Source organism: Pelodiscus sinensis, chromosome 31, assembly GCF_052426305.1.
Source record: "Pelodiscus sinensis isolate ZL-2025 chromosome 31, ASM5242630v1, whole genome shotgun sequence".
Taxonomy (NCBI): domain Eukaryota; kingdom Metazoa; phylum Chordata; order Testudines; family Trionychidae; genus Pelodiscus; species Pelodiscus sinensis.
This window is the reverse complement of record NC_143082.1, coordinates 11,772,147-11,912,485: the sequence shown is the minus strand read 5'-3', so window position 1 is coordinate 11,912,485 and position 140,339 is coordinate 11,772,147. Positions and strand designations below refer to the sequence as shown.

The window sequence follows — 140,339 nt, the reverse complement described above, 5'->3', positions numbered from 1 at the left end:
CAGCTCCGGTTTTTCCACAAGCGGGTGAGGGAGGAGGCCTTTTCAGCCTTCATTAAATTCTAGGCCCTTTACCTCAGACCCGCTAATGGCCCCAGACAGCTCTGGGACGACAGGCCCGCTGCCGTCACTGCAACGCCCGCGGGGCTTCCGCTGTCCCTCCGAATGGCTGCTACCGAGTCACCCGAGTGGAATTTAAGCCACTTTGTTTTGTGTGAGGCTGAGAACAGGGGTTCAGAGATCTGCATTCAGTCCCCACGCAGCACCCAAAAGGGAGAGCTCCAGTCCCAGCCCCCGGGGGAGCTCAGGAGCGCTCCAACAGTCCCTGCTGCAGGGAAGCGCAGACAGTTCGGCGTGTATGTCGTCAGCATTATCTTTATTTGTACAACTATAAAGAAAGATGGGAGCAATTTCTGACTGGCGTTACCTAGGATTAGCACTGCTAATTTAGAGACTTTTAAATTTAGTTTAGGGACAAGATGGGGTTGGGATGGGGGTGGGGTGTGAATAAAATAGAGAGACACCCGCCCCGAACATTAAAAATAGGGAACATCTAAATTTGTACAAGAACTGCAACATGGCTCCAGCTAGCAAGGGTCTGGGACACTCTGGTGACCAGTTTCATTCTGGGCTGCAGCAAGGCTCGGGTGGCCGCTGGGATCTGGAGCAGCTCCGGGGAAAAGGAGGCGTTCGCCCATCCGACCGGCTCCCCAGCACTCACAGTTCACAGCAGCCGTCTTCACTGCCAGCATGAACAGTGTGGGGGTTCAAGTGGGAGCTGGCTGGGAGGGGGAAGGAAGCTTCACACCTCTGGGTGTCGGGGCCAAGGAGGGCTCCGTGGAAGTTATTTTGCGCTGTGCCCAGGCCTGCAGGAAAAGATGCCTCAGGATACTTGCAGTCGCCCGGGGACGCAGAAGATCTAGCGGCAGCAGAGTGTTCTCAGGAAAACCCAAACCCGCCCCACTGCAGTAACATGAATGGAGGTGCCGTCAGCAGCTTCCACAAAGAGCGGGCAGGGAAGGAAACGCACAGAGGAGGGGAGAGAAAAGGGGCCCCAGAGAGAAGTGTAAACGTCCCTTTGTTAATCTCTAGCGAGGAGTTTCCTACAGTCCCGTTCTCAAGCCGAGGGAAAGGCTCTGGATCGCTGCTCAGGAACTGGCCGCTTCCAGCTGCCTGGCCCTCGGCCTGCGTTGGGGGAGACCCACGGTTTCTGTGTCGGGTGTGGCTGGATGCGCCTGGGCCGAGTGGACGGGCTGGCTCCCTGGCGAGACGGTACCAGTTCCACTGGTTCCTGTGGAATGAGTCTGGCCAGGGTCATTAGCAATCCCTGCAGGTCGGCACTGGGAATTCTGAGACTTGGAACTGGGCTGTGCCCAAGGCCCGTTTCTGGACCGGTTCGTACTGTCGGGTCTTCCGGGATTGGAGGGGCCGGAACGGCGCTGGCCTTGGAGCCGGGAACCCTGGCCTCGTCTCCTGTTACCCTGGAAGGCCTGAAACAGAAAGAAGGGCTGGCAAGTGCCTGGAGAGAGACTAGCAGAGCCAGTGAGCGACATGCAGCAGAGATCTTTGAACCACCAGTGCCAAGGCCCTGGCAGAGCCACCCCCGCCCTACCCAGCGCAACAGGACAGCCACCCTGCAAGCCCCCTGGGCTGGTGGCATTTCCAGGGATTGTCGCAGTAGCCAGGCGGGTGCTGGGGAGGGGCAGGTGATGGCTGACCGCTGCCATTGCTGCTCTCTGAGAAGTGAGCCAAGCCCTGCTCTGGATTCACGTTGTGCCCTCTGGCCTGGTGACCAGGGAACGAGACACAACGCGCTTGGCAGGAGGGTTCCATCTGAGATCGAGGAAATAGCCCGGAGCTGGAGCTGAGGTCCCTGAACACTTCTCTTGCGAAGGCATCACCTACCTCTCGGTGAGGCAGGCATGGACGGCTGCCGGCGCTGGCTCCGGCTGCAGGTGTTTCTGCTGAGGACGGGGGCTTCCTGCTTGCAGGGGGAAGGCTGGGAGCAGAGGCACATGCCAGGGCAGAGGGATCGCTGGGGCTCGGGGGCACGGATGTGAGGGAGCTACACCGGGATCTGGTTGAGTAACTGTTCTTTGGATGGGACACTGAAATGGAAAACAATTCAGGGCAGATTCTGCTTCTAGGCCTCAAGGAACCGCACGCCCCTTCACACGCGCATGTGCCCCCTAGCCACACCCACCGCGGGCCTACAACACGAATGGATGTCCCATGGGGCTTACGCTACCACTTCACCTGCTGACTGACCTACGACCTGTGCGGAGCTCAGCTGGCCAGGGTCAATGCACCAGCCTGAGAACACCCCGAAGGGCCCCAACACAGACACCCCAGTGAACACAGAGGGTCCAAGTCGTGCTCCCACCACTAGACGTGATCCTCCATCCCCAGACTAAGCACATTCCTGATGGAGACCACTTAGCTCCTGCCGGACTTTTATAGCCTGAGTGAATTTACCGCCCTTCGAAGAGCCTCTGTCAGGTCTGACCAGGATCCGTCACGCCCCCCATTGTCAACGCTGCTCACATGCGCAGGGCTACAAGGGGGCCCCGGCAAAGATACTCCCCCACCAAACACAAAACACTAACATTACACAGCTGGCAGCCCACTACCCTCCCCGCCCTGGGCTCACCCCAAAACTCACCGCCCATTGCACCATGCTCCAAAGGTCAACAGAAAGGAAGCTCCTTCCAGAGCAGAGCCCCCCAATAGCACTCTTACCACTGGCCCCTAATTTAAACCCAGGAGCCCTGGCACCGGCACCGGCACCCGACCCTGCCCGCAGCCGACCTGCTCACCTTGCCCAAATGAGCTGATGCTCTTCTTGACTGTGTCCAGATCACAGGTGAATCGTGCCACTCTGCCCAGGTCTTCATCGTATTTGCGTTCGCTGACAAAGTGCTTAATGGGAAGGAACACATGCCCGGTGACAAACTGGCACTGAGACGGGAAACACAGACGAGGGTCTACCTCGCCTGGCAACAGCTGCTCGGGTCAGGCATGGCTCTGACAGCCGGCCAAGAAAGGCGACAGTCACCCCCGTGAGTCGCTCAGGTGCGGTGTGGCTCCCCTCCACCAGTGCAAACACACCAGTGTCGACAGCCTCCACCAGCAGTGGCATTTCAGGGTAACCCTGTGAGAGCAGCTGGATCTGCCTCTCACCCACGACCGGGGTCAGGGCGGCTCGTGAATCTGCTTTGGATGCTACAGTCCGAATGGGAGAGGACAAGCCCAGCTTAGGACCGATTGTTGCTGGGAGAACGCAGCAAGCCTGGGCTCGGACTTGCAGGCTGGATTTTAAAGCAGCCAGTAGATAACATTTTACTGACCTCTGGTGGTCAAAGTGCGTGCGTGTCTGAATGCAAGGGACCCAGTGGTCAGGTGCCTGCTGATGCTTGTGGAAGTGACAACTGCAGACTGCCTAGTTCAGCGCATCCTCTGATGCCCACCCTGCCAGGCCAGCCACGGAGCCAAGGCTCGCGAGGTGCCAGAGGCCTGTTCCAGGCCAGTCCAAAACAGCTTTGTTCCACGTTTAATTAAGCGCTGATAAGGATCAAAAGATCCTTGGTTGGTTCAAGTCAGAATTTTGGCTGTAAAAACGCGGAACAAAGGGTCCCGCAGCTCACCCGCCGCCATGGCCCACGCGCGGCTGGGAGCGAATGGAATCTGAGAGCTACTGTTTTATGCAGAGCAGAAAGCGAAACTTTACAGGCACGGGTGCCGCTCTGAATGGACACCGGGCAATGTCATTTCAGGTATGCACCCGGCTGGCTCCATTCTGAGTCAGTCAGCGAGCTGAAGCCTGCACTCCCTGGGCACAACCGACACTCGGTTACATGACACGCTTCATTCCAAACCCAGGAGTCAGCGCTCAGGTCAGTGCCCTGTTGTAACAGGAAGGAGGAGTAGAAAAGTTTACCTTTATGTCAGCTCTAAGCTCTACCAACTGCTCCTCTGACATGCGCACGGCAACATCAGTCATCTTCTTTAGAGCCCCAGCTTTCTTCTGTCGGCTGACCAGGATTTCCACTGAAATGCAGAGAACGGGAGACCAAAGCTTATGCAGAATTCATGCTGACGGAAGGGGTCAGTCTGTTGAAACTAGGGATGTAAACCACCAAGAGCTTATAGGTTAATGCTACAGACTACATGTATTCTCCCCCTCACTAGTATGTTTTATAGCAGGTTGTAGCCCAGTTCAGTCTTGGTTCACAGGGTGTGGGACCTACCCCTGGTGTGGCTCTGCAGTTACAGGGTATTAGGAGCCAGGTGGGCAGGCAGCCCGGCTCAGTTCCAGCTCACGCCAGATCTGGCAGCTCAGCCCCCCATGACAGGGGCTGCTGCCACCCTGCACTGCAGGGTGACAGACAGCCAGCCTACAAGGGAAGCTGGTTTTAAAACTGGCTGCCCTCACAGACTAGCTCCTGGCTGTCACCCCATGCTGCTGCTTCTGATACAGGGCAGCAGCGTGGAGTGGCAGGGGGCTCCCCGGGAGTGGGGTCAGAGCACACTGGCTACCAGCCCCACCCCAGGGACTATAGAATAGTCAAGTAACGAATAAGAGAATTCATGAGGTTAATCCACTACTCCATTAACTGAGATTTAACATCCCTCGTTGAAACTTAACATGCCTTGAATTCTGCTACAAAGCATCCCGCCGGCACACAGCCTGTTTAACCACACCCCCAAACGGCGAGTTAAGCACCGGAGGCTGCTGTGTCAAGAAAAGGAACATTAAAACACTGCCACAATGTTGTGTCAGCAACACTGCAGAGGTGAAAGCGGCAGGGACCGGCTGCTGGTACTGGCCAGCACACGGACAGCCCCAAAGCAGTGCCTCGGTGGCGCTTTAACTAAGTTACCCCTTCTGCTGCCCCCGTTGGCAGCGCTGCCACACCCTACCAGCAGAGCCGCTGATTGGGAGTGAGGGAGCAAAAAGACACAGCTGCTAAAAGGGCCCACAGCCAGCTGCTGCCACAACAGCAGCAGCCACGAAGGGCTGGCTTGGGACTTTGCCCCAGCCTCATCCCTTCTGCTCAAGGCTCCATCCCTTCCAGGAGCCCAAAGCTGCCGTCCCACCTTGCCGAAGACCCCAGCAGATACGGATAAATTCTGGCACTGACTTTCACCCCTGCTACACTGTCCAGACTGCAACAGTTTCTGACCACAAGAGCACCCCGCTAAGGAAGCCACTGGAAAGGGAGCTTAAGAACAAAGCTGGATTTTGTTTTGTTGAGGGTCAGTAGCACTGGCACGTGCACAAAAACCGAGCCCGTCTCTCTCACCGTTCCATTTCCTTCCTGATTACCCCAAACAGCCTGCACCAGCAGGCAGCTGCCCTCCTGATCTTCAGTACAGAACCAGGAACAGAGAGAGAGGGGACATCAAGAGGAATATGCGCCCTCAGCTTCAGCCTACACTTCGGGGGGAGTTTTTTACTTCCTAGCACAAAACAACCTTCGGTGTGTCACAGAGAAAGCAGCGATCTGGAGACATTAATACCCAAATAGCTTGTCTTTTGGCAAGTGAATTAGTCTAGTTAACAACAATTGTGTGTAACCAGAGAAGGTAAAGTCTTAGTGGCACGGCAAGTTCTAACTAGATTTAAACACAAATCTGGCTCAATTAAGACCCGATACAAAAACAGTGGTTATATAAAGGAAGGTTTAAATATTTAAAGGCACATCATCCGATTAAAAACATTTCCTTAGCTTTGTGACACCCAGCATTATTAAAATGGAAAGGATCTTGTAGCTACTTCACTGTGCATTTATGCTACTCATTTCTCGAACATAAAGCAGCTAGTGAATTTCACTTTATTCTTATACTGCTCTTACACAATGGTCAGACTGCAACCATGACAACGGGATGTTGGTTTAAAAGAAACCTTGCTCTGGAATAAGAACTTTTTACGGCACTGAAGCCTGACTAACTTCACAAAACAAATGCAGCTTGTGGCCAAGTTTGATTGGCGTCCCTTTAACGGCCACATGCCAGTCTAGCCGGCAGGGGGTGTGTGTGTGTGTGATTCGTTTACCGAGGAATGATGGAAGTTGGAAGTTTCACTAGACACTCTGCTCTCATGGGAACTGTGCCTGTGCAGCTCTGCTGGTAAAGCAGAATAGCAGCAGCTTTTAAGAGGAGGCATTTTATAAAAATAAAACGAGTCTTACTTGCTTCTGCTTTCACTTTGTCCATTTCGGCCAGGAGCGCTACCTCTCGGTCCATGAGGCTAAGAAGAGAAGGTGACAGTAAGAAGGTCTGATATCAAGAGCCTGAGTTCACAATCTCGATACAAATAACCCAGAATTCAAAGTTGCCAAAGGATTTTGGGGGGGGAAACAGACAGCAGCAAAAGCTTCCTCCCTTGACGTGGCGAGATGCACTCAACACAGACGCGCTTCAGTCGCTGTTGGTCAGTCAGCAGAGGTCAGGCCAGCAGGTGGCGCCAGAAAGCACCTACGCCGCCGCAGCCCTTCCCAGCCTGGAGCGGCCGCTGGAAGTCCCACACCCACCTTCATGTCCGCCCGTTCCCATTTGGTCTGGACGTGCCAGAGCTGTGTGTGAAATCCAGTCCCAGTGCGGCCCACAGAAATCCGTGCTTGTGGCTGGGGCAGCCTCCCGGCACTGGTGCCATCAGCTTGTGACAGGAAGGGGAGAATGGCAAAGCTGCTGCAGGAAATCGTGTTTTGCAGGCCTGCATCAGAAAACCCCCCAGTCACAGATGAGGAAACCAGAGCTGAGAGATTAAGTGATTCGCACAAGCTGCAGGCTCAGTCTGTGGCAGTACCAGAAGTCTTGATGGCCAAGGCCTCGACCTTACCACTAGGTAACACTCCCTCCAGAACGGTCTCAGCAAGAGCTGAGCTTTGAGCTACAGCTGCAGCAGGACAGACCCGGGGACACGACTTTGAGTCGCTCATTGCCCCCATCTCAGTCTGTTACTTGGCCGTGTCAGTAACAAGCCTCGTTACCACCAGGTTGTGTGTGTTCAGGCTCTGGACAGGATGCACAGGCAAAGTCCACTTGGCTCGTTACACAACATGTTAAAATCCCCTTGGTTCTGACACTCACCGCGTAAGCTGGCTTGAGGGAAGGCCTTTGAGAGGCTGCTGAGAAGGGTCTAAGACTTAAAAAAAAAATCCCATCAAAGCCCCAAAGCCAACAGTTGACGGTAAAGCTCTAGCGTTTCAAACCAATTCCCAGCCTTCCCCATGGCAAAATAGCAGATGTGGAGGGGTGGGGGGGAAGAGAAGGATTTTACCCTCTAATCCCAAAGGCTGAATGCTGATGCTTCTGCTCACATCACAGAGGCTCTTGAATAGCCGAACACACCTTGCCAATGAAGTGACAAGTCCCGGATATAAGAACACACACGTGACACTCAAGACTTCGACACTCTGGCCTCCGGTTGTCCCCACACACAGAAAGCGGCCCCCAAACACTGACGTTCATGGCCCGACCCTTAAAAAGCCCATGGTGACTATAGCAACTGGCCTGCAAGGGAGACCCCAAGAGGGTCACAACAATACCCCTCATATGCCTGTGAGCTGTACTGTGACTTGGATGCCTATCTGCTGTCAGACTAAATCCCCTGAGCCGGGCTGCCAGAGCTTCCAGTGACAGCCAAATTCAGACCAGAGTGAGCACTCTTCAGCTAGCTGCCTTAGCTGCTTGGCTCAGCCACTGAGGAGCAGACGGGGGGGGGGGGGGGGGGGGGGGGGGGGAGAGAGAAGGGGAAAAAGGAGATTGGCGGTAGCTGCTGATCCACTGAAGAGGCCCTTTGGAGAAGACCCTTGAGTAACCTGAGTCACGCAGACAAAGGCAAAGGAGGAAGGCCAGTGCCCATATTCTGGATTCTGATATATGTGGGGAGGGGCCCTCCTGTTCTAGAAAGCGTGCTCAGGTCTCCATCCTAGTCCCGCCGCGATTGCTGCCTCTGCTCTCACTCCTCCCTCCAGCATGTTTCTGCTGCCTCAGTTGCCCATCATGGTGCGGTTTGTACCCAGTGGCCCAAGTCACCAGGCGTGGTAGGCAGAATGCCAATAGCCAGTTCATGACCTTCGGCTCACTTCGCTTTCAATACCCAAGGGAGGGAGGCGGGGGGGTTCTGCCCTCAAGTACCCTACACTGGCATCTCTGTAGTTATACTAATCACCTGTCACCTCCTTATCACTCCTCAGGGAGAGGGACTCGCTCATGCCAAACGGGAAGGGGATTCTTTCCACTGCTCACTTGAAAGCGGGCACAGAGCATAGCACGCCCTGAATGCTCTTCCCGGTCTGAGAATTCGGACTGAACCACACCTTGTCGTCTCTGTTCACTCACCAGCGTGTCACGGTGCCTAACTAGGCGACACTCGACAATGACATGCGAGGTGCTTCGCGCTCAGGAGGGACAAAACCCAACGCACAAACACACAAGGAGGACCACACGTTAGTACTGCACGAACGCAGCTGGAAGCGACAGCAGACCACAACTTGAAGAGGTGCTAACAACGGGATGCAGTTGCTCAAAAGGCGAACACCGGGAGCTGTGATCAGACAAGACACAGGAGGGAACTGCCCCACTCTGCTTATCCCAGGTGTTGATGACCAACTGGAGAGTCCAGAGGAGAGCTCAGTAGCAATACAAAGTTCTGAAAGCCTGACCTAGGAGGCAAGGTTAAAAATCCCGGTACGTGTAAGTCTTGAGTAGAGACAGCCGAGGAGGGTGGGAGCCGAGATGCCTCGAGCTACATTAAGGGCTGTTAGAAAGAAGACAGTGAGCGGTAGCTCTCTGTGTCCACGGAAAGTAGGACAAGGGGTAACAGGCTTACTTTGTAAGGAGAGAGATGTGGAAAGATTTTCCAAATATCCGCTCTAACCATGAAGAGAGTTAGGAGCTAACAGGCATCCCACAGAGCTATGGACTCATTGGTGGTGTTTAAGATCAAGTCAGACCAGGGGTGGGCAATCATTTTTTGCCGGGGGCCACTTCAGAAATTTCTGAAGTGGTCCCGGGCCACACTGGAAGGGGTGGGGCCTCAAGTAGAAGAGGAGAGGGGGCCAGGATACTTCCCTGCGTCTGGGGGAGAATGAAGTGCCTTTGCCCCCTCCCACAAGGTTCCCCATAGGATCCTATGCCCCTGGCGGTGGGAAGAGACTTCACACGCTCCCCCTTCTGCCCCCAGGCCAATCAGGACTCAGGGGCAGGGGAGCACGTGAAGCCTCCTCCCGTCCCGCCAGGAGCACGTGGCGCTTCTAAGCACTGCAAGCTCCTCACAGGGCAGGGACAGGGGCAGGGCGGAGGAAACTTTGCGCAATTCCCCCCACACTCAGGCCCTAAATTGGCCTGGGTGTGGGGGAGCGGCAGGGCCTCTGCAGGCCAGATCCACCCACTTGGCAGGCTGGATCCGGCCCACGGAGGCCCTTTTGGCCACCCCTGAGTTAGACAGAGCGTGGTCAGGGATGGCTCAGGGTTCCTGACTCAGTGCAGGGATACATTAGACCACCTCTTCAGCCCTACATTTATATGACTAAGCTATTCAGAACAGACAGTGCATGTGCCTGCTGCAGTAAGGCCCTGACCCTGGCTAGACACTGCCGTAATACAAATACACAGAACACAAAAGCTCCTAGTGACGACTAGCACCGAAGTCAAATGACCCAAAAGTCACGTAGCTTTGCACAGTTAAAGTTCCCAACCAGACCAGAACAGTTCGGATGGGCTGTGCGGTGCAGAACGTGGTCAGGAAGGGAGGATAACCGGTGACTGCACTCTGCTAACTCTGTCCCACCCCAACAGCACACAGCAATGACCCGGGGCTATCTCCGGGTGGAGAAGCAGCTTTACTGTGCTGAGATTGCGTGACCACCCCAGGGACTTATGCACCCTCCTTCCCCACACACAGACCTCACCCATGCTAACGCAGCAGCGTGCTTCTATCAGCCATCGCTGGCGGCGTGGTTTGATGGGCAAACCCCAAACACTCCTACCAGCCAGTGCAATCTCAGGCTTGTGTTGGTTTGTAATTGTTTACCCAGAGACGCTCAGCTGGAGCCTTTTAGCAATTTTACAGCTGGGCTGACTAAGGGGCAAAGGTCAAGTAGGTTGGAGGGTCATACACTGAACAGTGGTCTGTTGCGGTAAAATCCAGCGGCTTCTTGCTCAAGAAACAAGCTCCTTGTGCCAGGTCCTTTCAGGAACAAACATTCATTTTTTGACGGTTCTAAGTTGGGAGAGGGTAGGTCAGTTCACGGCAGAGACCGGAAGTGCAGGTTTAGAAGAGGGGGAAAAACCACGCCAGCTGACAGCTGCTGAAATTCAGGGGGAAACAAGGAAGGTGAAAGGATGCCAACCACACGGTTGTGATTTCACCCAACGTTAGAAGGGCTGACTCGAGCCGCAGCCCAGCTCAGGCAACCACGCCTGCAAGGCGTTGCTCACGGGCGAAGCGAGACAGCTACTCGGCTTTGCACACGCACTCAAAGGGGTTTGGCCCGATTTATTTCAGGGTTCAATAGAACTGCCTGACTGTACCCGGAGGGCGGGGCAGCTCCTCCGCAAGACAACGAAGGCAGCCTCTCGCATGTGACGTGCAGACGCTGAGGCCGACCTCCTGAATGCACAGACAACGTCCAACATTTGTGGGTCTCAGACTAGAACCGCATGCCCCACACAGCTCAACGCCACCTCGTGCAAAGCAGAGTTTGAGGCATCCTCTGCCACAGCAGACAGTGAAGCATTCTGGTCACCGTGTCTCTTCCCCCGTCGATCCTGCCAACCCGAAGACAGGGAGAGCAGGGGGAGGGATTTCAGAAGCTGAGGAGGCTGGATCCTACAGCACAGCCCCAGGAAGCACCCCAGAATGATTAGCCAACAGCAACGCCCACTTCATGGCTTTCTGATTGACCAGGCTGGAGAAAGCTCTGCTGAACTGTGCAAACTTCAAAGGCTGAAGAGAACTTTGAGTGCGGAAGGTGCCTTTGGCTCTTTCTGTGCAGAGACAGGCCTGGCATTCTGGGGAGAGTTTTGATCCCCCCGGACTGGCGCACAGCTACTGCTCCATGAAGTCAAGTGACAAGCACAGGTCAGTGCCTCGTGTTTGGTGTAAGCAAGTGTCCTTGGGCGATTAGTTTAGCACAGGGCCCATTTGCACGGCCTCTAAAGAGGCCAAACTTTACCTTTCACTCAATGCCCTGCTCCAAAGAACCAGCATTGGCACAAGCATTCTTCAGCCAGCTGGAGAGATGGCTCGGTGAGCACCCAAGTGCCAAGATCTCCTTTTGTGCCAACAGGAGTTAAACATACCAATTGTTCTTTGAAGCATGGAGCATAAAGGGAAGGCATGAACTTACTTCCCAACTGAGTAGCAAGTGCGTCACTTCTGGGAAAGGGCAGGTCATCTTTTCTCTAAAGTTAAACTGACCTGGTTACAGATCCATGGCTTATCAATCCTATATACACGGCCTCCCAGCAGGAAGCCGGTTCGCTAGGCATTTACAGAAGGAGGTTCCCGCTGGCTGCATTCCAGACATGTACTCAGCAGCCTTGCCTCACGGAACTGCGTTTCCTGGTTCGTGCTGGTTCGGTCTCTCAGCAATCAGAGCTTATCGGAGAAATGCTGCTCAACTGGACTTGAATCTTTACCCTTGCTGAAAACGACGTGAGTGTTTTATGGACTATAATCCAAAGGGCAAGGAATTACTGATACAGAACCAGACACTTTAGCAAAGACTTTCAGCTTTCCATTCTAATGAGAAGTTTTACAGAGATTTTTGTCTGGAGAGCCAGAGGATAAAGTTGCTGACAGAAAGACATCATAGCAATAATTAATATTAGCTCAACTCCCGCCACAGACAAAAATCTTCTGAATGAAATAGTATTAATTCCTATTAAAAAACATTAACCTGAGTTAAGATTGTAAATACCTGTTATTTATAGGGAAATGTCTCTGGAGAACTTTACTGGAAAGACCAAATTCCTGTTACACCAAGGCAACCCAAACAATCAGAAACCATGGCAACAAAGGTAAGGTGACGCAAACAACCTTAACTCTGCCCCCCAATTGGGCAATGATGTAGGATGCCTCACAGCTCAGCTTCAAATGCTACAGATGCTGCTGCAGTTTTCGGGATCTACGCACTTGATGATACAGGCCCCCATTCCCTGCAATCATTTACACACATGCTTAATTTTACTACAGGGAACAGTTCTAGTGAAATCAATGGAACATCTCACAGAAGCAAAGTTAAGCATTTGCATATTTACAGGACTGAGGACATGCTGACCACACACTGCTACAGCATTTTAACTGAGTTACAAATGCCTTCACATCACTACAACAAAACCCTCACTCTTTATTGAAGGCCACCTCAGTCACCAGACAGGTTTTAACAGCTCTGCACATTTGCCACAGAAATCTATTCTCATCCCTTAACATGATAGTTATGTATTTCTTCACCAAAACCAATCATACTGGGACCATCAGGTAGGACAATTCTTTAAAAATGCATGATGGACTCAGCACAGTCCATGTAATAGGTGTTGTCAGGTTAAGGGCAGTATTTCAAGTCCTTCATTAACAGATCTATTATACTTACACCACGTGCAAGTCTGCCCTGGAAGGGGGCAACGTTAACGTTGTGTGGGATGACCTCTCAGGTGTGTGACTTACCTACTCCTAGATTCCTTCCCCACCACGTTACCCTTAGTACGGGATTACCAGCAACAAGTCCCAACATTTGTATTTTTAAAGAAACTAAAAGCATTTTCTCACCGTGTTTCGCCACAGCAATCGGCAGGGTTAAGATCATAAATACCTTAAACATTTTGCCTGTGAATTTCCTCAGATTAGCAGTGTCTAAAAGGGTGCGTATGTTGACCTGGACATCTGGGCAGCACTGGCTGAGAGGTGAGATTGTCAGGTCCAGCACCAGAGTGTACTGGGTGAACAAACAGAAACGGAACCTCTGCATACGGCTGTGGTGATTCTAAGACTCCCATGGGAAGGCAGGGGTACTAAGGCACATGAGCCTTAGGCCAGAGCTGGGAGATAAGCAGGCCAGATGCGGCTCGCTACAGTTAGCCCCTGGTGGGCCACCATGTGCTTTATTTACCTGTGCACCCATATGAGTGCTGGCAGCTCCCACTGCCATTCCCAGCCAATAGGAACTATGGGAAGTACTGTGTCATTTCCCACCCCCCCACACTGGCCAGGAACCAATGGAAGCTGCGAGCAGGCGTACCTGCAGACATGGAGGTAAATAAAATATCAGGTGGCCTGCCAGCGACTAACCCTAGCAAACTGCATGCTTAGTGCTCACCCCTGCTCTAGGCTGATACAGATGTTACAGATGCCAGCCCCTAGAATTCTTGTTTATTCCTTACAGACTTTGATAGGCAGGGTTCTGGGCAAAGGCAACTGACAAATGAGCAATCCATGAGCGAAAACATTCGATTTCCTAGTTACTCAGTTTGTTGATCCCACTGTTTCATGGCTGGATCTCTTCTTATTCTACTTACCAGCCCTGCAGTTCAGCAAAGGCCTGCTTCATTTTCTTAATGGAGGCATCCATCTCCTCTTTAACCACAACTCGATACCGTGCCAGTGAGACGGTGCAACGTTGGAGGTCCTTCACTGATTTCTCAATATTGGAACCTATGGACATAAAATAAAGTAAAATAAAAAACTCCAACCCGGCCAAGTATGTTGGCTTATAAAATCTTCCAGATTGCGATAAATCATAAAGGAGTCTCAGTTCCTTTCAAAACCACAGACTGCTTGGCTTTAAACTCCCCCTCTGCCTTTTCCTGTTGCAAAACCATCGGATTCTGTCTGGATAGCCGTGGAAGTTTTTTTGGGCTTAGAAAATCTCCTCCTTACAGCAAAGGACACAGACATGTCTCTGGATTTTCATATGCAGGAGAAAGCTAATGCATCTCCTGTATGTTGCTCCTATGCGACAGATTGGGAACTGCTGAAGGGAAGCCCACCTCAAAGAACCAACAACAAGCAGAAGCACTGGAAAAATTGCCCAGTTATACTGAGGAGAGAAATCATTCAGATGCTAAATCAAAGCCATGCAGAGCACTTCTTCCTCTGAAAGCAGAGAGAGACGAAAGCCTCGGCTATTTGTTACAAAGGTTAGTCTTCACACTTCAGATCTCCAGCGGAGCAGATCACCATGCCTGTGTGCCTCTGCAGCTCCCTGACTGCCATCCTGCCCGACAAGCTAAATTAGCAACAGCTCATTATGGGGCTCGTTACAGCAAAAAGGAGAACTACCAGCACTAGGGGCCGAGTGTTCACATTTCACTAAAGCAGAGGATAACGATGGTGTTTAAAATTGGGGTCTCAGAGGTCCTTCCTGCTGACGAGATGAGAGAACAGAGGTAGAGAAAGCAGAAAGAAATAAAAGAAGAGGCTGTCATGTCTTGTAACCGGGTCTCCTGAAATCTTTGGCTCCTAAACCAACTCACTGAGGAGGGGAAGAGCATGCAGGCTCCATGACGGAGCACACAGAGAGTCAGGATAAGCACATGAAGCCTGACTTTCTGCTCAGCTACTACCCCCATGGTACAGATGGGCTTGGTGCTTCCAGCATGACAGCTGAACTGCTGCCAAGAGGAGGACAGAGCACTACAAGTCATGGGCTGGAGCATACAAAGGCTGCTAGTTTGCATCACAAAGGCTAGTGTGCCTTCCCAGCCACCAGTAATCCACTAAATCTGAGCTGTCCACCCAGAGCAGAGGCCAGAGAGCCCTGCAAGGTAACCCGCTCTGGAACTCAAGCACATGAGGCTCCTTGAGGCCTTACCTAACTTCTTGCTGGAAGAAGAAACCGGAACATCTTCCAGCATGGCTGAAGAGAAGGAAGCCGACATCTGGTTGCTTGCTGTGGACCTAGACTTGCTGGCATTCCTCTGCCCTGGCTGCGGCCTGACAGATGGAGGATTATGGGAAGAGTGCATTACGGGTGACTTTGGCTCAAAGTCCACTATTCCATTGTCTAGCTCAGACACTGCTGTAGAAAAGCAAGTGAGTTCAGGGAAACAAACAAATAAACAAACAAAGCTGAAACAGGGAGCACAGAAAGTATTCCAGGCTCAACAGCCCCCTTCCCACCCAAACTTAAACCAAGAGGGCGAGCCCTGCTTTCTGTGACAACCGCCACAGAGTAGAAAGCAAACAGAGCAGCTGCACCACCAAAGAGTTTGTGCTACTTACAAACACCCCCAAAACCCTCCGTATTCAGAACTGGCACAAAGAAAGGCAGCAGTAAGAGAAGGGAGAAAGCAGCTCTTTGAAAGCTTACAGAGCTATTCAAGGTCTGCAGTACTTCAGAAGGACTAACCTGTTCCATCAGGCATGTCAGGTGTGGCCGAGTCACAATCCTCTAACTCTCTGGCATCTATTGAAAGCGTATCCAAGCCTTCACTGAGCGAGTCCACAGACTCTGTGTCATTGGCTGAGCCGTTGACGTGGTAACCATTAATCCCGCCCTTCTCCGAGGACGCTGCAGACTGTTCCCCTTCGGTGGATGCCAGTTTCCCAGGATCTGGGAGGCCAGCGCCTGCTTCAGCTGGAGGTTTGGGTTTGGTTTTCTTCTTTTTGTTCTAAGGATTAAATACACATCCCACAAAAACCAGGCTAAGCTTAATTGCTGAAGGGACAATTCATCTTGTGCTTGCTGCCCAGGAGTCGCTGAATAAAATGCTTTTTCAGCCAGACCCGACTGTTGGTCCTATCACTGCAGGGTGGATTGATTCAACAATAAAGAGAGACCCTGGTATTAATGAGGTGTGCGCACTATTCTCTCTAGTGGTGTGTGGGTGAAGCCAGGAACCAGTTACTAGATGAATGCTGCCTTTCACGTCAGTTACACAGAAGCAACATTTCAGACTACCTCCTCAAGGTTAGTCCTGCTGGGGACAGTGATCCACGAGGTAATACCAGATCCCCTGCCTCAGCCCATGCCCAACCCCCGTTAAGATGTGACTGAACTCAGTGCTAGAGGCTGCTCTACCCAAATCTCCCCTGCCACTCTCCCCCCACGCCTTTTACACTTTCTGCCTGTCAGAGCTTTAGTCTTTGCTGCTTAGTGTCTGCTAGCTATTTATAAATTGCAGTTTGGTAGGATCATCGCTTCACTTCATATAACTGCAGTGTACTTCGATACAATGGCCTTGATCGCTAAACAAGAAGTGAAAACACCCTACGTTAACTGCTTGGGTAGGGCTCTGAACAGATGAGCAGGCAAAACCGCCAAGGAGCAAAATGTGCGTTGCAACAAAAAGAGGCATCAAGGCAGAGGCCTCGGGAAATAAAGGCTGCTCCGCTCCAAGAGGTCGTGATGGGACACGCAAAATGGGCTGAACTCATACAGAGTCACAGAAGAGAGCCTTGCCACATGGCGGCGGAAGCCCAGCATGTCTCTGTGGTTTCACCACACCATAGAACAGGGAGGAGAATTTGCGGCCAAGGTTGTACGTTTTCATGGTGATTCTGCAAGGCAACGTCATCCATACAACACCATATAACTGACCCAATTGCTTTGTGGTGTTTTGGGAGGGGGAGTTTCAAACCACCTTTTGAAGTCATCAGATAGAGCATCCCACCTCAACTGTGACTTTAGACTAGGGATGTAAAACCCTGTTTCATCAGTTAACCAGCTAAACGTTATGTTCAACTATTTAAACAAGGTGAGTGGGGGGCTGTTCCAGACTGGCTGGGCTGCTGGTTAACCATAACCGGTAAGCAACACCCAGAAAGGGCAATGCTTACCAGTTAACCATTCACATCCCTAACAGGCTAGATGGAGCAGTGACTACCTAATTCTGTGCACAGCAATATATATTTGCCCCCTGGTTTCTTTCCTTCTTCCTCACGATTTAGCATGGAATTATAGAAAGTGCTGGGTCTCTAACGTGCTCTGGAACCGTTAAAGAAGCAAATGCCAGGGTAATACGGACCACAGCAAAGTAAGTGAAAACACATTTTTAAGGTTACCTTTTTCTTGCCAGTTATTGTCCATTCTTTCAATACTTCGCTGGCATTGCCTGAAATGAAACTTAAGATAAGCACAGGAAAACGCTTCCCACTCACCTACCCTCACCCCACACAAGAACCAAGGCATGTTCATAACTAGAGCCAGCTGGACTATTTCCTCCAGCTAATGACGTAAAGAAGTTGAGTTTCAATTCTCGCAGGTGCTGATGTAAAAGGATCGGTTTCAGTTTTGCTTTGGGAACATCCCACTCATCAGAATAACTCCTTCATACAATGCAGCTTCCAGGTAACAACCCTCTATTGACACTGTGATGCTAAAGACTCTGGCCATTTTGGAACTTTATACCCCCTACTTCAAGGCATTAGAAATAGCTGCACAACCCATCTGTTCTCTTAGGCATGTTGAGAGCGAGAGGGTGAGTACAGGAAACAGGCAAGAGGTGCACAAAGAGAGTTTTGCTGATGAACACCTCCTGTCCTACCAGGCAGGAATTCTATCAGCTACAATGTGCCACCTGATCCAGGGGCTGCGATTCATGTTTCAAAAGGGAGGTGAGAACTACCCCAAGGTTGCTGCAGACAATTCTTTTCTTGTGCACAGGAGCAAGAAACACAAGAGTTAAATATTGAACGCAGGAGAGACCAAGTATCTTTTGATACAAAGTCATGGTCTTTTCTCCTTAAAGCCTAATGGGGCAGATGCTGAATTAAATGATGGGAAGGCCGAGAGGACTGTCCTTGAATTGGCTTTCAGGAAAGCCAATGTGGGAAAAGTCCGCACTTGGATAGTTTACAGAGATCTGACAGTGTCTCCCATCACAAAGGCTACAGACTATAAAAAAGCCTATGGTCATTTCCCAAAAGCTATGCAGTGACTGCTGAAGAGACACACTATTTCTAAACAAACCCCACGAAGAAAATGTCAGCTAAAGCCCAGTTTCCAAGATCATGGAACTAAAGATTGCTACCTTCCATAAAGGCCTGCACTGTTCTGTCCACACAGTTATCAAAGTGCTGTAGCACCAGAATGATTTCATTGTTGCTCTTGTTGGGGACCACCGCACGTACTGCGCTGATCTGGAAGAGAAGAACAAGGAGTCAGATGTTGGTACTTGCTTACCTTCTGCATGCCAACACAAAGCTTGCATCAAAGGGTACTGTACTGTACAGAACATGCAATTGCTTGGCTCTGGTATCACAAGGCCAGGACAATGCATCTTGGAGAAAAACAAAACTTTAGTAAGCTCATGTGTTCCCTGTGTCCTCTCACCAGCAGTTCCACTGCCAAAGAAAAGCCACAGAACACTTACCTTCTCCTTCATGTTTTCAAAGGTTCCTCCTTGGGCCATCACAGTGTTGGACTGCACATCAAAAATAAACCCTGATGGATCTGTAAAGACAGTGCAAGGTTGTGAGACAGAGCAACCTAAGGCAACCAGTTAGCTCAGAGGTTTGCCTTGCAGAGGCAAGAGGCAGTTTTCTGAAACTTCCACTGACGGTGCAGCAGCAAATAAAGAACAGCAGGCACTACTAAAGAGAGGGATAGATAATGAGACAGACACTATCATAAGACCACCATAGAAATCCATGGTACACCCACACCTGGAATGTTGCATCCACTTCTGAACGCCCCCTCTGAGAAGGGATCTAGTGGAGCTGGAAAGGGTTCAGAGGAGGGCAACAGAGATGATCAAGGTTACAGAATGGCCTCTGTATGAGAAGAGACTAAAGATCAAGGCTGGTAAGGGAAGAAGAGAGAACTAAGGTGGGAGACCACGGAGAGCTGCAGAATCAGGAATGGCATGGAACACGTGAACAGGGAAGGGTTATTTATCCCTTTCCACAACACAAAAACCAGGGCTCACCCTTTGAAATTAACAGACTGCAGGTTTCATGCAATTTTTTTCTTCATACATTGCACAATTAACCAGTGAAACATGGCACCAGGGAACGTTGTTAAGGTTAAAAATAGAACAGTTCCAAAGAAAAATGGGTAAGTTCACAGAGGACAGGTCCATCAATGGCTATTAGCCAAGGTGACCAAGGATGCAACCTTATGCTCAAGGCATACAGAGGCCTGGAAGGGGAAGAGATGTGGGATCACCCCAACTGCCCTGTTCTGTATACTCTGCTAAAGCTCTGGCACCGGTCACCATCAGAGACAAGATACTGGGCTAGGTGGACCATTAGACTGGCCCAGAATGGACTGGCCCAGTATGATCGCTCTTACTGCATTACCTGCAAAAATATAATATTAATTGGCTAATTCTAACCATGCAATCAATGGAGGCAGCAGCACAGATTCACATACGTTATAGCCTCATCTAAGACCATGAGGCAACAGCAGATCAATCTAGCACACTTGACCCTACACCAATGTAAAGATGTTAAAATGCCGTTAATTGACTAGTCGACTAGCCAATGGAATTTCCATTGAGTAGTCGATAGGCACGTCCACATTCCTCCTTTGAAATGTACAAGAGCCCCAGCAGGAACTCCACGTACAGCCTGGGCCAGCGAGAAATCCTGCTGATTCCTGGCTGCACTTGGCATGCCTGCTTTGAAATGCACAGGTGTTCCAAGCGGGGGCTCTTGTGCATTTCAAAGCCAGGGAGCCGAGGTTCAGCGTGGGACTCCCCAGCTGAACCCGGGTTCTGGGGAAGTGTTGCGCAGAGCCCGGGATCAGCTGGGGAGTTCTCAGCTGACCCCAGGCTCCATGGCAGCTGCCCCTTTGAAATGTGCAGAGGCGGCATTTTAAAGGGACAGCCGCCTCACAGCTGATCAGTTGTGAGATGGCTGCTCCTTTGAATCGCTGCCTCTGTACATTTCAAGGGGGCAGTGGAGCCTGGGGTCAGCTGGGGAGTCCCCAGCTCACCCCTGGCTCCACGGCTGCCCATTTGAAATGCTAAGGCAGCATTATAAAGGGGCAGCTGCCACACAGCTGATCCGCGGGATCAGCTGTGCAGTGGCTCTCCCTTTGAAACACTGCTGTGGCGTTTCAAAGTGGGAGCCATGGAGCTGCCACTTTGAAGTACCCCTCCCCTCCCTTTGCTGCCTCTATCTCATGGAGGCTCCAAGGGGAGGAGGTATCGACTAGTCAAAAGACTATCCGATAAGCATTTGCTTATCGGATATTCGACTAGTTTTTAACATCCCTACACCAAAGTCAATACAACAAATGTAAGGGCCTCCAAAGGACCCTGTCTGGAATGAAAAGCCATGATCGGGTCAACCAAAGTGAGAAGGTCAGTGAGAAGATAGACTTGGCTGATTAAAGGTGTCCTCAACAAATCCTCACATGCCAATATCAATCTCACGTCAGCATGTGAACAGGAGGCAGTGCTGAAGGGACCACCATCCTGCCGCCAATAAGAACAGCTCTAACATCTGGGACACTCAGCTAAATTCTGAACTGCCCGTGGACTGGCTATTGCGAACAGTACATTTTCTTCATGAAAGACGACATGCTTGCAACATTAGAGAAGTCGACACCTGCTTGTCTTTGGTAACGTTTTCATAAAAATAATTTTGCTAAATAAACCCTTTGCAGTGTCCAACACGCCACGTCTAAGGTTGCTCCCTGCCTTGCCCCAGGGTGCAAAAAAAAAAAAAAAAAAAAAATTTTTTTTTTTAAAGTTTCACTTCACTGAAAAAATGAAAATGATTCAACATGTTAAAAAAAAAAGCAAACTATTTCAGACAGCTACATCTTTAATTACATACACAGTGAATTACAGTTTGTATTACAGCCTTTAACAAGTCATTAAATTTCTGATTCGTTCCTCAGCTCCGGGCCAACAGAAATAAAGAAAAGAGCACTGCCAATCACACAGCAAGCCAGCAACATTCACCACCACCAGAGCAGGTCTGACACAAACTAAAAACAACAAGCAGCCCTGTGGCACTTTAGGCTACATCTACACTGCAGCGCTATTTCGGGATACCGGAGTATCCCAAAATAACTATCCCACATCTTCACAGCAAGCCCATTATTTTGAAATGTAACAGGCTCACTATTCCGATATCCCTATAAACCTCATTCCACGAGGAGTAAAGGACATTTCAGAATAGCGGGTTGTTTTGAAATAGCTTATTTCGTACTTTATTTCGAAATAAGATTGAAATAAGAGATGTAATTTACGTAGCTCAAATTGTGTCTCTTCTTTCGAGCTACAGTGTGTAGTAGCCTTAGAGACTAACAAATGGATTAGATCATGAGCTTTCTTGGGTAAAACCCACTTCATCAGATGAGCTGGAGTGGAAATTGCAGAATCCAAGGTATAAGAGCAAAAGAAGTTACCTGTCAATTATAGGACCAGAATTAATGAAGCTAATTAAGTCAGACTGGATGTGTGTCATTCATAGCATGGGATTTGGAAATGCAAATATCAAAGGCTGGGAAGTTGCCTTGTAGTGCGCTAACCAGTTTAACTTTATTCAAGCTTAATTGGATAGTATTGAACTTGTGAATGAACTCCAGTTCAAATGTCTCCCTCTGAGACCTTTATATCATTTTATAAGGTGATAAAGTTATTTCGCATAGGCCTGCCCATTGTTTTTCAAGTTACAGACTGACACGGCTCTCCCTCTGACACAATATAATTAAGTTAATCCAAGCAGCTCAATGCATCTTTTGTATTTCTGTGCCTATTTTAGGAGAGCATGCTTTTATTGGCCTCAAAGAAGGAACTGCCAGCAACCGCACTCCCATAGCCTTTGTTCTGTATTTAGCAATTTCACCTACCTGGGAAGACAAACTGCAGAAGCTTTGATAAACAGGTCTGAAGAGCATCCAGTCACTTCTGCTTAGTGCTACTGTATCATCCAATTAAACACTTATTTTCTGCCTCCCATCGATCAAATATCCTGGACACATTTCCACTTCTCCACCCTGTGCTGCAAACAAGCTCCCCATCAGGATCCGTACGTCCTCTATCCGGGCTCCAATACTTTAAAGTGCAGACCTAAAAACAAGTCTGCAGCTGTTGACTCCAGCCTGACAAAGATGGCTACAAAGGATCTGATTTTATTGCAGACAAGCCATTAAAGCATGGTCTGATCTCCACTAGGTTTAGGTCCCATTAGCCAGTAAGGGTCACGCCAATCTACAGAAGGGTTCCATTTACCAAGACACAGCCTTATCAATGTCTGGCATGTGAGCCCCTGGGTGGGGGGCGGAATGGTCTAAATAGCAAGACTTCTGGGGACAGGTAGTTTTGTCAATTTGTTCCACTTTCATGTGGCATATTTCTTGTATGTATTTTAGTGCACGTAGCATCAGTGCGCATAAAAACAGCTGCTGGGGGTGACATTCACTGTGCTCTCACACTTTATTTCAGCTCAAGCGTCAGCTGCATTGGGCTCTGGAGTCTCCGTGAAGTCTGACTTCCCAGTGAGGCTGTGCATTCCTGCTCTCGCCAGCACTGCCTTTGTAGCTGCAAAGACTTGGGGTTTTTTAAAAGCGTAAAGTAAGCTTTGAAAGAGGAGGTTTGCTCTTGTAGGGTTCATCCCCTACAAGGACTGAACCAGAGCGCACTGTCCTGACAGACTGCTGGTTTCCTCTGTGAAGCCTCAGATGGGCCTCAACAGTACTGGCTGGGTCTTATTGGAGTGAGGCACCGTCTGCTGAAGAGCTACACCCAAGCCAGTCATTGGCCTCTAGGTTTTAGTTCAACTGAGTTCCAAGTTGCTGACTTAAGCTCTCCTTCCCCTTCTCTAAATAAAACCCACTAGATTTGGAGACATCACATTGGCTTCACTAGCTCTCAGACACTGATGTAGCATTTAAACAGAGATGCCTCCCAAGTACTGATGGAAAGGGCAGCTGCTCAGTTAAGGACATGGTTGAATGGTTCTATCTTGCCTCACTCTGTTTCTCTTCCCATTCCAGCCTCATGAGCCAATTTCCCCAGATTTCCAGGCCTTGGAGACCAGAACCACTAACTTCCTGCTGTTTAACCCTTAACAGTCATATAGTTTAGACCAGTGGTCCCCGCCATGATGCCTGCGGGGGCATTTGTGTGTGTCTACCAAGTGCGTGGTGCCGGCTCTGGGCACACTGCGCATATGCGGCGCCAGCCCGGGGCGAGCAGCGAATTGGCCGCCCTGGCCCCAGGCATGTGGCAAATTGGCTGCCCCGCCCCCAGGCGTGCAGCTATGGGGGTTGCCAGCTCTGAGCGCGCAGCTATGGAGGGCGCCGGCCCCAGATGAGCGGCTCTGGAGGGCGCAGGCCCCAGGCTTGCGGCAACTGGGCGGCCTCGCCTGTGGCCATGCAGCGCATGGGGTTGCTGGCCCCAGGCACATGGCTCATGGGGGTGTGGTGTATGCGCAGCCCTACCCCTGGGCACGTGAATGTCCCCGCCCTCTGGTGCCCGGCAGTTCCAAATGGTTGGGGACCACTGGTTTAGACCAATGAAAAAAAGCTGGCTGATAAAACCAGTGTTACTTATTCCCACAAAAACTCTTATTTGCAAAGAAGTCTTCCTATTTCCCCCACCCCCTAAGAAATGCTACACAGTGCTGAAATAATGGATTACAAAATTCTGCTGGAATTGATGCCATCATGGCCTTATCTCAAACCTGCTTACTTTCTTGCTTTAATGAACACAAGTTATTTTCTTGAATTTTATGTCCTGGCTAGATGGCTTTCTAGCACTCCCTGGTCTGTCTTAGGCAAGGAGGGTCTTTGCTACAGTGAACTTAAACTGTCAGAGGAAATGAGCAAGGAACTGGAGAGCAGCTATTTCTAGTATTTGTAATCCTGTTTTCACATGGTCTATTACAAACATGGGATCTTAAACTTTTTTTCCTTTCGGTGTTCTGCTGTTCCATTTATAGGATACAATGACTTTCAGAGAACCAAATTCATTATAAAAGTGCTGTTAGGACTATGTGAAATTTGGGATCTGAGCATTTCTTGTAGTGAAGCCAGACTATTTGATTTCCCAAAAGACATCAAGCCAGATCCTGCTGTCAGGCAACACCTATGTTAGAATACCAAAGTCAGGTTGCACAAGTGTAAATAAGGGTTCCCTTATGCAAAACGTGCTTTAACCATGTGAGTCAGCTAATGTAAGGCTCACGCAGGTGGAGTTAAAAAAATACAGTGAGTACTATTCACCTGGATTCACATAGCTAGAATCCAGTTTCTCCTCAATGGATTAAGGCGGCTGTCCTTGTGTTTGAATACTTCTTGCATAGGACGCTGGAGACTGCCTTTGCTTGAGCCATACAGTCTATATTTGTTATTGCTGAATAGCACTCCCAAGTCTTATAGAGCAGGTCTGGCTTGTGAAATCAACCCCCTCCCCCTTTTCTGCCTACCAGACCGAAAGGAAGGAGCACAGGATCTCTGACCTGTAGCAGGGTGGTGGCGTAGGGGCTTCTGCCCAGTGGAGAGGGGAGTCATGGGGTTCCCGGCCAGCTAAGCACATCTGCCAGGGTTTGGGGATTCAACAGGATCAGGGATGAAGCCCCAACCCCTGGCAGGCTCACCACAGCTCTTGAACTTCTGAAGATAGTCTTACGCAGCTCAGAGGCTCAGTAGTTTTGGCATCTGTTATATAGGGTGGTTCCCGTGGAGCTGGCTTGAATGGTTGATACACATCAGAGAAGGGACAGCAGTTAAATTACTCCTCTCTATACCCTTCGTAAAATCCTGACTCCATTAAAAACGTTATCGCCACCTCAATGGATATCTTCCCCTCATGAGAGGACACACTTTTCCAAAGCTTGAGTTCCAAGTACAAAGAGAACACGAGTCATCTAGTGCAGAATAAGGTAGGCCAGATCTCTGCAGTGCTGAAACATACGCCACTCTGCAGCTAGCCCACTGATTTGGGGTGACAAATTCCAGAGGTGACGCTAACCATCTACACTGCTTCTTTGTTCGTAACCATGTCTCCTCTAGAGGGCAAATTAGTATAGAAGAGGTCATCACAAATCTAGTTCCATGCTTTTATTATACTGCTATTTATCATATAAATTAGCACTGGCTTCTTCAAACAGACACACTGAACTGATCAGAAAAAATCCACTCCATATGGCTTGTACAGTTTGCTCTGCTCTTACTACAACTCCAGTAGTTAGCCCCTTCAATGCATGGTACACACCTCAGAGCCGACAGGAAAATAAAAAGCCAGCTACATTTAACAAAAAGGCTAGCGTATAAGCTGCTGTACTAGTAGATCTGTATCTTTCCATTCTGAACTCAAACACAGTTGTTTCCTCTCCAATGCTTCTTTCTGTACACATACCAGGAGCTCAGGAAGGTGCAGTAATCCTCATTTATTTCAAATCCCATTCCTGAGAGTATGATCAGCCACTGCATAAGAGACAGGACCATGTTCGATGGCATTCTGTAAGGATGGCTCACGCTACTCAACACTTCCTCTAATGCTCTCAATTATCTATTCATGATCACTGCTTAAGTGCACCTGAAATGTTAGATTACATACTATGATATTTATGCAACTGACAGACTTTTGCAAACCAAACAGGGCTCTCCACTGGAAAAACAGAAGACATTATCTACAGCAGTAGTGTCTATGTTAGGAATGTAAAATTTCAATTATTTGGCTAATTGAATAGTCGATGCAATTTGCATCGACTATTCAATTAGTCAATAATGGTGCCTCTGCCTTTGTAGTGTAGAGGGTTTTTCTTGCGCAAGGAGGGGCAGTGTAGACGCTCCTTCTTGTGCAAGAGCCTCTTCTGAAAAATATGGTGGCTCATTAGGTATGCAAATGAGGCTCGGCGATATTCCACGCTTAGCCTCATTTGCATATTACTCGCGGAAGAAGCCGCGAGTGTAGACATAGCCTAAGTATTTTAGTGCTAGGCATTCAGAGTGTTATAACCAACTACAAATACCGCTGGCTCATAGGGTCAGAAAAGTCAGAGATGGAGATGCGTACAATCGCCAATTCCTTATTGACAAACAAACCTAGATACTTCAGTTTTAAATGCCTCACTCAGCAGATCTGCTACAAAGGCATATTGGAGCCAACTTCTTATTCCCATTAGCCCTGGAGAGACAATTCAGCTCTGGAAGATGGGAGCTGGGTTCTAGTCTGTCCTGTAAAACATCACTAGATATCAAATTCACAAGTGTAAGGTCTTCAGTAACAAATCAGAACACAGGTGGATTTTTAGATTCCACAGAGTTTGTGGCAGCAGCAGCTAGAAAAATTATCTTTTAACTTATAGGCCAAGATCATTAGTCCTGGATTCATTGAAGGAGAAAGAAAACGAAACCTAACTAATTCACTTTAAAGGGTGCCCATAGTGAGGGAAAAAAAAGCTAGTTTCTAGAATCATTTTAGCAAGTAGAATGATCCAGCATCAACTCAACCAGACGGAAAGAAAAATTCCCTTGATTTCTAGAATCCTTGCAAGAGGCTGTGAACAAGTTCAGATATTTCTTTAGCTTGTCACACAATTCTAGCCTTTTCATCCTCACGAAAAAAATTGGGACAAAAATTAACCAGACCATCTGTTTTAAGGAAAGTGGGTAAGACAGAAGTTACAAGACCATGATGTAGGCAATGAAAAGATTTTCCTCCCAGAAAAGTATTTCAGAAATTCTGGGAACTGAAGTACCTTCACCTCTGTGAAGTGGCTAAGTAATAGCTAAGAACATTTTACTGGGAACCCTTGATAGCTAACAGATGCCACATTAGATTACATCAAACATGTTCTGAAAATGGAGACCTGTCTTATCTACAAGATAGATGATGAATGTACTTAAGCCAAAAATCTTTTTTCACATGGCTTGTCTGGTTACCATCTTGCCCTGTGGTAGAAAGCCACAATGCTACTTCCCAGAGCCTGGTGTGGCACACTAAGTTAACATTGGCCTCAACGTTACAGACTCTACCTCTATCCCATTCTTACAACAGCTCAAAGGCTCAGTTAAGTAGTGTCATTTATTCAGTTAGGCAGACAAGAGGACAAGGCTTTCTTCAGTTTCTGGTGAAGCCACTTCCCACCCAATTGTGGTGAACATGGTTTTAATAAGTGGCAGATTACTGGGACAGGAAGAACAAAGACCCTAGTAACTGGCTAATTATGGGGAATTATATAGCATATATGCTCTAAATCTCACCCAACTTCAGCTACACTATGAAACATCTATAGTCACCGTGGCTCATCAGGTAACTGCTCACGCACTATGGGACAATACATCAGATCTTAGCAAATTTGAAATAAAAAGCTATTTAAGAAATAGAATTTTACTGAAAGCTATGATCAGCTTGAATATACGCCAATTACAAGTTCTCTTCAGATTGTCCTACATCACAGAGATAATTTTTGGGGGAAAAAGATCAATGGTGGATTCTGCAGAGAAGGCCAAGCCTGACTGATCATTGAGCACTATTTTCCGAGAACAAGTTGAATTTATCACCATAGGATTAGGCTGGTAAGAAAATACTACTACTTTACTATTGATCTTCTACCACTTCCTGTGATCCCTGAAAGACATGGAAGAACTATGAAGAAATAAGATCTCAAATTTGTGGCAAAAAAAGCTACATAAAACAACTCTCTAAAGTTTTAGAGAATAGTCCTAAATACCAAAACTGTTGGCTTTACCGGCACAAGGACTGGAGGCATCATGCTTTAGGAATGCACAATGTGACAAATCTATTTTTAAAAGATATGAAATTTGTTGTATTTCATATTTATAATTGTTTGTGAATTTTAGTATCTTGCTGTGCTTCCCTCCTTGGTAGAAGTATTGTTTCCATTTTACAGAATGGGGACTGGAGTCACAGATGTGAGATGCCTTCCCCAAAGTTACACAGCAAGTCAAAGGCACAGTTGGGACTAGAATCTACATAACTGTCTGTTGTTGCTATAATCACAAGCAAGGTCCTTGCTCCCAGCCCCCCACCGCCATCACCAATAATACAGCATCAGAATAAACATTCATACTTTACCAAGACTGTGTATGTATTAGGTTTATAAAACATAGCTTAACCAAGGCATTTCAGGCTCTTGCATGATTTTTGCTCTTAAATGGCAATTTGTGCATTTCATCGTGGTCTCTGGGGAAGAACATCTTTTTCACACACCCCCACACACTCCCTATTCACACAAATAAAAACACTAAAATGGGATTTGGTTAAAAATCTGTATCAAATTACTCCTGCTGCCTCAAATCGCTTGAGTGTCGTCTGCTTATATAAAGAAATCAAGGCTTGAAGCCTCAACCTGTTTCTATGGAAGTTACTTTTAACAGCACAAGGGCCCAGTTGTTATGTCACTGTATTGTCAACCGACGGGGTGGGGTGGGGGGCGCGCAGACAGGGGGGAGGGGCGGTGCAGAGGGTAAGTGGCAGCTGCACACAAGGAGTCTGTCTAGACAGAAATATCATTTCTATTCCTTGAGTACTTTCTTTAAACATTTGTAATACATCTCCAAGTCGGATACAGCCTCTATACAGTCAGAAATAAGAGTAATTGGCTATGATGGTTCTCAGCTTATCAAATTTTAATTAAAAACCTCTCACTGACAGTCTTGTACTCTCTACCACAGTGAAACCCATGTGTTGGGATTAAAAGATTCCTTCACATGGGAGCAGATTAAATTTGACCTTTAGGTGCCTCGAGTTTTGACACCTGTGAGATAGCCACAGAATCGATCAGCAGGCTGCACTCCCAGTGAACGGACACATGGCCATGGAAGAGAACAGCACTAGAAATATATTTTTAAAAAGTGTCATGTCCCCTTTCCAATAATCCAGCTACAAAGGGCAGGGTACAGCATTTCTGTACACCAATTAGTGTTGCAAGAGCATGTACAATGTTCAGCCACAGTGGATAGCTGAGGTACTTCGACTCTCAAGCCAGTCACTTCAACCTGACAAGGCAAAACACCCAGAAGAGGAAGGAAAAGCTGATGGTATGAAGACAGTGCTCTTAAGAGCACAGCACTTTCCAGGAGACAGGTGGGGACCATTTTGAAACATCTCTAATTACTCATCCAGTTATTACCTCCTGATTCAGTTTAGCAGTCCCTGGCTCACTACAACTTACCCATTACAAAAATAGCTTCCCCAATTATCACCTCTAATATCATTAACTCACAGACATTTACCTTTCCCCCCTCCCACCCCTCTTCTGTTCTGAAATTTGATTTGTACTTTTCACGTGTGTTCATTTTTTTTTAATTGTATCCTTTGGTATATATGGTTGTGACAATTTTCTTCCACTATTTGATCTGAGGAAGTGGGTCTGGCCCATGAAAGCTCATCACCTAATAAACCATCTTGTTAGTCTTTAAAGTGCTACATAGTCCTGTTTTTTGTTTCAGCTACACCAGACTAACACAACTATATTTCTATCACTATTCTACAACTCACAGGTGACAGTAAGTCACAGCTGGCAATTTTAACCCAAATCCTGCACATCAGTTTGAATTAGAAAGTAACACAGCAAGAAAAATAGAAAAACCTGGCAGAAGCCTAAGAAAATCAATCAATCAATCTAAACTGCAGAATTTTTACTTTATTCCACGTACTTCCCATCTGCATCTGGAAAATGACAGCAAATTAAATTACAACAGCACATTTCCAGCTATTTAAAGACAATGCTATTTATACCATAACATTCAGTGTACTGGAGTATCAACATATCCAGCAACTTCTTACTACAAGTCCCCTCCAGGCAGCATCTCCTTGAGTCAAATTCACTGATTACTTACAAGCCAAGTTTTTACTCCGATCAATGCTGGAAGAAAACGTTGAAAACTTTTGCCCCTTGCGAAAGTTCTGAGTTGAAGAGCTACTGACTATGTTACAGGCAGAAAGCACTCTGCTGAAGTATTCTGATCAGAAGTTCAAATTACAAAATGAGCAGTTTAAAAAGTGATCTTGATTTATAAATTGTAAAGCATTGCTGATGAAGGTCACCAAGAAAAAATTAATAGGAGACCCCCATAATAGGGTGTCAATTTCCTGCATAAACTGTACTTAAACGCTTTCCAGAGTACAGCAGTTTAATGACACGTCTGCCTTTGGCGCTCATACCAAGCAGCAGCCTGCATTTCTCTTTACTCCCAACCCAACAGGAAACAGCAGGGTAATGTGCATTAGCAGGAGCAGGCTGGAAAATGAAGGTGAAGGAAAGAGTTTGACTATACAGAGAAGGAGGCTATTATTTCAGGCTGCAATGAATCAGCAGAACCAAACTACGCAAAATATTTACTCAGACAGCACCACTGAGAGCATCTTTCCTTTGAATCTCTATGCAGTTCCACAGGGAATAAGTTAGTCACAAGTTTAAATGAAACATACCATAAAACCCAGACACAGTCCTACCTCTGGAGTCAAGTAGTCACATTTCAAATGGGGATTATATGACTGGATTAGAGTGCTGTGGTTTCTTCGCAGTACATATCTTTAAATAAAAAATAATTAATGCAGCAATATGCAAAAGGTATAAAGCGAATATATGCCAATACTTTGCATGCAGACTTTCAAAAGACTTCAAAAATATCCTTCTCGACAGTTCAGAGAAAAATTCTAGTCTCTGGTGCTTCAATGAAGAGAAACAGATGGACCCATGATTTGGTTTCAAAACTGCTGCCTTATTAAAAATAGTTACAGCTCCTCTGACAAATCTTTCAATAGTTCTCACTCAGGCTGTTACAAAGCACAGGTGGCTTTTTTCAGTGAAAAGAAACATAAAAATATCCAAGAATAAAAATAGTCTTTAACTACACTTTTTTTTTTTTTAAATAAAGCAGTTAAAATATCTGTTGACTAAGTTAAGGCTATAAAACAAACCAATTAAAAATATGACTGAGAAGTCAATCCTGGTGCAAACCTCTACTGACCCCGTGTCCTTGTTTGCTGTCCACATTTATGTTCATGGATCCTTTACTCCTCTGTAGCACTTAGTAAACCTCAAATACTCCTCTGTAGGCTCCCATATGGCCTCCTGCTGCAAACCCAGCTGGGGCACCTCAAACAGGCAACTGAAACATGCTTCCCCCATTCAGCAAGGGACCTGCAGGCTCCCACAATTAAAGTTTCTCACAGATAACTACTTTCCTTACCCTTAATGCTCCCTTATAGGTTTCCCCAAGCAAGCTCCCCCCATCTAGCTAGGTTAATTCCCCACTGCTATCTCCAGATGCATTTTTTTCTCCAAGTTTGTTCATCAATTTAATTGTACCATGTTGTTGCTGGCAGTGAAATTTAGCAGTCAAATCATTCATGACTCAGTATTTCAGCCCCTGAATGTCTATCATTTTGCAACAGCATTTTAAAAATTATCCAGGATTAACTTATGCAGTATTACAAACCTCTCTCAAAATCCTTGCATAGCTAAATCCTGACGTACAGATCAGATCCTTCTGACAGAAGACCATTTCAATGTAGAACAGGAGTGGGCAATAATTTTTTTATCGGGGGGGAGGGAAGAGGGGGAAAGGGAAACGTGAAGAATTTGGTAAGTGGTCATGGGCCACACTTTTCTCTGGAAGGGACGTGGAGTTTGGGATGGAGCTTGGCTGCAGAAGGGAGCTCAGGAAGTGGACTGGGGTGCAGGAGCAGGTGTGCAGTCTGGGAGAAAATTTGGGTGACGGAGGGGGTTGTGACCTGGGGTAGGGGATTGAGGTGTAGGGTCTATGGGGGATTGGATGCACAAGAAGATTTTGACTTGGGACAGGGATACAGAGGGGGTTCAGAAGGTTTGAAGTGTGACCTGGGGCAGGGAGTTGGGGTGCGGGGAGAGTGTGGGGTGCCAGGGGCAGGCTTTGGCTGGGAGGCACTTACCCATGTCAGCTCCTGAGGCAGGCTCCCTGCCTGCTGCACCCCACACATCTCTCAAAAGCAGCTGGCTGCTAGGACCAGCCTGTGTGTCTCTGCCACCAATAGAAGCTGTGACGATTGGCTGGGGGCGGGAGCAGCATGTGAGACATGGCAGGCACAGAGCCAGTCCCGCTGGGATATGGAACATTGGTGGCTCAGAGGATCATGGTGGGCCAGATCTGAAGCTTTGGCATGCCGCATTCAGGCCACGGGCCACATTTTGCCCACCCCAATGTAAAAACTCCCAGGAAAATCCTCTGAGAACAAGAATTCCTTTCTTCAGTTAGAAAGCTTCCACTGTGAAATCCATTCACATTAAAATGTTCATTGATTAAATGACTATGGCAGCAGATGAATTGGTTCAAAATAAATACTCAGAAAATTAACAGACAGGATGTTTCAAAGATAAGAGGTAAATTTGTCAAGAGCCTTCAGGAGCCTATATTTAATTTTTAAGTGACTAGGGCACTTGAGCCTAAATCGCACAGAGTCAGTGGCGATTCTTCAGTGTCTAAATCACTTTTAAAGATGGGCAGCAGGCATTTTGGAAAGTCTTTACCCAAAGTTTGTAACTGTTTACGTAACAATATTTGGAAGTGCTACTGTTCGAGCCATTTGAGTTATAACCATTCTCTTTCTGAAACAGCAGTTTGCAAAAGGTTTGAGAAAGAGTCGCTGTCCACGCAAAATTCCTTGACCAATTTCCTTAACTGTTCAGAAAACCGACTAAGATTCAAATCACAAGGACTGCTGTTAAAAAAAGGCTGAAGAGTATCCACAAGGCTTACATACAAAAACTTGTCACACACTTAATTGTAAAACGACTCTCAGTGCATCCACCAACAGTCTCAACAATTAACTGTTACTGCAGGTCCTGTACATTAAAAGATGGCCTCAGCAGTGTACTTGTTACAATACAGAGGTAGAACACCAAGGAAAGCAAAGACGAGAGAGAAAAGAAATAAAAGGAGGAAGTTTATTTCCACCAGGAATCGTTAATATCTGGAATAAAGCTACTTAAAAGCAGTTACAATAGAGGAGTCTAAAAAAAGAGGTGCTAATTTAAAAGAAAAGGATCTAGCAACATAGAATAGTTTAGAACAACAGGTACATGTATAGACTGAAAACTTTTCCGCTCTGGAAGTGCCCACGGCAACGTCAGGTGCTAGAAGTACCCTATCCTTTGGAACACAGGATGTGAGACTATCAAGTGTGGACAGCTGGGTGTGAAGCTGAACCAAATGGCTATTTGCATATTTCTGTGGTTTGTGAACGAAACACGCTTGCGTACATTTTGCGGCTATTACAGAGTGCAACAGCCACATCAAACATAGGCTACAAAACCCTATTTTTGCATCACCTGGAGGGGCAGATATGACTGGCAGGTCAAAAAGGGCATATACATAATACTGTAAAGCTATTTCTCTCGGTTCACAGCTACTCTAGACATTGCAAAGTGCAAGACGGTGTGTCATGGGATTGTTGTGTCCAACACACCAGGGCAGTGAGGGGCAACCTAGGCTAGTGACCAAGTCAAAAGAAGAACAGCAGCAGTTTATTTTTTCATTCACTGTTGAAATGGTGTAAAAATCCATTACAAGGTAAAAAACAAAAACAACCATCCAGACCACCAGCACCTCACCAACTCATTTCAATATCTTTGTAAAGGGTTGACTTTCCCGCGAGTGGTTACTATTTTTTAGTGACCTCTGATCTCTGTGATACAAACAAATCCTGTCACAGAATGGCAATGGGCTAATCATTTTAAATGAGCTGTTACTCACTATTCCGTTGTGGTACCTCTTTCCAGACATTACAGCAGCGGCTACTAACGGGATCCTAATTAAGGCGGTATTAGCATTTAATACACCCTGGAAAAATCGTGTAATTTAGAATTAACATTTAGGCCGAGTACAGAAGTTGTCAAACTTTTTTCATAGGGTGGTCCGCATCTGTGATTGCACTCTAGCAGCTGGCAACAAGAGGAGTCCAGTCAGGATGGGAAAATGCAGTAGGATTAAGCTTGGTATGTAAGCCAGAATCTGAGAGCAAATCATGAACTTTGGAGCCACAGCCAGGTAGAAAGTCTTTCAGGAATAGTGGACAAGTATCAGCTGTAAAAATGCCCAAATGTTTATTATACTTTTGGATCCCATGTCAAACACATATTTAAATGGTTTCTGGTTTGAATCTAGTTCAGGGAAGGGGTGACCAAAAGGTGGTCTCATGCACCATCTGGCATCTGTTCAATGCCTATAAAACAATTAGGTGGTTTCAAACTGCCCACAGCTACAAACCACAATGACTGAATCCACGTGGAATTCTAATTAGTAGGTTCAGGAAAAAAAAAATCACCTATACATTCTTAGGACATCTAGCCTAGTCCCTGGATTTTGGTATGGAGACCAACCTACTTTACCACTGCTAGAAGTGATCCCTAGGGCAAAGGGGAAAGGGTTTTACAATGGCAGTACGAGAAAACTTGAACGGTCATTGCTACTCCTTTGGAGAGAATAAACTGTGGTCTTGTGTCACCAACCCAGAACCTTTAACATGGACAAAAACTTGAGACTAGAATTTGGTCTAACCATTTATGAAAGAAGCTGGAAAAGAGAAATATTGGAAGGGTCATTCAACTTAAAAATAAATAAATCAAACCTCTGTCAAAACATCTTTACTTGTATACAGAAGATCCTGTTCCTGCAATGTTATGCATGCAGACGGACCCTACGAGATTAGCCTGTGTGCATCTCACTGCAGGATCAGAGCCTAAGATAGTTATGACTGAAATATTAGAGAGAAAGTTACGTTTCTCTAGGATTTCAGCTTGTTTACTTTGCACATTTGACAGCATGCTGTAGCTAGTCATTCCCACCATTTCTCTGCTGTCTTTCACAGAGCAAGAAAAGAGAAACATTTCAAAAAGAGGGCAGCAATTTTAAAGACAAAAACTGGCAGGACAACTTGAAGGAAGGTGGTTTACCTGAGATGAATTTTAATATTTAAGTACTAGATTCCAACTTGACAGCACCCCTTTTACTTTGAGATGTTTTTATGCATATGGAGTCAGTTTTCACAAGTATTTTAACTGCACACAGAGCACAAGACAAAGGCACCACACACCTTTTGAAAGGAAGCAACCTTGGTAATCACTTTCAGAGTGAAAGAATAATCATACAAAATGCTAAAGAATCAGAGAACACTCATAACTTCATCAAGTCCAATGTGTACTTCTGACAGCTATTCAATCACACACATGCAACAGCAAAACAGTGTTTTGCATTAATGCTCTTGGGTGTCCGCACAAGAGATTATTTTGGCTCTAGAAGATCATAACTATCAAGCCAACTCTCTGATCTTATTTCCAAAAACCAAGCAACAATCACACTGCCCTGGAATTGCCTGGAATCATATGCTATCTGGATTAACAACTGAAGTTTTAATGGAAGCAAGACAAAAGCATAAAATATATGGAGTCCATGAAAGTAGTGAACAAGCTGACAAGTTAGGTTATCAGATTTGCAAGGAGACAGGGAGGACATGTATCCTCCAAAGCTGTCAAAGTTTTTCGAAAGTGAATGCTTCAGGACCAATAACCACATGAACCGAAGCACAATCCAGCCTGCCCCATGCATGCCTCATTGACATACATTCTTACCTTTCTGATTTTGTTTCTTAGACATCCCTGCGTATTTGTTGTTATGGTCAGTTATACGAGGAAAAGGTAGTCCTCTCCCTTGAAAAATATGGCTGACAGCTGCAATTCACGAGTCGTCTCGTTTCAAACAGGAAATGGCAAATATTTGGTTGGGATGGCAAACAGGAGCTAGGATCCTCAGAAATTCTGCTGACTGAACAGCAAGGCACTAACTGCTTCCTCTCAACACCAACTTATCAGGACGCCTGAAGGCAGCAGCTCACATTGTCCTTTTCACAGATTCTGAAAGTAAAAACCAAGAAAGGAAATAAGTTAGAAAATTGCTGTATTAGCCATGTCTGCCCAAGAACTCACAGGTTCCTGGGCTCTTCTGGGCAATGCATTTTAAAAACAAAATTTACTTTATTGCTTAAAGGGCATTAAAAAGCTCTCAGAAAAAAAAGTGTAAACATAAAGCAGCAAGACGCCTAAAGATTGCATGTCAGCATCTTGCAGTTCTGGAATTCACTCAGTGTAGCCTTTACAAGACCATTTTACTGATGCACAAAAGCACCGCAGCCAATTTATGACCCGTTATAAAAACAGCTGTCTAAACAGACACTAACATGAGAATTAAATTTCTGTATGCAGGGATCATTATGCAAGGGACTAAGAGGCCAAATGTATTTATCAGACAGTAAAATGTAGCAGAAGTTTCATTCTTAATACTATAGCATGTTCAGTTTGAGCATAGAAAATTACCTTGCTTTGTTTTGTCTCTTACCACACCCATACCTTTCTGCTAGTTTATTCCAGCAAAGACTATGACAGAAACTGACTAAATGAGGAACAGTTCTCTCTTTGCATTGCATTTTCTTAAGGTGAGGAACTGAAGAAGTCATGTATGTAATTGTTCTCTGTTCCATTAATTAGTGCAGGAGCGTTGATAGCAGTCACCACCGTCAAACATGACAGGTGAAACAAAACAACAAGGTACAAAACAAACAAAAAAGACTAATAAGGAATTCTTTGCCATTGTAAATTGGCACAGCTGCACTGAACAATCTGGCCTACTAAAATCTTAGAGCCACATTGAGAAGGAAATGTAAAAACCTCAAAAAGTGGCGATTTAAATTGTGTTTCTAAAAAACGAAAACCAAAGGCATGAGAAGTGTCTGAAAAAACCATCTACATTCCTAGAATCAGTACATTCTTGAGCATGAAGTTACAGTTCCTAGTACATTGTTTAAAAAGAAAAAAAACTGTATCCACTTTACTTGAGGCATAATTAAGAGGCAACAATAAACCCCTGCTTAGGCCCATATTCTAAAGGCATTCCCAGGATATGGTTTACACATCTAGGGAATGCAGCAACACTAACAGGATACAAGAAACTAATAACATTGGCCAACTGCACATTAGCAGATGCATTTGATTTACAAATGGCGTATTTGCTGTACATTAAAACTTTCCAAGCTAAACTACATAAGTGGCCAAAATATGTTTCTTTTCTAGTCCCAGAACCCAAATATAATTTTACAACCATGAGAACAAAAGCTCTGAGAGACAAGAATACAGAAAAGCTCAGTGTGTTTTGAAAGCTGCATGCCTAAGAGAGCCTTTTTACCTATCGGAAAACTCTTGGAGGAAAGGTAGGAACATAAACTCCTGTCTTGCTGCCTTCGGCTCTTGGAATTAAATAACACAACCGGTTAGGTTTTAGTGCCTTGAGGCGCATGCCACCCATTAAACTTGTGGTGTGTCAAATGAAATTCAGAAAATAAAATGAGAGGCCGCAGAAGCCAGGAAATTTAGTGAAGGACTAAGTCTCCAATATCTAGCTAGAACTAGAAAATCAGCTCAACTTTTTCCTATTGCCAGGACCTTCAGAAAAATCACAGCTTGCAGAAACACCCTCAATGCTCAAAACAGATGTGTTCTGGATGATAGGCATATGAATAAGTTTCATTTCCCCACCCTTCTGCCTGCTTCCTGCCAGTACCCTGTAAATGATACAGGAATCCTGCTGTTAGAAATGCTAGAACCTAATTCCTGTGGACTTCAAGATAATGCTTGTTCAGGAGAAGGAATGCGGCATGTGCACACACCTGTGATCACAGAAATGGGAGTGAGAAGTCTACTTTTCTTACAATCTTTCAGAAGCGTAAGTATAATGTAAGGTCTGATGCAACATTTACTTTTTGGAAAACAAAACAACTTCTGTGATTCAGAGCACTGTGTGAAAGTATATAGGCAATTTTAAATACAGACAACATTTTATCTGCAACACTGGACCAAGGGCAAATTAGGGGTTTGTGGGGCCCTCAGCAAGCGTGTGTGGGGGTGCCCTCTGCTTCCCCCCAGTGCTCCTGGCAGGGAGCTGTGTCAGGAGGCAGAGGCCTGCCCTAGCCCACACGGCTAGCACTGCCAGAGAGCAGGGTCGGGGTGCAGGGGTTTCTCCCGCCCCCTGGAAAAGACCAGAGCAGGCAGGCAAAGTGGAGCAAATCCCAGCACTTCTACCCAACATCTTGGCAGAAGCACCAGATGAGAGGAGCAGGACAATCCCTGCACCCTGACTTGGCTCCCCAGCTGGTGCGGGTCAGGGTGATGGGGTTCCCATTTTTCTGGGGGTCCAGGGCACGGGCCCAACAGCTCATCCGCCACTGCATCTGACTGTCCCTTTAACTGAATTCCTTTGTTTTATGGGATTGCCTTAACCTCAATAAAAGCAGTACTTTTGACTACGGATTTTCTGTGAATGCAAATTCTTGGATAGTAAATAAGCTAGAGAGATGCCTCATCCAGACAAAACATAGCAGCAATACGTTTAACTAGTCTGATGTATTGCTCTTCATTAATACCTTTTATCTGAGAATCTCAAAGCCCTTTTGCAAAAGTTAAACCTCTTCAACCCTAAGGTAAGTTATACAATATCTTCATTTCAAAGAGTACATTAAAATAACTGCAGCAATTTAGTATTGGTAAAAACAAAGGCATTTACCAGCAATTCTAAGTTATTGTCAGGCTTGGTAAAGAACAGAAATGATCCTTTGATCCATTACTTAAGTAATATAGGCCCTGACAAATCTGATGAGAATATAAAGGCCTGCCGTGTAATGCTTAAGGATGGAATCAATAGGATATTATCATCTGAAATGGCCAGGGTGGAAACATAGCTTGGAAAGACAGACACAACTTCATCTTATGTTAACACCCAGTTCCACGAAGCTGTGCAATGTTCACAACCAGATGCTTTGTAAATAACTGACCAGCAGAGAAACTGCAACATGGTTGTTAGATGAAAGGCTTAGATAAATAACTTATTTTAGAGGAAGCATCTCTTTAAAATAACGGAAGGGTATTGTAAGTTTTTAAAAAATTGCAAAAGATAGTGTATTTGGTCAGAAAAGATATCACTAATGTCTCGCATATTGTATGGTATACATCAATAAAATGGATACAAAAACAAATATTAACCTTTTAAAAACAGTAAAGAAACAACTTGAAAACAAATATTTGATTTGTTGGATTTTAAACAACTCCACAATTACATTTAAACCCACAGATTATGTGGAATCTATAAAGAAAAAACAATAATTTGTGCTTCTTTTTCTGGCAGTGCAGCAATTAAGCTACTCCCAGAGCTGTGCAGTCACTTAGTAGATTACATAAAATAAGATGTAAAAAGGAAAAAATTAGTGTTTCTAAAGCAGATTGAAATTTAGAACTTAAAAACAAAGTTCACAATGTTTTCCAAATGGAGTAACAAAATGAGCAAGAAAATATTTTCAATCATTGTGCTTTTATTGTAGGAAGTACTAGGTATGTGAACGACTAGTCAACTAATCGACTATCCGATAAGCAAATATATATCGGATAGTCAACACGCTAGTCGACTAGTCGCTTTCCCCCCCGCTTGCTGCCTCTATCAGAAAAGAGGCGTGGAGTCCAGGGTCTGCCGCTTTGAAATGCCGCATGGAGCCTGACATGGGGCCTCTGCAGAGTTTCAAAGCCGCAGCACTGCATGGAGCCCGGGGTCAGCGGGGGACTGCTTGAGTCCCCCACTGACCCCTACTCCCTGCAGTGCTTTCACCTTTGAAATGTAGCAACAGCCTGGGGGCTGTTGCTACACTTAAAGGCTGAGGAGACCTTATCAACTAATTGAATAGCCGATGCAAATTGCACCGATTATTCGATTAATCTAAATTTAACATTCCTAGGAAGTACCAACTTAAAAATATATATTTATCCATAGTCTGTTTTAAGAATATTAAGATAATAGCCTAGAATTGACAATTAGTCAATATTTAAGCTCACTAGCTATCTAATGTTTGCCAGGAGAATAAGTTATCTACCCAGTGAAAGCTTTGCCTGGGTTATCTATTAAATAAGCTACAAAAATTGCTTCTGCTGCTGCTATCCCGAAGCCTAAAGAACAAATCTGCTGCTTAAAAAGGATTTTTACCATTTTCATGCTGATATTTCAAACTAGTGTTTTTTGTCTCTTGAACTTAACATAGTTCGTGTTGTACGGCAGCATCTGGCTAATTGGCTTTTGAGTAAAGTAGTCCCTTACCAAGCTATTTTAATCTTGTTGATCAAGCACACAGAAAGTCTTTGCGATTCTGCACACAATACCATTTCACTAGGATAAATCTTTCCATTTGCAATTTATAATCATTCTAAAAAAGAAACTATTGCCAAGATACCAGGGTGACTACAATCAGCAGAGGCATCAAACCATGTTTATCCAAAATATTATGCACCCTGCCTTTGTAAGGCATAGGCCTAAATACTGAATTAAAGACCAGGTAAATACCATCTACCAGAAGTGCCACCAAATTAACCTAACAATCCAACAAAATATTGTATTGTGTCTTACCACACGAATACTTAGAGCAGTCACAGGTTTCATATACCTGGCTAGGCATAGGAATACCAAGAATAATTAAGAACACAAAAAAAATTAACTTTTTTTTTTTTAATTATTGTTGTGTCTGGCAAACCCCCCTGCTTCACAGCGGAAAGCATTCACTTTGTCAGCCTGCACTGGATCTCTGGAAGGACACTTGCTCTTTAAGCAAAATCCAATTAAGCCATAGAATTCCAACTGTCAGCATCATTAAAGCTTGACACAACCCTCCATCACTCCTCTTTGAAGACTTTTAGCTTTTCTCCTCCAGAGCAGATTTAAACCTGGTTCACAGGCTAGTGAGCCTAAATTGAATATTTGCATAACAGCAGGTTGGCTTTGGTACCTTCTGTCAGAAGAGGGAACTGAGGATGCCCAGGGATGCTGGAACAATGGAGGTGCTGAGAGCCACTGAACTAAGCTGTAAACCCTACAGGTGATGGAAACTACTTCAAGCCAAGAGTGAGTCCAGAGCCCATGAATATGCCATACAGTGGTAAAAGCTATTAGAAAAGTATGACAGGAACGGATTTTGAATCTATACAATCCGTTTCAAACGCTTATCTGAGGACAAATGCACATTTAATATACAGTGCTAATAACTTGACATGAGAAGGGAAGGGGTAGACGGGAATGTTTACACACTGTGTACAACTTGGTTTTCTGAGCAGAGGTCTGAAAGTGTCTCCAATACCATTGGCCCTAAGGGAATCTCTGATAGCATAAAGCAGCTTTCTTCCCCCTACTCCAGACTAATATTTTGCTATTTCTAGGACTCATAGACTTTAAGGTCAGAAGGGGCCATTATGATCATCTAGTCTGACCCCCTGCACCGTACAGGCCACAGAATCTCACCCACCCCCTCCTAGAATAATCCTCTCACCTATATCTCAGATATTGAAGCCTTCAAATAGTTTGAAGACCCCAAAATGACAGCAAACTCATTTTGTAAAAAAGAATCTTTTTAATCCTTACAAAACATTAATTTTCTAACCCATTCGAACTTTTATTCAGGATTTCCCCATATTGAAGACTTGCTCTGATTAATTAAATGAATGGAATATTTAAACACAGAGATGTCTATCTATAGTCTCCTTAAATCCACACCTGTACTGTTCTTGCAATGAAAGCATTATGCTTAGCTTGTCCTCTGCATAGATATTCTAGAACACACATACCTTTCACAATCTAGTTTTAGAATATGCAAACATGGCTTAGAACTCACTGCACCTCATCGATTATTTGTTGCACAAAACACGCGTGCGCACATGAAGATGCAGTGTACACAGAGGTAAAAAGCAAGAGACAATCATTTTGCTTTTCCATACATTTCAGGAGACCACATTACTCATGACTACTAGTAAATAGCGTTATATGGTGTTTTATCAATAGGAAAGTGAACGAACTCCATCTTGTGTAGGATTGTTCTTAGAAGACTTTCATTGTTTTAAAAAAATTGTTGCAATCTAGTGACTAAGAACTCACAAATCCTAATTCCAGCATTGTCACTGATGTGTTATGTAACTTCACTTCACTTCACTTCCACGTGCCTACTGTAATGTGGGGATAATTCACGTCTGTTGCAAAGTGTTTATACAGGTGCAAAGTGCTGAGTACGCTGGTCTTCAACTGTTTCATTACAAGGGAGGCATGTGTACCACAGACAGCATTATTAGGCCCTGTACTGAAAGAGAACCTCTCATGCTCTAACAGCCATTTTGCATGGGCCTGCAACCATCTGAAATTGTCCAGAAAAATAAAAGGGCCAAATCAGAGTGCGACAAAAACTTTGCATATTCATGTGAAAAAAGGAGACAACAGATAAGGAGGAGCTGAGTAAAAGGAGCAGAGACTAGCAGAAGTATCCAGGGCCCTATTGGAATAGAAAACAGAGAGGGAAAGAAGAAGGATATTCTTGTCCCAATGATATTTTAGTGTCTCTTACAACCAGCTGTGAAACTTTAAGGCATACTTTGGACTGCAGCTAGGTGCACTCTGTCAGGTGTTTTGGGCCATGTTTAAGTCCACTGCCACCACTATTGGTTCATCAAATTCTTACTTCCCTATTGCAAAAATTCCTAAACTCTGCATTCTATGAAGTCTTCCATTAGAGATCTCAAAGCACTTTGCAAGCATTAAATAAACTTCAGGAGGGTGCCCCAAAAAGTAATAATGGACATGAATTGTTTGTTCTTTAGAGGTAGCTTGTTCATATTATTTACTGCAACAGTTTTCACACTTTTTTCCCTCATGACCCAGTGGAAGAAAATTGTTGATGCCCACGACCTAACAATTTGACTAGAGCAGAGGTCTCCAAACTTTTTAAGACAACCTTCACTTTTTGAATTTAAGTGCAATCCAGGATCTTCCTCAAACCCAAACACCCTCGACCCACCTCCTTCCTGTCCCTTCTCTGAGGTCCTGCCCCTCTTCACTTCATCCTCCAGTCTCACTCACTTTCACCAGGCAGACGCAGCGGGCTGGGGTACAGGCTCTGGCCTAATCCTTGTAAGGGATTTGGAGTGTGAGAGGGGCTCTGAGCTGAACCTGGGGAAGGGGTTGTGGTGTAGGAGCGGGTTCAGGGCACAGGCTCTGTAAGGGAGTTTGGTTCCAGGGGGCTCAGGGCTAGTGCAGGAGCTTGGGGTGCAGGAGGGGCTTCATGACTGGGGCAGGGGTTTGGAGCTGGCTCCAGTTGGGTCCTGCTTACCACAGGTGGCTCGTGGGTGGTGGTGTAGTGGAACTAAGGCAGACTCACCCCTGTCCCAGATCTGCACCACTCCCAAAAGCAGCCAGCAAACTCCATCCTAAGCCCTGTTGTGCCCCCCCTCTGCTCTGTGGAGAAAGGATACAGAGTGGAAGGGTGCACCTTGACATCAGTGCCCTCTTCTCCCTCCCCTCCCCTGCACAGCAAGCAGGGGGCTCCCCAGGGGAGGGGCAGCTCCAAAGTAAAGGGCAGGAGATGAGCAGCAGTGGGGGAAGGGGCAGCTGAAGCACTGGCATTTGATAACCTCCTAGCCAAACCAGTCAGAATCACCTGTCAGAGGCTCCAAGATCTACCAGTAGATCCCGAGCTACTGGTTGGTGATCACTGGACTAGAGTGTGGGCTCCAGAGTGAGGCTGAGGGTGAGCGCTCTGAAGTGTAGGAAGAGGCACCAGCTTTGGGGGTGTCAGAGTTGGGGCAGGAGGGGCTTACCTTGAGCAGTTTCCAGTTTGTGGTGCAACCGGGATGCTAAGGCAGCTTCCTGCCTCTCCTGGCACCACAGACCATGCTGCACCCCAGAAGCAGCCAGCAGCAGGTTTCTATCCAATGGGAGTGCAGAGCAAATGCATGGGGCAAGGGCAGTGCGCGGAGCCTTGTACGGTCTCCTCCCCATCCCCCACCTAGGAGCTAGGCCTGCTGCTGGCCATTTCTGGGGCGCAGCGCAGTCTGCGGTCAGTGCCAGGACAGGCAGGTAGCCAGGCTTAGCACCCCTCACCGGTCACCTGATTGCCCTGCAGCAATGAGACTCAGTGCCTGACATTCCACGACACAGTACTGGGTTGCGACCCATAGTTTGAAAACCACTGATTTACTACATATTTGAGAAACTGTGTCAGTGTGTCTGTCTGTTCATTAAAAAACTCCTTCTAAGCAGTAAGAGCTAGGACCACCAAATTCAGTATATAGCTTCCTCTTATCGTAATTTAAACCAAGGTAAGGGTTTGGTTGTGCCAGGAAAACAGGATGTGCCTGGAATGGGACTGCCTCTCATAAAGCTAGATGAGACAGAATCGCTAAGCAGGTGAAAGAGCTGGTTGAGATCACCCACCCATCCTGCATCCAGCACAGCCCTAGGACTAAGCCTTCCACCCTCTAGGTGCCCTTTAGGAAAGGCAGAGGGGGCTGAAGCTTGCATACTCATCCCCAGCCCCATTTAATTTTCCAAAAAACCAAAAATGAATTAAGGACCCAAGCAATGCTGGGTAAATCTCCCAGTGTATATACAGGAAACCTCCAAGTTGCAACCGCTTGAGTAGGAACCCCCTGCACTTACAACTATTTTTTAAAGTGTGGAAGGGGCCAAAAACCCGCATTTATGACAGTGCACGGTGCCTATCATCAATGAGGCTTCGAAATACGACATCCGACTTGTGACGCTTCCCCGGGAACCAATCATGTCGCAAGTCGGGGGTTGCCTGCCCACATACATGTGAGTTTCTCTCTCTCACTTGTTACACCACAATGACTATTTTCAAATAACTTTATGGGTTTGAAAGACACAAAAATAAGATTTTTGTTCAAGTGACCAACGGGTTTGGTTTTTTTAAAAATGAGTTGTCTTTTTTAGCTATTCTTTTTAAATAATCTGTAAAAGTTATTTGAACTTTTTAAAAGAAATAATCAGAAGAAAAAAAAACTCATGGAAGAAATTAAAGAAAACTTACTAGAAGTCTCAGAAGATGTGTGCTGTGAGATCTCCTGCCTTAATAGAAGGGGCAAAGGTGTTCAGTCTTTGAGAAGATCTCTCTTCTAAATAGCAGTTAAAACAAACCAAAGATGAATTTTAAGATCGAAAGTTCCTTTCTCTCAGAGGCAGCAAGGTGGAGGGAGAATGTGAGTAATCGACTACTTGCTTACAACCCTGGAGCCCAGGCTCATCAGTTAACTGTGTACAGTTACACTTTCACATCTCTAATTAGCATAACACATCAAAATAAGATGTGAATGTTTTTGAATTGCATTATTGAGAGATAGATCATGAATACTGAATAGTCAGGAATACAAGAGTAATAGGCTTAGAATGGATTAATATATAGGCTTTTATGCTGGAAAACCTAGGCTGAAATAGATCACAAGAATGAACCTTAAATTGAGGTTTGCCTAATCAAAAAAGCTACTGCACAATTTGGAAGGACTGCTAAGGAAAGAACAAGATTTGAACTAAACAGGGTGCTGGAAGTGAGGATTCACCTACATTGACAAGAGGGAAAGTAGCACAATCCCTCATTTCCATGAATACTAAAACAAAACTGGAGAAAAGTGAGTCCTATGCTCCCCTCCAAAAAGCTGACTAGAAGTAGTGAAATGTCAGAATTGGGCTTTGACTCAAGAACAATTTTAGTGAAAAGTACATATTTCATCGAAAAAATATTTTATTGGGAAAGTAAGTTTTCTGACTTTTCATCAGAAAACTGAAAAAAAATTCAGCTGAAAATGTACACAAAAACCAAGCATTTTGATTTTGTTGAAGTTTTCAACCAAAACCAAAACAACTTTTAGCTCTGGCTGTAAAATATTAGACTGACCTGTAAAGCATTCGCTTCCCCATGGCTGCCCAGCAGATTCTTAATTAAATGTTGTGTGTTAAATGTTTGGCAAGTCAGGGAAACCATGCCAAAACCCTGCTGTTTCCAAGTAGTGTCCTCCCCATTTTTCTCTTCATAGTGCTGCCTCCTTTCTAGCCATCATTTTGTTACTTGTACAAGTGGAACGCCTGCAGAACCCAGTGGGAGTGGGTGTCCTATCACATCAGGCACCACCTCTACTCCTTAACAATTTACAGACCAGGATGTAAGAAGTGGGTGTAACATACAGACAGGGAGTAGGCAAGGACACTTGGCTGTATATACGCACAATTTGCAGGATAAGCCATACATATTAAAGACCTTGCCCCTTGTCACAGTTGACACCAGTGTCCTCTTCTATATTTCCCCACCCTGCCACGGTACGTCTTCCTGTTAATTCCCATCCACCCAGTTTCCATTACTCATTGATCAGTTGTCCACCATTTCTCCCACCTCTTCCCACTGCCTAACCAGCCTTCCACATTCCCCCCATCTCTTTCCCCAATCTCAGGCTGCTATCAGCCCTGCACCACCCCCATCACCCGCTTATCATCCCCTCCATCTACTTTCACTATTTAATTACTCAGCCCCACACCCTTCCTCCCTCAGCCCTCGGCCCCATCACAATTCCACTGCTCTCACCAACCCCTATGCCTAGCCCCGGCTTTGCCCCTGATTGTACCCCACCCCACCCCCGTTAGCCCTCACCGACTCCTGTACCTGCCACACTGCTCTTCCCTCCCACTGCCAGCCCCCAGCCCCTCCCCCTCTCCCAGCCCCTCCCCACCCCCCCTCTCCCACTGCCCCCTCTCCCACTGCCAGCCCCTCCCCCTCTCCCACTGCCCCCTCTCCCACTGCCAGCCCCTCCCCCTCTCCCCTTGCCCCCTCTCCCATTGCCAGCCCCTCCCCCTCCGTCCCCCTTCATACTTACCCCTCCCCCGCCCATCTTCCACTTATTGCCCCTCCCCCACTGATGCCCCATCAAATATTCACACGCCCCCCGGCACGGACCCCTCCCCCCCTCATGCAGCCCCTTCGCTTCCCCTCCCCCCGGGCTCACCGCGGGCGGGGGGCTCGTTCGCCGGGCCGGGCCGGGCCGCTCCCTTCAGCCCCCGCCGGCCCCTTTGCCCGAGGCTGGGCCGGGCCCTGGCCGGACGCCGCAGCCGCCCTCACCGTCTCCTCAGGCCGCCGCTGCCAGGCACCGGGGAAAAGGGGGGCGGGGGCCCGCACCGACCCCGGCAAGAGCCATGGAGCCCGCCCAACCAACCAACGAACGGGAAAGAGCTCAGGAGCCGCCTCCTCCCGCCAGCCAATGGCGAGCGCTAGAGACGGAAACCCCGAGCGCGGACAGTGAAGCCAGCCAATGACTGCACGGGATGGCGCGCCCCGCCAGCCAATAAGGAGCGGCGAGAGGTCGAACCAAGTCGCACCGGCCAATAGGACAAGAAGAGTCTCCTTCGAGGAGTCGCCTGCGCGCCGCAGCCAATGGGCGAGTAGAGCGCGCGAGCCAATGCGGGTAGCGAGGACGCTCCGAAAAAGGGGCGTGGCTAGGAGCGGTTGAGGGCCAATCCCACAGTGTCCAGGGGAGACTGGCTCCGCCCCCTTCTCGCGCCGGCAATCGCCGAGTCCGAAGAACGGATAGCCGAGCCTAGTCGGAAATCATCGAAGCCGCCATCGCTGGTCTGGCGGAAAGAGCCGAGCTCCTTCCGGAAAGGGCCGAAGCTGGGAGCTGGCCTCAGCACCGGTGTGCCAAGGCTGGAGCATGGGCGTGGAGGAGCCGGAGCGGGGCAGCTCCAGGGGACTTCTGGGGTCACTGGCCTGGGGGGCCTCTGGGTTCCCTGGTTTGGAGGGGTTCTGGGAGTCACTTGTGCAGGGTCACTGGCCTGGGGGCCTCTGGGGGTCCCTGATTCCCCACCTCCAGGATCCCACCCACTCAAGAGCCCCTCGCACTAGGATCCCTGGTCACATTCAGGGTCGCTGTCCCATGCACGGTGCCTATTCCCATGCGGGGCCCTTGGCTCGGGGATTGCTGGCCACTCCTCTCTGCATCCCACGCAGAAATCCTGGTTCCCATCCAGGTTCTTTCCAGCGAGCTTTGGCTCTCAAGTCTCTGTTCTGCCAACACGAAGATCCCACATCCCAAATAGCCTCCCCAGTGCCACATTCTGCCCAGATTCCCCCCCACAGGGCCCCACCTTGTTCTCCTGGCAGCTATCAGAGCGGGACAACAGCAGGCCCTTCCCGGCTGAATTGGAACCGGTGATCCAGCAACCAAAGGCTTCGTCCCCCCACCAGCACTTCCCAGTGGCTGGCTCAGCCTGTCCTAGAAGCATTTCAACAAAGGCCACCCTAAGCCCCTCTCTCCTCCCTTCTGCTCCAGATCTGCTGCCCTTTTATTTCTTGGAGCCGAGTTAGCCCAGCTTAGGGTTTTATTTCTGGCTCTCGTCTTTCAGCTGCAGCCTGAGGCCGACACCTACTGGGCACCCCTGGCATTGCAATGATGTCAAATATCAAGGTACAGTTCTCACATTCAGCCCAAAGTGCAACACTGACAGTTTATTGGTAGGACAGGCGGCCTGTAGGCCCCAGAGCTGAGCTCAGTGCTGTACAAACAGGGTAAAGGACAGTCCCTGCTCTTCTTAGTGGCTGCAGCAGCCTCATCAGCAAAATGCAGAACCTGCAGGCTACCACCAAGTCTGGTGCAAGGGCAGTCATCAGTGATATAGGACATTGGTGGTGTTAGGCCCCAGCCACATGTGGGGCAAGCTGGCTACACACAGACCCTGGCCCTTGGAACAGTTCAGAAGGGCCCAGAGTGGGTGGCAAATCAAGCTTGTGCACATGGGATCAGGTCAGTTACAAACCACTGCAACTCAGCCGTGAAGAGCATTCCATCTAAACAGCCAAGACTGGCACAGGGTGGGGGGATAGAAACAGGGACCAAGTGACATGCCAGGAAGATCACCAGCAGAGCAAGGACTAGAACCCATGTTCCTGACCCCAGACCAGTGCTGCAGCCACTACCATATGCAGCATACCTCCCTCCCCTCCTTAGAAAGCAGGAGGTGGGAGAGTGCACCATGAAAGCCTCTCTCTTGCTGCCCCATGCAACGTGCCAGGCTTGGGGCCTGTCTGTTCCTGCCGCACCATCCGGATGGAAAGGGAAGCCATCACACCACAGAAATACATCACATCTGAAAAATATTGCCCCCCACTCCAAGGTTACTGCTACTCAGCCAGGCCGGTTTCCTTTGCACCTGGCTCACTGGTTTGCATTTCACTCTGCTTGTGAGAGCAAACCTGGCCTGGTCAATTTCACTTCCTGGTTCTCATGCCCTTCTGTGAACCATGCAGCAGGGCAGGGGAAATCAGGAAAATTCTCGAAAGACTCTATTGCAAAAACAGTGGGAGGGTGTGGCAGCAGGTGGTCTCCCGCACAAAGGCTGCTGCCCATCACGTGGGTTTGGCTTTCTTCGGCTGCATGAGGCTCTCATAGGCTGCCTGCACCTCGATGAACCGTCTCTCGGCCTCCTCCACCTGGTGGCGGTTGTGATCCGGGTGCCAAAGCTTCACCAGCTCCCGGTACTTCTTGTGAATTTCCTCCACCGGGGCACCATCCGGGAGACCCAAAACCTGAGAGGTTGTAAGGAGAAATGACCCCACTGGACTGGGAGCAGGATGCATCAGGTCTCTGAGCTCTGGGGTCTTCCCTCTAGGGGGCTGGGAGGGGAGCTAGAGACACTGGAGACCCAGGGACCACATCCTGCCTGAAGACTGTGCCTTGGCAAAGGATGGCAGTGCTGGTTCAGTGTCCCAGTCAAGGCACAGAGCTGAATAGTGCAGGAGTCCCCCTGTAGGAGGTGATCATGTGAGCCTGCAGCCTCTTGAGCTCAGCATGGCCCCCAAAGTTTGGGAATCTAAGCGCTTCTGCTCACCTGCATTTGCTTCCCCTGGAAGGTGTGAGCTGAAAGATCCCTACCCCAAGCAGCTCCATGCCACCCAGAGTGGAAGCTGCTGCCTTTTCAGTCCCAATCAGGTCCCAAATTGAAAGCAGAACAGAGGGGGATGGATCCCCAAAGCTCTGGTGCCGCTATTCCTGCTGCTCTAACCCTCCTCTCCAGGTAGGAATAGAACCCAGGAGTCCCGGCCCGCCAGACCTTGCACTAATCACTAGCCCCCATTCCCTCTCACCCACCTCCTTTGTCCACATTTACACTAGTGTGCACCCTCATGCAGTGACCTGACGTCCCCCTCCTGGACACCCATTCCCTCCCTGCCTGCCTACCTTGTATGCTAGCTGCTGCCGCTCAGTCTGGAAGCTCTTCACAAACTCATAGACTTTCTCCCACTCCTGGAAGGAGCCGGCCCAGATGCCTGTGCCATCCGTCAGCAGCCTCCACGCACGGTAGGGCAGAAGGAGGAGCTGCTCCAGAAAGCTGCCCAGGGAGGGGAAGAAACTGAGCCAATCCAAGAGGGCACCGATGGCGTCGGCCACGTAGTGGACAGTGGCAGCCGTGTTGCAGAAGGCACAGTAGGCCAGAGGGGTGGTGAAGGCCAGGTAGGCCAGGCCCAGGCGGTACAGCCGGGCGCTCAGCGTCTCTCCAGTGTCCCGGCGGGGCTTGTAGCACCGGTACTGCTGGGCAGTGATGCTGGCAGTCAGGCTGATAGGCAGGATGGCCAGGGCGCGGCCGTAGAAGACAGGGGAGGTGAGGAAGGCTGCCGTCAGTGTGTTCTTGAGATCTGAGGTCTGCTCTCCCACGCTGGACACCACATGCACCCCCAGGCCCACGGCCAGCGGCAGGGCCAGCAGGGCGAAGCCGGGCAGGGAGGACAGGCCGATCAGTGCCACCAGACCAAAGTAGATCCCCACCAGGACCTGGCCGAAGAAGCGCACAGGGCTGAGGGCCGGAGGCTCCGGGCTGCGAGGGTGCGACTCCTGGGTGGCGTTGGCTCGGGCCACCCAGCCGGGGAGCTTCCAGAACTCCCAGAGCCAGCCCATCCCGAGGCCCCCCAGCGTGAGCATCCACAGCAGAGCGTGGCTGTCCCGGCCCAGGTAGACGTGGTGCAGCCCGACAGGGCCCCCCAGAGCCCAGAGGGCATAGGCCACCAGGAGCCTTTTGGCCATCCTGGCGGGGGTGGGGTGGACGTTGGCTCACACAGGCTCCAATACCGGACTAGAGGGGCGGGGCATCATCCTGCTGGGATGCCCCCTGCTGGCTGCTGGGAGAACTTTAGCTGTCCGTTCACTCTGAAGAGGAGAGAAGGATAAATAGATCATTGCATGGCATGGGCTGGGGGCCAAAAATCCCTCCTCTGGTGTGGCATAACCACACCCCATGCCGGTGCTGAGAGGGGAGACAGGCCCAGAGCACGGCCCCATGGATCCGTGCTGTCGGCTGTCTCCCAAGCCAGGCAAGTGGCCCTGATTGCCCTCTTCCTTCTCCCCATGCCGGCTGCCCCCCCGCCACAAGAACTAGAGATGCCCCCCAACCAGGTATGCCCATGGCCCCAGTATTCGCAATCCCCAGACTAGGTCTCTCTCCACCCCATGTGCCCCTGGGAGACTGGGGACAGTGCGGGGGTGGAGATGCCTAGGGTGAGCTGGAACGGAGCACCCGGTGCCTGCAAAGGCCAGAACAGGGACAGAGCAGAATCCACCCCACCCCCATCAACCCCCAGCCTCATCCCAGAGCCACCCTGCGGCACAAACCTCTCTGCACATGCCTGGCGGGGCCCCGGACGCAGGCTGCGGGAAGGGGATGGGGGCTGAGCCAGCAGGACTTTGCTCCCCCTGCTGTGTTCGACTTTGCCCATGTCCCATGGGCCCAGGCGCTGACTCAGGGGGCTGGATTCTGGCTGCACCAACATCCACTGGTTAAAGGGCACCGGCTTTCCCAGCAGCCTCTGCAGCCCTGGGGCGCAGCTCCGTTGGGGAACGGAAGAGGGTCTCCTTGAAGCCAGCTGGAAATGTCTGGTGGAAGGAAGGAGACTCCTGCCCCTGCTCCTCTCCCTAGGTGCCAGCTCTCACTGCAGTCCTGCCCCAGACCCTGAGCCACGGGGCCCGCCTGATCCCCAGCCCCCATGCTCTGGTGGGGTGGGATGTAGCAGCTGTTTCAGAGCCCCGGGTGGGTGGGAGTCAGGCTGCCTGTCGTTTCCTCCCTCCGCCCACATTTTCCATGCTGGGGTCCTGAGCCTGGGCCGGGTCTTGCAGGGCCTTGTACTCCGGGCTCTGCACCAACCCCAAGGGGCAGTCGAGGCGCCATTGGGTTCCCCCATGCTGCAAAGCCCGGGTTGTTCTCCCCCGGCTCCTGGACCGTCTGCCCCGCCGGTCCGTGGGATCCCCAGGCCCTGCTGTCGCCGGGAAGCAGCAGAGGGAGCTCTCTGCCTTCTAGCGGGAAGCCAGGTCGGAGCCCGACTGCTCTCCAGCTGCTCCCCTTCTAGCCAGGGCCGGGCACTTCCCAGGTTTCTGCACAAAGCCTGCAGGAGAGCGCAACGGGGAACTGGGCGGGGGGGGGGGGGGGGCAGGGTAAACTCAGGCCAGCACCCCCAGCTCGGAGCCTGCGGATGGGGCAGGTCTGTTACTGGCCTCTACACAGCCCCCGGCTGTCCTCTAGCTACAGAGCCTGGCCCTCCCCAGCAGCCGATCCCACTGGGGGGGCCACAGTGCCCTGCCCTTGTGGGACTGCCCCCACCACTGAAATGCAGCCACCTCCGGGTGCCACAAGGCAGCTGTGTGGTGACCGCCGGGGTGTCCAGAGGCCCCAAATTGAGGCCTCCATCCTGCTGCACAGACAGGGAGGGGAAGTGTTTCCCCCGAGTCAAGGTCGGGGCAGAGCCAGGTGTCTTGAGTTCTAACCACTAGGCCTGGCTGCCTGTGCAGCGGCAAGAGGGTCACCAGTGGGAAGGGTAGGCGTGATGTGAGACAGGGTGCTGGGCCCAGCGCAACAAGCGATGGTCCAAAGAGACACCTGCACGGGGGCCGGAGCTGGCTGAGTGTGTTTATGGGCTGGACAGACAGATGGACACTGCAGGGCTGAAGCATAGGACAGGGCATTTTCCCAAGCCTGGGGCCTGGCCTGCTGGCTTTGCTTCCCCCTCCAGCCTCCCTGGGTCGCAGCCAGGCCAAGCAGCACCAGGCGAAGGTTGTGGAAAGGGGGACAGATATGATGGGAGAGGGGGTAAGGATCCTCCCCTTCTGGCCGGATTCTGGGAAGGGCCAAGAGCCCTTCTAGCAAATGGGGGAGGGAGACCATCTCGGATGCCTAGCAACTCGGGCACGTGGGCCCAAAGGCCTCACAGCCGGGACCCACGCACTGTGTCCTACATTGACGAGATGGGGGGGTTTCTACTGGAGGGGAACAGACAACTTCTCACGTGGCTGAGCTGAGCTGAGATCCAGGCCCTGGGGGCGGGGCCTGCCAATCAATCATCAGCCCCCCCCCCCAGCATCCCTAGTTTATTAATCCCCCCAATTTTCCTCCACAGTGTGGCCAGCGGACGTAATAGGCTGGGCCTGGCAGGCGCCTTGCAGCCCGTCACCCCCACTCGCCTCGGGAGCCGGGTGCTCTCCCCCCCAGACTCTAGTTTGCACAAGGCCGGGCACCCTCGCCTTTATTTACATGGATTAGCAGGGAGCTGGTCGCCAATTTGCTCTAATTCATTATTAATCAGCCCAATCTGCAATCTGTTGACTTAGCGGCCTGCCTCTCGCCCCCATGCAAATGGCATCATAGCGGGCTGGGCTTTAATATTCATTCTTTGCTTTTGTTCTGCCCCTCCCCCAGGCTGCGAAAGGGGGTGGGCGGCGGGGGGTTAAGAGCCTTGTGGGGGACTGAGATGCTGAGGGCCAGCCGGCCGGCTCAGGGAATGGGACACGGGGCCTTCTGCGCGCTTGGCCCAGCTCTGAGGGGCGGGGGGCTAGTTGTTACCACAGGAAAGTCTCTGGGGTGCTAGTCCCAGCTCTGACCCCCAACTGGCTGTGTGTCCTGAGGGGGGGAGGGCGCATGGTCCTGCCTCAGTTTCTTCAGCTGTGTTTCTGACCCCTTCCCCCACTCTTCCCCTTGCCTCGCAGACGCTCCCCCTCAATCCAGGTCCCACTCCCTGCCATGGAACTAGCAGTTTGTCAAGGAAGGGGGGGGATTGAACCACTGGGGCAAGCAGGGTACTAAAGAGCCTTAGGGGGTGGGGTGGGATGGAGCAGTGGGTCCAGGTGGGGTGGATGGAGCAGGGGTGCTGGGAGAGCATGGGCGGGGAGGGGAGCTGGAGGAGGGACGTAGTGACTGAAAAGCTCAAGGAGCTGGGGGGAGGATGAACAGGGCAGATGAATACTCAAGGGGAGCCAGAGCCCCACGGTGCCCAGGGCGCCAGAGAACTGGGATTGGCAGGGAGTCAGCCACCTGCCCATGTGCTGCCATTAGGGGCACAGCCTCTCCCCTCCCCTCCCTTCCCATAGACCGGGTTGCAGCCCCCCATGTAGCAGCAGGCAGCTGTGGGTGCCGGAGAGCCAAGGCCCAGCTAAGAGTCAGGGCTCCATGGTTCCCAGTTCAGGCAGGTCAGAGTAGTGGTTAGAGTAGGAACTAGGTGAGTCCTGAGCTCCCAGCAATGGCGAATTTCCCCCAATCCTGGGATGCTGGGCCCAGATCTGAGTTAGGGGTCACCCATTGGAGTGGAGGGAGACTATGGGGTGTAAGTATGGGAATTACAGGATGGAGGAGCTATAAGGCAGGGAATGCACAGAGGTGACTGCTGAGGGGAAGGGGATGCTCAGGGATGACCAGTGGGGGCCACGGGGTAGGAGATGTGCAGGGTGACCAGTGGGGGCCATGGAGCAGGGGATGCACAGGGGTGACCGGTGGAGGCCATGGGGCAGGGGCTGTGCAGGGTGACTGGTGGGGGCCATGGGGCCGGGGATGCGCAGGGGTGACCGGTGGGGGCCATGGGGCAGGGGCTGCGCAGGGTGACCGGTGGGGGCCATGGGGCAGGGGCTGCACAGGGTGACTGGTGGGGGCCATGGAGCAGGGGATGCACAGGGGTGACCGGTGGGGGCCATGGGGCCGGAGCTGCGCAGGGGGCCAGTTTCGGGGCTACGGGTGACCAGTCAGAGGCGTGTCTGTGTCTTGCTGCCGCTCTGTCCATCGGGGCAGGAATCTGGCTGCCTGACAGGACTCTGCATGCTCCCCCCGCCCGGCCTGTCTTATTCCATGACAGCAGCGTCTGCGCGGCAAGTCCCACTGGGCAGCGCGGCCGAGAATCTTCCAGCGCTGCGGCCCAACGCTTGGCTAGCTCCGAGCGCAGCCACCCCGGGGGGTCCTGGGGGCAGCCAAGGATGGAGCCAAGCGGAGCGCAGCCCAGCTGGGCCACAGGATGTCAAGCGAGGAGCCGCAGCCTGGGAACAGAAGGGCGGGGGGGCTGGGCACTTAGGGCTGTATTCTGCCCCTCACTCCCGGCCTGCAGCCCCCAGCTACGTCAGCGCCCGGTCTAGCCCCCTGGATGGTTCCCGTTACACACACACACACACACACCCCCACCCTGCATCTGCGCACTTGAGCACATCGATCGCCGCGGGGCGGGGGGGTGTCTCCTGTGTCCCTATTGATTCTTTTAAGTATCTGGATTTAAAAATGTCAAATTTGCCGTTTCCATGCGGGGCCAGATCTAGCGTCTGGGAATGAAACACAAAGGGATCGATGGAGCTGTGTCCAGAATGAGAAAGGCCTGCTTGGCCTGCACGAGCCCCCCCGCCCCGCCAGCCCACAGCCGCCTACCAGCCCCCTCCCCACCCTACCATCTCCCCACCCACTGCCCCTTCCAGCACCCTACTAGCGCCCCGTGTCAGCCCCCAGCACCTTACCAGCTCCCCCTGCCACTACCAGACCCCCCCAGCCAGGGATAGAACATAGGAGCCCCCCCCCCATTTGGGAAGAGAGCTGGCACATCCTTGCCAATCCTGCCAGTGCAGCCGGCCGGCCCAGCACACAGCAAGTTAACCCCCCCCCCCCCAAACCCTTCCAGGGCAGCTCCAGCCCTTTCTACCAGGCACGGTTTGTGAGTTGTCAGGGAAACGTGGATTTGGCATTTCTCCGCTGCCTGCAGACAGGTGTCTGACAGTGCGGGGTGATGGGTGCAGCCTGGGACCCCCCCCGAGCACAGCTCCCCACTCAAACCGCAGTGTGACGGGGGCTGGGCTCCTGCCTCCCCAATCATACCAATGGGTTAGAGCCGAGAATGTGATTTGAGGTGCAGGGGCTGCCCCAGGGGAGAGCCAGGGGTGTGATTTGGGGTGCAGTGGCTGCCCCATAGGGAGAGCCAGGGGTGTGATTTGGGGTGCAGTGGCTGCCCCAGGGGGAGAGCCAGGGGTGTGATTTGAGGTGCAGTGGCTGCCCCAGGGGGAGAGCCAGCGGTGTGATTTGGGGTGCAGTGGCTGCCCCAGGGGGAGAGCCAGGGGTGTGATTTGGGTGCAGTGGCTGCCCCAGGGGGAGAGCCAGGGGTGTGATTTGGGGTGCAGTGGCTGCCTCAGGGAGAGAGCCTGGGGTGTGATTTGGGGTGCAGTGGCTGCCCCAGGGAGAGAGCCAGGGGTGTGATTTGGGGTGCAGTGGCTGCCCCAGGGGGAGAGCCAGGGGTGTGATTTGGGTGCAGTGGCTGCCCCAGGGAGAGAGCCAGGGGTGTACAGTAAAGTTTGGGGGCAGGAATTCATCACTCTCTAAGCCTGGGGGTTCCCTTGACGCTGTTTCTGAGCTGGGGGCTGAAGTTGGGGTACAGGGAGGGGGAGCAGCTGGTGGGCAGCTCCCCACAGGTCACATCACAGCCAGTGCCCCTCATTGGTGTTGGCATCCCCGAGGGAAAACGTCCAGGCTAAATGGCTCAGGTGAGCAGGGAGATCACAGTGCATCCCAGCGGGTTGGGGAGGGGAAGCCTGGGACATGGGATGGGGACTCACAGGGGGCAATTCACTCACTCCCATGTCCCCTGTTCACTCTGACCCACAGCCCGTCTCATACACGCTCCCACTTTAAGGGCCCATTGGGATCAGCTAGTCCAACCCCCGGCACGATTCGCAGGCCACAGCCCTCCCTCCCCGCACCCTGGCTGAGTCACAGGTGCCCTCACACCAGGAGCAAAGCCACCAAGTCCCAGAGGATCCACCACGGACACGGGGCAGACCTGTCAGTAGCCCGTGTCAGGCAACACCCCCGCTCCTAGGATCTCAGAGCACTTTGCGAACATTCATTAGTGAACATCCCACAGCCAGGGGGCAGGTCAGCACCAGCCCCTCTGCACACACAGGGAAACTGAGGCATGGAGCGACCAAGGGACTTGCTCAAGGTCTTAGGGAGTCAGTGCCGGGATAGAACTTGGGAGTCCCAGCTCCACTCCCCGACTCTAACCCCTGGGCCCCACTTCCCTCCCAGAGCCAGGATAGAACCCAGGAGCCCTGGCTCCCACCAACCCCTGCTCTAACCATTAGCCTTGCATTGACTCCAGGAAAGATGACCCGGATTATGGCCCTGCATGATCTGCAGGGGACAGCCATGCCTCCCACCCACGTGCCCATCCCTCACGCCAGCAGCCGGGTTCTCCCCATCCCGGAGCTCCTACTGCCCTGCTGAGGGCAGCTCGGGAAGACCGCGGTGGCCGGGCGCGTGGCTCCTGACACCGATCAGACGCCTGCTATAAGCCATAATTGGAGCCATTGATCAGTGCCGGCCACCAGCGTTTAAGGCATCGATTTTTGGAACCTTCCTGCTAATTGAAGCATTTGTCACCCCCTTGTTCCACAGGGCCCGCTCCCAACAGACCCGCAGGCTGGGCACACCGCGGGGGAGCAGCTGTGACAGAGGCCTGGGCTTTGGCACAAGCAGGTGCAGCAGCCTGGGGCAAGGGGGCTCCACCCTGACCCACCTGTGGCTCTGGAGGGCAAAGGGGGCTAGTGGGTTAGAGCTGGGGGGGTCAGGGAGCCAGGACTCCTGGGTTCCATTAGTGGCTTTGAGCTGCACAGGCAGGATGAAAATCATTGTCATCGGAGAGATGACCCAAAACACACCTGCACCCCCATCCTGGCCTCATACGTCCCACGATCTTGTGTCAATACTGGTGGCGGTGGGGCCGGTCCGGTCCCAGCACTGGAGGCTCATTGATTTCTGCTGAGGTCCCTGGGCCATGCAACGGGCACGTCAGTGGGGCCTGCCCCAGTGTTTCCTGTAAGCTGTGAGCTTATGTGGCCGCTCAGGAGAAATTCCAGTGCTGCCCAGCTGATTAGCAGAGTGCCCCCAGCTAGGTATTTGGGTCTACTGGTGGTGCACAACCGCACATGGATGGAAAAAATTATTCCGCACATGGATAGAAAAGATTAGAAGGAACGTTGGCTGAACCCCAGGAGCTCCCAGGACAGATGCAGGGAGATCAGAGCCAGCCCCAGTTGCCTGGAGGACATAACCCTATGGCTGGAAGTAACACATCTGCCTCTGCATACATCCATCCTCTTACAGGCTGCTCACCCTGATAGGTGTGCATACACACTCGGCCATGCACCGGTACACACATGCACTTTCCTCTGCACACGTGCGCCCTCACACACACTACCTAGAAAGGATCGGGCAGGTGGCTAGATGTACACACTCTTACACGCACACAGGGACACACGCACACACAATGCCATGTGCACCCTCTCTGCACACGGGCATGCTCACACATCCAGAGACCCGCATGTGCCTGCATTCACACGCATGGAGACCCCCCCCCCACACACACACCAGCATGCAGGGAGACGCGCGCTAGCCCCACGCAGCTTGTGGTTCCAGGAATTACAGACGAGCTGGTTAAAGGAATCCGGCGCCTAATTCTGAATGTCACGTTGGCTTGTCAGTTGGCTGGTAATTAATGCGAACTCTGGGTCTGCAGCCCCTCTGGAATCGTATATCAATGCCAAATCCGGCGCTGCAAAGCAACCCTTTTACCCAAGTGCTGTTATTAGGGGAATTTTATATGTATTAGCTGTTGATGCACATTAATACATTAAAAATGTCAGCCGCGGAGGCCAGCTAATTGTCTGATTTAAATGTCTATTTGTCAGCGTGCGGCTCAGGTGGGCATGAGGCGAATCTGCAATGAGGCACGGAGCCTGTCACGGAGAAGGGAGTGGGGCTCACTGGCACGGTGGGGTGATCGATGGCACAGACACGTTCGCTTTTCTTCTGAGCTGTCTCAGTGAGGCGGGGAAGACGGCACCAGGAGACAGCTACTCCAGCGCCGGAGTCTCCAGGCAGGGGGCGCTATAGGGTGCGGGGGCGGGAGCAGCTTGCAGATTCCAAGCCACTCCCAGCAGGGAGCTCTGTAAGGTGGGAGAGGAGCAGCCTGCATTCCCAGCAGGGGGCGCTGTAAAGCAGAGGGGGGAGAAGCCTGCACTCCCAGCAGGGGGCGCTGTAAGGAATGGGCAGGAGAGGCCTGCACTCCCTGCAGGGGGCGCTGCAACGCAGGGTCAGGAGCAGCCTGCTCTCCCAGCAGGGGGCGCTGTAAGGCGTGGGCAGGAGAAGCCTGCACTCCCTGCAGGGGGCGCTGCAAGGCAGGGGCAGGAACAGCCTGCATTCTCAGCAGGGGGCGCTGTAAGGCAGAGGGGGGAGAAGCCTGCACTCCCAGCAGGAGGTGCTGTAAGGCATGGGCAGGAGAGGCCTGCACTCCCTGCAGGGGGTGCTGTAACGCAGGGGCAGAAGCAGCTTGCACTCCCAGCAGGGGGCGCTGTAAAGTGGGGGCAGGAGCACTTCTATCAGTCAGGAAGGAACCACTTGGTGCAGCTGGTCAGGACAGGAGAACCCTGGAGTCTGCAGAACGACATTGCAGTGCAATGCAGGGAAAGGCTGTGACCCCAGCCATCCATGCCCCGTCGGGACCTCAATCCATCTGCCCTGATCTTTAGCTGCCCGCCTAATTGCCAGCGGGCCAGGATGGATTTCTCCGGCCGACATCCTCTGAATCCTTAATAAATGCCGCTTGTCCAGAGAATTAATTCAGGCTGCCCTGCAGATATCCATCTCGCCAGGCGTTGGCATGCCGGTGATCTACAGCCGCGTTGCCATTTGTTAGGACAGGGGCCAGGGGGCTTGGGAAATGACTCATTTGAAAGGGGGAGGCGCACAGTGGCCAGTAAATCCCCGCTGGAAATACCAGGGAACAGGATCAGGCAATCCCACGGCGCCCCATGCAGCCAATGAAAGGGCCCATCTCCTGGAACCCCCCATCGCTGTTGTAAATATCAGACATGGGGAGACCCAGCAAGGGGTGGGGGCAATGCAGAGTGACGGCATGTGACCAGCCACAGAGGGAACTTTGGGACATGTCCCCCCACTGGCAAGGGAGCTGCAGCATCTCCTTGGGAAGGGATGGGAGCCCCACGACTCACACTGGTCATTGGCTGCTTGGAGCTCTGTGGCAGATTCAGGCTAGAGTCCAGGCCTTTCAAGCGCAGGCTTCTGCTCTGCCACTCCAGCTGAATGAGAATCCCCAGTGGCCTCTAGCAGTACAGGGACAATGGCACACCTGTGAGCAACTTGTGTCCATCCACTAGAGGGCAGTGTTGCACACACTCTAGCACCGGCAGCAGCTTGAGCTGGGGGCGGGAAGCCAACCTGTCCTGGCTTGGAGCGATGCTGGGGGAGGATCTCCGCTGAGGGGTTATTACCAGCATTGTCCAGTCACCCCAGGTGGGATCAGGCCAGAACCCCTCTCACATGCCCGTCGTGCCCTGGCCAGAGCCTCACCCGGCCACAGTCACTCTATTTAGGTCTTCCTCGGGAGCAGGCAGTGCAGGGGCTGCTGGAGGCCACGCTGGGACCGAGCATCCCGCGGACTCATCCTGCAGCTGGGACAGGGGCTCATCACCTACTGAACAGGATGCTGGCGCAGGCCCATGAGATGCCCGAAGCTGGGCTGTGCAGCAGCCAGGACATCAACCACTCTCCTGTCCCCGAAACTGCTCCAGAATCTCCCACGGCTCCGGGGAGTTCCCAGAGCTGCCTGCATCGGCGGACAGGCCCCCAGCACTGGATCCCCATGCGTAGCTTTATGGCCCATTGGGAGGCAGCGAGCACCACGGGCCCTTATTAGCACCCGCGGAATCGGCACAGAACAGCCACGGAGCACAGAGGGCTTCGGGCCCGAGTGCCCAGGGGAGAGGGCCGGAGCAATTCTGCAGGGAAGCGCTCCCAGAACAAGGCAGGTTCAGGAATGCTGCCGCTAACGCTGTTCCCAAAGCTGGGACAGGAACCAATGGGATTGTGCGCACACACGCGTGTGCAAATGCAAGCAGGCGGGTGTGCAATCACCAGGCTTTTCAATGCCAAGCCGCCTCTCCCGGGATCCAGGCACCATAGGCTAATTCCACCCTAGCCACTGCTGTGCACGTGTGCCGTGGGGATGGGCTAGCCCCAACGCTGGAGGCAGAGAACATGCTGAGCTCAACTCCGGCCCCAGACCTGCACTGATCAATCCCTAGCCCAGGTGGGACCCTGCTGCCCCTGACGGCCCTCTCACTAGCACAGCTGGGAGAGGGGCAGGGCGGAGTGCTTTGCATCTGCAGGACAACAGCTGCTTCCATGGCACTCTGGGTTGGGGCTGGAGAGGGGCTGCCTCTCGGCTGGGTTATATCTGGACTGAGACCCCAGAGTTCATCTCATGGAAGGGCGGCTGTTCTGGGGCCCCTCTCAGGGCTGCCTCTGCCTCTTTGCTCCAATGGAGACCAGGCCCAGAGGCTGAGGAGTTTGCTTTATAAACCCAAGACAGCGAGGGCTCCCCCGTGAATCAATAACTACGTCTCGCTCGGCATTCCTACCGCCGCGGCCGCCCGTCCCGCTCACCAGCCCCCGGCCTGAGTCTCCACAGCCTGGCCCCTGGCACCAGGGCAAGGCATTTGCCATTCCGATGCGGTAACGCTTTACTCAGGTCCGTGCCTGCCTTGGCGGGGAAACTGAGGCACGGAGCAGGTGAGAGGGACACGCAGAAGCCAAAGGGCAGGGCAGGGAATGGAAACTTTCGCCCGCCCCCAGCTGGCCCTCTGGGAGGACACGGCTGTGGAGTCCGGCTGGGGGCCTGGGGAGAATGAAGATGGAGCTCATTGTGGGGCTAGAACAGTTTGTACAGTGGGGGCGCTGGCAGCCCTGTCTGCCATGGAAACCTCTTCCATGAAGGGGGTGCGGCAGCTCAGGGGAAACCCCACACAGCGCTCGCAGCAGTGCCAGGCCTTGGGACCCCCTGCCGGCGATGCTCTCACCCAGCCCCTTCCATAACCCACCGGGTCTAATTGCACCGGCTCTGGTGCCCACATCTGTCTCTGAATCCAATATCCGTCCCCGCGCCGAGCCGGCGGCAGGCAGCTGTCTGTCACCAGCCAGGCCCTTCAATATTTCATTAAGCAGAGGAGAGAGGTGACTCTGCACTGGAGGGGGGGGGGGAATCTCCTCCCCCTCCCATTGGTGCTTTGGCGCTGACGGGCGGCTCGCTCACCCCGGCTGTCGCTTTTGCTCTCATATTGCCTGGCTGGCAGGCGACAGGTGCTGGAGGCCGACGTGACAGCCTGTCTGCAGCCCAGAGTTCTCTGGGAGAGCCGTGCACCCCTGGGACAGGAGGGTCAGGGTCGGTGCCATGCCCAGCAAGGGGGGAAGGCCAAGCACTTCCCATAGAAGTCTCTTCCCAGTGCTGAGATGCAGCCACCTCTAGGGTGGGCCATGGCAACTGCTTATACATCAATGCTGCGGAGCAGATTGGAGCAGGTGTCTGCCTTAGAGCTGGACTGGGTTACTGGGGTCAATGCTGTCTGCCAGGGAGAGCGTCCCCTACTGAGTCCTCACATCCTGTCCTGCAGCACAGTGCCCCATAGCAGTGACTTCTGGGGAGAGCGCCCCCTACTGAGCCCCCGCCTTGCAGCACAGCACCCGCTAATGCCCAACACTGCCAGGGAGAGCGCCCCCTGCTGAGCCCCCACCTTGCAGCACAGCGCCCCCTAGTGCCCAACACTGCCAGGGAGAGCGCCCCCTGCTGAGCCCACGCCTTGCAGCACAGCGCCCCCTAGTGCCCAACACTGCCAGGGAGAGCGCCCCCTGCTGAGCCCCTGCCCTGCAGCACAGCGCCCCCTAGTGCCCAACACTGCCAGGGAGCGCGTCCCCTGCTGAGCCTCTTGCTGCACAGCGCCCCCTAGTGCCCAACACTGCCAGGGAGAGTGCCCCCTGCTGAGCCCCTGCCCTGAAGCACAGCATCCCCTATTGCCCAGCACTGCAGGGTGAGGGCTTAAACGTGCATGGGGGAACTATGCCTTTCCCCAGGGAGCAGCGCCAGGCTTGGTGTCTTGCTCTCCCACCTCTCCCATCCCCTCTGGGTAGCTGCCCCAGCGGAGTGGCAGGTGAAAATTCTGGCCACCTTGTATCGGCTGCAGCCGCCCCTGTCAGGAAATGCCGGGAGCAGCTTGAGATACTGAGGGCAAAGCTGCCTTTGTGGCCCCAGGGAATCTCTGCTGGGCAGCTAGGAGCCCGCAGGGGAACCCGCCGCACATGCGAGGAATTGCCAGGCAGCAGCCTTGAACCCCAACCAAGAGTGGGGTCAGAGGGCACCCTGTGCGCGCCCATGTCTGCCCAGCAGGGGGCACTGTTGGGTGCAGGAGAGCCCCTGGATTATTGGCGGGGGGAGGAGGGCCCTAGCAGGGGCGCTGTCTGTGAAGGGAGGGGTGCCAGCCTAGGGGAGCCCCCAGCTGCTCCGTACCAGGGTGCTGCTCACTATCGACCCAGCCATCAGGCAACCGGCTCAGCCGGCCCTTTGCCCCCCGAGTCAGCTGCCTGCCCTGACACTCTTTAAATTGCTTTCTGCCAGCCCAATTTAGCCGGCGTGAGGAGACTATAAAGAGGGGCCGGCCTGACAGCTCAGGGACCTGCCTGCTCCTTGGGAGCCCTTAATAAAGAGAAACCTCCCCGAATGGGGGATGGGGGAAGCAAACACTGAGCACGCCGGCAGAGCGCCGGGAGGGGCGGGGGAGCCCCTGGTGCTGCGCGGACGCTGCTAATTACCCCGCGCGCCTCCAGGGAGCCCCAGCTCCTGATCACCAATTAGGGGTTGCGCTTTAATTGATACTGAGCAGCTTGGGAGAGGCTGGAGCACGGGACAGGGGGTGGGCAAGGTGGATGGGCATGCCCAGGGGGTGCTGGGGAAAACACGGGGAGGAGGGATGGGGAGCAGGGTGGGCTGCCAGGGACCTGGCTGGTGAGCATCCAGCCCTCCTGGGGCAGGGTGTGGGTAGGACGGGATGCAGAGCCCAGTCCAGCCGGGCAGATGCACCCCCATCTACTCCCACCTGCACGAGGGGGGAAGGGGCACACCCACGGTGCACGCGGCTCGCACATGGCTCGCACGCAACTCACACGTGCTCCCCCTTTCAGCCTCCTGGTTGTTTTATGAGCCCGTAAAACTTGTTGAGCATCATCACAAACCCTCTCCCCCCGCTACCGTCCCCCCCTCCGTAGCAGCCCACGAAGCCGCCAGCACCCCTCTTGGCTAGCCCCCGGGCGAGCAGCTCGCTGGCATGCCAGCGGCGTTGTTGTCAGCAGCCCTCGGGGGCCCGGTTTGTGATGTACGAGTCCACCCAGGCGTGACACTAACAGCTCCCAGCGACGGGCGCTATTATGCTAACAAATCTATTACTCCCCGCTCGTTCCGGGCCACGCGCCGTAATCCCGACAATCGAGTCAATTTTCATTTCAGCACAGCCCAGGCTGCTCCCCCTTTTGGGGTCTGCCTTGTTGGCTCACCTCTGACCGGGCAGACAGCTCACCAAGGGTCTCCAGAGGGGCCTGGCCCCCTCTCCACTCCCCCTGAGCCAGGCCCCGCTTCCCCCCCCCCCCCCCCCCGCTCTCCCTTTATTGTCGCCGCTCAAGGACAATTTTCATCCAATTTAGGCCCCGGCCCGGCAGTATTCGCTTTATTGCAAACATGCCCTGGATTAAACGGCGTGGCGGCCTGGGCATGGCGGTCCATCTGTATTCATTTGCACAGTTCTCCTGCCAAGCCCACTCCAGCTGCTGCTGACAGGCCAATTTGTCTCCAGGTCCCGGCACAGCAGAGTAATTGGGAGGGAATGGGCCAGGCTGGGCCCTTAGAGTGAAAGGCTCCACTTCCTCCCACCCGCCTGGCTCTGGGGTAGGGAATGGGGGACAGGCCTGCCCCTTTGGGAGGTGCTGGCTGTGGTCCAGCCATAAGGCGAGGCACTGGCTGGCTCAGGGGTCAGGGAATGGGGGACAGGCCTCAGCGCCAGCCAGTCGTCATAGCAGGGACAGCACCAGCGTGCGTGAGCTGAGTTGGTGGGTTCTCAGCCCAGCGACTGGGCCTGGCATAAGCAGGCTCAGTGGACAGACCAGGATGGGGACCCAGGACAGGGCCCCTACCGGACGTTCTGTAGCCATGTAGCTAAACTATAGCTTTATGCAAAGCAATGCGCCTGAGGGTATGTCTACACTGCAGAGTTTTTTCGGAAAAGCAGCCGTTTTTCCGACAAAACTTGAGGAACGGCCACACTGCAATTGCGTTCTTCCGCAAGAAAATCGAAAGAACAGAGGGGGTTTTTCCAGCACTGGTAATCCTCGAGGAAGAAGCCTTTTTGCGAATGAGCTCTTTCGGAAAAAGGCATGTGTAGACGGGGAAGAGGGAGTTCTTTCAGAAAAGAGGAAAGAGGAAAAAGCACAGGTGCCCTGGTGGTCATTCCGTCCACAGCAGTCACAGCTGACATGCGAGAGAGCAGCCATTCCATCTTTCGAAAAAGCAGATCGCTTTTCCGATGCACTTTGGTGGTGTGGACGCTTTTTTCAGAAGATTTTTTTTTTTGGAAGATCGCTTCCGAAAGAAGCCTGTAGTCTAGACGTAGCCTCAGTGTGCTCCGCCAGTCACCCTTTCTGAAAGCAGAAAGGATCTTTACCTTGCCATTGGCAAAGGTGCACCAGCCAGAGTTTTGTGTCGACAGCTGATTCCAAGGCAGGTGTGACGTAGTGGGGGTAACTTGCTAGGGCTGTGGGCGACCTCTGCTGTCTGTAGCACGACCCAGCAGGACAGGGGATGAGTCATTATGCAAAGGGGGCTCCAAACCTGTCTGACCAGCTACCCCCCAAGGAGAGAATCAAAGGAAGGTGGAATGCCGCCCTGGCTGGGGGGACAGGGCTGGAAGGGCGTTAGTTAGCTTTCTGTCTGGGAGCATGGAGGAGCAGCCTAGGGAAGGAGCTGGGGAGCGGGCTGGGATTGTAGGGCCCAGCCACCCCCCATCTCAAAGGAGGGCACTGAGGCCTCTTAGCCGCAGTCCTGTAACCAGATGACAGATGCTGTGCTGTATCCTGGAGAAGCAATAAACTCCCTCTATTCTACTGGCTGGTGGAGTCTGTTCGTGCCATTTCGGGGGTGCAGGAGACGGGAAAACCCCAACGCGCCGTCACAGCAGGGATAGAGTCTTATCATTTTGTTTTACGTTTTAAAATTAGTTTTATGAAATAAGTAAAAAGGGTTCAACGACTGGGTTGTTTTTCATTGTAATTTGATGTCCTTGTTCAAATGTGCATATTGCTTCTCTGTAATTAAGGTTACGTCTACACTGCAGCGTTATTCCGGAATACCAAAGAGCGTGCCTACACTACAAGCTTTTATTTCGAAATAATGTTGAGCTGGAGGACTCCTGTAACCCCCATTTCATGAGGAGTAAGGGAAGTCGGAGGAAGAGCGTTCTCCCTTTGACTTCCTGCTGCGCAGGTAGCGCCAAAGGCCGAGTTAAGCTATTTAGCTTCAGCAACGCAATCGATGTAGCTGAAGTGGTGCAGCTTAATTTGGCTTTAGCCGTGCTCTGTAGACGTACCCAAAGGCTGCTTCTCTGTTACAAAGAAATCCGCCTTGTTATGTGTGAGAGAGTGAGGAATGTGTGAGAGAAAAGCGTGAAGGCCACCGGACCAGATGTTCTAGGAAGAAGGCGAGAACAAACGTAAAGACGCCAAAGTTTGCTGTCTATCCCCATCGAGATGGAAGCCAATCGACAGCTCTGAAAGAGGGTGAGCATTTATCAATTGGGATAAAAAATCTGTGATCGAAACCAGCTTAGCGTGGCAGAACGAGGAAGATACGGAGCAAGGGAAACAACTGGAGATAGCAAAGTTTAGTTAGAAAAACAGCCTGGCAATGCAAAACCCACTGATCTCGATGGGAAAGAACTAGGATAAAAGGAGAAGTGATTTGCCTTAAGAGCAGAGACGTCCTGTCAAGACTGGAGCATCGGTCCAGACCGACAGATATGCCTGTGATCGACCCATGGGCCATGCACTGGTAAATATAACATTGATTGTGTGTATGACTGTCTATGTAAGCACATGCTAACTGCTTTGCCATTGTATTCTCAATAAACGCCTTTTCCCCCCATAAAGATCCCGTGTGCTTCTTATGAGCATAATACGCCTGGGTCAGGCAGAGGCAGAGTGGCTGGGGCAGGTTGTGCCGGGAGCCCGCATCCTGCCAGGCAGGGGTCCCCCACTGCACCCAAACTGGGGTGCAGGGTCCCCGCACTGTGGGAGAAGAGGGCCAGCGGTAGCCTTGGCTTATCAAGCCAGTGGCCAGCAGTGGAAAGTCCCACCCACAGGAACAGCTGGGGACCGGGGGCAGCAGTGCTGAATCTCAGCTCTCCCCACTGGAGCTCAGCAGCCAGAGGCCAGGCCAGACACATGTGACATGTGAACATACATGCAAAGGCGTGTCCTGGCACACGCAGACATCATACAGCTCTTTCCAAACTACCCGGCCACTTCCCCAGAACCCCCACCCGGTGCCAACTGCCCTGCCCCTGCCCCAGTGAATGCCTGCCCCATCTCATACTCTCCCAAGGCAGCCAGCCACTGTCATGTCGTGGCCTGGAGGTGCTGTGTGTTCAGTGGGGCTCATTCCCCATGGATGGGGCAGTGGGATGGGGCTGCCCAGGGACTTCTGTCCAAGCTGCCAACCTTCATCCTGCATCCTGCCCCGGTGCCAGCCCTGACCCACAGGCCCAGCCCTCCCCGGAGCAGCTCTCTGGGGACCCCCCCACCTTAGACCCAGGCTGCTCCGGTCCACATCATCCGCCCACTGCTCTGCACCTGCTGTGGGCTGAGCTACCCACCGCAGTGTCCCCAAAAGGCAGCCAGTCCCCATAGGCAGGAAGGATCAGACGCACAAGGAAAATGTGAGTGCTCCACCCAGCACGCGAGGGACATGCATGTATGCTCAACCTGACATGCCAGGAACTGCCCTTGCCCCCTCCCCACCTCCCTTCCCAGAAGATGGAGGTGGCTGGCTGGCAGCAGGGACTGCGCGGCCCAGCCCCCCCCAGCACACAGGAAGGGGGCGGGATGAGATAATGCTCAGGGCCAACACTCCCGGAGGAGGCAGGGCTGCAGCTCGCCCGTCCAGGGAAAGAATTGGCCTCTACGGGGCTGGAAGCGACTGGTACAGTGGCAGGGAGGTGGGCAGCGGATCTGGTACTGGGAACACAGGAGCGACTCTGCGTCCTCCCCCCGCCCACCAGCTGACCCTGGGCTCAGGCTCCTGCCAGGGCCACTGGCCTCCCCAGCTGCGAGTCCATGGAGCATTTCCATTCCGGGGGAGGGAAGGCCAGAGGCCACGGTGATGGGCACATTAGGGCAGGCGAGAGGGGACAATGCCCGGCTGTCCCGGGGAGCCCCTCGCTGTGTCTGTGCAGGACCTGGCATGCCGGAGCCCTTTAGATCCTGCAGGAATCCACATGGACGGATGCACCCAGGGGCAGGGCACACCTGGAGCCCAGAGCCAGCTGTGCAGGAGGAGCTGAGGGGAGCCCCGACCCAGCTCCCATGGAGGGTGCAGGAGGTGGGGAGGGACACCCTGCAGCTGGGACTAGGCCTGCCTGTAGGGCCGGGGCAAGGCAGGTCTTCTGGCCCCAGCTCCTCTGGATCTGACTCAGAGCAGATCCCAGCCCCTCCCTCCGGGGAAACAGCCGGGGCGGCATCTCCCCATGAAGTGAATGAAACCCAGGAGTCCTGGCTCCCAGCTGACCTGCTCTAAGCCACCCCTCCCCTTCCCCAGCCCGGGGGAGAACCCAGGAGTCCTGGCTCCCAGCTGACCTGCTCTAAGCCACCCCTCCCCTTCCCCAGCCCGGGGGAGAACCCAGGAGTCCTGGCTCCCAGCTGACCTGCTCTAAGCCACCCCTCCCCTTCCCCAGCCCGGGGGAGAACCCAGGAGTCCTGGCCCCCAGTCCCTGGTCACATTCGGTGGGTCTCATGCACCATGTAACCCACACTTCAGAAGCAACAATCCAGGCTCAGCCTGGCTCCTATTCCCACATGCACTGGCCAGTCCCACAGAGCCCCCCCCCCGCCGCCCTGGGCCCCTCACTGCCTCTCAGTGCCCCTTTGGCAGGGAGGAGGCAGCAAGCGCCTCATTTGTCGGGGGGTGGGGGACGCAGAGTCCATCTCCTGTGCAAGGGTGAGCTGCCCCGGGGTCCCGAACCTGCCGCCCTGCGGGATCAAAGCATTTCATGCCTGAGGCTTGGGGGCCCAGCCCAGGCCCAGCCCAGAGAGGAGACAAGCAGCCGCCCACTTCTTACTTGGCTGGAAAGAATAAAACCATTGTCGGGAGGACCCGAAAATACATCATCGTTATTCCCCCCCCCCCCCCCCAAGTGGGGGGGACCCAGCGCCCCAGGCTGGCGAGCGAACGCGGGGCATGAGGCCGGGCAACAGCCCGGAGCACTAGTCACAGCATCATACACATTCCAGTCAAGGTCTCCGTCAGCGCTGGTCTCGCCTTCCCGGAGGGGGGTGCGGGGCCGGGCAGGCAGTAGCTGGTGAATGTGTAATTGGCGGGCGGCTGCCTCTGGGGGGCCTGTGATGGATAGCTCAGAAGCACCAGTGCAAAGGTTGCTCTGTGAGCGATTCCCTTTCCCAAATCCAGACACACACACACACACCCTGCATTCCCCCCTTGCCACACACACACACACACACCCTGCATTCCCCCCTTGCCACACACACACACACACACACACACACACACACCCTGCATTCCCCCCTTGCCACACACACACACACACACACACACACACCCACACACACACCCTGCACACACACACACACACACCCTGCATTCCCCCCTTGCCACACACACACACCCACACCCCCCCACACACACACCCTGCATTCCCCCCCTTGCCACACACACACACACACCCTGCATTCCCCCCCTTGCCACACACACACACACACCCCCACACACACACACACCCTGCATTCCCCCCCTTGCCACACACACACACACACCCCCCCCACACACACACACCCTGCATTCCCCCCCTTGCCACACACACACACACACACACACACACACACACACACACACCCTGCATTCCCCCCCTTGCCACACACACACACACACACCCTGCATTCCCCCCCTTGCCACACACACACACACCCACACACACACACACACACCCTGCATTCCCCCCCTTGCCACACACACACACACACACACACACACACACACACACACACACCCTGCATTCCCCCCCTTGCCACACACACACACACACACCCTGCATTCCCCCCCTTGCCACACACACACACACACACACACACACACCCTGCATTCCCCCCCTTGCCACACACACACACACACACACACCCTGCATTCCCCCCCTTGCCACACACACACACACCCTGCATTCCCCCCCCCCCACACACACACACACACCCTGCATTCCCCCCCTTGCCACACACACACACACACACCCTGCATTCCCCCCTTGCCACACACACACACACCCTGCATTCCCCCCCTTGCCACACACACACACACCCTGCATTCCCCCCTTGCCACACACACACACACCCTGCATTCCCCCCCTTGCCACACACACACACACCCTGCATTCCCCCCCTTGCCACACACACACACACACACCCTGCATTCCCCCCCTTGCCACACACACACACACACCCTGCATTCCCCCCTTGCCACACACACACACACACACACACACACACCCTGCATTCCCCCCCTTGCCACACACACACACACCCTGCATTCCCCCCCTTGCCACACACACACACACACACACACACACACCCTGCATTCCCCCCTTGCCACACACACACACACACCCTGCATTCCCCCCCTTGCCACACACACACACACACACCCTGCATTCCCCCCTTGCCACACACACACACACACCCTGCATTCCCCCCCTTGCCACACACACACACACCCTGCATTCCCCCCCTTGCCACACACACACACACACACACCCTGCATTCCCCCCCTTGCCCCACACACCCACACACACACACCCTGCATTCCCCCCCTTGCCACACACACACACACACACACCCTGCATTCCCCCCCTTGCCACACACACACACACACCCTGCATTCCCCCCCTTGCCACACACACACACACCCTGCATTCCCCCCTTGCCACACACACACACACACACACCCTGCATTCCCCCCCTTGCCACACACACACACACACACACCCTGCATTCCCCCCTTGCCCCCCCCCACACACACACACACACACACACACACACACACACACACACACACACACACACACACACAGCCTGCATTCCCCCCCTTGCCATGGGACGCGCCTGGCTCCCTTTGCTGGGCAGGGAGCCAGGCTGGCCAAGGGGCCGGGGAGATGGTAAAGTTTCATGCATTTATTCAGGTCTGCTGCCCAGCCCCCCATGTGGGGAACAAGAATCCAGCCAACTCCTCACGTTTGCTCCCCACTCCTCCAAGCCATGCTTGGGGGGGCACCCAAGTTTTCCTTCGGGGGGGGGGGGCAGAAGAGCCTGGCTCACCATCTGGCTGCCACAGAACCAGAGAGATCCAAGCTGCACAGCCCCGCTCTGCCGGGGGAGGGGAGATGGTGGGGGGACGGGTCGTGGGACTGTGGAGATCGGGGTTCAGCTCCCTGCCACTGACACGCTGCGGGCCCCACAGCCTCCCCTCGCCTCTCAGGCTATGACGCCCCCCCCAGTTTAAAAACTGGGACAAGGAGGAGCCTTCCTTGGTGTGTCAGCCGGAGCTCACTGGGCCCCCGGGGGTCTGCGCGGCACTTGGCACAGCAGGGCACCAGTCTCAGCTGGGGGGAGGTCTGTGCAGCACCCAACACCAGGGGGAGCCCTTGATCCAGTCATGACCCGAATACGACTAACTCAGAACCCCAAGGCCCTCCCCAAGGCCCTGCCCACTCGCTGTTAAGCCCATTGGCACCAGGACTTTATGCCGCTGGCAACAAGTATGACAGTGACCCGATGTGGAAAAGCAGCCGGTGCCTGAGCACGGCACACGGAGACCCCAGCGCTGGGCTATCCAGGTCCCACAGCCTGATCTCTGCTCTCCCCAGACTCCCCACTGTTCCCCTGCATATAGGATGCACTAGTGTTCCCTGTAAGCTGAGCGGTTGGGCGGCCGTCCACGAAAGATTCAAATATCACCCAGCTGATTAGCAAAGCACTCACAGCGCCCACTGCCGGCAGCATGTGTTTCAATGTGTGGTGCACATCCACGCATGCCTTGGTGCATGTAACAAAATTTATTCTGCACATGGATAGAAAATTAGAGGGAACATCAGGGCACTTGCCCAGCCGACGTGCAGGCTGCAATCCTGTACTGGGCCCAGCACCCCAAGTCTGCCGTTTTCCCCGGACCAACTCCCACCCTGCTGTTCTCAGCCCATCTGTCTGGCCTGGGCCCCTTTGTGCTCCTGGCTCACCACACACAGATCTCCAGGGACACGGGAAGTGAATTTCTGCTGCAACAGCTCCAGCACACTGTGCAGGCAGAGAGGGACACAGGCCCTGCCCCGAAAGAGCTCACAGGCTAACCCAGCAACAGGCACATCCCCGTTTCACAGAGAGGGAAACTGAGGCACAGAGCAACTTCAGAACGTGATTTTCAATCGCATATCCATCAGCCACCAGACCTTGCGACCAGCCCAGGGATGACCACTGGCCTCCATGACCCACCCAGGAACAGCCAGCTGCTCCCCCACCCCCAGCCTGGCCTGGCCTTTCCCCCCATGGCTGACGAGTGGATTGTAGTCTGGTGAGGGCGGGGGCGGGGATCTCTTTCTTTTCCCAGGCATGCGATGTTTTTGCATGTGGTCAGTGAGGGTATGTCTACACTACCACCCTAGTTTGAACTAGGGTGGTAGTGTAGATATACCCTAAGGGAGTTGCCCGGTGGCCCCATGTTGGGATGTGTGAGCCCCTCCGGTTCTGGGAAGGCGGCCCTGGGGGGATGGAGCCAGCCCGAGAGAAGCGAATGCAGGCCAAGATTCGCACCCACCCCACGTGCGTTTCTCCCCATGACACACGAGCTGAGATCCCTGTCCTGGCTTGACAGCACTTGGGAACCAGCAGCCAGGTTCCTAGGAAAGCCAGGCCAGGAGCTAGGCCCTGCAAGTGACGCCAGGTGCCCAGTTCTGCACGGCCCAGGGTGTCAGACCCAAGCCAGAAGCTTCCATTCATGGCTAGGACAGGCCACGAGCTCCCAGCCGTTTTGGCCACCTGTAGCCATCCCATCCTGCTGCGACATAAACCCCGGAGCTGGAAGGGCCCTCCCCCGACCCAGCCCCAGGCACCAAGCAGGGGTCATGCACGGGGGTGGCTGAAACCGGAGCTTCTGCAGGGCCTCCGATCTGCGCAGGAGTAACACCAAGCAGCCCCTGCCTCGGAGAAAGCCCCCCGGAGCTAGGAGCCACACAGCCAGGCTACAGGGAGCTGCAAGTGCTGGGGACGGTCAGTACCAGAGAGCCCGTGAAGCGGCCGCACTAGTGCACCTCTGGGTGTTGGTGTCTTAGCTCACCGGCTGCTGGAGCCCCAGGACGAGTCTGCAATGAGGGAGGTTCCCAAACGCCACCTCGCGGCTGCAGGGGAGGCTGGAAGATGCAGCCCCAGGTGGAGAAAAGGGGCCGCCTGCGGGTCGCGGTGAAGCCAGTCTCCTGCTACTGGATTGTGAGTTTCTGAGCAGCATGGCCGTGTCGTGCCAGGAGCCTTCGCGGCTGGTAACGGCAGACATGGGCGGCGGGTAGTATAGTCAAGGGAATTCACTGCCTTCCCAAATCAGCCTGGGAGGGCAGCCCCGCCCTCCAGGTGGCCAGGAAAGATCAGGCAGGGTAGGCGGGGCTTGGCTCCAGGGGAGGAGTCTCCTCCAGGGGAGGAGCCTCAGGCAGAAGGGGGGGGGCTGGGGCTTGCCTTCCCCAGCGGGGCCTTTACCCGCTGCCCATGGCAGCAGATTAACTGAGCGCCAGCGAGGACCCCAACACAGCCCCTCCCCCCTGCCCATCCCAGGGCGAAGGTGCAGCCTGAGAAAAGAGCGATTTTAACCCCTCCCCAAGAACGGTCCCCACATCACAGCCTTCCTGCCTGCACCCCTGGGAAGAAAAAGAAAGGAGCCACCTGCCAGCGCCAAGTGCCAGTCCCCGCCCTAGACTGCTCAGATGCCAGGGGAGGGGCACAGGAGCAGAACCAGGACTGGGGAGCGAGGGAAGGAAACCGTTCACCCCAAATGCCCGCAGAGGCCACCTGGGGCATCCAGCCAACCCGACATCTGCAGTGACACCTTGGATCCAGGGTCCATGGGAGCAAAGACCCAGGCAGGGGGTCAGACACACCCAGAAAAGGGTGGAGATCCACTCAATGAGGATCTCTTTGCCTTCTGGTCCTGGGACAGTCCCCACTTAGACCTTGGAGCCCCCAGCCCAGGAGTTAAAGCCTCCTCCCCACAATGCGCTGCAGCTGATGGCAAGTATCCCATTCCCTGCAGGTCCCCTTTCATAGCGGAATCCAGAGCACAGCTGGCTGGGTGTGCCAAGGCAATGGATTCTGGGAGGTGTAGTTTTCCAGGGCAGCGGCGGGGCGCAGGGCATATATGGTGGGCGGGGTTAGGTCTTTGTATCCGCCTCTTTGTCATCCACTTTGTTGGGCGGGGGTTACAATAGGGGCTTCAGTCTCCTTTTGGGATTTTGAACCCTGGATGCACTGAGGTTGCTTCCTCCCCGGCCCTTTGGGCAGTGGTTTCCAGGAGGACACAGTGGGTACAAAACGCTGCCATGCCAGTGGGCTCTTTGCCCTGGGACAGGGGAAGGGAGAGCAGCCAGCAGCTGCGATCTCACCATGGGGCCCTCTGTGCAGCTCCCCAAGGTGAAATAAAACCTTGCTCAAAAGCATCAGCTGGGCTCAGATCCCAGCCTCCCTGCTGTCAATCCAGAGTCACTCCGGGGCAGCCTAGATGGAGTCTAGATTGACTCTGGAGGAAACGAGAGCAGAATCTGTCCCTGGCCCCACTGCAGCCACTAGCTGACTCTGCATTTCCCCACAGGGACAGACAGCAGAATCCAGCCCCAGCGCTCAGCACCCACCTCTCCCCCCTGCCGGACGCCCCTTTTTCCCACCCCCTGGGCCCAGCCTCTCTGACTTGTTTGTTCACATGATTTTTCTTTGCGGCTCTGACCTCGCTCTTTTCTTCTGCTTGGCTTTTACCATCAGCATTTGCTGTTCCCTTCTTCCCCTTCCGCTCTCCATCCTTCCCTTCCCCAGTCCCGCCTCCAGGTTGGAGCGAGGAGGGCGGTGAAGCCAAGACTCCTGGGTTCCATCCCCAGCTCTGGGAGAGGAGCGGTGCACAGTGGTTAGAGCTAGGAAGCAAGAGGTTCTATCCCAGGTTAGAGAGGGATATAATGGGGGGTGGGAAGGGAATCAGGACTCCTGGGTTCTTTCCCTCCCTCTATCTCGCTGTGTAACTAGGCAAGTCAAATCCCCTCTGAGCCTCAGTTTCTCCATCCCTGGGGTGATCACCTGAGCATGACCAGTGCCACTGGCTGGCAGTCTCTGCCCGGTGCCATTCGGGGGGCAGATGAGACGACCAGCTGGCTTTTTCTATGACCCTGTGCTTCTTTGCTCTCCCAGGCCAGGGGAGCAAGATCTTCCCGGATGCGGCACAAAGTCTGAAGCTGATGCGGCCAGGGCCCAGGGAAGCCAGCCGGCAGCCTGCCCCTTGTGCCTCCCTAGTGAGGCAGCCGAGCAAACCCCTCCACTGTGCTCCCTTTGGGCCCGAGGACAGCGCCCCCCAGCAGTTGGGCAGAGATTACGCCTTACTTCAGGGCACCAGGATCCTGCCACCGCCCGGCCAGGCTGTGTAGCTCCTGTTAATTAGCACACGGCTCCTCCGGGCTTCCCCTTGTCCCGCTCGCTAATTAATTCGCTGTTGCTGCTCATTAGGATCAGCCGGTGAAATGGGCTGGGGCGACAGGACCTCTGGGCTAGGAAGGCAGCAGCTCCAGTGACCCAGGGAGCAAGCGCCCACCCTCCCCTGACCAGGGGCTGCTGTAGCTCAGCCAAAGCAGATGTGGGGGGGATGGACAGAAGGACCCATCTGTGCAAGGTGGCGAGGAAGAGCAGCCAGTTGACTGGAGCACCCCTCCTCCCCCCGGAATCTGTTCCTCTCCCTGCCTGGGGGGAGGGGGGGCGCTGTGCCCGCGGCTGTAATTTGTTGCACAAACATTGTTTGAATTTTTTTTTCAGAATTGCATTGATCCCGCTGCATAAAGCGCCCATAAATCCATCTAATATCCCGGCTGATTGATTATTGCCCTTTGGAAGGGGGCTGGCCCGGCCTGCAAATTAAAAACTAGACGGCGAAACGACCCAGCGCAGTCGCAAGTACTGGTGCGGCACCCGCACCGGGGTGCGGGAGGGGTGGGTGCACCTAAGCCAGAGGCCAGTCGCAGCAAGAGAGACTGACGGAGACACCTGCAGGTTCACGCCAACCCAGATGCCCAAAATCACACAGCCACATAAATACACAAAGCCATGGGGGGGGCATGCTCAGAGACACACTGACAATCACATCAACCTGCCGCGCACACGCACCAAGGCAAGACCCAAGACCGTCTCACATTTCAAACCCCATTAAAAGTGACTGGCTGTTGCCAGCAGGTCAGTGCAAGGAGCGGACAAAGAGAATCCCCATAGAACGTCAGCCCCATTCCCAGCCGGCCGGCTGATCTGAAAGAGAGCCGGTGTCAGGAAAATCCAGAGGTCACTGCTCTGGAGAACCAGCCATCCGTCTGCACAACTTTCCTTTTTTTCCTAATTGCTCAGAAAATGCAGATTGGACTCTCTCTGGACGGCGAGTCTCCGGAACGAGCCCAGCTCCCCGGAGCGCGGAGGGCAGAACTGCGTTTTGCATAAAAGGAGCAAATTCAGGAACGGTTCGAAAAAAGCCACTGTAAATCAGATCCCAAAGCACACACCGTCCCCTGCTCTTCTGCGGAGACGAATGTGAGGGACAGCGGCTCCGGGCCCATAGACAGGTCACTATTGAGACGTATTGGCACAGCCAGATCCTGGCTCGGAGCTTGGCCTAAAAATTAACGGCAATTCCCAGGTCAGGAGTGTGAGAAGAGAAAGGGACCTAGTCTGGGAAAGGTTTTGTGTACATAAACAACTGCAAACCCTAACACACACACACACGCATGCATGCACACACTAACAGACAGTAGAGAGAGACACTAACACACGCAGACTCACAAACGCACACACACACGCATGCACGCACACACTAACAGACAGTAGAGAGAGACACTAACACACGCAGACTCACAAACGCACACACACACGGGGCAATGCTACCACACACACACCCACGCACGCACGCACACACTAACAGACAGTAGAGAGAGACACTAATACACGCAGACTCACAAACGCACACACACACGGGGCAATGCTACCACACACACACCCACACACGCAATTTTTAATCCTCAGTAACTTGATTTTTGTTCCCAGGATTGTGCAGCCAGCTCAGAGCGGACGGCTCAAGACATTACACTTGCTTATCGTCACCTGAGGCCCCTCAACATGCATTTTAATGGGAGGGGGGGTGATTTTTTTGTCCAGGGAACGCAGTGGAGCAGAATATGTATCCAGCTCCAAAAAGCAGTCTGTGACATTTCTGGTGCTGCTTGCTCACAATACCTGTCGCTGGGGGTGTAAAAACCCACTGAAAGGGCTTGTTCTGCATTCAGCTAGTGGAGGGGCTATACCCCAAGAACCAAATGTGGCAGAGTTGTCGCTCGCTCGCTCTCTTTCACACACACGCACCGACACACATGCAGCACTCGCCCTGTTCATATACAGGATTTTCACACCCTCTTAAACATACAGTGGTCTGGCTCTTCAGTTACCCTGCTGCGTTACACACCCTCTCCACCTCTCACTCCCCAAATAGCTTTGCACCCCCCAGACAATTGCTACACAAAGGTCTAGTCAATGGATGTCGCAGTGGTGGTGCTCCCACGCATCTCCAGTGTGTAGCTAATTCACACCTGAGTGTGAGCCGCAAAGAGGAATGTGTATAATAAATAGGTTTATACTCTCTTGCACGTATGCACAAGAAAACACGTGTGAGCACACACGCATGCACATGCACAAGCATTCGCGCACGCGTGCCGGCACGTGCACAAGCACACACGAGCATGCACGCACAAGCACACAGACGGTCTGGCCAAGATTTCCAGCAGGAACTAGCGATTTCCAGGGGCTTGGAGTATGGGGAGTGTGTCTCCTGCTCTGGAGAATGGTCCCTTGCAGGAGGGACAAGCAGGGTGTGTGAATATGAAGTCACCCAGTCGTGCTGGCCACTCGGAGAGCCAGCACTAGGTCGGGCAGCCAGAGAACAGCTCCGGCCGGGATGCGAGTGTGGATCACTCCGAGGCCACGACGCTCTGGCTTGGGGAAGGGGCAGTTTTGGGTGCACCAGCTGCAGCTTCGCGATGACGGCTGAGCTGAGTTCTGCACATCACGTGGGGCTCCGGCCTCAGTGCCCCTCACTCTGCACAAATGCACCGTGGAGGCTCTGCTCGGGAGACAGGCGCTGGGCCTCAATGGCCTGTGAAGCACATACACCTGTCCCTCGTGTAAATGCGCGTGCGGCATAAACGCTCACACGTCTGGCTCATATGCTGGTGCGTGTTCGTTTACACGCAGAGCCCTGCCTGTCACGCCGGCTACAGTGTCTGGCAAGGTTGAGCGGCAGGATCTCTGGATGGGGGGGGGAGGTAATTGATTAATTAATGACTGTGATGGTTTGCAGCCCCTGTAGCTGATCTGTCAGCTGTTAATCAGTCTCTGCAGACAGAGGCCGGGGAGGCACCAAGGTAAAGTGCTTTAATTGCGCAAGGGAATGATACAAACCCAGCATATAAAACACAGCCTTCAACACGACTCCAGCTGGGGCGGGGGGCCGGAGCAGCCGGATTAGCGGCCCAGAACGAGGGCGGGGGCGAGGGGGAGGTACGGAGCAGTCACAGGAGCCAAATAACACCGGTGCCCAAGGGGCCCAGCAGCATGAGTGCGGAGGGGTCACCCATCCGCCGGCTCCGCGCCTTATCGGAAGAGACGTGATGTTTCCATGCATGAGCCGCGTCTCCCCCCCAGCAGCACTGGGGGACAATGCCCTCGGACCCCCGGCCTCTCATTCCTGTGAATGCCCAGGGAGCCAGCCGGCTATGGATGGGATCCGACACGCTACGGCTCCAGGCACCCGGGGCTTGTGCCGAGCCTCGGCTCCGTGCCTCCTTCGCCAAGCACCCGAGGTGGCTCTGGTTGTCTTCGCGCACCCGTCGGCCTCTCCCGCTCCTCAGACCTGCCTTCTTGCTCCCTCCCTGCTGAGCACCGGGAGTGGGGGGTGTCGGGGAGGCGGGGAAGGGGGGAGGACCTGAGGTTGGGATCCCTTCCCGCTGGTGTCTTGCTGCACCGAGATGATGCCCATATGATCTGGCACGAGGAGAAGCCTGGAGCTGCTACGGTCACCAGCTGGGTTCTCAAGAAGACAAGCAGGGAAGACAAAATATATAGAGAGATAGATCTCCGCACACACTCACACTCCTCCCAGCTAGCTCCGACCCCCCCTCCCCGCTCCGGCTGCTGCTGCTGCTGCTGCCGCCACGGCCAGTCAAGTGCGAGCAATCCAAAGTGTCTCCTGGAAAGGAGCGTGTGTCTCCGGCAAGTGGAGCGCGTGGTGGGGAGAGGTGGCGAGGGAGGCAGAGAACACGGGTCCCTCGCTGCCGGGCAACTTGGCAGCAACTTTCCCATCTCTCGGTGCCGAGTCCACAAGCGCGGAGGCCGTGGGCAGAGCAGGGCGAGCCAGAGGGCACCGCTGGGCAAGCTTCGCGGGCACCGCGCCGGGGCCGTCTCTCCTCTGCTGACTCTTTGGGGGGCCCCGGATCCTCCTCCCCGCCTTCCCCCCCCCAGCCCGGCTCTGAGAAGCTTCCACCATTACTTCCAAAAGCGACGACGACTTCCTCGCCCTGGCCGCGTCCAGGCTGAGCCGCAAGAAGAGGGTGATCGGCGCGGCCATCGGCGTGGCCATGGTGCTGGTGCTGCTGGTGGCCATCCCGCTGCTGGTGCACAGCTCCAAGGCCACTGCGCAGTACGAAATGCTGGGCAGCTGCCGCATGGTCTGCGACCCCTACACGCCCCAGACCCACAGGGCGGCCTCAGCTGAAGCCAGCCAGGAGCTGGCCGTCATCTCCCCACCCCCGTACCTGCCGGGGGGCAAAGGGGACCAAGGGAGGAAGGGCAAGTCTGGGATCCGGGGCCCCCCGGGCCCGCCAGGACCGCCAGGGCCACGCGGGCCGGCAGGGGAACCAGGCAGACCGGGGCCACCGGGGCCGCCGGGCCCCGGGCCAGGGGGTTACATCCCGTCGTTCTACAGCCCCAAGATCGCTTTCTATGCCGGGCTGCGAAAGCCCCACGAGGGCTACGAGGTCCTGCGCTTCGACGACGTGGTGACCAACGTGGGGAACTACTACGAGCCGTCCAGCGGGAAGTTCACCTGCCCCTTGCCCGGCATCTACTTCTTCACCTACCACGTGCTCATGCGCGGCGGCGACGGCACCAGCATGTGGGCTGACCTCATGAAGAACGGGCAGGTAGGAGACAGTCCCCACCCCGCCCTGACGCCTGCTGGCTCCACCCACCCTACTAGCTCCGCCCACCCCACCTGCAGCCTACCCCATCCCTCTGGCTCCGCTCACCCCACCTGCAGCCTACCCCATCCCTCTGGCTCCGCCCAGCCCACCTGCAGCCTACCCCATCCCTCTGGCTCCGCCCAGCCCACCTGCAGCCTACCCCCTCTCCCCTGGCTCCGCCCAGCCCACCTGCAGCCAACCCCCTCCCTCTGGCTCTGCCCAGCCCACCTGCATCCTACCCCATCCCTCTGGCTCCGCCCAGCCCACCTGCAGCCTACCCCATCCCTCTGGCTGCGCCCAGCCCACCTGCAGCCAACCCCTTCCCTCTGGCTCCGCCCAGCCCACCTGCAGCCTCCCCTCTCCCCACTAGCTCCGCCCATCCCACCTGCAGCCTCCCTCCCTCCCCACTAGCTCCGCCCATCCCACCTGCAGGATACCCCCTCCCCACTGGTTCCATCCACTCCACCCAGCCCAGCTGCAACCCCCAACATTGTCTCCTTCCACCTTATCTGAAACTCCCTTTGACTCTTCTCACCTCCCCCATAGGTCCCAGCTTCTCCCAACCCCCACCCAAAAAAGATGATGGCTTTACCTGCACGCTACCTCCAAGCACATGCCCCCCTGGTTTCACCCTGCCAGTGTGCACACCTGCACTCCCCCCCTGCACCCAGCCTTCCCAGAGCTCCGCTGGGGATGGAGTCAGCGCTTTGGGGAGGGGAAGGCCAGCAGTGGGTCCCGGAGGGAATGGCCGCCCAGCCCCTCCAGACCAGTGCAAACAGGGCACTTTCTAAATTCCAGCCATTACCCCTGTGTCCTAATAGAAATCACACCTGTGCACACACCGGGCACGACCCCTTCTGTTCCTAACGGCCTTGCCCTGTTAACACGGGTAATAGCAACATGCATTTTCTGCAATGCCCAGGGATTATTTTGAGACAGGCACTAACTGTGTGGAGGGTTTTAAATGATAAAAATGTATTTCACATCGCTGGGGGGGGGGGGCAGCGGCGGGATGGGCAGACGGATATTCCTTTTGAAAGACAAAAACAGAGTTGCTAAAGCCTGACATGCAAACTAGATTAATGTTCCTGGGATCCTTCTGGGTCCAGAAAGTCCCTTTAGGTTTGTGACCCTGTGTCGGGGGTAGGATTAGCCACCAGCTGCTCATCCAGGCACCTGGGCCTGGGATCTGACCTGTTTGTTTTAATTATTCCTAACGGTAACATTTTGAAAACAAGACAATCCGGGCAAAGCAATTCATCTCCACTCAGCCCGTCAGAACAGAGGGGCAGGGTTCCCCGTTCCTTTGAAAAATGAAAGCAAACATCTCAGCATCTGCCCCAGAGGTGTTTATTTTTAAGTTAGCCTGGAGTTATTTTATTTGTAAAATATTGTGTTATTAGAATCAGGGCAGTGAGGAGTGGAGGAAACCGTCTTGTAATAATTATTAGAAGAAAAATAGATTTCCCCCCACTGCCCCAAAACAGCACAAAATAATAGACACACACCAATCAAAGCAACTCCACAAATAAACACACACACCCGGTCAGAACGCAAAGCGACGGGTTTGTAAAGTTTAATCAAATGGGAGGGGTGCGGTAGGGAGAAGTGGTTCAATTTTTATTTTATTTTTTCAAATTTAAAGGAATTGGAATAGTGGAAATGGGTTTTCAAAATATGCTCTTTGTTGAGCAAAAACCCCCCAAAAACTAAGACATAAAGCTGAATCTGCCTTGATGTTTTAAGAGGAGAGATGTTATACGAGTGCAAGTGGTGATTCCATGTGTGTGTGTATGTGCAAAGTATATTTTAATATATAGGACATATGAACGTTTGTGTGTGTAATATTTGTTAAAACATACCAACGATGCACAGGGAAATGTATACATCCAGCGGTGATATTTATGAAATATTCATTTTGTGTGTGTATGTGCAATATGGAATGTACATCAAATATTTGTATAGAGCAGTATATAGTCAAATATATTCTATGAAAATTATTCTGTACACAGAATAATTAGAAACACATCCCCACTGTGTGTTGCTGCTGCATTACACTGTCTATAACCTAAATACTTTACAGGATGCTTATATCATATTTATAATAGTTGAATGGGGTGTCTAAACATAATTCTAACAAACATTTTATGCACCTGTATTGCACAGATTGTATGATGCATAATACTTTGTTGAGCTGTGTATAAAATCTACGTGCATAAAATGTTTAATAGTTTATATGCATCTCTATAGCACTAAATACTTTACACGCATAGACCTACTGTAGTGATATGTTTTCCGAGTATGTTTATAGATACGTATGGATGACAATAGATACCTGCTCACCATGTTGACAGATTTATACTCACAAAATTTCCTCCAAAATTTCCTGTCTCCCCAACAGGAGGGATAAAAACCTGAGAATTTTCATCCCTGGAGAATCATTTGTCTTTTTCCCCCTTTCTCTCCTATTCAGCCTTCAATAAACTCAGATCAAATTTTCTCCTCCCTTCCACATGTTTTATTTAGCACCTTCTCCAAAAGAAGCAGGTGGGGTCAGGTGCTTAAAAATCTACTACCTTGAACCTGGCCCAAAATCAAACAAAAATGCCCCGAGAAATCCTGTTTATTTCCCATTTTGTTGGGTTGCTTTTCCAACGCCCAGCGAGCCCCGCAAAGGCCGGGCTTAAAATATTTAGTATCGGGTGATGCTTTTCTTTTGTTTTCACTAAAGAGAATAACTAGACAGTGGAGCGAAAACGTAAGCGTTTCAAATCTCAACCTGGATACCCTCCATTTATTAAAGATAAATCAACCATTGATCTCAAACTTTAAATGCATCCGCCTCACCCTCCCACCGGCTGCCTCAACTAATGAAAGCAGCACCTCGGAGAAGCCCTCTGTTGTGTCTCTCGAGCGAATCAATAGACATATTTACATTTGATCGCCAAGCGTCTCCACAAATGCTGTAGCCGTGGGATTAGCAGGCACTAACGCCAACCCCCCCACCCCCGGGTTATATAGCAGTAACTTCTTTCCATATCTATGCCGGTGCCGAGCGTAGCCCGTGCGCCTTCTTTGCTGTGTGCAAATCTTTACACCCAGGGCGAAATGTGGCCATAGACTCATAGACTCATAGACTTTAAGGTCAGAAGGGACCATTATGATCATCTAGTCTGACCCCCTGCACAGTGCAGGCCACAGAATCTCGCCCACCCCTCTTAGAATAATCCTCTCACCTATGTCTCAGATATTGAAGCCTTCCAATACTTTGAAGGCCCCAACATGCAGAGAGTCCTTCAGCTGTGATCTGTGCCCAATGCTACAGAGGAAGGCGAAAAACCTCCAGGGCCTCTGCCAATCTACCCTGGAGGAAAATTCCTTCCTGACCCCAAATATGGCGATCAGCTAAACCCTGAGCATGTGGGCAAGACTCACCAGCCAGACACCCAGAAAGTTCCCTATAGCCAGAATTGGTACATTTCACATCCTCCGTGCAAAGTAGACATGGGTGCAAGGGGCCGGGCAACGGGGAGCGTGGCCTAGTGCTGGGGCAGTCGGGGGCCGTACAATTCTTCTCCCGTGTCTATTTCAGCAGGCCTCTCCGCCCCGTGTCACAGCAGCCAGCTCTGCCCTGGGGTGGTGGGAACGACTTTCCTTCCAGCTGCCACCTAAAATGAGTCTGATGTGAGACGTTCCCATTTGACTCACCCTGTCCCCTGCAATCAGCCCAAGAACCTGGCTGCGAAAAGCTCCTTTGAGGCTCCCTGCCAGAGAATCAGGACCCTTAGTGCGTATCCAGAGGGCACCTTGATTAGGTAAAAGGCTCCCGATAATCAATTCCGAAAATCACTTCCAGAATCGCAGCTGGTGTAAAGTGACACAGCTCCTTGAACTTCAGCGCCGGGCCGGACTGTAACATAGTGAAAAGCCCCCTCTTAGGACCCCCCCCCCCCATAGAGTAGGACCTCCTAGCCTTGTCCGTTCTGTTCCTCGAGTAGAATGAAAGCGGGGGGCTGGAAATAGCTCGGATTGAAAACTGGCCCCAAAGTTTGGGTTGATTTTGTTTAGCGAGATTAACGGTGACATTTGGGGGGGCACATGACACTCCTGGCTCCTCGCCTCTTTCCCGCCGCTTGCCAACAGGAAGAATCGCCTGTTTATTAAATAATAAATGTCGGGAGGGTTAGAAACGGACAGCGCAGCCAGCGAGATCGGTTCGTTCGATGAGTCCCCGGGGACCTGTTTGCAGTCAATTTGTCAGTGAGGTTTTTTTTTTTAATTTTATTTTTAATACCAAAACACCCTCCTGTCAAACAAGATCAGACAGACTACATCCCCTCCCTCACACACAGCCCACCCGTCCATCTCTCCTAGGTCTAACAAAGCCCTTTTTTTACTTTTTATTTATGTTGCTTATTTTACCAGGGAATTAGAACCTTGGTGGTATTTATGTCCTATCGGCAAGACAGGGCGGGCGGGCAGCTGTTATAAATCCACCCTCCGGCGGCCGGATTTGGGTGCTGATGGGCACTTAGAGAGACTCACAATAAAATATTTGTATCCATTGTCCTTCACAATTTCCCCCGTCCAGCACTGCATCCCACAGGATTAGGACAGGGAGACCACAACTCTTCCCAGCTAGGATTCCTTCCCCCCACCAGCAAGACACAAACTCCCTTTCCCCTATAAAGCCAGGAGAAGATCTGCCCCCCCCCCCCTCCCCATCCGCATCCTGTCCTCCTGGAACCCACAATTTTCAGTACACCGACTGCACGGCTCATGAACATGCAGGACAGGTCAGTGCACCCCAGGAGTGGGAGACTGGTGGATTTCAGAGGCAATCATGCCATGCCAGAAAGTGTTTCAAGTTCACACAGAACACACACACACACTTTTAAGTGCAAGGGGCTAGGAATCACACACACACACACACTCAAGTGCAAGACGTTAGGAATCACACACACACCCACAAGTGCAAGGAGCTAGGAATCACACACACTTTTAAGTGCCAGGGACTAGGAATCACACGCCCACACCCACACACACTCAAGTGCAAGGAGCTAGGAATCACACAACGAACACACACACACAAGTACAAGGAGCTAGGAATCAAACACACACTCACACGCTAGGAATCACACACACACACACACAAGTGCAAGGAGCTAGGAATCACACAACGAACACACACACACACACTCAAGTGCAAGGCGCTAGGAATCACACACACACACACTCTCAAGTGCAAGGAGCTAGGAATCACACAACGAACACACACACACAAGTACAAGGAGCTAGGAATCACACAACGAACACACACACACACACACTCAAGTGCAAGGCGCTAGGAATCACACACACACACACTCTCAAGTGCAAGGAGCTAGGAATCACACAACGAACACACACACACACACACTCAAGTGCAAGGAGCTAGGAATCACACACACACTCACACACACACACACAAGTGCAAGGAGCTAGGAATCACACACACACTCACACACACACACACACATACACACACACTCAAGTGCAAGGAGCTAGGAATCACACACACACACACACACACACACACACACACATTCTTAAGTGCAAGGGGCTAGGAAACAAGCCGATTGGAGACGCCACCTTGTCACGGCAGGGTTAGGTTTGGGCAGAGGATCCGGGCTTGGGGGGATCCTGGTGTGATTCCCAGGTGTTGGGACAAACTCTCCCTCCCAGGGTCCTCCTGCCTAGAACTTGGAACCCGGGCCCCGTTTCGGCACCTCCGCCGCCAGCTCCCAAGTGACAGCCGCTTGGCCCCGCGCGCTCCCGAGCCTGGTGCTGCCGAGCGCTGACAGTCGGAGGAGTGAGATTTCAAAGTAATTACTAGCCAGCTCCAAGATGCCGTGTTGGGAGGGGGCAGGACTCGGAGCCGGCCGCCCCCTGGGCACCCGCTCCCACCTGGTCCCTGTCTGACAGGCATGGGGACGAGTTTGCTGGGCCTCAGCTGACCTAGGAAGGGAGGCAGCTGTCCGGGCTGGTGCTAATTGGCAGCTGCAGCGAGAGGCCAAGGATTAAATGGGCCGTGGAGATTGCACCCTGATCCTGCCCCTCGCGCGGGTCTCTTGAGGTCAGAGGGGCAGGCTGCCGGCACAGCTGTCCCCAGGGTGAGTAAATAGGCCCCCATCCCTCTCGGCCGCTGTCAATCAAGTGGGATCCACCAGCATGAAAACCACTCAACAAAATAGACGGCTGGCAGCAAAGCCTGCATCCTGGGGGAGGGTCTGCAGAGGAACATGGCAGCGTGGCCTCGGGACGGAGGCGTCTCGTGCCCCCAGCCCACTGTATCCCCCCGGGCGGGAGGGCACAGGCCACGCTCAGAGCAGCCCTGACCCGCGACACGGCCCCTTCCTGGGCTCCCTAGCGTCGGCCTTCATTTTACAAAGGAGGAACACAACACGAGGCGGCTGGTCGAAGGTCGCGCATGGAGCCTCTGGCAAGGTCTTTGCTCCCCTCAGCTCTAACCACTAGACTCCACTCCCCGCCGGAGCGAAGAGAAGGACTCAGGAGTCCTGGCTCCTAACCCCTGCCTCGGCACCGGATTTATGCTGATCTCTGGCAATGCAGGATGAAGAGGAGACCACCAAGGCAGGCTCCCTCCATCTCACCTGGTACCGGCCAGGGTCAGAGCCAGGACGCTGAGTTACGAACCTGGGGCCTGCACCCAGCTGACAAGTCGGCTTAGATCAGAGCCCTGAAGTAAAGGAAAAAGCTTTCTCCTTTCGCAGAGGACATGGAGCTATGATCTATTCCCCCCCTTCCCCCAGCCCAATTCTGCCTCTAATTGAAATCTGCCCCAGGAGCGCTTGGAAGCCGCATTCCTCACTCTGGCTAGGTGAGAAAACGCTGGAGGAATTAGTCAGTTCATCAACAGGCAGCAATCCCTCCCGACTTCTCTCCAGAGGGATTCTGCAAGCGCCGCATCGCGCTCAGACTCGCTGGTGTGCACCCCCTCCAAGTCGGCCGCCCTGCCAGCTTGGGCTGCGAGCCTGTCAGCTCAGCCTACCTCAGCCAGCTCGCTAGCCGGGTGGCCGGGGGGAAAGCTGGGTGAGGCAGCAGGAGGCGCTCATCACCCGCCTAGACAGCAGCGTCTCTCACCAGCCCTTCCTGCCTCCCCAGAACAAGGTGACAAGCCCTGGTCCACACCCGGCCGTCATAAACAGCTGCCGGGCTCCTGTAACATGGGGGTGGGGGAGCACTGCTGAGAGTATCGAGTCAGGGCACATTGCTCAGAGCAGGGCGACTGACAGCCCATGACTGCGGGCCCTCCAAACCAGTCACAACGCGCACCGCTGGTCACCACGCTGGCTAACAAGCCACCGGCCGTACCACCCCCTGCAGACGAGAGGCTGTGAAAGCCAGTCTCACCAAATCAAAAAAGGGTCTTCTCATCCCACAGGACCAGCCACATTCCCAAGTCAATTTATAACTTGGAGCTTACCCCAAAAGCACGCTGTGCCAACCCCTCAGAGCAGGGCTCCTCAACTTTGGAAGGCCCGGGGACCACAGTGATACTCATGCCGAAGGCCGCAACTTAAATGTGGCTGCATATACATGCAAATATATATGCAAAGATATGCAAATCGCTTCATTCACACCAATGAGCATGAATACAAAGATGAAGGCGAGACTACACAACACACAGGCCCCATTTAAGTCAGTTCTGCTGATATTAATAAAATGCAATATTTACCTGATTTCTATCCATATGACAGCACTTTTAAGAAGCAATGACAGTCCAGGAATTTAACTACTAAAATGAATATCAACAGAAGACCATTATATTGATTGCTTTTTTGTTTGGGCTCCTACTTGTGGGGTGCAAACAAACCGGCCTGGGGCTGCATGTTTAGTAGCCCAGCTTTAGAGTCCAACATTCACAGGTTTATCCATAGAAAGAAAGAAAGAAAGAAAGAAAGAAAGAAAGAAAGAAAGAAAGAAAGAAAGAAAGAAAGAAAGAAAGAAAGAAAGAAAGAAAGAAAGAAAGAAAGAAAGAAAGAAAGAAAGGGTTAAAATTGGTAAAGGAATCACATACATGCACCAGCTGCAAAGTTTGCCGGCTTAAGTCAAGTCTGTAGCCCAGATGGGTCATTTGTTCAATCCTTTGTTCAGAGCTTCAGTTCCTAGCAAAGCTTCTCCAGAGGTGAATCCTAAGATGGAGTCTGGAGTCACAGGAGCAGGTCTGTCCATGCCGGACTCAGTTCTTTGCATGCTGTGGCTCCCATGCTGGTCTGAACATACACAGAAAAGCTCATCAGCTGTGGATTGGCACCTCCCAGGGCCTGTTGACAGCTAAGTGCCCCTGTTCCCTTGACTAACAGCCTCTTCGCAACAGGCCGCCAGTGAGTGTCTCCCAAAAGCAAACATCTGAACCACAAGCACGAAGCCGAGACTCATCACATCACCTGTGGAACAGTATAACCTGCACCAGCGACTCCTCAGCTTTCCATAGACACCTCACTTGGCCCACTTTGTGCACGATTTGTTGCAAACACAGAACAGTGGTTGCAACAGTGCGTGGTGGGCTCATATCCCAGTCTGACAAGATCACACACACCCCAGGTGTGGCTGGGTTTCTTCCTGGCGCATGCTGCTTGTCACCGTTAAAGAGTTGCTCTACCCCACCCCAGAGGCAGCTGCAGGTCAGTGCCGGCTGAACGTTGTCGTCTCTGTGTAGGTCTGCTAAGTGCTCAGGGGTTCGAGGGGCTGGACGGGAATGCACAACTGGCACTCACGCCCAGGACACAGATAACTCGGGGAGCTTGTGAAGAGCCAAACAAGTGGCTCTATTTGTGAATGGGATGTTGGATTTCAGCCAATCACTGATGCCCTCTGGTTTCAGGTGCCTGTGTCTTGGGGTGCAGATTTGCAAGGGGCTCTGCCCCGGACTGAATGCGACCTCTCTAATCCAGCTTCTGTCTGGGCTGTATTGGATCCCCCTGCATCATTGCGGCCTCTGGGCATCTCCAAAATAGTAGCATGAGGCATTAGCCTGTGCCCACTTGTAATGACTGAGGAAGGTTAGGAAGGCAGACGGCAATTAACTAAGCTGGAATGAACCCAGCACTCTAGGGTTACATCCCCAGGTCTGCCAGCCAGCGCCTGGCCCAGGGGCATGACGGTAGCTCCTGCAGTGTAGCACCCCCTAGTGGTACGCTGGGGCAGTGGGTTTAGCATGACCCACATGGCAGAACACCTCTCACGGAATCAAGGCATGCGCCTCCCGGGTCTCCTGTCCAAGTACTGGCCCTGGGACGTGTGGGAACTGATGGGTTCGCAGCATGGGGGGCTGAGAGGGGTGAAGCCAATCGATTAGAACCGGGGAGCTGGAGCCAGGATGTCTGGCTTCTGCTCCTGGCTCTGCAAGTCACTGCCTGTCTCTGTGCCTTGGTTTCTCCATCTGTGCAATGGGGATAATTATATGGCCCAGCTTTGGCTGCAGAGCAAATTCATTAAAGTTGCTTTTTGCGGGGGGACTTTAGCCACATAACCCCCAGCAGCTCTGAATGATAAATAGCCCCCAATACCCAGCTCCCCCCCCAAGACAAGTTCCCCCCCATTCCAGTCTGCTCCTCGCTTGGCTTCTACCAGCTGAATCCCAGCATGAGGAAGAGGGAAAGGATAGACAGAGGCACCTGATTTGTGTGTGTGAGGGGGAGAGAGCTGGGGTATGAGTCCGTGCGTGTGGGATTCCGTGTGTGTGAATTTGTGTGTGTGTCCCGGGATGTGAGGGGGCCATCCAGGCTGTTGCTTGTGTATTTATACTAAGCTTGCCCAGCCCTTTTCTAGTTCTTTCCAGCAGGCCTCAACAATGCTCTACAAGGGTCAGTGTCATGGTTCCCCGTTGTACAAGTGGGGAAACTGAGGCATGGGTATGCCATGCGACAGTTAGCCAGCAGGCCAATGGCAGAACCAGGAACAGAAATTATATTTCCTGAGTCCCAGCCCAACGCTCTGGCCACTAGGTCACACTCTGGACCCCTGATGGGGTGGGCAGAACATGGTGACGCTGGCATCAAACGGGTGTTCGGGAGGGGGCAGATTTAAGTGAAAAGGAGTTTTCCAGGTTTTACCAAAACGAGTAGCATCTGCTCATCGCTGCCTCGAGCAGCCCTTGGAATCTTGGAACAGATCGTGTGGCATTTGCAAGTGATCCAGTCAGACACACACACCTTTGAGAACTGCTGTTGCATCACGCAGAGGACTCGCACTGGGCAAAATTTTTTGGCAACGTGTTTGTTGACTGAAAAGCGCAATGTCGTGACAAACTCAGCCAATAATTTTGCTCCAGGGTGGGGATTTCTAAACCGTCCAACAGTTTTTTCGTGTTGCCATTTTCAAAACAAAACATTTTGACGTTTTTTTGTTTCCAAAGCACAGTGTTATTTTGAAATGTCCCTGGAGTTAAGTAAAAATCAAAAGGTTTTAAAAAAAATCCACCTAAAAACTAAACAAAATATTCACCCTGGACTACATTTCTTTTTTGGATTTTTTTTTTTTTTTTGAGCCACTGAACAAAAAAACCCCAAAACAATGATTTCTTCACTTCCTCACGGACCCGCAGTGACTTTGTGTGGGTCTGGCGAAATGTTACCATCCGTGGATTATAGGGGGTGTCTGTAATGGTGCTACTAGCATCTTCCTGCCACCTGTAATGATGTTACTCTCTGGGTGCAAAAATGTGCGTTGTTTAGTGAGCCAGCGTCTGTGTGTGTCTGTGTGACTGTCTAGCTGTGGGAGCAGGCGAGTGTGTTCTGATATTCACTGTGTGTGTGTGGTTATGCTGGTCCCGCACCCGGTGGGCAGATGTGCGTGTGTTGTGTTACTGAGTGTGTGTTTGTATGTGAAGAGGGGGTGCAGGAGCCCATGGTATTTTTCTCAGGGTGGGGGCAGGATCGGTGTATTTGCACAAGGTAAGGCGTTGCCTGTTGGGCTGTCATGCAAGGCTGTGGGCTAGGGACCCACTGGGGTTGTGGAGAAATTCCAGCTGAACCCCAAGAATCAAACCCTTTCTTCCTTTTGCAGAGGGGGATTCCGGGGTGGCAGCAGCAGGCAATTCATCTCGGCCTTGCAGGAAACATGCCGGGAGGACGCTGCGATGGGCTCTGACTATTTTATTTTCAATTCTTTGGGGGGGGGGCGGAGGTGCCAGGTTCGGGATCTGCAGGGAGTTTGAGCAAATGGGGTCTGATGGGGCAATCTAGAGACTTGTCATTGAGCCAGGACAGATGGGGTGAACTTTCCACAGGCCTTTCCCTGCACCCCAGTGCTACCCCAGGGGTGCCCTGATGCAGGGAGTGTGGGGCTCAGACTGTGGGGCAGCAGCTCTGCCACCAATTTGCTGTGTGCCCATGAGCGGGTCACGGGCCTGCTTCGTGCCTCAGTTTCCCCCCTGTTGTGAAATGGGGGCCCTGCTGCTTGCCCGTTAGGAGCGCACTTGTGAGGCACAATTCCTGGATGTTGAGCAAGGCCTGGGCTTGCAGACCTTCCCAAGTCTGGTTCAGTTCACAAAGGACTCCCCCTCTCCACCACCCCAGCACAGCCTAGAGGCCAGGCGGATGGGGGAGGCTCAGTTTGGAGCCAGCTGAACGGGTGGTGGGAGTGGAGGCCTCCGGGCAGAGACGGATTCAGAGAAGGGGCCCTAAATCTGCTCCGCGAAGCCCTGTCCCTCCCAGGCGGTGGCTGCCCTCTGTCCCCAGCAGTTTGATCCTGTTCAGCGCGGTGACAGGCAGCCGGCGAGCAGCCGCATCAAGGCTTCAGCCCGTCGTCAGAGGTTTTCCACCAGGGCTCGGGGAGGCCGCTGAACCGAGAAGCTGGGTGCCGGGCGATGCACAGCCCCTGGCCGGGGGAGGCAGCGCCAGGCGCTGGAGCACTGACCCCCCCACTGTGCAGTGACGGCTGGCCCAGGCCCCAGCAGGAAGAAACGGGAAGGGAAACATCGCAGCCAGCATCAGGAGCCAGGGAGGAAAAAGCCGGAGAGGGGGACTGGCAGCTGCAGTGGTTAAAACCAGGCTCACACCCATAGATGATTGGCAGGAGCGCTCCGGAGGGGGCCCTGCCCCCTATGCTCTCGCCTACATTTTAATTGCTACATGGGGTGCCCCCACATGCCCCCCCCGTGCCTCCTCCTCCCACAGGCACCAGCTGCCTGTGGTCACACCTGCCTGCCCACTGCCACCCATTCGGCAGCACCCCCAAACCCAACCACGCTCACATGGCGGGGGCCAGGTCAGCACCCCCAAACCCAACCACGCTCACATGGCGGGGGCCAGGTCAGCACCCCCAAACCCAACCACGCTCACGTGGCAGGGGCCAGGTCAGCACCCCCAAACCCAACCACGCTCACGTGGCGGGGGCCAGGTCAGCATCCCCAAACCCAACCACGCTCACGTGGCGGGGGCCAGGTCAGCATCCCCAAACCCAACCACGCTCACGTGGCGGAGGCCAGGTCAGCATCCCCAAACCCAACCACGCTCACGTGGCGGGGGCCAGGTCAGCACCCCCAAAGCCAACCACGCTCACGTGGCGGAGGCCAGGTCAGCACCCCCAAAGCCAACCACGCTCACGTGGCGGGGGCCAGGTCAGCACCCCCAAACCCAACCATGCTCACGTGGCGGGGACCAGGTCAGCACCCCCAAACCCAACCACGCTCACGTGGCGGGGGCCAGGTCAGCACCCCCAAACCCAACCACGCTCACGTGGCGGGGGCCAGGTCAGCATCCCCAAACCCAACCACGCTCACATGGCGGGGGCCAGGTCAGCACCCCCAAACCCAACCACGCTCACGTGGCGGGGGCCAGGTCAGCATCCCCAAACCCAACCACGCTCACGTGGCGGGGGCCAGGTCAGCATCCCCAAACCCAACCACGCTCACATGGCAGGGGCCAGGTCAGCACCCCCAAACCCAACCAGGCTCACGTGGCGGAGGCCAGGTCAGCATCCCCAAACCCAACCACGCTCACGTGGCGGGGGCCAGGTCAGCACCCCCAAACCCAACCACGCTCACGTGGCGGAGGCCAGGTTGCACCCCGGCCAATTCCCCTGGATGCCAGGCAACCGAGTGAGTCCCTGCGCCACACCCCAGCAGCCTCCTCCACTGTCCGTCAATGTCACAGCTGCACCCAGACAGGAAGCATTTGCGGGTCACCCGCACCCCAGGAAAAGGTGACGACACAGAGAACAAACAAACAGCAACCCCCTTCCGCCCCGGGGTCGGATCCTGCAAGCCCCTGAGCACCGAGCGAGTGGGAGTTAGGTGCCTAAATCCCTTTGTGGCTCAGAGCCAAGCAGGTGTAGGATCCTCTACGAACAGCCCCATTTCTCCTTCCCCCTCCCTCGCCTGGCTAGTTTTAGTTTTAAATTCCACAAGCCGCATCATCTGCACTAGGATGAAGCGTGTGTAAAATCTATTACTGGGAGTGATTAATAATGAAAATATGACAATGATCAAATACAATTATCAACAGACCTTAATTATATTTCCTATTAATATCCTAATGGGAAAAAGTGACCACTGACCCGAAGAAACGCCTTGAAAAACAACCCCTCCCCTGTCACCCTGGCTGGGCTCGAGGTTCTCCTCCCGGCGGTTTTGGGCCATGTGCCGTGGGTTGCGTTGGGCCCCAGGATGTCAGAGAGCGCAGGTGGGTGAGGTCACGTCATCATGCCTCGTGGTGGGACAGGCAGCGGCAAGGCGCCATTTCTGAAAGGACCTGTTTAAAATTCATTGTCACACACGCTCATGTGCCAGGCCCGGAGTCCCCCTCCCCGGGCTGGGCACCGAAAGACACGCTGCAGCCGGGGGGGGGATGCCGCTCTGCCATGTTCTCCAAACATAACAAAGAGGTTGAATCTCAGCTTGGAGACCAAAGCCTGATGCGTGCTTAAGCAGGGCGCTGCCAGGCCAGGATTTTGCAAAGGCTGATGTCAGCTTAAATTGGGGAGGATCCGGCCTCAAATGAGTAATGTACATGCAAGGTGCATTTGTTATTGCTGTGAGCCCCAGCTGTGCTCGCCACCTCCCTCCCCACGTCCCTGGAGGGACAGGCACTGGCCACGGAGCTCAGTGTGAAAACTGAGAAATCGGGCACGCAGGGCTGGAGAGATTAACGGGACTTGCCCGGGTCTCTCTGGCAGATCTCCTGGGTCCCAGTGCAGAGTCTTAGGCAAAAGCTGCCGTATCTTCCCACATGGCCCTGCTCTACGGCCGTCGAGCCCCTGGGAAGTAAGGCCCTCGCAATATCAATACTTAATGCTCCTATCAAACATCAGGCAGGCTCCAAGTCATGCCAGGAGCAGTCCTAGGCCTCCCCGCTCATTGCACTGCAGAGATTCCCTCTGACAATTAATTCCCTCTGCACCATTAGCACCTACTCCGGCACGTTGGATACTCCAAAATTAGCCGCGTAGAACCATAGAACACTAGAACTGGAAGGGACCTTGCGAGGTCATCGAGGCCAGTCTCCTGCCTTCATGGCAGGACCAACCACCGTCTAGATCATCCCTGACAGGTGACTGGCTAACCTGCTCTTAACTATCTCCAGTGATGGAGATTCCACAACCTCCCCAGGTAATTTATTCCAGTGTTTAACCACCTAGACAGGAAGTTTTTCCTAATGTCCAACCTAAACCTCCCCATGCTACAATTTAAGCCCACTGTGACCCTAGATCCCTTTCTGCAGTGCTCCTTCCTAGACAGTCACTTCCTATTCTGTATGTGTGTGACTGATTGTTCTTTCCTCAGTGGAGCACTTTGCATTTGTCCTTATTGAATTTCATCTTATTTACCTGAGAGCATTGCTTCAGTTTGTCCAGATCATTTTGGATTCTAACCCTGTCCTCCAAAGCACGTGCAACCTCTCCCAGCTTTGGATCATCTGCAAACTTAATAAGCGTACTCTCTATGCCATCATCTAAATCATTGATGAAGATTTTGAACTGAACTGGTCCCAAAACTGATCCCTGTGGAACTCCACTTGTTATGCCTTTCCAGCATGATTGTGAACCACTGATAGCTACTCTCTGGGAACAGTTGGCCAATCAGTTATGCACCCACCTTATATTAGCCCCATCTAGGTTGTATTTCCCTAGTTTATTTATAAGAAGGTCATGGGCCAATACTATATCAAATGCTTTTCTGAAGTCTAGGTATACCACATCTACTGCTTCCCCCTTATCCACAAGTCTTGTTTTCCTATCAAAGAAAGCTCTCAGGTTGGTTTGACATGATTTGTTCTTTACAAATCCATGCTGACTGTTACATATCACCTTATTATCGTCTATATGTTTGCAGATGGATTCCTTAATTATTTGTTCCATTATCTTTCCTGGCACAGAAGTTTAGGTGACTGGCCTGCAATTTCCTAGGTTGTCCTTATTTTCCTTTTTATAGATGGGCAATACATGTGTGTAACACCAACAGGCGGAATGGAACCTGGGACCTCTGGAGCTTAGTGCATGATCTAAAAAGCCAGCTGGTACTCAGCTAAGGCTGGAGAACAGACTCATTATTCCCTCTGTAAGTGGTTTTGGTGCCACCAGATGGGACAGTGCAACACCCCCAGCAGGTGTGTGGGTTTCATGTGCCCTTTTCCAGTCTTTTACATTCATAAAGAGCATTCTGACGGTGCTGTTCAGGACCAAACACGGCTGACTAATGGCCTGCAGCAGGGGGGTTGGTTTTCCAGTTGTGGTGTTATTGGATTCTCATATGAACATGCAACATATTGTTGCAACCCCTGTTCTAAGTCTGCACCAAATCTTGTACAAAGTGGGCCAAGTCAGGTGTCTATAGAAAGCTGATGATTCGTTGATTCTGTTTATACTATTCATATGCACATAACATTTTTGTACATGAAGTTATGAGTATTGGCACTTGTATTTAATATATTTGCTTCTGGGAGATGATCAACAGGCTTCAGTCCACCTAGCTTGAGAGGGTTGCTAGTCAAGTGGATCGGAGTATTTTGACAATGGACCTTAAGTGGTGCCAATCCACATCTGAAGAACTTTGCTGTGAACATTCAGACCAGCATGTAAGCCACGGCTGCTTGCCTAAAAAGGATTGAATCAGGCATGAACAGGTGACCTGCTCGTGTGACAAATTCCATGGGGGGGTACTTTTGCACAAGGAGAACCATGAGATTTCCTCTGCATGAGCTAGGCTATAAAGAGGGCACTACGGGTTCCTCCAGTTTTGTCTTCATTCCTGTCTTCATTGCAGCTCATCATTTCAGGAACATCTTTGCTATGAATTGAGCCCAGCAGGACTGATAACCCATCCTAACAAAGGATGTGTTCCAGAGATTTATAAGACAGCAGATTAATCCATTTCTGCCACAAGCCTGCACCAAGAATTTTGTAATTGGTTTATGTGATTTGAGTCCTTTAACAATTTTACTCCCAACCTTTTCCTTTTCCTTTCTTTCTTTCTTTCTTTCTTTCTTTCTTTCTTTCTTTCTTTCTTTCTTTCTTTCTTTCTTTCTTTCTTTCTTTCTTTCTTTCTTTCTTTCTTTCTTTCTTTCTTTCTTTCTTTCTTTCACCTTTAGATTTTAGATTCTAAAGGGTTGCCACAACGTGCTCTTTTGGATATGATCTAAAGTATAAATTGACCTGGGAAAGTGGTTGGTCCTTTAGGATCAGAAGAATCTGTTCGCATTTGGTGAGATTGGTTTTCATAACCTCTCCTCGGTGTAAGGAGTGGTACAGGTTGTGGCATAGAAGAGCTAAGGGGATTGTTTGGGTGACTTCTTGCTGGCCAGCGTGGCAAACGACAGGGCTCTCTGTGACTGGTTGGGTGCTGTATATTGGAGGACTCCCAGTCTTGGGCTGTAAGTCAATTTGCTCTGATTTGACCCTCTCTGTGGTGACCCCAGAACCCAACTATATTACACCCGTGTCTTGCAAGGCAAGCAGATGGGGCTAGGAATAAGGGTTTGTATTAAGGCAGGAGCCGGAGGAAGCTGGGTGAAGCCATGTGGCTCAATGGAGGTGTTGCCGGAGGCAGTGCTGAGCCCCCTAGGAGCACAGAGTGGGTCTCACACCATTTGGTGTGTTCTTGAAAGCAGCTCCAGCCCCAGGAGACCAGAGATCTGGCTCTGAGCCTCCATTTGAGCACCAAATGGATGTGACCAAGGGGCGGGGGGGGGGGGTGTCCTGAGCTGCTCATTCTGTTGCACGCTCACAAATAACTCAGGTGTGCGTTTGTGTGGTTCTGTTATTTATATTTAACATACTATGTAATTAGTGAATTAACAACCAACAATATCATGAGGATATGATAGTTATAGGAAATATTACATAATTCATAACATAGTGCTGTTAATTATTATTATATAGTGTGGTATATTTTAATACTATACTGCATAAATGTAATGACTGTGCCCTGCTAATTACGAATTAATAATATAATTGTATTCATTCTCTGCTTAGCTTATTAATGATTCCTCTCTAGATAGTAACAATATAGAGGTGATTCACCCTCAGGGCCCCAGCCAGGCCCCGAGACTGGCCCCACACCACGGGAGGTGTTTAGTCAGTCCATTGAGTTGTGGCGACGCTCCCGATCTCCCAAATATATTGAGCGCAGTGAGTTCAGCCCCCACCCAGCTTCTCGCCAAACCCCTCCCCAATCCATTCAGAGCCCCCCAACTGTCCCTCCCACAGCCCAGCGATGACTCATGCCCCCACATAAATTCTACCCCCCTCCCCCCCGTCACAACCTCTGCTCCTTCTGCAGCGACTGGGTCTTTACCCCCCCTGCCAGGCCTGGGGCGTTGGGAGGGAGTGCCCGGGATTCCCCCCCACCTGGTATTTCAGGGAGAAAAAGAGTCATGGGGGGGTCACAGAATGGGAGGGGGAAGCCGAGCAGCCCTGAGTGGCTGGGATCTTTCTGCTCCCTCCCCCAACCCAGAAGCCCCTCCTGGCTCCTGAGGGAACAGGGGAGCTCAGCCAGCCTCCCCGGCAGCTGCTCTGATTGGCTGCTCATCCCCAGGGTGCGGGACAACGGAGAAGGCAGCCAATCAAATGGGGGGTCCTGACCCTCAAGGCTGAGGCTCCCAGGGGGCTGGAGTTCCCCAGTGCCAGGGCAGCTGCAGCCAGGACACATGCACGAGCCTGGGAGCAGAGTGGCAGGATCGGGGGGGGGGGGGGGCTGTAGCTGCCAGTGGAAAGTTCACTTGTCTTGACCCAGGGATGGGAGTGAGTCACCCCCCCAACCTATTGCCTGGGGTGGGGGCAATTCACATACCCCCATAACCACTGCCTGGGGCAATGCACCCCTCCCAGAGCCACGGCCCAGGGGCTATTCACACCCTCTACCCCAGACAGGGTGTGATTCAAATACCCCAGACCTGCTGCCTCCCTGGATTCTCCTCTGTGGGGAAGTTTGAACTCGGGGTGGGACCCACACTAATTGGGCCCTGGCGCTCAGCCTCTGGCCTGTGCTAGGCCAGGCTCAGACAAGACCACCCCAGCTCCCAGCCCTCCCCTTCCAGGCGCCAGCTCTGCAGCAGAGAGATGCTTGAGGCCAGGAGTGCAGCTGTCAGGCCCCCAAGTTGCTCAGGGCCAGAGACCAGTGGAGAGGCTGGGTCCCTGCTGTGGGGCTCTGGCCATCTCTGCCCTCCCACACCCGTCAGTGGCTGCCGTGCGGTGAGGGGTGGCTCACTGGAGCCCTCCCGCGTGGGAGCAGGTGCAGGATCGGGGCTCACCCCACCCATCTGTTCCAGGGGCCAGAGCAGGGTGCCTCTTTCCTAGCCCTGTCTGGCTGGAGACCCAAATTCCCAGGCCTTTTAACACCTGCTGGTGCAACTTGCCTCCCGCTCGAGGGGCAGCCAATTAATGAGGGAGCCAGGGCACGGGGCTGGCCAGGTCCTGCCATCCCCCGCCAGCTGGTCGATGCAGCAAAGTCCAGGGAGGCTGCAGGCTTCTGTGACGATGGAGCTGCGTGGGGAGGGGGGATATTCAGGGAGAGGGGTTGGCGCATTTGTGGATTAGCACCTGGCAGGAGGCGGGGGGTTAGTACACACGGACGGTAGCCAGAACCCCTTCACCTCCCTTCATTGTTGGCTTGTGGCTCCATTTCTCTGCTGGGACCTTTGGGACCTGCGCCATCCCACCGCCCAGCCCCATGCAGGTGCTGCAGAGCTGAGCGAGGGCAGGGTGGGGTGCAGACCGGAAACGGCGGCACATTAGCAAGGTATGGAGGGTGGGGCTGCTTCGTATGGGTTGTGTACCTTTCAGATGTAGCGCTGACTACCCCAGGCTCCACTAGGGGGCACTGTGCGATAGGCAGCAGGGCATGGGCTCCACAGGGGGCATTCTCCCCTGGCACACAGGCCTGACCTGTATGTGCTCCTAGGGGGCTCTGTGCTGCAGGGGGCCAGCAGGGGGCGCTCTCCCCTGGCAGTCTGTGCTAGGCACTAGGGGGCGCTGTGCTGCAGGGGGCCAGCAGGAGGCGCTCTCCCCTGGCAGTCTGTGCGAGGCACTAGGGGGCGCTGTGCTGCAGGAGGCCAGCAGAAGGCACTCTCCCCTGGCAGTCTGTGCGAGGCACTAGAGGGCGCTGTGCTGCAGGGGGCCAGCAGGGGGCGCTCTCCCCTGGCAGTCTGTGCGAGGCACTAGAGGGCGCTGTGCTGCAGGGGGCCAGCAGGAGGCGCTCTCCCCTGGCAGTCTGTGCTAGGCACTAGGGGGCGCTGTGCTGCAGGGGGCCAGCAGGGGGTGCTCTCCCCTGGCAGTCTGTGCGAGGCACTAGAGGGCGCTGTGCTGCAGGGGGCCAGCAGGAGGCGCTCTCCCCTGGCAGTCTGTGCTAGGCACTAGGGGGCGCTGTGCTGCAGAGGCTAAGGGGGCAGTGTTCCCTCTAAGATTTCCCACACATGAGGGGAGTGAATTTTGTCTTATGTGCCAGTATTGAGTCCCTGGGCGCTTGCTCGGATGTGCCATCCTGGCACCCAAGTTATTCATAAATATCTTATCGATCTCCCCCTTTTCCTTCTGCTGCCATGTCTCCCGCCCTCCCCTTGCCCCATCTGCTCCCCTGGTGCCTGCTGCCCCCCACCCCTCACCCTCCTCTGCTGTCCTAGCTTCTGCCCTTCTCACTCCCCTCAGCTCTCCTGGGACCTGCCCCCTCCACTGCACCTGCCCTTCTCTTCCCCCTGTGCCCCACTCTGATCATCTGTAGCTACCCCTCCCCATCCCCCCTCCTAACACCTCCCTCTACCCACCTGCTCTGCCTCTCTCTGGTGCTCGTCCCTCCCCCTCCACATGTCTGCCCTTCTGCTTCACTCCCACAATCCCCTGGCACCTGCACCTTCCTGGTGCCTCCCCCTTCCCTGACTGCCCCTGCCCTGCTTGTTCTCTTTCACCCTGGTGCCCACCCCTCCCCACCCTCTGCCCCAGTTCTCCTCATGCCACTCTATGCTCTCACCCATCACTTGCTCCATCCCCTGCCTTCCTCATACTCACCCCTCCTGTCACCCCCTCTTCTCCCAGCACCCACTGCTCCCCTCTCCTCTTCCTCCCTCTTGCCCCCATTGTCCCTCCCCTTTCCTCTCCCAGCATCACCCTGTCCCACCCACAATGACACCTCCCCTCCCCTGTTCTGCCCTTTTCCTCATTGTCTCCTCTTGGCCCCCTGGCATTTGTCTCTACTCCACCCTGCCCCTTGGGGCCTTCCCCTTTCTTCTCCTGCCCTGCCCGCCCCAGCACGAGCCCCTTACTCCCCTCATACTCCTTCCCCTTAGTTCTCTGCCTGCCCCTTTCTGTCTTTGATGTGGAAAGCAGTTTGTGGGGATGGAGCTGGGGCTGCAGTGCTATTTTTAGTACCTCAGTCTGGCCCCAGAAGCCCTGGCCCCAGCTGCTCCCAGGGCAGGACCGTGTGCTGGGGCTGAAGCAGAGGCTGTGTGCGGTGCTATTTTTAGTACCACGGTCCCAGTCCCTGCGGGCGACCCTGGCTCCAGCTGGAGTCAAGCGGCAGCCTCACGAGGCCTGTTCCAATTGGAGCAGCCTCACCTCATGCACCTTGGCTCCAGGAAGAGCAAAAGGGCAGCCACCTGCCACCAGGAACCCGCCAGCCACCGGCCACCGCCACCACTCACCTTCCATTTCAGCAAGGCGGGGAGCAGTGAGCGCTGTGACGTGGCTCTTAAAATGACGTGTAAGGACCTAACGTTTTTAGTGCGCAGCCCCACAGGTGCGCAGCTTAGAGGGGACACTGGGGGGTGGGTCAGCAAGGGGCACTTTCCCCTGGCAGTCTATGCTGGGCACGGTGCTGCAGAGTGTGGGAGGCTCAGCAGGGGGCACTGTCTCTGGCAGTCTGTGCTGGGCACTAGGGGGCGCTGTGCTGCAGGGGGTGGGGGACACAGCAGGGGGCACTGTCCCTGGCAGTCTGTGTTGGGCACTAGGGGGCACTGTGCTGCAGGGGGTGGGGGACACAGTAGGGTGCACTGTCCCTGGCAGTCTGTGCTGGGCACTAAGGGGCGCTGTGCTGCAGGGGGTGGGGGACACAGCAGGGGGCACTGTCCCTGGCAGTCTATGCTGGGCACTAGGGGGCGCTGTGCTGCAGGGGGTGGGGGACTCAGCAGGGGGTGCTGTCCCTGGCAGTCTGTGCTGGGCACTAGGGGGCGCTGTGCTGCAGGGGGTAGGGGACTCAGCAGGGGGCGCTGTCCCTGGCAATCTTGCATGACCTCCATACACTGCAGGCTCCGCCCACTCCACCTAATGCCGCGTTTCCCCCCAGGTGCGGGCTAGCGCCATCGCCCAGGATGCCGACCAGAACTACGACTACGCCAGTAACAGCGTCATCCTGCACCTGGACGTGGGGGACGAGGTCTTCGTCAAGCTGGACGGGGGGAAGGTGCATGGGGGCAACACCAACAAGTACAGCACCTTCTCCGGCTTCATCATCTACCCGGACTGAGCCCCGGGGCCCTCGGACTGACCCCGGCTGCATCCCTCAGCCCTCGCCCCGGGGCCCTCGGACTGACCCCGGCTGCATCCCTCAGCCCTCGCCCCGGGGCCCTCGGACTGACCCCGGCTGCATCCCTCAGCCCTCGCCCCGGGGCCCCTGGACTGACCCCGGCTGCATCCCTCAGCCCTCGCCCCGGGGCCCTCGGACTGACCCCGGCTGCATCCCTCAGCCCTCGCCCCGGGGCCCTCGGACTGACCCCGGCTGCATCCCTCAGCCCTCGCCCCGGGGCCCTCGGACTGACCCCGGCTGCATCCCTCAGCCCTCGCCCCGGGGCCCTCGGACTGACCCCGGCTGCATCCCTCAGCCCTCGCCCCGGGGCCCTCGGACTGACCCCGGCTGCATCCCTCAGCCCTCGCCCCGGGGCCCTCGGACTGACCCCGGCTGCATCCCTCAGCCCTCGCCCCGGGGCCCTCGGACTGACCCCGGCTGCATCCCTCAGCCCTCGCCCCGGGGCCCTCGGACTGACCCCGGCTGCATCCCTCAGCCCTCGCCCCGGGGCCCTCGGACTGACCCCGGCTGCATCCCTCAGCCCTCGCCCCGGGGCCCTCGGACTGACCCCGGCTGCATCCCTCAGCCCTCGCCCCGGGGCCCTCGGACTGACCCCGGCTGCATCCCTCAGCCCTCGCCCCGGGGCCCCTGGACTGACCCCTTCTGCACCCCTCAGCTGTCACCTCAGGGTCCTGCTGCAGGGGAATGAACTAGGATGGACCCCCTAGCTCCAAGAGGAATGGGGGTGACTGTATCTAGGGGTGCAGAGGGAACTAGGGGCTTTAGGGCATCTGCTCTGGGACCCCCCCAGACATTCCCAGTCCCCTGATGACATGGGGGGGATCCTGGGACGGAAAGGGTCGGGTGTGGAGGGGGGCGCTGGGCTGTGAGGCTGCAGTTCGGAAGGGGCCCTGCTCCCCCCAACCTCGGGGTGGGATCCACAATGGGATCGGGGGGCTGACACTAGCAGCCTGGGCAGAAAATCTCCCCCTGCACCCTCCAGAGCCTCCCAAACTCCAATGATTTGACCCATGCAGTGACCCTGCCCAAGGCTGGGGGCAGGGCAGGGACGGGGGGAAAACAGCCCCCCAATTCCTCCTCAATGGCTCCTGTGCTTTGCTCTGACTCCCTCCCCTGGCACCCCAAGGGCAGGAGAGAGCTGCCTGCCCCCTGGCATTGGGGTATGAATTGGGCATCCCAACACCCCCTCCTCACAGCTCACTCCCTTGTATCCAGCCCCCTTCCCCACCCTCCAAAGCGGGGAGAAACCACCTGCCCCTCCTCTCTTCTGCCCCATACTCAGCCCCCATCTACACCCCACAAGTCTCTTGCATGAAGGGTTGTGGGGCAGTCCTAAATATTGCTTTATATAGACTCAGGGGGGTGCCTGAGGGATGGTCCCATGTCCCATCATTCGGCTGACGGGCACCTGTCTGTATATAATCTCACCACTGCCCCCTGCTGGAGGCCATTGGAGTTACTTGAGCGCGCAACATAGACCCTGTAGGACCAGGAGACGATGGAGAGTCTCCCTCCCAGCCAGCCTTTGGGAGTGAGAGGATCTGAGTCGTACTGGGGAGCCCAGCAAGCCCTGGGATGGTCATAATAGAGAGATGGGTCTGGCTGCGCCAGGGTCTCCCTCATCACAGCTGCCTGCTGTAGTGGGCTCCCTCCACCCCCAGTGGCTACCCATGGCAAGGGGGTGGGCAGTGACGTGAGCCACAAGAAAAATGTCCAGCCTCTTCCCAGCGACCAGCGAAAGGAAGTTGGGTCTGAGCCGGGCCATGGGGACCCCCGAATCCTACACTGCTGATCCCCTCCCCCATACAAAACAGACCCTGCTACACCAGAGCCCCACACCGCCGTCCCCCAGCACCTCTCACTGCCCCACAGCCCTGCACCGCCATCCCTCAGCACCTCTCACTGCACCACAGCCCCGCACCACCGTCCCCCAGCACCTCTCACTGCATCACAGCCCCACACCGCCGTCCCCCAGCACCTCTCACTGCACCACAGCCCCACACCGCCATCCCCCAGCACCTCCCGCTGCACCACAGCCCCGCACCGCCATCCCTCAGCACCTCTCACTGCACCACAGCCCCACACCGCCGTCCCCCAGCACCTCTCACTGCACCACAGCCCCGCACCACCGTCCCCCAGCACCTCTCACTGCACCACAGCCCCGCACCGCCATCCCTCAGCACCTCTCACTGCACCACAGCCCCACACCGCCGTCCCCCAGCACCTCTCACTGCACCACAGCCCCACACCGCCGTCCCCCAGCACCTCTCACTGCACCACAGCCCCACACCGCCATCCCTCAGCACCTCTCACTGCACCACAGCCCCACACCGCCGTCCCCCAGCACCTCTCACTGCACCACAGCCCCACACCGCCGTCCCCCAGCACCTCCCACTGCACCACAGCCCCACACCGCCGTCCCCCAGCACCTCTCACTGCACCACAGCCCCACACCGCCATCCCCCAGCACCTCCCACTGCACCACAGCCCCACACCGCCGTCCCCCAGCACCTCTCACTGCACCACAGCCCCACACCGCCGTCCCCCAGCACCTCTCACTGCACCACAGCCCCACACCGCCGTCCCCCAGCACCTCTCACTGCACCACTGCCCCACACCGCAGTCCCCCAGCACCTCTCACTGCACCACAGCCCCACACCGCCGTCCCCCAGCACCTCTCACTGCACCACAGCCCCACAGCCCTGCACCGCCATCCCTCAGCACCTCTCACTGCACCACAGCCCCACACCGCCATCCCCCAGCACCTCTCACTGCACCACAGCCCCACACCGCCGTCCCCCAGCACCTCTCACTGCACCACAGCCCCACACCGCCATCCCTCAGCACCTCTCACTGCACCACAGCCCCACACCGCCATCCCCCAGCACCTCTCACTGCACCACAGCCCCACACCGCCGTCCCCCAGCACCTCTCACTGCACCACAGCCCCACACCGCCGTCCCCCAGCACCTCTCACTGCACCACAGCCCCACACCGCCATCCCTCAGCACCTCTCACTGCACCACAGCCCCACACCGCCATCCCTCAGCACCTCCCGCTGCACCACAGCCCCGCACCGCCATCCCCCAGCACCTCTCACTGCACCACAGCCCCACACCGCCGTCCCCCTGCACCTCTCACTGCACCACAGCCCCACACCGCCATCCCTCAGCACCTCTCACTGCACCACAGCCCCACACCGCCGTCCCCCAGCACCTCTCACTGCACCACAGCCCCACACCGCCGTCCCCCAGCACCTCCCACTGCACCACAGCCCCACACCGCCGTCCCCCAGCACCTCTCACTGCACCACAGCCCCACACCGCCGTCCCCCAGCACCTCCCACTGCACCACAGCCCCACACCGCCGTCCCCCAGCACCTCTCACTGCACCACAGCCCCACACCGCCGTCCCCCAGCACCTCTCACTGCACCACAGCCCCACACCGCCGTCCCCCAGCACCTCTCACTGCACCACTGCCCCACACCGCAGTCCCCCAGCACCTCTCACTGCACCACAGCCCCACACCGCCGTCCCCCAGCACCTCTCACTGCACCACAGCCCCACAGCCCTGCACCGCCATCCCTCAGCACCTCTCACTGCACCACAGCCCCACACCGCCGTCCCCCAGCACCTCTCACTGCACCACAGCCCCACACCGCTGTCCCCCAGCACCTCTCACTGCACCACAGCCCCACACCGCCATCCCTCAGCACCTCTCACTGCACCACAGCCCCACACTGCCATCCCCCAGCACCTCTCACTGCACCACAGCCCCACACCGCCGTCCCCCAGCACCTCTCACTGCACCACAGCCCCACACCGCCGTCCCCCAGCACCTCCCACTGCACCACAGCCCCACAGCCCCACACCGCCGTCCCCCAGCACCTCTCACTGCACCACAGCCGCACAGCCCCACACCGCCGTCCCCCAGCACCTCTCACTGCACCACAGCACCACAGCCCTGCACCGCCATCCCCCAGCACCTCTCACTGCACCACAGCCCCACACCGCCGTCCCCCCGCACCTCCCACTGCACCACAGCCCCACACCGCCATCCCCCAGCACCTCTCACTGCACCACAGCCCTGCACCGCCATCCCTCAGCACCTCTCACTGCACCACAGCCCCACACCGCCGTCCCCCAGCACCTCTCACTGCACCACAGCCCCACACCGCCATCCCCCAGCACCTCTCACTGCACCACAGCCCCACACCGCCGTCCACCAGCACCTCTCACTGCACCACAGCCCCACAGCCCTGCACCGCCATCCCACAGCACCTCTCACTGCACCACAGCCCCACAACGCCGTCCCCCAGCACCTCCCACTGCACCACAGCCCCACACCGCCGTCCCCCAGCACCTCCCACTGCACCACAGCCCCACACCGCCGTCCCCCAGCACCTCCCACTGCACCACAGCCCCACAGCGCCGTCCCCCAGCACCTCTCACTGCACCACAGCCCTGCACCGCCATCCCTCAGCACCTCTCACTGCACCACAGCCCCACACCGCCGTCCCCCAGCACCTCTCACTGCACCACAGCCCCACACCGCCATCCCCCAGCACCTCTCACTGCACCACAGCCCCACACCGCCGTCCCCCAGCACCTCTCACTGCACCACAGCCCCACAGCCCTGCACCGCCATCCCCCAGCACCTCTCACTGCACCACAGCCCCACAGTGCCGTCCCCCAGCACCTCTCACTGCACCACAGCCCCACAGCCCTGCACCGCCATCCCTCAGCACCTCTCACTGCACCACAGCCCCACACCGCCGTCCCCCAGCACCTCTCACTGCACCACAGCCCCACACCGCCATCCCCCAGCACCTCTCACTGCACCACAGCCCCACACCGCCATCCCCCAGCACCTCTCACTGCACCACAGCCCCACAGCCCTGCACCGCCATCCCCCAGCAGCTCTCACTGCACCACAGCCCCACACCGCCATCCCCCAGCACCTCTCACTGCACCACAGCCCCACACCGCCGTCCCCCAGCACCTCTCACTGCACCACAGCCCCACACCGCCGTCCCCCAGCACCTCCCACTGCACCACAGCCCCACACCGCCGTCCCCCAGCACCTCCCGCTGCACCACAGCCCCACACCGCCGTCCCCCTGCACCTCCCGCTGCACCACAGCCCCACACCGCCGTCCCCCAGCACCTCCCGCTGCACCACAGCCCCACACCGCCGTCCCCCAGCACCTCCCACTGCACCACAGCCCCACACCGCCGTCCCCCAGCACCTCTCACTGCACCACAGCCCCACACCGCCGTCCCCCAGCACCTCCCACTGCACCACAGCCCCACACCGCCGTCCCCCTGCACCTCTCACTGCACCACAGCCCCACACCGCCATCCCCCTGCACCTCTCACTGCACCACAGCCCCACACCGCCGTCCCCCAGCACCTCTCACTGCACCACAGCCCCACACCGCCGTCCCCCAGCACCTCTCACTGCACCACAGCCCCACACCGCCGTCCCCCAGCACCTCTCACTGCACCACAGCCCCACACCGCCGTCCCCCAGCACTTCTCACTGCACCACAGCCCCACACTGCCATCCCCCAGCACCTCTCACTACACCAGCCCCCCGTGCACTCCAGCCCCACACTGCCGTCCCCCCTGCATTACCACAGCTCTAACATACACATACCACATCCCCGTCTGATCCTCCCAGACACTCACAGGACCACCGCCCCCCATTGCCACCCCACACCTGCTCTCCCAATCCTCCCCACACACATCCACCATCGAACCACCAGGCCCAGCCTCCCTCCCTGTCCCTGGAAGTGGGTCCTGGCGGGCCTTTTGCACCCCGTGCGTGCCACAGATGTGTGCGCAACACGTGTTTTTTCACACATCTCCAGGCATGTGTCCCAGCACACACACAGATGTCCACACAGGGATACGTGTATGCTCGTGTCTGTGCGTGCACATTTGTGCACGTGCAAGTATCTTTGCACGTGGATGGCGCGTTCTCCAACTCCACTCCATCTTCCCCCCATCCCAACAACCCCCATTTGTATCCTCAGCTCTCCTTCCCGTGCTCCCCATCCGGCCCCGGGTCTCTTGCACATTCAGTAAGGCCACCCCCTGGTGGAAGCTGCACCCCACTGCAGCACCCCGTGCCCTGGGGCACCATTCTACACACACCCCCAGGCCTGCCCCCATCGCCCTGCCCCCATTGCTCACAGGTCCCAGGAGGAATTGTACAGTGGCCTGAGTGTTCTGTCCAGATGAACAAACGCTGTAGCGGGTGCCGGGGACTTCACCGCGATCACCCTGCCCGGCTCCGGGCCCCAGGGGCCCCGCACACCCGTGTCTCCGATCGTCAGGCTCTGTGTTTGGTCTGCCATTAAAGTACTCTGGTTCCGGGCCCGCCCTTGGAGGAGTTTTCTCTAGTGCATAGAGAGTGCACAGGGCTCCCCCTCCCCATGCCTGATCTGCAGCCACCTCTGGGGTGGGGCCCGGCCGCGGGCTAACAGCCGCCTCGCAGTGCTGCCCAGGAGTTCCGGCCTGGAAGCAGAGGAGAATTTCCAGAGCTGGGATCTGGCGGGGGCGCCGGGTCCCAGCCCCGCCCCTTGGAACCAGCTGGAGCACAGGACCCAGGACGGCGCTAAGAGAGTCCCAGACCAGGGCACCATTAACCCCTTCCTTGCTGCAGGCCTGTTCTCCCCTCGCCCAGTGGCATGTGACCAAACCTCTGCTCCAGGATCCTGGCTCCTTCCCCCTGCAAATGCTCATGGCCCCTCAATACCGCCCACCCCGAGAGGCAGCTACTTTAATGCCTCCCCTGCCAGCTCCAGCCAGGGGCTCTCCTGGCTTCTCTGTGTGCAGGGTGGGGATCCCCAGGGAACCAGGGTGCCCTACCTGCACCTCCCTGGCTGCTGAGGTATCCTCACCAAGGAGCAACACATGCGCTGGGAAGGGCACTGCTGCGGGGAAGCTCCCAGTGCTGGGTTCTCACCAGGGCACCGTGCTCAGGGCAATCACAGCTGTAGGAAATCTGTTCCCATCCCCCTCTCACTCCAGCTTCTTGGCTTGGCCAGTTAGTGCTCGTTAACCACACCGGTCCGTGCAACGGTGCGAGCGTGGCTCTGCACGTGGGCTGGTGGTGGTGCATCCCCGTGCAGGGCTCGCTCGCCCAGGTTGGGGAGTGGCAGCTGCCTTGCACGGGGATGGGCGTGTGTTTCACCAGGATGTTCTACACAAAATCCCCTCCATACCTCTCTTGAGCCCCACCCCTCCGCTAGATTAAGGGAAAGCCATGGGGAGGGGCTTTGATAACAGAGAGAGGAGAGGCGCAGATTCAGGGGGTGCATGACTCTCCCCAGCCCCCCCACCACACACACAGACCCCCCCCATTTTGCACTCCCAGCGCCCCCGAGCTCTGAGCCCCATCCTCCTCCTACCCCCCCGCTGCCAGCTGCCCAAAGAGAGACAAAGCAACCTCCCCCCCCCGCCACCCAGCCCAGTGGTGCAGCCCCTCTCCCCCTCCCACTCCTGCTAGGAGATTTCAGGTCCTGCACTAGTAGCTGGCCCTTGGGCGTGCCTACCCTGTGCGGGGGGGGGGGGGGGGGGGACTGCGTGGCCATGTCCCAGCCTGCACTGCACCCTGCATGCACACGCTTGTTTGCATGTACATAGCATGACCTGGAATTCTGTACCGCTCCCAGCCCTGCCTTTGCACACATACAATGCGCCCCAAGCAGCCTCCAAGCCGGCCCCAGCAGCCTCCAAGCCGGCCCCAGAAGCCACAACAGCCCCCTGCAGGCATTTCTGTGGGTCTGTGCCCCAGAGGGACGTGCCTGCCCCTCCCATGGCTGCAGCACAGCCCATGCCAGGAAGGCCCCGCTAGCTCTGCCCTGCCTGCAGCCCTCCAGGGGCCTCTGTGTGGTGATGCTCTGGTGGGTGCACACACGTGTGCCGCAGGGAGGCCTTGTGCACACACAAGCCCCGTGCCAGCCCCCTCCCGTGTGCCTGCACCGCAGCCTTGCTGGCTGGCCCTGTCACAGCGCTGATGGCTGCCGAGCAGAGCCGGCCTATAATGAGCACTGGGAGGCTGGTAATTGGCAGATGGGGCTGGGAACGCAGCGTGGCCCAGGGCCCTGTAAGGCCCCACTGCCCCCGCCGGGCCAGCCGCCCGCCAGGAGTTCACTCATCCGCTGCAGCATTGGGGGGCGGAGGGGGGGGCTGAGAGATTCCCCCTCTGCTGTCAGCTTGTCTTGTCATGGCTGGTCCCCCTCCCCTGGGACTGCTGGCACCTGGGGGAGAGGAGGCAGAATAGATCGGGGGGAGGGGGTGCAGGGGTGCTCGCCCAGCGCGGCTGATACTGGGGTAGGGCTGCTCTCTGTGCTGCATCCATACAGCTGCAGTGCACACAGGTCAGGGGCACCTGCAGTCGCCCAGCCCCTCCCCCCCATGCACTCCGGGGTCACCCCAGGCTGCTTCAGAGACTCTCTGCAACATCCTTCCCCCCACCCCACCAGGGACCACGTGGCCCCCAGGGGCCTGTTTCACCTCAGCTCTGGGGAAGCTGCACCCAGCCCCCCCCCCCCCCCCGTGAATCTGGGCTCTTGCGCCCCTCCTGTGGGGACAGGACACAGGGTGGCAAAGCTCCGATAGGCCCAACCCCGCAGCAAGCAGGCACCAGCAGCGCCTAGGGCCCCTGAGCCTGCATGCCCTCTTCAAGGAATTCAGGGCCTCAGGTAAAAGATGCAGCCGGAGCCCAGCCCAGCCGGGCCCTCTGGCCCACACAGATGTATCACAGCTCAGCTATCATCTCATTCTGGTCTCAGACAAACCACTGCACTTCCCTGCCTCAGTTTCCCCTCTGGGCAGAGGGACGACGTGCACCCAGCTCCTGGCGCTGCGTGGGAGAACCCCGGCTCATTTTGCACCCTGGGGGCAGGGGCAGGATCCTCCCCATTTTAGAGCTAGGAAAAGTAAAGGCAGAGAGAGGCGGGGAGGGGACAGGAATTGAACACAGGAGTCCCAGGGCCTAGGTCACTCTCCTACCCCCTCCTCTGCAGCACAGAGGCAGGGCGCCACACGCAGCCTGGGCTCAGCATGGTGAGCTGAAGCCACTGCCAGCCACGGGGTGGCTGCCCTGCCATCCTGGCAGTAACTATGCCAGCTAGAGGCCTGGCTGGCTGGCCTGTGCTGCCACCCTGTGGCCAGGGACTGCTACAGCAGCCCCCTTCTACAGGGAATAGGGCCACAGCGAGGGGCTGCACCCAGAACGCAGCAGAGGGACCAGCTGTCATCTCACTTCCTTCTGCCTCAGCCCCTGCTTTCAGCAGCAGAATACTCCACCCCAGAAGCAGATGCTGCAGCCCCTTTGGCCCAAGGGCCAGTCTGGGCTCTGGCTACAAAGGCACTGGAAACATAAGGGATTTAGGTAGAGGGGACAGACACCCCGGGGGTCTCACCTAGCATGGCCCAGGCAGACCCCAGCCTGCAGCAAAAGGGAGCAGGGAATGGGTGAATCCTGCCCCTGCTGCTCCCAGGGGAATGCCAGAGATTGCTCAGGGTCCTGCTGCAGGCTGTTCCACAGGTTAGTGCTTCTGCAAGGGGGTAGGACTGCAACAGACCAAGAATGTAGAGCTTGGGCCATACCAAACCTACCGCCGTATCCAGTGCATGGCTGTGCACCAGGAGACCCTACAATAACTGCCTTATGTAAACAAGACTTTATTATGGTCCCTAAGTAACAGAGACAGCTCGTCATTAAAAACACTTTGCTGCTTCCCAGCCCACGAGGCGGTTAATAAATAGAGAGAGGGACCAAGGAGGGCTGGGCAGAGGAAGGTGCTGCAGATGACAGTGAAATGCCCACTCCAATCGCACAGGATGGTGGAGAGTCCCAGAGATCCAGGCACCGGGTGAGGACGGGCGACAGGGCAGGCTCCAGGTTAGTTAGAGGCTGGTGGCTCCAGGCCCAGGCTGACTTGAGAGCAGCGCCAAGGGGCTGTGTAAGCTTCCTCCTGTACCAGCACGGCCCCGCAACAGAACAGGAGGGGCCTGCCTGACCCAGCCCTCGGCAGCTGACCCGGGCAGGAGGCAGGCCAGGCCACGGCGAGCCTGGCCACGGGTGGGTGTCCGTTCTGAGTAGGTCTAGTCCCACGCCGTCATCTCAAGGGCTGCTGAGGCAGGGCTGCCTGTAGCGAGCTCCCGGCTTCCTGCAGGCTGCCCCCCGGCTCCGGGATGGGGATAAAGTACTGCAGGGGAGAGGGAGGGAGACAGGGCTGGGGGCTCCCCTTGTGACACGCTGCCTTCCCAAGCGCACAGCCGGGAAGCCAGGAGTTCTGCTGTCCCGGGCTCTGCCCTGCCACTAGAACCCACGCCAGGGTGGCCTGGAAGCAGCGCGGCTGCTCTGGAGAGTCCAGCGCTGCCCAGCAGAGTAGCCCCAGCCAGGTTTGCCTACTGGGGTGGTGCACTTCCTCACATGGCTCAGTGCACAAAATGTATTCCACACATGGCTGGAAGGTGAGAGGGATCATTGCTCCACAGTCCCGGCTAATGCTGGGAATAGAGCCGGGCTCGCAGCATCCACCTCCCTAACCACTAGCTCCTCCTCCCACGGTCGGGGGCAGAATCCCGGAGCCCTGATCTGCAGCCCCTCTCCCCCCCAAAAAAGGCTCCCTAGACCCTCCTCCTCTCCCAGAGTCTGGGAGACCCCAGGAGTCCGGATTCAGCGTCCCTCCCCCACATCCGGCAAGCTTGGCCCCTCCCTCCCCAACGCAGGAGGCCACAGGGAACCAAGGCTGGGGGGAGGGCCCCCCCAGTCCCCAGACTCACCATCGATTCCTGGGCCTTCAGCAGCCTGGCCATGGGGTCCGTGCAGCGGTGGGGGGCGCAGGGCTGGCTGCTGGGGGCCCGGCTCGTGTAGAAGGCGCACTCGTCGTCCAGGCAGGCCTCCTGGAAGCGCTGGGGGGCGCTGAGCAGTTCCTCCAGCCGCTGCTTCACCAGGGCCACGCTGGAGGGGGCTGCAGCTGGGGGAGCCCCGGCCCCTGCAGGTGGGAGCGTAAGGGTGGGTCTACACCCAGTTATTCCGGAATAACTAGGCCAGCGTCCACCCAGCCAGGCCGTTATTTCAAGAGAATCTCGAGCTAACGGACGGCGTATTCCGACTTCGGCAAGCCCCGTTGGACGAGGAATAACGCCTCTTCCCAAGTCGCTATTGGGAATAAGGTGCGGGGAGACCCCCCACTGCTGCTATTTCAAGTAGCCCCTCCCCACGGTCTCCCTGCTATTCCTCCTCAGGCTCACTGGGAGGCTTCCCTGCCATGTAGCCTGCGATTTCGGAATCACTATTCCAGAAGAGCCGATTCCAAAGTAACTGTGCAGTGTAGACGTAACCAGAGCGACCTGCCTGGGGCCTACTGTGCCCCCCGCCCCCACCCATGGTCTGGCCAGCCACAGGGGTTGCAGCACGGAGACCCGGCTCTGGGACAAGATCGTAGTCAGCACCCTCGAAAGGGGCGGGGGGGAAGGCCCAGGTCCCTCCCCCACCCTCTTGAGCCACCCAGCCCTCCCTAACCAGTGCGGACAGGAGCTGGCGCCCCCTAGAGGGGAAAGGCCCCCATCCCAGTCCCCCATCACTGAGGGCCCCCACAGGGCACCCAGGGCAACATCCTACCTGCCGTGCCCCTGCCGGCGGCGGGGGACTTCAGGGAGTGGATGAGGGGGCTGGAGCAGACGGGGCGCTGGGAGGAGAAGGTCAGTGTGGTGCCGGCAGCAGGGAAGCTGGCGGAGCTGGCCGGGGGCACTGCTCTGCTGGCAGGGTCTTGGCACGAAGAGGGGGAGGGGGGTTGCTGCTGCCCGGCCCCAGCTGCTGGCAGCGGCCGGGGGGGCCCGTGGGGCAGGGGGCTGGGCGACGGGGCGCAGGCAGCCAGCAGGCTGTGCAGCTCAGCCAGGCTGGAGTCGCCGGCCGCCCCCTCCACCTCCTTCTGCAGGAGCTGGGCCAGAAACTGGATGCGCTGCCAGGAGAGGAGAGGAGAGGAGAGTCAGCAGCCGACCCCTCAGCCCAGCCCCCCGAATATCACAGGCCTCTCGGGCCAGGCTGCCCCTTTGGAGACAGGGGGCTCCCTCCCCTCCCCTGCCTGCAGCCAGGAGCCCCCCCTCCTTACCTGCGCCTTGGTGGTTCCCTCAGCAGGCTGGGTGAGAGCTTTCCTCACCGATGCCTCCGCGGCCGCCTGGCTCTCCCCGTGCCCAAAGAGACGCACCACGATCTTCTCCTGGGGGAGGCACCGTTAGGGGCATGGGACCGGAGCCAGCAGGGAACCCAGGCAGGGGCCCCCCACTGATCTTCCCCACAGACGTTACAGGAGGTTCGATTCAAGCCCCTTTCCTGCTCTGCTGCACAGGGGGGAGGTCTGGAGCTCAGCTGGGGTGGGGACCCCTGCAGGGGCTGATGCTACATCGGGCCTCACCCGCCTTGGGGCTCCACCACCCATGACACCGGTCAGGCCCCATTGCAGCTGCCTGCCCTCCCGGGGAGCAGCAAAGGAAGGGACTCCCCCCTCTGGGAACGGCCCCAGCTCAATAGAGTCTCCTCCCACCCTCCTCACCCCCACGGCACTCACCCAGGGCAGGGCCGACTCGTCGGGGTCAGAGCTTCCAGGCTGCGGGGAGAGGCCGCCGGCCCACCTGGCTGGGGTCTAGAGATGGGAACGTGGTGTCAGCACAGACTTGCCGCGGGACGTAGCCACCCCCGCACACCTGCGGCTGGGAACCAGCTTCTTCCGGGGCTCGGCTCCGGGGTGGGAAGGGCTGGCAGAGCCCGTCAGCAGCACACCCCTCAAGGTGGCAGGTCCCCAGCACCTGGGGCCCTTGAGCTGCCTCTGTTCCCGCCCCCACCCCACCCACCTGCAGAGCTCCCCGGGCCGAGCGCTTCTCCAGGGCCTCTCTGGAGCGAGGGAAGACGGGCAGGCGGCGGGAGGAGAAGCAAGCGCTGCGCTGCAAGGAGAGAGGGTTTCACAGGGATGGCACCCAGATGGGCCTGACCGGGGCTGCCAGCCCCCAGGGAACAGACCCTGCCTGGACTGGCTGCAGTGCAGATGCTCCAGAGTCCACCCTAGCATGTGGCCATGGCCCCCGGACAATGGTGCCTGAACAGGGCCTGGCCTGGCAGCCCCCTGCCTTGCAGACAGGGGGTGACACTGAGCAAGGCACTGTCCTGGCTCCCAGCCCCCCTCCCTCATCTCCAACCCCAGACATTGGGGGGGGGGGGGGGGGGGCGAGGGCCAGCGGAGCGGAGGGTGATGCTCTGACGGGTCAGGGCACCGGGGGCTGCAGACTGACCCCTCCCTGACAAGGGTCCCAGCCCCGCCCCACCCGAGTGTACGAACCAGGGACTGGGGCTGCGTGACGGGCACCCTCCTGGCGGAGCCAAAGGGCGAATCGCGTCTGCTCTCCGGGGTCCTGAGCCTGCCAACCCGGGGACCATCCGGGGCTTCGATACCTGCAGAGAAGAGGAGGGCAGTGAGCCCTGCCCAGCCCTGCAGGCGAGGCCCCACCTGGCCAGGCATAAGCAGCAACCTCCAGAGCCCAAGCCCAGACTCTCCCCGGTACCTTTAAGGCCCGGCACCGAGCGGCAGGACACGCGGCCGAAGTTTCCCTTCGGGGGGACGCTGACCCGGTTCCCCAGCAGCGAGGTCCTGCTGTCCTGAGGGGGAGGGGAGAGAAGGCAGCCTCAGCCTCCGCCGCTCTGCAGATGGCAAGGGCAGGGGCACACTGAGCCCAGCCCCTGGGGGTCAGTGCCAGGCAGCCCAAGGCCCCAGGGGCAGCAGCCAGAGCTGCACCCAGCCCCCGTCACTGCAGGGCTGACTGGGCCACAGTACCGCCGGTGGGGCCTGCCCCGCTGCCCAGCCCCCCAGCTTGGGATCACACAAAGCGCTGGGCAGGATCAGCTGCCCCCAAGGCTCCCGAGGGGAGACAGGAGCCTAGCAAGGACCAAGCCCCGGCTTTGAGACCCCTGCGCAGCTCACCGTGGGGCGCCCCCCGACCGAGGGCTGCACGTTCCGCAGCCCCTTCACCGGCACCCTGCGAGCCAGGCCGAAGCTCCCCGTGGGCTCCAGGGCGGCGTGGCTCAGCCCCACGTTGGAGAGGATGCTGGCCAGGGCAGCTGGGTCCGGCACAAACTGCTCTGCGGGGGTGGGGAGAGGAGACGACAGTCAGCAGCTGGCTCGGCAGGAGCCCATTGTCCTGACTCCGTGAAGTGGTTTCAACGTTTCCCGCGACGGAGCCGTTCGGCGCTGCGGGGGAGGGGGAGGGCACCCAACAGCGGAGCAGCGAAGACGCGCGACCGCGGCCGGCGAGACTGACAAGTCCGAGCTCTCGCGCCCCCGTACGAAGGAAGGTCCCGACAGCGGCTCTCGCTCAGCCGGGCTGCACGGACACGGACCGACAAATCCAACCCCGGTCACCAGCCATGGGGGGCAGGGGGGTGATGGGTCGAGTCTAGGGGGAGGGGCACCGCCAGGGAATTGCGGAGCCTGTGGAAATGCCCGGCACGGCTTTGCTCATAAGGCAAGAGGGAACTGTGCGGGGGGTGGTCTCCCCCAGCTCTGGAGCCAGGGTTCTAGTCCAGGCAAACGGGACACGGCCACTTACCGGTCTGTGACGCTCCCATGGGGTCCGTCCTCGGGGGTGAGCCGCCGCTGAAGGGAGAAAACCCACAAGGGCTGCTCATTCCCCCCTTCGCTGGCCAGCACGGGAAAGGGCTGCTTGTTTGCCACCCGAATCCCAGGGCTTTGCTTATGGCCTCCCACTCCCTTTGGGTCTGACCCCAGCAGGAGACTTGGGGGGGAAAGGAGAGAGGTGGATGCGTAGCGAGTTGGCCAGGTCTCAGCACACAGGGCCTGGTACGTACACAGCCAACCGTGACCCGCCTGCAGATGGGACTATGGCACAAAGCACCCAGGGGCAGCGCTAACGGCGACATGCCCTGGAAATGGCAGGCATGCGCACCCACACCCCCACTGCAATGGGTGATGAATGGTATGTTCCTCCCCCCTACCCATTAATGGTGCATTCCCATCACCTGTGGGCTGCGCTCTGGTGCCCCGTGGCTTTGCCATGGCTTGGGGATCCCGGCCTGCCATCGCTGGGCTGGTCCCCTGCTCCGGTTCGGCTCCCGGCTGGGTCACTCTGTGCTGCTGTGGCACTGGGATGCGGGCGCCCCCGACATGCCTCCTTCGCCCCTGCGCCCACCTTCTGTCACGCGGGGCGCCATTTGGGGATGGAAAATCCCATTTAAGCACTTGAAGGGGGGCAGGCAGGGAGCTGCTCCAGCGCGCCCCAAGCTGCCCCCCAACATGGATGGGAGCTGCTTCGGCTGGGCTAGAGAACCCCTCACCCTCCAGCCCAACCCCAGCTGTCCCCCACCCTCCAACCCCCTGAGCTGCACCCCAGCCGGGGGGAGGGGGAGGTAAGGGAGTTGCTCCAGTGGTGATAGCTTAGCGGGGCTGGAGCCGCTGGTTAAACTGGAATTAGTAAGCCTCCTGGGCAGCTTACTGGTTAACCATTCATGTCCCTAGCACCAAGAGAAGGCTAGTTCAAGGGGGGCAGGGCAGGCGTAAGGTTCCCACAGCTCCCTGCCCTCCCCCCACCCCAATCTGTAGAGACTGCGGCATCGGAGCCAGGCACCGCATCACCTGACACCCCCAGCCCCGGTGACCCACCCTTGGGGGCCGTGGAGCAGCGTGAACCAACTGCCGGGGTACAAAGGAGGCAGCCAGGCGAGGCAGGGACGTGGGCAGGTTCTCGCGGCAGGGAGCCAGCCTGGTGCTGTGCAAAGAGCTGGGGTCCCAAAGTGAGTCCCCTGCAGCCTTCCCAGCCATCAGTCCCAAGCTGGCTCCTGAAGCTCTGGAGGCCACTAGCCCCGCTAGCCAGAACCAGGCCCCAGTGCCAACCCAGGCGAGCAGCCCCTCCAAACCCAGGGCTCTAAGACAGCATCTGCAGCCCAGCCAGAGAGGGGGGCTGAAGCCAGCCCGCACAGACAGCACTCACCACGGACTGGGCACGGGGTGCCAGGTCCCTCAGCGCCACGGACAGAGTCTGGATCTGCTGAGGTTTAAGGAGCAGGCCACGGCGCTGGGTAGGGTCCTGCAGGGCTCGGCCAACTGCATCTAGGAGCCAGAGCACAGAGGGTGGGAGTCAGGCAGCCAGGAGGAAGTGGGGAGAAGGGGGGGCGGGAGAAGAGAGCTGAGAGCAGGCCAGAACTGATGCTACATTCATGATACCAAAGAGTCAGGATCAGCTCCTGCTTCCCTAACCCCTCCCCGGCTGGGGCCTGCACTGCGGGGTCACTGTCCTGGGAAGGCTGCTCCCCCATTGCGCCGTCCGTCGCAACCAGAGCCCCCAGCTGGGTCTGTACCTTTAGCTGCCACTCGGGAGTAGCAGGAGGCACGGGCTGGATTCAGGTCCAAGGCTGGGGTTCTCGAGGCCACGTACAGGGAGACGCTGCCGTGCACAGTCTGGGGGAAGAGAGACGCGATCAGCCAGCCCCAGACCGGCCCCTTAGCCAAGCCCTGCTGGGAGGAGGCTGCGAGTCAGAACTTCCCTGGGCCAGCAAAGCCATTTTACAGACTTACCCGTGTGTTTCCACTGGCATGGACCACATTTCCCTTGCCCCCCCTCGGAGGGGCTGAGCAAGCCAGGTTGGGTTTCCTGGCCACGCCCAGCATGCTGTTTGCCATCCTGGAGAGGTTGCTGGCCACAGCCACCGAGTCCGCCACAAAGCCCACGAGGCCAGCTTCTGCAAAGAGACCATGGGGGTCACGAGGCTGAACCGGACCAGTAAGCCCTACGTAGCTTTGCCCTCCACCCTGTGATGTAGGGTCTCTTTCATCCTGGAGGAGCCCAATGCTTAACAAGATCAGCCCACACTGAAATGCGGCTACCTCTGGGGCAGAGTGCAGCCATCCGTTCACAGCGCACAGCAACACGGCAGGACTAGACGCCAAAGGCAGCTGACACTGCAAGGCAACGAATGCAGTTACAGGACACGTGGCCCAGTGCTCAGTGAAGTGCCAGGGCTCCGGGCCCAGGCATTTGGGAAACGTGCCGTGGCATTGTCAGATGGCAGAGGCAGCCAGTCCCTGGGCTTTACCATTCCTCAGAAAGACGATACTCCAGCCGCACAGAACCCCCCAGCTACTGCGCTCATGTCCTAGCCCCTCATGGGAGACCAGGGCCAGGACTGGGCAGGGTACCAAGAGTTCCATGAGGTTGTCCCTCCAGGTCTCCCATCCACACCCCATCCAGACTTAATCCTGCTTAGCTTGGGAGAGGAGAGCCTCCCAGCAGAAGACCCTGTGTCAATAAATGAGCTGTCTCCCTGGGCCTGTGGGTAGAGGCTGGGGCTGCACCAGCAAGCGCCATCCCTGCCGCAGTACCTTTGCCACTGGAGCGGCTGCTGCTCCCTGGTGTTTTCTTCTGCGCTGCTGCCCACTGCTGAATCTCCTCCAGGGGGACTCTGCTCAGCAGACTGGGGGATCCCACCAGCAGCTCCGCGGCTGCAGCCACATCCGCGCAGGGCCCAACGGGGTGCTTGTCCCCTTTGCAGGTCGGGCTAAGGGCACAGGACTTCTTGCCGGCAGCCTTCCCCTGGGCAGGACAGAAAGACAATCACCCTGCAGCAAGGTACAGACACTTCCAGTGGCGTGGGAAACATGCCGCCCACCCAGCAAGCAAGGCCTACGAGATGCAGCCATGGCAAGAAGCAAGCCATGTACACCCCATCCCCCCAGGCACGTCCCCTACATGGCTCTACCCACCCAAGTGGTGCCTCCCACATGCGCAGAGGAGCTGCTGGAGCCTTTCACTGCCCGGCAGCCACCAGCTTGGATGTGGTGGCCCGTTCTTGGCAGTGTGGCGAGCCGGCCTGGGCTTTACCTGCTGCCACAAGCATAAGTAGGAAGAGGCACATCCCTATGGGGAAGGGGGAAACTGAGGCACTTAGAAAGGAAGCAACTTGCCTGACATCACAGAGTCACTGAGGTGGGAATGGAACCCAGGAGGCCGGATTCCCAGTGCCTGCCCTGAACACCACGCTCTCTGTCCTAAAGCCAAGTACAGACCCCAGGGGTTTGCCTCCCCCCCTCCTCTCCACACAACACCCTGTTCATTTCAACACAGATTGTAGTCCCATCTCTCTGACACTAGGAGCACTCCACCAGACCATCCATAGCCCTGAGGCTGTCAGGGCAACAGGGAAAAGTCACTCAAAGCTGCAGCACAACAAATGTGGGCTATTTTGTGCCATGGAGCCCAGCACCCCAGCAAGAGGGAGAAGAGGAGGGGCTTGGAACACCCTGACAGCTGATTGGTCTCATCTCTGCCAGAGGATCACAGCCAAAACACAATGATCCAAAGAGGGGACATCACAAAGAACACAGGACCAGCCAGACTCAGGTGCACCAGTTGGATTCTCTGCTAACAAGTGCCCCAAGGGGCATTTTAAGCTCTGATCAACAGCTAATGTGCTGGGCAGTTAACACTTCACTCTGCCCTTCCCTGGCACCAGAGTTTGGTCTGCCCCAGTTAAGAGGGGGGCTGTGACTCAGTGGTGGTAAGGAGGCACCAGAACCCGGTTTGGGAAGCCAGCATGTTGCAAGAGAGAAGAGGGTACCAGCTCCCACCCCCAAGCAGGATAAGTGTGCCTGAAGCCTAGATCCTCATTTGCCAGCCTGGCGGAGAGGCCCCTGCGGTATCTCAACCACGCCCTAAGTCTGTGTCTACACTGGCACCTTTTTCCGGAAATGCTTAAAACGGAACAGTTTTCCATTATAAGTATTTCCGGAAAAAGAGCGTCTACATTGGCAGGATGCTTTTCCGGAAAAGCCCTTTTTCCGGAAAAGCATCCGTGGCCAATGTAGACGCGCTTTTCTGGAAAAAAGCCCCGATCGTCATTTTCGCGATTGGGGCTTTTTTGCGGAAAAGACTACTGTGCTGTCTACCGGAAAAAGGACTTTTGCCGGAGCGGGAGCAGCATAGTTTTTCCGGAAAAGCAGCTGATTTCTTACAGTAAATCGTCACTGCTTTTCCGGAAATTCAAGGGGCCAGTATAGACAGCTCGCAGCTTATTCCGGAAAAGCGGCTGCTTTTCCGGAATAAGTGTCCCAGTGTAGACACAGCCTAGGTGTTTTCCCTTGATGCTATCCCCCAAGCATAGGGAGAGCCAACAACTTATGCTCTGCGGCTGGTCTACGGTAGGGCTCCAAACCTTCCCCCTCACCGCCATTCACCTTCTGGCTCTCCCAGGTCTGGTGCAGTTGCTGGAAGTCTGGGGGCAGGCGGCTTTTGGCTAGGACAGGGATCTTGCTGCAGCTCTGTGCACCTGACCCATCCCAGGCAGATGGTTCATTCTCCTTCCCTGGCTGTGGTCCGCTCCTGGCGGGGGAACAGCTGCCTGTCCACTTGCCCCGTGGTGGGCGGGCAAAGGAAACCGCTTCTGGACCCTTCCCAATCTGCGCCATTTCTGACAGCTGCACCACTCAGCACTGCAGCACCTTTCCTGGCATTTGCACCTGGAGAAAGAGATGCTCCCAGGAGATGAATGGCCTTGCAATGCAACCAGAGTGCGTCACCACCTCCCCACCAGGCCAGAGGAGACCCCTTCGCAGGTTCTTCAAGTCAGGCCCCGTGGCTAGAGCTAGGCTGGCAGCAATAACCAGCGCGGAGTCCCTCCGGAGCTGGCTGGGGGACTGGCTACAGCCCAAAGCAAGGAGCCTGCATTTAACACTGCAGCACAGAGCCCGGATCGCTGGGCCAGCCAGGGAGCGACAGTAGTGAAGGTTCGGCATCAGTCCCTGGCTCTCTCCCTGGCATTTAACGCCACAGCCCCTAGGGGAGACTCCCCCACTCCCCAAGGAGCAAGGCCAACAAGGTCCTGGAGTCTGCACCCCCTCGCGATCTCCGCCGCCCCCCAGCCCGCTCTGTACTGCCCATGACTGCCCACAGCCTTTTCAGCACCCCCCCCCCTCCACTGGGCCCCAGGGACCCACCTGATGAGCCACAGCCTGGAGACACACCCAACCCCAGGGCTGTCAGGGAGCTCAGCAGCACCCCGCCCCACAGGGGCCCCCCAACCCCTACAGACCCCCCAACACCCACACATCCTCCCCGGGGTGCGTGCCCCACCATCCCCCCAAAATCCTAGCCCATCACCCATAGGAGCACCCCCCCGGGGCCCCCCCTACACCCACACACCCTCCCCGGGGTGCGCACCCCATCAAGCCCCCCCAAATCCTAGCCCATCACCCATAGGAGCACCCCCCCGGAGCCCCCCCTACACCCACACACCCTCCCCGGGGTGCGCACCCCATCAAGCCCCCCCAAAATCCTAGCCCATCACCCATAGGAGCACCCCCTCTGCCCCCCCCGGGCCCCCCCAGCCAGGGACCCCTCGGATACCCTCGCGCTCCCCCATTCATAAGCTCGCCCGCCCCCACCTGGGCTCAGTCGCATCCGCTCCGCTCGGGGCCGGGTAAAGCCGCTCTGCGGGTCGCCGCCGGTTTGTAAAACACCAAGGGCGCTGATTGGCCACCTTCCTCCAGCTGGAGGCGGAGTCGGCGGAGAGAGAGCCAATCGGGAGCAAGGGAGGCGGGGCCCGGGCGACAGCCGGAGCTGCGGGGACGGATTGGTCGGCGCTGTCCAAAGCCGCCGCCTGTCATCGCCCGTGTTGCCCTATCAGGCGCGGGGGAGGCGGGGCGCACTCGCCCAGCTGAAGTTGATGTCTCGCGAGATCTGAGCTGAAGGGAGTTATGGGGCGGGGGGGGGGTGAGGCTAGACCATAGAGACGTGCATGGGTAGAGCGGTGGGCTCATGGGCTGGGGGAGGGGGGAGTCCTCCGAGGGTGGGGGGGCTGAAGACAGGAGCTAAGCTGGGGGAATTCAGCCCCTCCCCTGAGGGCCCTGGATCATGCCCCCCCCCACCAGCTGGAGTCAGCCACAGGTGCCCCCCCCCCTCCGTGAGGGCTCCCCCTAGGCTACCACGTCAGACAGCAGCCACGTGCCACGTCATGCCGTGGTCCAAGGTCTTGCCAACCAGGCATCACTTTACTCAGCCCCACGAACAGCCCTCTGGCGCTGCTGTGTCCACAACTCCCTGTGTTCCTGCCTCCCTGGGCTGCAGGGTTACAGCTCCGCCCGGAAGTGGGGAGCTGGCCCAGGACGAGAGCAGAGCGGAAGGGGCAAACAGGCACTCGTGCGCATGTAGGCAGCAGTTTGAGGGGCCTAGTCTGAAGCCAACCTCTTCCCACCCTTACAGGCACAGCCTGGACAAGCTCCCCCTCACCCATTACCCCCAGCACCTTTTGGAAGGGACAAGCAGGGCGGCTGGCCGCCTCCCAGCGGGAGGTTTGCTAGGTCCAAGCAGAGTGAGGTTAATTTGGACAGCTCCCCTTGTCCACTAAGGCTAAGAGCCGACAGCTCAGCCCTCTGGTTGGCACTGCCAATGAGGGTCGAATTTGAGGTCTCTTCCCCTGCCCTCCCACCACACTCAGCCACTGGAAGGTGGAGATCTCAGACGGTGGGATAAGGAGGCATAGATGAGAAGCAGACACGCACATTCCTCGCTATGACCTTTAGTGGCTGGAAAAGCAGGACAGGACACATTCAACACCATGGCGGAGCACTGGGCCAGTGTCACCATTCAGGCAGATCAGGGAAGACCCAGGAGCACCAAAGCAACTATCCTCACAGCCTCCCGTGTGTCTTGGTCCAGCAGGGTGAGAGATCCTATCGCAGCCCCCTGGTTAACGAAGGCAGAGCTAAGGCAAGGAAAGTGGGTCTGAAAGTCAGAGGCACTGCGTGGAGGGAAGGCGGCCAGAGGACAGAAATGTGGGAATGATAGTGGAGCACAGTCTTTTAGGACTTGCCTGCTTAGAAGCAGGGCTGAGTATCAGCAGCCAGTATGGGGCTCAGGACTCTCCCCTGAGCTGGGATAGCAGCAGGAAACATCATTCCACACATCTGTTCCAGCAGTGGAGCCAGGGTTGAAAGGCCCCCGAAGAAACGCTTTCCCTCTCAGGCCCTGACAACTAAGCATGTGTCCAAAAATCAAAGCAACACAAGTGCTAATGGACAGGCGGGGATCCCTATCAAAATGAGAATGGAGACTCAGCACCACAGCAGGCCTCCTTAGGGAGAGACACTCCAGGACAGGACTGGGCTGTCACTATTAGACTAGTACCCTGGGCACAAGGGCCTTCACCCTCAGCAACTGGGCCTAGGTATTACTCACCCCCTTCATCCCCAGGCTCACTCAGCCCTGTTGTCTAGAGCTGATGGCAGCTCTAGGCAATGCCAGAACAGGATATGCTGCAGCCTCCAGGAGAATTAACACTAGAGACAGCAGCACTGGGACTAGGAACGGCTTCCCCATCTGCCAGGCATACTGGGATTGTACCCAGGGAGCAGGAATCCAGGCTGCAAGTGCCAGGGGTAGGAATCCAGCCCTGCTGAGCAGTCCCTGCAATTCGTTTCTTCTGTACTAAAATAGAGCTTTGGGAATCAGGGGGCCTGGCTGTGTTTGGGCTGGAGACCAGCCAACACAGAATTGCAGTCAGATCTTGGTATCACCACTCCAACAGGCATCTCTGCTACTAGGAGCACTGCTGGGCAGCAGCCCGAGGCACAGCTGCCAGGGGCCAGCATCCTGCTTTGGTAGTGGAACGAGGACAACTCCTCTGTGGAGTCCAATTCAGGAGCAGACTCCTCTTTGGTACCAAACTCAGGCAGCCTCTGCCTTAGGGCTGGAAACATGATGGGACGGAGGACCGGTTCTGCGGAATGCTCACAGCAGTTGCTCTAGGGACGTGGGAGTGGTCTTGGGATCTGTATAGGCAGCGCATGGCCTAGGCTGTAGCTGGAGGGGGTGTAGGATCCTACTCTGTTTAACCACAGCCCTGTGGCTCAGTACACGTAGTCTGGGAAGGTCAGTCACGCCCAACGGTAGAGCCGGGGCAGGGAAGGAAAAACCAGGCCAGAGCCAAAAAGCACAGGATGGGGGAGAGATTGGGGAAACAGCATGCAGTGAGAGGGCAGAGGGATGGGGAGAGCTGGAGGCAGGGCCCCTCTCCTCCTTGCCCTGGGCTGTGAGTGGGTATTGCTGTGCTCTCGGTGCTCTGGGCACACCACGAGGGTAGGCGGGCTGGAGGCACGGGGCAGTGCAGCAGAGCTGTCAGAGGTATCTGTAGTAATAAGGCCAGTGTGGCTGGGGGGAGGGCGGGTGCAGCAGGGGTCTCGCAGTGGCTTCTACAAGTCAGTTTCACACTGTCGCCTCGGTCCATGGCAGCGGCCCAGCGCCAGGATCACTTCTCCACATCAGTGCTCTGCTCCGTACTTGACTCAGTCACTACCTAGCGGGGCGGGGGGCAGGATGGAACAGAGAGCCCACGGTTAGATCCCACTCAGCCCATGCCTGGCTACATTCCCTGCCATGGAGGATCTTGGAGGCCTGCCCACAAGCCCCTGAGCCTGCTGCCCAGCACAGAGGGGCAGGGGTAGGAGCAGAACCCCGCTCTAGCCACTAACCCATGTTCCCCCATAGCTTTGTACGGAACCCAGGAGTCCTGCCTCCCAGCGCCAACTGCTAGACATCACTTTCTCTGCATGCTCCTGTAATGCTGGGTCTGAATGACAGCTGGACGCCCCGGGAACCTTCACAGGCCTAGGCATGCCCTGAGCTTCTCCCCCAAGCCCCCGCTACCCTAGGCTTGGCACACTCCAGGCTGACTACTCCCTGTTCTTCTCTTCTCCTCACCCCCATGTCCCAAGGGGGGGGGACAGGGAGGAAACTCACCTCTCCATCCCGGGTCTCAATGGTTTTGATCAGAACGGTTTTCCTGGTGTGGCTCTCCACAGTCTGCTCCGGCTCGGGTGCTAGCAGGGGGTACAGGAAGGCCATGAGAAGGGAAGTGGCTGCAGCCACTGAACCCCCAATCCCCAGGTGAGGCCTCCATGCCCTGGGGTGGGTGTGCCCCAGGACAATAGACTCTGGTCACAGCAGGGGTCCCCCAGGGAAGATCCCCCAATGGGCTGTGCTGCTGGCCATATGGATCTGCCGCAACCCGTCAGTTCCCAGGCCAACCCCACACAATGGCAGAGGCCAGCAACTCCCCAGGTACCTAGGGAGAGATGTGGGGAGCCCACGACAACTGACCGGGGAGGGGTGAGACTCCTGGGGAAGGTACCCACAGGGGGATCCCCCCCTCCATATCTGGCACGCACTTACCTGAAGTTTTCACACTGTAGGAGGCCAGCGAGTGGATAGGGATCGAGATCCTAGGGAGGGTCAAACAGCACAGTGAGTGGCAGGACCCTGCTTATCCTCCACTCCCCAGCCCTCCCCGGGGGGGGGGGGGGTCAGGAACAGCCCCACCCTCTCGCAACAGATGCTGGGAGAGCTGTGCCCCCAGCGCTGCACCCACCGGCTCTCCTCGCCCTCCAGCAGCTTGCGGTACGTGGCAATCTCGATGTCCAGAGCCATCTTGACATTGAGCAGGTCCTGGTACTCGCGCAGGTGCCGCGCCATCTCCTCCTTCATGTGCCGGATCTCCTGCTCCAGCCGCCCCACCGTGTCCTGGTAGCTGCCGAGCTCCACCCCATACTGGTCCTCCAGCTCCCGCATCTGGCGCAGCAGCGCCTCGTTCTGGCCACAGCAGGGAGGGCAGGTGTCAGACTGGCTCCAAAGGGGGCTGGTCTCTCCCTGCTTCCCCTACCACCCATCCTGGTCCAGCTGCTCCCCACAAGGCCGGCTCAGCTGCGAGTCCCTGCTCAGGCCCTGGCAATGTAACTGCTTGCAGGGAACAACGGTGGGTGCTTCACTAGGGAGCACTCTGCCCCAGGAGCAGGGCTGGGGTGCTCCCCCCCTCCCCCTGGAGAATGATACTCACGGTTCCCCTCAGCCCGTCCACCTCGCAGGTCAGGCTATTGATCTGCCTCCGTGACTCGTTCATCTCCTGCTTGGCCTGGCGCAGGGCCTCGTGGTTCCGGTTGGCTGCATCCGACAGGTCAGCGAACTGCAGGGAGAGGGGGTCAGCAGAGAGGCTGGTGTTAGCACCCCGCAAATGCTACCCCAGCGAGGTGCAGGGGGAGCTCCCCACAATCAGAGGGCAACTTCCCTAGAGGTCAGGTTATCCCCCAACCAGCCGTGCCCCATCTGCCCACCCTCCTGGCACAGGCAGCACAGAGGGTTCATGCGGGTCCACACACGGGGCCAGTACCTTGGACTTGTACCACTCCTCGGCCTCCTGCACGTTCTTCACCGCGATGCTCTCATACTGGACGCGGATGTCACGCAGCGCGGCCGTCAGGTCGGGCTTGATTGTCTCCATCTCCACCTGCACCTGCTGGCTGTGAATGCTCACCTGCATGTCACGCAGCTCCTGCACATGCCAGCCACACGCACAAGGACAAAAGAGCATGAGGAAAGGCCTAGAGAACATGAGCTAGGAGAGAGGACTGAAAGAATTGGGTTGGTTTGGCTTAGAAAAGAGAAGACTGAAAGGGGACAGGGTGGCAGTTTTCAAGTATCTAAAAGGGTGTTACAAGGAGAAGAGAAATATTGTTCTCCTTAACACCTCTGAGAATAGGACAAGCAGCAATGGGCTTCAATTGCAGCAAGGGAGGTTTAGGTTGGACGTTAGGAAAAAGTGCCTGTCAGGGTGGTTAAACACTGGACTAAATTGCCTACAGAGGTTGTGGAATCTCCATCACTGGAGATATTTAAGAGCAGGTTGGATAGACATCTACCAGGGATGATCTAGACAGTGCTTGGTCCTGCTGTGAGGGCAGAGGACTGAACTTGATGACCTCTTGAGGTCCCTTCCAGTTCTAGTATTTTATGATTCTATGAGACGCTCAGAAATCTGCATTTTTTGGGGGGTTCCTGTCCTGGGGACCCCTTCTGTGCCAGTTCCACTCAGAAGTTTAAGTGTGAGCCTAGTTCTGAGGTGCCCTGTCTGTTCCCCCACCCTTCACCCAGGTACCCTGCAGCCTGGCACAGGGTGGGGCTGTACTGCAACTGCAGTTCTGCTCTTCCCCACTAGGAGGCAGAAAGAGAACTTGGCCACTGTAGCGGGGTCTCCGGGGTGGGGGAGAGTGGGATGGAGCGTCAGTTATCCCCCATCAAAGTGCCACCTGAGCCAATGCTGCCCCCTTCCCCCTCCCACTCCCAAATCCCTTCCCACACATCCCTCCCTTTGCTCTGTGCCTCCCCATGCGCCCACCTCCTCATGCAGCTTCTTCAGGAACTCGATCTCATCCATCAGAGACTCGATCTTGCGTTCCAGCTCCAGGCGCGAGAGGGTGGCATCATCCACATCCTGGTGGGGAGAGGGAGCTGAGTGCCAGCGACAGGCCTACGGGGTGCAGAGGGCCATGCAGCCCACAGATATCCGGCCTGTCCCTCTCCTGGCACTGAGGAGACTTTGCATGTGCCTGTTTGCACATGTAGGGCTATACAAGTGCCTGTATGGCCACGCAAGGGCCATACACATGCAGCCACGTCCCTTCTGACTCACGAGTGTATGTAGAGATGTACATGCCTGGGTGTATGCACTAAGCACACGGATGTGTTCGTGGGTGCCCATGCACAGGCCCATGCATGACTGGACAGGGTGCAGCACACATGTGGGCAGGTCTATCACAATCTTCCTCCCCATTCCTACAGTCTGGGGCAGCCAGCGGTTGCTAACAGGGAGGCCAGGGCAGAGCCAGGATCAGGTCTTGACACTGCAGGGCTCTGGATCACACTGATTTGAACACGCATGTGTGCAGGGAGACAGTTGGCTCTCGGTTCTGCGTGTCCTAGCCTGGTGTGGGGGGTTGGCACTGCATCGACATGACATGACAATGAGAGCCCATTAGCTCCAGGGCGTGCCGAGCGAGTCTGTGTGAGCAGGCGCCTGGCGCGCAGGAATGAATGCACCTGTGAGGAGATGTATGGGTGTGAGTGCATGTTTGTGTGCACGGTCAAGTACATGTGTGCACATGAACAAAAATGCATGCATGTGTCTGTGTGCAAGTGTGCTCATAAGAGGGGGCAAATGAACACCCCCCCCCCAAACACACACACCTTTCGGAACAACACCAGGCTGTTTTCTGCATCCTCACGCTTGTGTGTCTCCTCCTCCAGCCTGGGGGGTGCAGACAGCAAGGTGGTCAGATGCAGACAGGACACACCTACACGCTGTTCCCCCCCAACCCCTGCTACGCCCACACCTCCCCTCCTCTTGCTGGCTCTCCCCCAACCTGCTCCCCCCATTCCCATGCACACATTGGGAATGTTCCCTGAACATCCCGGCATCCTCCCCCAGCCTGGTCCTCCCTTTCCCAGCAGCTACCTGCCCCTTACCCCTCGGAACTAACACCCAGAATGCTCAAAGTGCCCCACCCTGGGGGAAGTGGCCCCACCCCCACCCAAACCAGGGGAACATATCCTGTGCTGTACTGGAAGAGGTGGGGCAGTGCCAGGGAGGGAACCATTTAAACAATCTCTGCCCTGCCCCCCCCCCCCCCCCCCCCCCCCACACACACACATCCCAGTGAGGCAGGGGATTTTCCAGCTGCACTCCACATTCTAGAGCCACGGACATGAAGCCCCCCAGCCTGTCCGGCAGGGTGAGGTGGTGCAGAGCAATTCTGGCAGGAGAGGGAGGCCAGCCCCACCCTGCAGGGATCCTATAGGTAAGGGCCAGTGGGAGACACACCCTTCAACTCCCCCTCCTCCCTCCATGCTGCCCTATTCTGGGCCATGCCGGGCTGCAGCAGCACAACGCCCCACCCGCTGCAGACTACCTTGGGCTAGGGCTTGGTGGGATGCTGTTCTGGGGGTCCCCAGACAGCAGCACTACCCCGCCCCAGAGGCTGCTGGGATACCACCTCCTCCAAAGCAGGCAGGGGCACTGCCATGTCACTGTAAGGGAGGTGCGCAGCCCACCCAGGGGGACTGGAACAATTGTGCGGCAGGGGTGCTGAGAACCATGGAACCAAGCGGTAACCCCTAGATAGGTTTGATGGAAACCGCTTCAAGCTGGAGGAGCCACAGCTCCCCAGGCCCCTAGTTCCAGCACCTACGGCCCCACCCACCACTGCCTCGGTTACTCTCGAATCCTCATCACAGCAGAGGGCAGCAGGAGCTGCGGTCGGTGGGGCCCAGAGTTGCTGACTTCTGCTCCTCCTGCCCCCCATGCCCAGGGCCAGCTCTAAGCACCAGCAAACCAAACACACACACAGCACATCTGTGTGGCAGCACATCTGTGTGCCAGCCTTACCGCCCGACACGGGCCTGCCAGCGGGGGAGCACACGCTCTTGCTGCCCCACTACTGCGTCCTTGGGAATTCTGTATTCTAGAATGTTTGTACAGACTTTTTTTTTTTTTTTTAAAAAGGGGCTCATTCCTCCTCAGTGCTTGTCCTGCAGCGGCGGGCCAAAGGGGGGAGGGCGCTAAAAATTTTTTTGCTTGGGGCAGCAAAAATCTTAGAGCCGGCCCTGCCCGTGCCCCCCACACAGGCTGCTTGTACCTTGGCCCCTCATCCACCCCACACCAAACCCTACCCCTTCTCTTTGTACTGCCGCCCTTCCTTCCCCGGCCATCACCTCTTCTGGGCAGGCAGCGTGTGCCCCCCAACCCCTAAGAACACTTGGGTGGGAAGAGTACAGGAGGCAGGGGGTGGAGCTCAGCAGAGACCCTGCCCTGCACCCCTTTCCCTTCCCACAGTACCGCAGGCAGCATCTGGCACCCCATTCCTCTCCCAGATCTGCAGACAGCACCCCTAGATCCCTGCAACCCACTGGCCTGTACCCTGCCTCCCACGCGCCTCCCCATCCGGCCCCCTTTCTCACTTACCCCGTGCCACATTCCCCACCCCTAGCGCGCCTCACTTCCCCTGCAGCCCTCCCCATCCTTGCACCCTCCCCTGCAACCCGCCCCCCAGCCCCGCCCTGTCACCTTAGCTTGAGCGCGGCCAGGTCCTCGGCCAGGTTGTCCCGCTCCACCCGCGCGCGGTCGCGCTCCTGGCCCGTCAGCTCCAGCTGGCGCCGCAGCTCGCGCAGCTCGACCTGGCACAGGTCGGCGGCGCGCGCGGGCTCGCGGGCCTGCGCCTGGTCCAGCTGGGCGCGCAGCGCCGCGTTGTGCGTCTCCAGGGCGCGCACCTTCTCGAGGAAGCTGGCGAAGCGGTCGTTGAGCTCCTGCAGCTCCGCCTTCTCGCTGCCGCGCGTGGCCAGGAACTCCCGGTTCAGCGTCTCGGCCAGCGCCCAGTCCAGCCGCTCGGCGCCCGGGACCAGGCGGGCCGGCGGCGCGGCGCGCACCGAGCTGCGCGTCCACTGCGCGCTGCGCGCAGCGCTCGGCGAGCCCAGCAGCCGCGCGGTGGAGAAGCGGGAGGAGGTGGAGGAGCCGGGCGAGAGCAGCGGCGGCCCGAAGGTGCGGCGGTACGAGGTGGCCCGGGCGGTCATGGCTGCTGGGCGGGGTCCCGGTTCGGTTCGGTTCGAGCTTGGCCTGATTCCGCAGCTGGCGCTGGAAGGAGCTGCCGGCTCCGGGATGCTGCTTTATAGCGCCCGGGAGGGGGTAGGCTCCGCCCCCCTCGGCCGCCGGCCAGAGCCTGGGGTCTATTTGAAAACATGGGATGGTGGGCGGGCGAAGCCCGCCCACCTTCTAAAAGCCCCTCCCCAGCCTTATGGGAGGGACACTGGACCCATGTCCAACTAATTCCTTGGGACAAATAATGAATAAAGGATCAAGGAGTGCGGGTTAGAGGTTCAAAATAAGGGAGCCGGATGGGGACACCGAGCAGAGAACCCCGGACAGCGCCCACTGCTCCTCAAAGCTGTCGATGGAGCCAGTGGACGCCGCCCAGAGGAACTCTGCTCGGATTCGTGACACAAGGGAGGAGCGGAAATAGGCCCCACAGTCGCAGAGAACCCCCTCGTCTAGCATCCTCCTCCTGGTATTGTAGATGGTGCTCTTAGCTAGGGCCAGGAGGAGGTTGACGAGGAGGTCTCGCGACTTTGTGGGGCCACGGATAGGGTGTGCGTAAATGAATAGGTGGGGGGAAAAGTGCAGCCAGAACCTCAATAAGAGGTTCTGGAGGAGCCGGAATAGGGGCTGCAACCTGGCGCATTCGAGGTAGGCGTGCGCCAGGTTCTCCCTCACGCCGCAGAAGGGGCAGGTGTCTGGGATGGGGGTAAACCGCGCCAAGTACACGCCCGTGCTCACGGCTCCGTGAAGGAGCCGCCAACTGATGTCCCCGATGGGCCGCGGAATTAGATCGGAATAGACGCTGGCCCACCGGGGTTCCCCACCCTCTACGGGTCTTAGATAGTCCCGCCATTTGGTATCAGGGCGGGACACGAGGGTGGGGAAATGCAGGGTGTGGAGCACGAGCGTGTACAGATGTTGCCTTGGCGCGGCTTGGAAACAGACCGGCTGCAGATTTTGCAGCCGGCTGGGGGTCCAGGGGTGGGGAGGCCGGGGGGGCCCGTGGAACAGGGGCCCAATAATCAGGGACGGAGGCTTTGCAGGAGGGGAGGGGCGGGGTGTACCCTCTCGCAAGGACCGCTGCAGGAAGTCGAGAGCGGGCCGCGGCAAAGCCGCCTTCACCTCCTGGAGTAGGCGCAGAGGGGTTCGGGGGGTGGAGAGCCCCATGCGCCGAGCGAGCGCTCGGGGATCCACCCAGTCCCCCCTGTCGTAGTCCAGGAGGTCTCCGACCGTGGTGGTTTCTGCTAGGATCAGCCTCCGGCGCACCGAGGGAGACTCCGCCACCTGCACGCACAAGGCTGGATTGTGGAGCAGGGGCTCCGCGAGGAGGTCTGCCCCCTCGGAGGCCACAACGGACCTGGTCGCCGAGAACAGCTTCCAGGTCTGGAGGAGGTCCTGGTAGAATTCCGGCAGCTCTGAGAGGTCTCGCGGAAGACCCCTCGGATGGATAAAAAAGAGCTGCCGGTCGTATCGGAGCCCTCGGAGGCGGCGGAGGAAAGCGCGCGCCAAGGTGCCCCATGCCGGACTACCTGCACTGAAGAGGAGTCTCTGCAGGGCCTGGAGGCGGAAGGTCCGGACCTGGCTGCGTATGCAGACCAGGCCCTGACCCCCCTCCTCCAGGGGGAGGGACAGGACCCCTGCAGAGACCCAGTGCAGTCCTGGCCAAAAGAACCCCAAAGCTGCCCTCTGGAGCTTGGCCAGGACCTCCGGGGCCGGGCGCAGGGTGTTGAGCCGGTGCCAGAGCATGGACAGGACCAGCTGATTGAGTACCAGCGCTCTCCCGCGAAGGGAGAGACACCGGAGCAGTCCCGTCCATCTCCGCAGCCGCTCACCCACCCTGGCCTCCAAACCTTGCCAGTTTTCCGGCGGAGAGGGATGCGTGGCGGATAAATAAACGCCCAGATAGAGCAGCGGACCCGCGCTCCACCTGATGGCCTGAAGCGCGGGTGGGAGGGAGCCGGCCCGCCACCCGTCCCCGACCACCAGGCCAGAGCTCTTGACCCAGTTGACCCGGGCGGAGGAGGCTGCCGAGTAGACGGCTTGGCAAGCCTCCACCCGCGCCAGGTCGCCCGGGTCCTGGACCACGAGGAGCACGTCATCGGCGTACGCCGACAGGACCAGCCGCAGCTCCGGCTCCCGAAGCACCAACCCCGTCAACCTCCTACGGAGGAGACAGAGGAAGGGCTCGATCGCCAGAGCGTACAGCTGGCCCGACAGCGGACACCCCTGACGTACCCCCCGCCCGAAGCTGACCGGCTCGGTCAGGGTCCAGTTGAGCCTGACCAAACACTCCGCGAGGGCGTACAGCACCCGGAGAAAACCCACAAACCGGGGCCCGAAGCCGAAGGCCTGCAGGGTGCCCAGGAGATACCCGTGGTCCCCAGAGCCTGGGGAGCCCGGCCGGATACGTTGGGGGGCTGCGGGACTTGGGTCTCCGCGGCGCAGTCCTGGGGCTGGCGAGGGAGCCTTAGTGGGTGCTGCTGAGGGGCGCAGGGACCGCACAGGTAAGAATGGACGGGGGGGCTGGCACCCTCTGCCCCCCCTAGTATCAGACCCCATAGACCTGCAAATAGAACCCAGGAGTCCTGGTTCCCACCTGCCCCTCCCCAACCACCAGACCCGGCTGCCTCCAGGGCTGGAACTAGAACCTGGCCCCCTGCTGAAAATGTTCTCCCCACTTCCCCGCCAGAGAAGGGCTCCTGCGCCCCCCCACCCCCGCCCCACGGTACTGGACCCCAGTGCCCCTCCAGAGGCAGGGGGTGCAGTGGCCAGGGTCCTGCCCCTCCCGCAACTGCAGCAGAGAGCAGCAGCATCACTGGGTAGAAACTCCCTGCGTGGCTGGCAGGGTGTTGGCTTCTCCATAGAGGCTGTGCCCGTGGCCAGGAGTGGGGCTGGCAGGATGCTGAGCCAGGAGCCCTCAGACTGGGGCCATGCACATTGGTCCGGAGCTGGCTGTGGGCAGCACCAGGTGAGTGAAGCTTGGGGGGCTGCCCCGCCCCAGCTGACTGTCCCCCGGGCAGTTTGGTGAATGGACCCCCCCCCCCCCCCGCTCCCCGCAGGAGATTAGTGCTGCTACTGCTCCACCCGTTCTGATGCCTTCCCAGGGGCAGCTGGGTGGGTCCAGTCCCCCTGCAGACCCGTCCTGGCGCACACATTCCAAGCACGTCTCCATCTCTCTTGCCCACGCCTCATAAACACCCATTTGCCCCTCCCATCTCAGTTTCTTAGCCCTCTGCAGCTGCGTCGCCATGGGTGGGTGGGTCTCCCCCTCTCCCCCCCCCCCCCCCCGGAGTGGGGTGATGTTTGGGTGTAGATATCTCTGGGAGCGATGCAGGCAGCCCTGCCCCAGACGGGACACAGCCTGGCGCTGCCAACCCGCCCCGCCCTGGCTAGCCGTCTCTGTCTGGTGCAGCCGGAGGCTCCCCTACCCGCACGCTGGCGGGCCCATCAGTAACAGCCAGAGCCTCTGACGTGCCAGGGAGCTGGGTGCGGTTAGGAGCGATCTGCCCCCTCGAGGTTGTTGCTGAGCCCCCGTTTAACCCTTCCATTACTGGTCCCATTCAAGAAGAGGGCACAGAGCAGAGCCACGCCCTGCAGCCCTAGAGCAGGACATGGCACCCGCCTCCATCGCCACGGCGACCCCCGGCCTACTCCTTGGCCTGGCCAGCTCTGGGCTGAAGCTGCTGCTTAGTGAGACGCAGTCTCTGGGGCACCAGGCTGAGTCGGTGGGGAGGCTGCTAGTCAGACAGCATCAACCCCTCCTTCCCCCCCGCTGCATTAAACTCAGCCCTGCAGAGGGGCTGAGCAGCACCCCCCCCCCCCAAACCATGCAGCACCCAGGATGGAACAAAGGGAGGAGCTGAGACTGGGGGAGGTCACTGGGGGCCCCCCCCAATTCTGCCTCTGTCCAACAGGTGGGAGCGGAGGCTGCAGACAGCCCCTCTGAATGCCATAAGCCCACAGTCAGCCCCATGTGCTGACCCCACAGGGTTTGGTGCCCAGCCGTAGCCTTGGCTGCGGAGCGCTGGGGCGAGGGGGGATGTGGACCAGCCGACCTCAGCCTGGATCCCTGGGGAGGCTCTTGCAGCTCAGGGCTATTAGGGATAATGGAGCTGGGACTGGCTAATGGATCCTTCCTTGGCAGGAAGTGTGGAGCTGCCAGCCCAGCCTAGAGCCAGCCTGAAACAGCCCCATCCCCCTACTGTCTGTGTCCCCAGATGTCCCCCCCCCCCCCGCACTGTTCCACCAACCATGCTCTGCCACCCCAGTCCCCCTGCAGGCTCCCAGGCTCCCCAGACACCTTCCCGGCCCCACTGCAGGGTGCAGCTTGCTCAGTCCCCTGTGGCAGAGGAGGGGACTTTGCAGCAGTAGCTTTGTCCTTGGCTGGGGGCTGCTGCCCCCCCCCCCCACACCCACACCCACTCACACACAGAGTGGATGAGAGGCCCCACCCTATAAGAGACAATCAATGTAGCCCCAGCTATTAGGCAGGCAGGCGCTGGGCTGGGGATTACGTCCTGGTCCCATCTCCAGCTCTGGGGACAGTGGGGCTAGTGGTTAGAGCAGGAGGGACTCAGGACTCTTGGGTTCTTTCCCAGCTCTGCCATGACCTACTGTATGACCTTGGTGATGTCTCTTCCTTCGTCTGTCTAGCCAGAGAGGGGCCTAGGGCAAGAAGTGTCGAGCAGTGCCCTGCTGGGCGCTGCAGGCACGACTGTGCTACAGCCTGGAAACGCAGACCCACCGCATCCACCCCTTTTGACCCTGATCCCCATCTCCCAATGGGTGGGAGATGGAGCACAGCAGTCCCATGTGCCCCAAGCCACATCCGGCAGCCCCCAGTCTTGTCATGATCCTCTCCTATTCCTGGCTCCCCTCCCCCCGTCTGCTCATATGTGGGGGGGTTGAGAAATCAGTTTCCCAGCCCTGGGGCGAAGCCTGCACTCATCCTCAGGGGTTCTCCTGCATCTCTGACCTGAGAGATAAGGCGGGGTGGGGAGGGAATATCTTGTCTTGGGCCAGTCTCTGCTGCGGAGGGAGACGAGGCTTGGAGCCACAGAGTGGGCTGAGCAGACAGGCGATGCTGATCTAATGGCCTTTAAATGGCCCCTTACTGATGAGCATTTCCCTGCCAAGCCGTTTTCCTGAGGCTGTTTCCCCTCACCGCTGGCTGAAGGTTTGCTGGGGGGTGGCGCGGCAGCTTACGGGAACCTACATCGGTTTGCATGTGCGCCCAGGGACCTTGCGGCCTCATGAAAGGCGAACGAGGGAGACGTCAAATGAGCAGCATTGAAATGCCGACGGCGTTGGATTTCCAGCCTTAGTAGATCTGGCAGTTGGTGGGGGCTGTCTCCTTGGCAAGGCAGCAGCTGACATGAACCCCGTTTCCAAAGGACAAGTCTCTGCTTTGGAGGTAGCCAAAGATCTCCGCTCAAAGGGAGGGATTCCTGGGAAAACCAAACAGGGCAGAGGGGGCTTGGCTCTGCTGTGATAAATCCGGTGCCATCTTTGGTCTCACCCCAGCTTTATGCCAGGACCAAAGCAGCATCTAGTCCCATTTGTCTCTCTCGCTCTTTACCTGGGTTATTAATGTCACCTGAGCTGATTAGAGCCCAAGGAGAATGTTTTCCCAGCCTAGGGGAGTTAGGACCCACTGACAGATTTTGGTAAGTGATCAAGGGCCTCACTTTTCTACGGAGGGGTGCAGTATCTGGGACAGAGCTTGAGTGCAGTAGGGAGCGTAGAGTAGAGCACTGGGGTGCAGGAAAGAGTGTGGGGTCTGAGAGGGAGTTTGGGCGGATGGGGTTGTGACCTGGGGCAGGGCCTGGGAGGGCGTGTGGGAGCAGGAGAGGATTCTGGCCAGTGGGTGCAGGGTATGGGAGGGAGTTGGGGTGTAGGAAGCAGTGGGGTGCCAGAGGCGGGCTCTCTGGGGGTTGAGAGGGGAGGCTTTGTGTGCTGCCCCTGCCACAGCACAATCTCTCAGCTTGTATTAACTAGCCAATAGGAGCTGAGAGATTGTGCTGGGAGCAGGGGCAGCATGCAAAGCCTTCCCCTTGAGTGGTGCAGAGCACCCCAGGGAGCAGCCAGCTGCTTTGAGCAGTGTGCAGCTGCTCCGTATTGCAGGGGCAGGCTGTGGGTCAGATTAAAAGGCTTGGAGGGCCAGCTCTTGCTCACCCCCACCATAGTCAGTTTTCTTTTTTTCTGCTTGGTGTTCCCAGCTGGGAAGGGGCAGTTTTCCCTGCAGGGTTGGGAGATGCTGCCTAGCTAAGGGTTTCACTGGGACTGCAGCATGAACCCAAAGCTCCTGAAAATGGTTCCGTACTCAGATGGGGGTAGGGTGGGGGAGTAGGGGGACAGAGAGACAGAGATGGATGGATGGATGGATGGATGGATAAATCAGTGGTTTTAAATCTGCCTCAGTGATTTGGGCAGCCGTATTCCTTTAGCTCCTTGCTATTTGCAAGAGGCGATTTCTGCCCAAGCGGCCCCATGCCAGGTGGCAACTCTGTGTCTCTCAGTCTACAGCCCCTTGTCAGCCCCACTCTAAGCCAACAGGCCACAAGGCCCAGGAGTTAATGGAAGGACCCTCATGAACTGCAGTGGCCTTTGGATCAGGCCCCAAACAGGACCTGCATCCTTTCCTTAGGGCAGTGGTCACCAACCAGTTGATTGGGATCTACCGGAAGATCTTGGAGCCTCTGACAGGTGATTTTGACTGGTTTGGCCAGGAAACTCTCAAGCACTGTCACTTCAGTTGCCCCTCCAGCCACTGTCCTGCTGTTCCTGTCCTCTCGCCTTGGAGCGGCCCCTGAGAAGGTCAGAGCAGGGGTTCTCCACAGGCTGACCTTGCCAGTGGACAACACTCCTGCAGCTCCCATTGATCAATGATGGAGAACTGGGGCCAGTGGGGTTGGGGCCTGTGGATGAGGGGCAGCACATGTGGCCATTGCTGAACATAACAGCTGCTTTTGGGGGTGGGGCTGCTTTGGCTCTGCTGCTCCATCCTTGGGGCAGCTGTCCATCTGCTCTCAGGGTGGGCAGGACTTAAACCCACCACTCCGTGCTCCCCAGGCAGAGCCCCATGTCCACTTCAGAACCCCCCCCCCCCGCCTCCCTATCTTCAGAGGGTCCCTTTTCCTGTGTCTGGTCACTCCCAGGGTGGGTGGAGGGGGTGGCTTGACAGTAGGGAGGTGGACTGGAATCTCCAGTGAACTTGGGGATGGGCATTAGCCTCTGGAGCACTGGCTGGTGGGTTCGAAACCGTCCCCCTCCACCCGTTCAGGCAATGGTTGGACTTCCCAAAGGATGGGCCTGTCTCCTGTATTAGGCAGGATAAGGGGCCTGCTGAAGGGAGGGTGGGTTCTGGAGTGGCTTAGGAAAGAGGCACACATGGTGGAAGGTTCAAGCCCCACACTCGCTAGGCAGCCCAAGCTCCCCCCACCTCCCCTGGGAGCAACAGGACAAGGGACCCCCTAGGAGGCAGGGAGATGGGGTGAGCCCTTGAGTGGACCTGGAGATACAGCACCTGCCCAAAGAGGACGGGGTTGTGAGTTTATATTTCGAAACCAGGGGGCACAACCTGCCCACTTCTCAAGGTCCCTCCCTCACCCCTGAGGGAGGGACGACTAGACTCAGGGTCCAACTAATTCCGGGGGGGGGGGGGGCAAATAATGAAGACCAAGGTCAAGGGGTGCGGATCACAGGATTAAAACAAGGGAACATTGAGCAGAGAACGCCGGACAGCGCCTGCTGCTCCTCAAAGCTGTTGATGGAGCCAGTGGACTCTGTCCGGATACGTGACACTACGGAGGAACGGAAGTAGGCCCCACAGTCGCAGAGAACCCCCTCGTCCAGCATCCTCCTCCTTGTATTGTAGATGGCAGCTTTGGCTAAGGCCAGGAGCAGGTTGACGAGGAGGTGGAATATACATTGGCCCATCAGGGTTCCTCACCCTCTGCAGGTGTTAGGTAGTCCTGCTACTTGGTGTCAGGGGGACACACAAGGGTGGAGAAATGCAATGTAGGGAAGCACGAATGGGTACAGATGTTTCTTGGCCCAGGGTTGAGAGTTGAAGTTGCCACTCAA

General features: G+C 55.6%; 5 protein-coding genes across 13 annotated transcripts; 1 reads left to right on the top strand and 4 right to left on the bottom strand.

Annotated features, from left to right (window-relative positions):
• Positions 1-356: 356 nt before the first annotated feature.
• On the bottom strand, positions 357-47,009 carry SPATS2 (spermatogenesis associated serine rich 2). 8 transcript variants are annotated; one of them, XM_075901965.2, is made up of 14 exons: positions 46,763-46,981; positions 44,803-44,887; positions 35,486-35,767; positions 18,319-18,398; positions 17,977-18,085; positions 17,009-17,058; positions 15,354-15,615; positions 14,817-15,023; positions 13,522-13,657; positions 6,189-6,247; positions 3,935-4,044; positions 2,814-2,916; positions 1,903-2,105; positions 357-1,487 (listed from the first exon to the last, which is right to left on the bottom strand). In XM_075901965.2, exons 3-14 carry the CDS (start codon positions 35,508-35,510, stop codon positions 1,146-1,148), a joined length of 1,686 nt encoding a protein of 561 aa, XP_075758080.2. In that variant the 5' UTR covers positions 35,511-35,767; positions 44,803-44,887; positions 46,763-46,981; the 3' UTR covers positions 357-1,145. The 8 variants fall into 8 exon arrangements, with proteins under 8 accessions (XP_075758080.2, XP_006131237.3, XP_089630984.1 ...); XM_006131175.5 differs by lacking the exon at positions 44,803-44,887 and having other exon boundaries at positions 46,876-47,009; XM_089774858.1 differs by lacking the exon at positions 44,803-44,887 and having other exon boundaries at positions 14,817-15,020; positions 46,763-46,983.
• Positions 47,010-48,238: 1,229 nt separating this feature from the next.
• Positions 48,239-51,563, bottom strand: DNAJC22 (DnaJ heat shock protein family (Hsp40) member C22). Its single transcript, XM_006131173.5, has 3 exons — positions 51,413-51,563; positions 49,988-50,950; positions 48,239-49,335 (listed from the first exon to the last, which is right to left on the bottom strand). Exons 2-3 carry the CDS (start codon positions 50,825-50,827, stop codon positions 49,156-49,158), a joined length of 1,020 nt encoding a protein of 339 aa, XP_006131235.3. The 5' UTR covers positions 50,828-50,950; positions 51,413-51,563; the 3' UTR covers positions 48,239-49,155.
• Positions 51,564-80,041: 28,478 nt separating this feature from the next.
• On the top strand, positions 80,042-103,624 carry C1QL4 (complement C1q like 4). Its single transcript, XM_075903404.2, has 2 exons — positions 80,042-80,707; positions 102,522-103,624. The coding sequence occupies exons 1-2, from the start codon at positions 80,144-80,146 to the stop codon at positions 102,699-102,701; spliced, it is 744 nt and encodes a 247-aa protein (XP_075759519.1). The 5' UTR covers positions 80,042-80,143; the 3' UTR covers positions 102,702-103,624.
• An 8,407-nt stretch (positions 103,625-112,031) lies between these two features.
• TROAP (trophinin associated protein) lies at positions 112,032-123,347 on the bottom strand. 2 transcript variants are annotated; one of them, XM_075901969.2, is made up of 17 exons: positions 123,226-123,347; positions 122,020-122,301; positions 120,169-120,379; positions 119,365-119,528; positions 119,148-119,247; positions 118,781-118,899; positions 117,813-117,985; positions 117,383-117,429; positions 116,758-116,915; positions 116,342-116,435; positions 116,119-116,231; positions 115,637-115,726; positions 115,354-115,428; positions 114,898-115,005; positions 114,408-114,747; positions 113,567-113,778; positions 112,032-112,986 (listed from the first exon to the last, which is right to left on the bottom strand). In XM_075901969.2, exons 2-17 carry the CDS (start codon positions 122,248-122,250, stop codon positions 112,897-112,899), a joined length of 2,325 nt encoding a protein of 774 aa, XP_075758084.2. In that variant the 5' UTR covers positions 122,251-122,301; positions 123,226-123,347; the 3' UTR covers positions 112,032-112,896. The 2 variants fall into 2 exon arrangements, with proteins under 2 accessions (XP_075758084.2, XP_075758085.2); XM_075901970.2 differs by lacking the exon at positions 112,032-112,986 and having other exon boundaries at positions 113,594-113,804.
• Positions 123,348-124,784: 1,437 nt separating this feature from the next.
• PRPH (peripherin) lies at positions 124,785-132,307 on the bottom strand. Its single transcript, XM_006131172.5, has 9 exons — positions 131,730-132,307; positions 129,854-129,914; positions 129,006-129,101; positions 128,001-128,162; positions 127,671-127,796; positions 127,206-127,426; positions 127,010-127,059; positions 126,578-126,657; positions 124,785-126,134 (listed from the first exon to the last, which is right to left on the bottom strand). Exons 1-9 carry the CDS (start codon positions 132,230-132,232, stop codon positions 126,087-126,089), a joined length of 1,347 nt encoding a protein of 448 aa, XP_006131234.1. The 5' UTR covers positions 132,233-132,307; the 3' UTR covers positions 124,785-126,086.
• Positions 132,308-140,339: the final 8,032 nt, after the last annotated feature.

Bases quoted from the DNA above. Each gene is read 5' to 3' on its own strand.
- TROAP (XM_075901969.2), bottom strand. From the start codon at position 122,250: ATGGCGCAGATTGGGAAGGGTCCAGAAGCGGTTTCCTTTGCCCGCCCA. The intron at 119,248-119,364 runs GTAAGTCTGTAA...CTCTTCCCCCAG, and splicing joins ATGCCAGTGGAAACACACGG to ACTGTGCACGGCAGCGTCTC. The intron at 116,232-116,341 runs GTACCGGGGAGA...TCTTCTCTGCAG, and splicing joins CTCGGTGCCGGGCCTTAAAG to GTATCGAAGCCCCGGATGGT.
- C1QL4 (XM_075903404.2), top strand. From the start codon at position 80,144: ATGGTGCTGGTGCTGCTGGTGGCCATCCCGCTGCTGGTGCACAGCTCC. The intron at 80,708-102,521 runs GTAGGAGACAGT...GTTTCCCCCCAG, and splicing joins ACCTCATGAAGAACGGGCAG to GTGCGGGCTAGCGCCATCGC.
- DNAJC22 (XM_006131173.5), bottom strand. From the start codon at position 50,827: ATGGCCAAAAGGCTCCTGGTGGCCTATGCCCTCTGGGCTCTGGGGGGC. The intron at 49,336-49,987 runs GTAGGCAGGCAG...ACAACCTCTCAG, and splicing joins GGCAGCAGCTAGCATACAAG to GTTTTGGGTCTCCCGGATGG.
- SPATS2 (XM_006131175.5), bottom strand. From the start codon at position 35,510: ATGTCTAAGAAACAAAATCAGAAAG. The intron at 17,059-17,976 runs GTAGCAATCTTT...GTTTCATTTCAG, and splicing joins AGTGCAGGCCTTTATGGAAG to GCAATGCCAGCGAAGTATTG. The intron at 1,488-1,902 runs GTAGGTGATGCC...TTTCTGTTTCAG, and splicing joins CATGCCTGCCTCACCGAGAG to GCCTTCCAGGGTAACAGGAG.
- PRPH (XM_006131172.5), bottom strand. From the start codon at position 132,232: ATGACCGCCCGGGCCACCTCGTACCGCCGCACCTTCGGGCCGCCGCTG. The intron at 127,060-127,205 runs GTGGGTGCAGCG...GACCCTCCCTAG, and splicing joins CTGGAGGGCGAGGAGAGCCG to GATCTCGATCCCTATCCACT. The intron at 126,135-126,577 runs GTGAGTTTCCTC...CCGCCCCGCTAG, and splicing joins TTGAGACCCGGGATGGAGAG to GTAGTGACTGAGTCAAGTAC.